General features: G+C 41.7%; 1 protein-coding gene across 1 annotated transcript; it reads right to left on the reverse strand.

Moving 5' to 3' along the window:
- Window positions 1–12,347: 12,347 nt before the first annotated feature.
- On the reverse strand, window positions 12,348–106,504 carry RBCX2 (Chaperonin-like RbcX protein). Its single transcript, XM_087682529.1, has 5 exons — window positions 106,000–106,504; window positions 51,650–51,741; window positions 51,414–51,471; window positions 51,258–51,323; window positions 12,348–12,824 (listed from the first exon to the last, which is right to left on the reverse strand). The coding sequence occupies exons 1-5, from the start codon at window positions 106,429–106,431 to the stop codon at window positions 12,702–12,704; spliced, it is 771 nt and encodes a 256-aa protein (XP_087538655.1). The 5' UTR covers window positions 106,432–106,504; the 3' UTR covers window positions 12,348–12,701.
- Window positions 106,505–144,179: the final 37,675 nt, after the last annotated feature.

The following is a 144,179-nucleotide window of genomic DNA, read 5'->3' on the forward strand; positions in this document are numbered from 1 at the left end:
ACAACAAATGTCATTCAAGTATCTAAAAGAGTACATATATTCAATTACAAATCTTATTTAGGTAATAAAGGAAGCATAGGAGAAAAATGATATTACTTTCTATTTGGTAAGATAGAGAGAGAATTCAATCTTTGTATTTTAAAATAAAAGATCAAATGATATAAAATAATTCTTGCTTTTTATGTAATGCAACACATTCTTCTTATTCATAGGCCTTATTTTATGGAAGAGCAAGGGCCCCTCGCGACTTATAATAGCTAAGGATTGAAAAAATCACACTATCAAGCACGTATGTGTTGTGCTACTTCCATAACACAAGACATGGTGGAGTAAAAAAAAAACAATGCTTTTGAGGAGTTATTCAATTGGTTTTTTCGAAGATATCTTAAAAAAATGAAGAATACAATAAATGTCTACGAAATGTGAATAGCCAAATATACATAGATCTAGCTTCCAATACCCTCTAAGTCCTCTTTCTTCTTAAACATATTTCCTACATAACATAACAAAATTTCCCTCTTATAACTAGCTACATATTTGATATTTGTTTGATCTACCTACCAAAGCATAGGAGAAGAATGCTAAAAAGTATCCAGCTCTAGAGGAAGAGTAGCTTGGATAACCAAAAATTCAAATGGGTATTGTATTTTCGAAAAACATTAATTTGTGGGAATTATATTGTAGTACTAAGTAGCCAAAAAGCATTGTAAGTACGTTTATACAAAGAATGGGCCCTGAGGCCTCCTCTGAGAAAGTGCTATGCAAAATCAAATGAACATGAGGATTACTTTTGGCTAGGTAATATCCAAGTGCAACATCTTTGAGGAACCTACTACAAGTTCTTGATCCTTTGTCTCTTTCCAATAAATTATCCTCATATACAATCACTAGTTGGAGAAAAAGAATATAACATTAAAAGCAAATGTAAAAAAGAGTACAAGGTGAAAAGGAGATGTAAAGTATCTATGGATACTTATAAAAAAGAAATAAAGTATTACCATTTCATCACTCTCCAATTTACTTGGATTCCACAATTTAATTGATGATATTTTCTTGATGTCTTTCAGTTCCTTTACATACTTTGACTTTTCTCTCCCAAAATTGGAAATTCCAAGTCTCTCCTCAAGTTGGTCAAATTCTTTATCGGTAGTCTACAATACCTTCTTAGCATTTTTTGCTTTGGTTAAAGACATAAATAAGGCCTCATGTGAATTGATAAACTTGTCATTTGAAATTTATGTATCTAGTAAAAGAAACTCATTGTTTGTTGGACTCATTTTCAACTATGCCATTAGTATCTATTATTGAAGCCTCTATAGTAATTGCCAAACAATAGTCCTCTCTCAAATTGAGGAGCCTTTGAAGGGATCGAATTGCAACTTCCTTCCACTACCAATGATTCTCACTAAAAGACAACTTCCACAAATAACCTATTGCAACTAGAGAATCTCATGCAGGGTTTGCATAAAATCACTTACAAACGTTATCAATCTTAATGCTTGCTATAGCCATCAATGGGTTATGTTGTGATTTAGTATTTACACAACCATCCTTTGTGTAGTAATAGGAGATTTGCATATCCTATGCACATAGCTCAATATTTTACCCAATTGGGCATGCAAACCTCTCGGCCTTGGAGTGAGTAATGATGACATTTGTAATAAAAGGAAACCTTTTTGGACTCATAAATAAATGATGTATAATATTGAATCAATGTTGCAACTACCATAATCGCCTCTTCTTGGTAGATCTGGAACTATTCAACATTTAGGAAACTTTTCCCCAAAGAATGTCAACAATTACTTCCAGTGTCATCTTGCATCTACTCAATATGAATGGATAATGGGTGGGAGAACTCCAATGCATTATTTCTTGCAAGGTCGTGCTTGATTGTTGTATCTTTTTCAGGTTTTCTTTCATGTGCTTATTATGTGGTTTCATTTTGGTTCATTTGAGTGTGATGTTGTCCTTGAGTGCCAAATTGTTGAAAAGCATTTTCTTTTGTGTGCTATATGAATATTTTTTATGGTTACCTATGCTAGATGACCTAGTTTGTGTGCTTTCTTTTGTATATTATATGTAGCCAATTCCCTTTTCCCTCCTAAGGAAAACAAAAGCAATCAAGAAGAAGAAAATTCAAAGAGGGAAGCTAAAGATAAATACTTTTTTTAAGAGCTAAACATATTTCTTATTTAAGTTTGTTCATTGGGATGCTTCACTCTTTAGTGTGGGTAGAATGATAACCAAAAAATATGTGCAAATAAAGGCCTAACAATTTGCTCATCATGGAAATGTCGTTGCATAAAGACTCTTTGTTCGATTCCTTTGAACGACAACTATTGTTGCATGATTGTTTATAGCTCATGACTATGCAATTATAGTCACTCATATGTGCAATTACAATGCAGATCTTATCTGTCCTTTTTTCCACAGTGCTGATAGCATGTATACACATGTCATTTCTCTCCTCATAGTTAAGTCTTTTTTGAAAAATAAGTTTTTAGTTATGATGATGCATCTTTGCAATAAGCTTGTAATCAAGAAAATATTTACTATAATTTAACTCATTAGACCTGCTTTCAAACTCATTAAGAAATAAGATTATTTTTTCAGTCTATTATCTCAAAATATGTTCATTTCACTAATATGTTTTTTTTTTTGCCTTAATTCAAGAAGATAGTCTTTTAGTTGTTGCAGCTTATAAATGTTTGTGTTGTCTTAATTTTCCAAATAATGTAACTACTTAATATTAATTATTAGTTAATAAAGTTTATAAGTTTCTAATGTATCTTGCTTACTATTGATACACCTCTAGCTTCATCACTATAAAAAGCCCAAAGACTAGCTACAAAGGCCAAAAACCCACCATTTATAATGTTTTGAATATTATATATGCTTCGTTTAACAACAAAATACTCAAACAAATGACCCTAGAACCCCTCTTTTGTGCTTGCTCTTCTCCCATATATTACCCCCCTTAAGATTCACACTAATATTTACCAAGATTCGTAGTAATATATTTTCTCAATCCCCCATCAAGATTCACACTAGCATCTACCAAGTACACCCTCAGTCAAGGAAGGAAGAAGGCATATCTACAATTGAGATCTCCCATTCCTACTCTTTCTATATAAAAAAGGGACACTTTTGGTCTTTCGCTACATGTAGAACATCTCTCCTGAGCAAGATGAGTGATTGTACTTCTTCAGCTTAATCTTTGGGGTATCATTCCTACTCAAGGAATCAAGCAAGGTATCTATGTGTTAGGAATAACATGGATAGCAACTAGGGGAACCCCCTAACACATGCAACATAAAAATGCCATTTTACTCCTTCCTAACTAGTTTCTTACTCGATTTTGCAAGTAATATGCTAGTCCCTTCTAGTCTTTATATATTTCTCTTACTCAAATTCTTTATGCATTGATTCTTTTCTATTAAAAGCTTGGCCTCTAGCATTGTAAATAAATTTCAAGAAGTACTATACGATCACTTATTTTCTAGTGTGGGTTATTGTTTAATCTAGTTTAAAGTCTCATGAATCATGAATTACTTTTCTTATTCTTCTTACCCTTGTAAGGATCAACCAATCCCTCTACTTCTCTTAGTTTAGAAAGGAAAGGCACTCCTATTGAGGATTACAAAGCCACTGTTAAAAAGTTTTCATTTGACTAAATGGTGCAAGTTCCTACTATGCATTTGCATGGCCATTTGTTGCCAAGCCCTATCATAGTATTGTTCAAATTACTTTTTTTAATGCCCTCCTTGAATGGGTCCCTCCAAAGTCATCCTTTCAAGACTTTTTCTACTTAGGCTAGATTCACACAATGGCAATAGAAGATGATGGTATGGAAATGCATTTTTGGGTGGCTATGATCCAAAAGTATCCTTACCACTAGCCTTGAGGTCACACAACATTGGTGGAAGAGACATTTTTAAATGTTTCACAACCCTTATGTTCACATGATGCCATGGGAAAAATTATAAATTTTCATATTACAAAAGCACACAATTTGTGAAGAATTGAAAGGAAGATAAAGTTGCATTATAAATTTCAAACTAGAAAGGTAGTTTAAAAACAAGATTAATCATAATATTGATTACAAAAGAGAGGGTGCATCGACTATCAAAGACCATGCTGGAAAATACATGAAGCATTACATTGTCTTTCCTGTGGGAGATGATAAGATGATGATGTCTCCATTTTTGAAATTTTATCACCAAAGGCTTGATGTACTTTCTTCTTTAAATATTCTCTATACATTGATCTTGCGATATTATTGCACCAATTAGCCCTAGAACAAAAGTTATTTGGTATAGCTCCACCACCACTTTCATCACCTCTTTGGGCTCACTCAATTGCATTTTCAACTAGGATGGGATGAACTATTCATACCTCAACCATTGAGTTTAATATTTTTCTTTGATCCTCTTCCATTGAGCTACCAAGTTGTGGGGTTGCCTTAGTCTCATGCACCCATTCCATGTTAAAAGAGTCTCTATGGCATATGCAAATATTATGTAACATAAGACAAGTAGCTATGAGATCCAGCACATGATGTAGTTCCATGTCACAACAATAATATGTGAAACCTTTCCTTCAACGTATCAAAAGCTTGCTCCATTAGCATTCTTATGCTAGATTGTATGAAATTCCAATGATACTTCATGTGTGATAAGCCTTCTTTGTATCCCTTGAAGGGTACTAAATATTATGATCAGGATATGTAAGCACAATCTTCTACCAAAAAAATAGTTACCCAATGCACCGCCAACATATCTTTGACCTAGCTCACTTCTTGTGAAGTTCGAGTCATGGATTGACCTAGCCCATCCCACAACATAGTTCCATATAGAATAGTTTTGCTGCAACTGTTAGTTGCAATAGAATAGAATGGAATTCTTTACAATTAAATCCTCATGGTTTTCTTTGGAGCAATGATAGGAATATGTGAGCCATCAACTACTTCTACGATGTGGGGGATATGTCTCAAGGCCTCAAATTCCTTAGCCAACATCTCAAATTGAGCTTTAGAAGGCCACTTAATATGTGTGTCCCTTTAGCCTAATGTAAGGATGACCTTACAAAAGTCTCTAATTATGCCACAAATGATGCTCTTTGCACACCCATGAAAGTATGCTAAGGCCTCTAATGTTGTGTTGGAGGCCAATTAATGAAGAGTGAGATAGACATGTGTACTAAAAGTGGCTCATATATTAGTAGTTTTATTTCCCATTTGTGGAGCAGGCTTGCCGCACAAGTAATGAAAATTTCTCTATTGATGCAAAGACTCTTCTTAAACATACTTGTCGAGTAAGAGTCTAGCAAGTAATATTCAAGAAAGTGTTGTAGCTGTTCAAAAGCCTAAGCCTTTTTATGCTCATGTCCCTTCATACAATTAATTATCTTTGTAAATTTCTTGAGCAACCCATACATTGAAGTAGATGCAACCACATTTGTAGTGTGGCCTCATCAATGTGTTTGTGGCTTGATGCAAGAAGCATTGGGATGATTGCCAAGGAGCCCGACCATGCACAAACATGGCCATCCTTTTTGAGATTACCATTGTAACCTGCATACACCCATCTATATTAGTGAGAAGAACTATTCCCTTGTGTTAGGTTTTCAATATTTTGAAATGTGAAATAAGTAAACAAAATACTTTAACAATCCACTTTGATAGTACAAATTATTTTTGATTAGCAGACATCAATAGCACCAATTAAATATTAATAACACATTAAAAATATAAATTACTTTCAATACCACACTTTAATGATGATCTAATAACTACAAGCTATTTTAACTCATTTAGCTTGATCTAGAAATCTAGCCATGGTAGCTTGGAATTGTGCAAGGATATCTAGGGGCATACTCTCTATAGCCTCTTGTCGAAGTGAGGTCTCCTTGAGATGATTGTGCTTGACCAATTTTGGTCATGTTAGCCAAGGGGTCCTCACATTTGGGATTGGTATGTTGGGATGAAGATAAAGATGGTTGAACTTTACTTTGGTTTGCTTGAGAGTCTCCCTCGATAGTTGGCGAGGTAGTAGATGCCGCATGGGAGACAAAATTCATCATACCACTTGCAAGTGTGATGATTGCCATTTCTAGAAATATAATCATGAGCCTTATCAATCCTATATTCGCCTAATACTGCCACCCATTTTTTTCAACATGCTTCAACATCTTTGTCAAATTCATGGTAAGTAGAGGATAATTTGTCTACTACTTTGGCTCAAAGGTTTACCCCTTGTTTTGGGGGTTTCTAAATTCCTCATTCATTCCACCCCAAATATGAATGAGTTGTTCCACCCAAACATCTTGCCACTCTCCTTCCCCTTGCTGTCATTATCATCATCTTTGATGAGGTTCACTACATCTTTATTCTTTATGGTACATTGTTTCTTGGATAAAGTACATTTTGGCACTTCATTGTCAAGCTCTAGGGTCTTCTTCTTTGAAGGTTTGGCATGGCGTTTGCAAAGTTGAGAAGCCATAGGATTTGGACTAGGACCATTGTCCATGGTTTGCAAAGTAGATGGAGGTGCTTTAGGAGCCAAGTTTGGAGGGGGTGTTCTAAAGAAGAAGGGGGAGGTAGGTGAGGGGGATGTTAGCATGGCAGTGAAACCATTAGGGGACATGGAGAAAGGAGAGGTTTAGAAGGGATAGTAAGTGGATTGAGTGAACATGGTTTAAGAAAGAACATTCTCTTCATCATCAACTTGGGAATCAAATTGGTGTTTATCCATATTACCTAAGAAAAAGAGGTATCAATAATAAAGAAATGTGTATGTATGGACTTTGATATGTGGGCTTGAAAAAGTAATTGTACCTTTTTGTCACACGTTGCACCTGCACTTGTACCTACGAGCATGAGATAATTTGAGAAAGGTAAATAAAAATAGTAAACATGCTTTGGAAATGGCATAGGTTTGGTGGTATGCTTTACCTTCAAGTGGTTAACATCAAGCTTTGTAAAATTTAAGGCCAACTTCAAGGGAAATAAGAAATAATATATCGTAACAAAGGAAACGTTTTATTTTATAGTGCTATATGGAAGGTTAACCTTTGTGATGTATTTGAAACATTAGAAAGTCATTTATAAACATTGGGTTGTATTTGAAATGTTAGAAAGTTGTTTATAAACATTCAAGAATGATTAATGATGGTATAGAATGTTGAATTTTTTTTACATAAAAACAAACTTTGGGAAATACAATGAGAAATGAGTCCACTTAATTTTTTAATAGGCCATGATGTTGGCATGCTAGATCATCAATGTTTGGGCCAAGGTGTGAGGGGGGTTTTCAAAAGAAACGGTGAGCATTTGGGGCCTAATGTGGAGATGAGAGTATTCTTCCCTATTGCACCATTTGGATAGACATTGCTACATGTCCATTGCTGGTTGGCTGGGAGATGGTTGCAAATTATTAGCTATCTCCATCTAAACTTGGCCTTAATGGACTTCCCTCTTTCCCCTCGTATATTTGAAGAAGTCACTTTTGCTTAGAATTGGGGCATGATGTGGAGGTGAGAGTATTATTATGTATCCTACCGTCTAAATAAACGTTGCCACATGTTCGTTTTGCTGGTGATTGCAAACTATCAACCATCTCCATCTAAACCCAACCTTAATGGACTTCCCTCTTTCCCCTTGTATCTTTGAGGAAGTCACTTTTGCTTAGAAATTCTTGCCCTCTTTAAACCCTTTCTGCTACCACCCCCCCTTTTTGCAATTTCCACCTTTATACTAATTGTGTATATTTTAAGAATCATCAACATGTGGGTACCACCAATCTAGACATCGTACAAGCTATTACGTACTTTACTTAGCAAAGGTATGGATCATATTCCATTTGGAATACTAAATATAAATGATGTAAAGGAATCCCTTATATAAGGATCTATTGCATTGTTGTAGTTGTAGTTGTCCCATCTCTAAACAACTTCATTCCATTACTACATAACTTCCTCATTGTAGGCATTGATAAATCGATAATAATCCTTCAACCTTTTGTAAAGAACTACTCTTATCCATCACCTTGCATAGGTTCAATGGACTTGATTTTGAGGACATAACCCAATGAGGACAACCTTACTCCTCAAATTCTCTACTTCTTAAGCCCCTTTTGTATAAATTCCTTACATTCTATCTCAATTCCCTACCTAATGGGCATCTTTAAGGCCCACAAAAACGAGTTCTATATGGGTTTATGAATGCTTCCAATTGCATATATATAGAATACTCCATGTTCCTCACTAGGATCCTTGAAGATTACAAAAAGGTCATGATGGAGTTTGTTGCTAAACTCAATAATAAGGTTGCACTCTGCACGGACGCACGCACGCACACACACACACACACGCATGCACACGCACACACGCGCGCACGTGCACACACACACACACACACACACACACACACACACACACACACACACACACACACACACACACACACACACACACACACACACACACACACACACACACACACACACACACACACACACACACACACACACACACACACACACACACACACACACACACACACACACACACACACACACACACACACACACACACACACACACACACACACACACACACACATGCACAGAGCTTAGCGTATATGTATCTATCACTATATATGTCATGTACACATATAAAAGCTAGAGAGCATATACACTTGAAAGTGTTTTAAAATTGTAATGTATCCACAATCTATTCCTTTATGCAAGAAGTATCAATCATTGATGGTAAATTCATTAAGTAGCTTGGTGGTTGACATTCTAATTGTAAGTCCACCATGTTAGTTGTACAATTTTTTATGCAAGAAATTCTTCTTGAGGCTTCTTATCGATATTTTGTTTAAACATTGGCCCTTTATACTCGTTAGCATTTTGAGAACATAAGTAAAGTTTGGACCGTACTACCCCCCCTCTCACTATATAGTAAAAAGATAATACTAGACCCATGGCTATGAGCCTAAGTTTTCCATTACCTTTGATAAATGTCTTTTTAGACTAACATCTATAATAAATGCATAGCAGGTTTATATATGTGTGCATCAATCTTTGCAAATGCACCTACATCTCTATGTATATGTAGGTCTATCAATAAGAAATTAAATCCTATCATAGCTTGCTAAATCTTTATACATCTAGTCTAAGTATGTATCAAAGCATGACATGCATCCCCCTTGATGTTTGGCCAACAAAGGGGATAATCCATGCTACTTGAATATTGTGAAGTTGCACAAATACGCTAACTTCACAATGACACATTCTTGCTCAAAACTTAATTTGCAATGAGAGGCCAAGAGAGTGACAATAAACAATGCATTCCTTAAAGGTTTTACAAGAAGAAAGATATAAAAATTATGATTTTTTTGACTCACATAAAACTTGTAAAGCACTTCAATGGGATTACTTGTATGTGTGGAAGCACATCAATGTCAAAATTTATTTGCTTCCTTCCATAAGCGTATGTAATAATCCTCTTATTAATACCATTATGAATGTCTACTCATGACATCATCTTGATTCTCTTCCTAGGAGATACATGTCCTAAAATTGAATTGGAAAGAAATCCCTTTGTCAAATCTATTGCAAATAGGAAGCCCAAAGTTCTTGTGTTTATAAATGCATCAATGCATACTTATCTACACACATGCCTTGAGACTTAGTTGCATTTGATGTAACACGCAGTCTTTGCCTTCTTTTGGATGGCTTGGCGGATGATGGGTTACCAATGAGGAAATTTATTTATAGCATTTGATAAGATATTTGAGAAGGGAAAGTTGTTAAATGAGGTCATGCAACATAAAAAGAGTAACTCGAGGCTTATTGGAGTTGCAACAAAAAATGAAATAGAATTAAGTCCTTATATATAGTTTGGGCTAGGTTGTGGTGTGCCATGATAACCATAGTGGCATCACAAGTCAAGCTATCATATGGCACCTTCCTCATCCCATTCTAAATCCTCATGCTTTTAAATTCTAAAGTTGAATTTAACTCACAAAGGAAAGAAGGGTAGAGTGAAACTACTCATTTGACTATTTAATACATGTAGTGGCATCACAAGTCAAGCTATTATATGGCACCTTCCTCATCCCATCCTAAATCCTCACGCTTTTAAATTCTAGAGTTGAATTTACCTCACAAAGGAAAGAAGGGTAGAGTGAAACTACTCGTTTGACTATTTAATACATGTAGTCATGCATACCCTCATAAATACATGCATACATTCATGTTTACTCAATAACATTTGCCACACTCCTATAGGTGAACATAGGTCTACATAAATATTGCACATTGTACATTTCTAGTTAGAATATGCATGCAATAATTTTGGTTGGAGGAATGCTAATTAAATAAGTTGAGGGAGATGTAGAAAGAAGATAGGTAGAAGAGAGAGGTGGGTCAACAATCTAAGTAAAATATGCACAACCTAACTAAATGTATGCTAAGTGTTTTCATGACATGCCATCATTAGGTATTTTCATTCTCATCCAAACACCTTATATGTGCAAGGAGGGAGCACACTTATCATAACCTTAGATTTCTCCCACCTTTGCTAACTCCTCAACTCCACGTTCTCATATTTTCAACATGGACTTTGTAAACAAGACCTTGTACTTGACTTGCTCTAAGCATCCTTGCGTCCATATCCTTTGAAACGACTTGTGACAATGACTCTTGTTTCATACACTTGTATTCTGGGATGATTGTGTACAATTTCATTCTTTGAAGAGAACTTGTTTTCCTTTATTATAAACATAGATTTCTCTAATTTCTTAATTCCAAAGAAATCTTAGCATGTACCCTTTCAACAACCCACCCATGGTAACCTCTTTAAATTTCGAGGAAATATTTAATGGTCTCCACAATTATTAACATTACCTTCATAGACCAAACCATTTTCCTAGTTATCCCAATTTGAAGTCTTGCTCTTTCTTTGAAGCAAGATGTTGGAACATCTAGGATTCTAATAGTTCCCTTTTTATTTGTTATGCAATGTTAATTAATATTTTACCATTTAATGTGGTCATGTTCAAAACTATGGGAAGATTTCAATCCACAAATGGTTGATAGTGATACTCTTCCTATACCTTAATTGCTAGATAAAGTGGTGAAAGTGCCAACATACATCTTGAAAATAATAAAAACCAAGGTGAATTAAACCCCTACTCTTGAATTATTTCACATGAATGGCAAAAAAACATCCACAAATTTTTAATACCGTAGAAAGGTGGGTGAATATTGAATTTCAAGACAGTGACATAGCATAGTCAAGTTTCAAACACAAAATAAGAAAGATTACACAATTTGGCAATTGACAAATATTACATCCAAACATTCTCTTAACAATGTTCAATTCAAATATTAGCTACATTCACCCTAAACATGCACACTTGTCTACATTAATATAAGGTTGCATAAAATGTGTGCACGCACACATGCATGCATGTTTGTGGTTGTGTTGCACACGTGCACGTGTGTGTGTGTGTAGTTGCATGATATTCACATCTTAACAAGAAGAAATTGAGAAAGGGTAAGAGATCTAGTCATGTGTACTTGGAAATGATTTTTTACAAGGTCCATGAAATGAATTAATAGAAAGTTGAAGGTGGCAAAAGGACGAGGAGTCCTAATCTAGTGGCATATATGCAATTTTTCAGACATTGATAATTGGTGTAAAAGTGTGTTAGCATGACAAGTATATAATACCAGGGTGGTAGAGGATAAGCATTGTAAATACACACCATATTGTGACATCATGGTCCCATCAAACCAATTTAGTAGAGGTTGAGATACTCTCACCTTTTAATGAAATCATCGTTGAGATAAGAAACCATTAAGGTTGTTTGGGCACACATGAGATGCCATATTCACTAAATGTAAATTAGCCCCCTTGATGGGTCACCCACACTAACACCCTTGGGAAGGTTGACATAATTGCAAAATAGCACCAAGAAGTCCAAAGAAAATGAGATCCTATAAATCACATCCTCTCAATCACCAGTTTCATACATAGTGATAGAAGTGACTAAAAGACAGGCCAAGATTGAGATAGCCCCACTTGATTTTCAAAACTTTGTATAGGTATCTTCATTTGCTATTGGAAACAAGTCACTACCTAATAAGGCCATTTTGATATGTTTAAAAAGAGTTAAAACATGTGGTTTGGTAGTAGACCTAGAATGTGTGAATCCAATTCATTTCACTATGTATATGTAATTGATAACGGATTTCCCTATGTGAACCACCCCATATGTTCAAGTTATTAAATTAGTGGTCCTAATCAACCCTTGCATCTCTAAAAAGTAAAAAATTGTCACTTTCTGAACCCTTTCCCTCCTTGTATTAATCATGTTGAAAATACATGCAAAATCCTTGAACTACTTTGTGACACCTTTTATGCACTGTGCAACCAACATGAGCAAAAGACCAATAGGGTACGCTCTCCTTAGAATAATTGGCTAACATAAGATAAGATAAATCCACGAATACGCGCCCGGGACACAGAGATAGATCCACAAACAGATTGACTTAAGGAGACAAAGGAAGGCACTTTCTATTTCTGATCATGTAGGTCAACAACACCACTGCAGTTCCATTCTTTCCACAATTGTTAAGCAACGGACTGTGCGAACTAGTGTTCTGTAGTAAAGAGGAGTCCAGGAAACCCTGCTAGCTCTTATCTTCGTCATCGCCATCTGCCGACGGCCACTTAACAGTCTGCACCAGTCGCTCCCGCAGAAGCTCCAGGTTCTGGTCAGAAATAGCTTGGTACATCTTTGCATGATCGTGCTTCTGTATAACCCAACAAGTAGTAACTGTTAGGCAAGAGCCAAAACAACCACTCTCAACGACACGAGGAAGCCAAACGACCAGAACGACGAGCTAATTTTAGAACAATGACGGTAGATATTTATCTGGCAACGTTGGCACTCATACATGCTGCACCTTGAAACAAAATCAAAATCATTTCTATGCCTGCTTGGCGATGGGTGTGCACGCACGCAAACACCCACACACCCACATACATACACACAAATATGTATGTATGTATGCATGTAAGTGTACATGTGTGTGTGTGTGTGAACTTTGGAAACAGGATATCAAATCGAAAATCAGAATCATTGAATAGGGGAAGACAGACAGCACAATGTTTATACATACTCTTATGGCCTAGCTTTTCTTATGAGCATCAAATGTGAATGTAGTGACCTTCATTGTCTACAGAAAATTTTAACAAAATATGATTTTGATCACCTCCAAAGCACCCTACCCGAGTAATCCATCACAGTTGCAACCTGTGCCACAAAAGAAAAAACATCCTGCAATGCATCTTGTTGTCAGAAAGATTCAGTCGACGCAATTTGTAGTTAGGTGGAGTTGATCTCATCTCCCGCCCCTGGGGACACATGAGCTGCACCAAATTGACATAACATTGTCATCAAGGGATGGTGACTAGTGCTCTCGTCTTTCTTCTTTGCAAAGCTGACTGACTGCATTTTCAAGCCTTTTATTGTGTATCCCCCTTCAGGTGTTCTATGGCTTCTGGGTGCAATACGCATGTGCTTCAGAGAAGAGATATCGGTTGCCTATGAATTCATAACTTTGGTGTTGGTAGCCTTGGTGTGTTGACTTGGATCTTGTGAGGTTCTAGTAGTTATACTTCTCTACTAGGCTCCATGACCACACCCCTTGGATACATGGAGGCTACAGACACTCTGTGGGGCAGCAATACAAGAGTAGTTACACACAGCATGAAAGCAGCACTGCTGGCACCCTTCTTTCTGGTATAGTACCCTCCAAAATCCCCATTCAACTCAGTCACACACTTTCTCAAAACCGAGAGCATAACAGTAAAACATGCCACTTGGCTCTAGCAAGTATTGTTGTCTCAAGCAAGAAAGATAGAAATGCTGCCTGGGATCCTCCTCCATTCTCAAGCAAATCTGAATGATTAAGAGTAGTGGCTTGGCTAGGGTCTTGTAAGAAATTCCAAGTAAGATAATTAGTCTTCCTTCTTGAGTAATAGTCCATACCAGATCATGACGAGCTTATGGATCTAAAGCTCATGATGATACTACTCTCTACCTGGATGCAGGTGAGACTGACTTCAGCAACCTTGTTGCAACCATGGAGATCTTCTAGTCAGCCTCATGTGTTCATCATTTGGCATAAGTCCTATGGAGCTGGGTTTATAACACAGCCGCCTGATTAGAGGTCTAATAAGCATCTCACTTGGGGTTTGTCATGGAGCCTTGATGAGATTTTTGTTCTTGCTGCAGCTATGGAGATCGTCTGCTCAGCCTCAAATGCTCTACTCAATTGGTGGATTCTCACACATGACAATCTTACTAGAGGCCTCATGATCAGTTCACTTGGGTTGGTCATGGAACCTTATGAAAGTGTGTGAGAGTGCGCAATAGAAGAACAAGAACTCGCGGGGGGGGGGGGGGGGAGAGAGAGAGAGAGAGAGAGAGAGAGAGAGATGGAAACCCTTCAGCTGCCTGTTTGACCCGCGTGTCTCTGCCGTCGCGGACCTGCGCGTTGCTGCCGCCGCCTGCCATCATCTGGGCCTGCGCGCCCTGCCGGAACGGACCTGCATCAGTCGCCTGCCCCGTTACTTCACGCCGCGTTGCAGACGCTCATCGGATTCGACCACCCTGCTGACCTGCGGTCCTCCTGTTCGTGCTCCTCCTGATCTGCACAGGCGCTGCGAACCCTAATCTCACCTGTTTTTGACAACGACAGCAAGTGTCAGGTCACGGCCAGGTATTCTGCACCTATTGCCCCGCTACACATCAGCCCTGTGTCCTGCTGCCCCCGGGCGCCACACTGTGCACGCTGCTGTGCCAAGAAGTGAGAGAGAGACACACTTGTGGTCTTCAAGCCTGCAATAAGGGAGACAAAGCAATTCATGCTCAGCACTAGATCAGTGATGGAGAATTTGCAGGAGACAAATGGTATTGATGTGGCCTTTCTCGACCAGCATTTAGGGAATGGGAATGACCAACTTTTGCCGGATTCAGACAGTGATTCACTGGCGGAGGATTCTGGTCAGTTGGCAAAAGGGGATGAGACAGGTAAACGTCAGAAGATGTCGGTTGAAGATCTGCTATTATGCCCCCTAAATTTGCCTTAGCCAGAGGTCCAAGCTGATGGGTCTCTTCAGTTCATGCTGGCCACTGTCAATCATCTTATGTTTGATTATGTTCATGCTAATGAGAGTAAAGCTAACTCTTTTCGGAAGGGGATCATGTAGATGCAGTCATGGGAACGGAACTGGTTCTACAGCAGATTGCTGCCTTCCATGAGAGGGCAGCCATCTTTTATTTTACAGGAAGGACTCCCTTGATCACAAGGATTCGTACGTGGCTGCTGTCTATGCTTGTAAATGTTCAACAGTGCCACAAGAAGATGCTCCAGGGGGCATGTGCAGGCCCCTCTTGTTGAAGAGATTTATGATGGTCCCAAGGGGTTTTTTGAGGTGCTTTTTCGCTCCTCGGAAGTGCGGTCATTCATCATGTAGCACATCCCTTTGTTTTTGGATGGGCAGCTGGTTCACATGGTTTCTTGGAGGCCCATGGCCGAGTTTCAGGAGGTGTTGAGGCAGGCATGCCCTATTTGGGTGGGTGGCCGTTGATTTCCCTGCGCATCTTTAGAGACTCCTCCTTTTGGTCTTGAGAACCTTAGGCGACGTGTTGGTAGAGCCTCAGCTCGCTTCCTGCAATCGGGACAAGGCATGCATGCTTTGGGACACAAGAAAACCTTGCCCGACCAAATTTCGTTTTCAGGTTCCAAGATTGTAAACCTTGGTTTATGAGTTGAAATGGGTACTTTTGCAGGAAACTGTTTCCGATGCGGCCAATTGGGCCATCTTATTTTGGAATGTGACAAAAATCCAGAGGTTTTATAGCAATCTATAGATTCAGACATGGATATGTAAGATCACCATCCTCCCCACATACATCAGTAGCTTCAAGCTGATCCTGAGATGCCTCCCCAACATGGTCGTGATGAAGGTAAAAAGGAGGTTTCTCAAGTGAGCCTTGAGCGTACTTCCCTTTTGGTTGACCGGAATATGTCTTCTCGGGAAGATTCTTGGGTATCGATGGTTAGACGTAATGCACACAAGCTTCTCATTCGGCTCCTGCCCACCCATCGCCACACCCTATCACTCAGACCTTTCAACGCAAAGGTAGGGGGTTTTACATGAACCCTCAATCTTCATGTGCTCCGACCGGGGATGATAAAAGGAATTCCAATTTTGCTTTGCGCTTTGATATGCAGGGGAGGCTTGTGCCTCCTAGAGACGTTTTTCGTTCACAACAACAACAATTTTCTTCTCGTGTTTCGATTGCTAGTTTGCAAAGGATAGACCTTGTAGATGTAATCTGAAGCGAGATGGAAAGATTCCAGGCAGCCAAAGCTATAGATGTAAAAGGGAAAGGAAAAGCGGTGGTTCAATAGTTTTCTCATTTCCGATTTATTATGAGAATTGCTTTGTGGAATGTAAAAGGTATCTCTTCGCGTAGCAAGCAGTATCGGTTGTGGAAAGTTGTGTTTGCTGAAAAGTGGGATGTATTTTTGAAGGGGAGCTACAAGCTCTACCCCGAGACCTACAGACCGCTTATTGATCAAGCGTTTCAAGCCGAGCGGCCATAGCTACCTCTCACATAGCCGACGCGCCATGCCTACCTTACGAGTGTAGTGAGCTTACCTTGATGCTCGATCGAGTACTCTCCTCTCTCTTGCACACTGGTAGCTCCACGATCCTTGTGGCAAGCTCAAGCAACCTCAATCCCTCTCCCATGAGCTCCATCCTCCATAGCCACGCGCGAGACAAGGGAAGAGAAGAGAAGAGAAGAAGATGGAGAGAGGAGATGGAGAGCTTCTTCTCCACGATCCCTCACTCTCACACACTCACTCCCTCACCCTCTCACACTCTCTCACTCCCTTTCTCAAGCACAAGCAAGAAGGCAAGGAACAAGAGAAGAAGAAGAAGAAGCTTTAGCCGCACACAAGAATGAGCTTTTCATTCACTTTTGAACTTTATATACATGTCCTCCCTTCTTTGGGCGGTTATCCCCTTTTTTACATGGCTGGCCATTGGCCCAAGCCCATTTCTCATTTCCCACCATTCTAATTTATCCTATTCCCAACTAATGCATATAATTTGCATAGGAGCGAGCCTGGTACTCTTTTACAAGGATTCGGGAGCGCTTCCACATTTAATGGTGTGCTTTTTACTCTTTTGCTTTCTCGGGGCGACACTGAGACTTTTTGGGGGTCATGCCCGAACATTTAAAATTTTCAGGGTCTGGTTACCGGTCAAGGTGCCTTTTCATTCTTTTATCTTGCGCCTTTTTTGCTATTTCCTTTTTTCCATTTTCCCGCTCCTCTACTCCATTTTCCCGCTCCTCTGTGCTACGGTAAACAATTTTGTGCGGTGGAGCATAAACAGCATGCTTTGGCTGGATCCTCCTATGTTTATAAGGATTATCTTGTTTTTTTCAATGGTCGAACTCCATATAATTTTGGAGTTATATTGGCTATCAAATCCTACCTGCAGCCATCGCTGGTTTCTCAAGACCCTCGAGATCGATTTGTAAGTCTGGAGATACTTTACGAGGGAGAGGTTTTGTGGTTGGTAGGTGTGTATGCTCCTTCCACGGTAAGGGAGTATCGTCAACTTTGGGATGACCTGCGCTGCCTTTCCATGGCTCGCCAAGGTTTTGTCATGGGCGACTTTAATGCATGTCTATCTGGGGATCAGACTACTTTGCACTCAATTATGGATGGTCCTGAGCGATAGGCTTGGGATGCCCTTGTAGCTGGATCTTTGAAGCAAGACATGTGGCCCTAGATGTATCCATCACAATCTGGTTATACCTATCGATCTTTGCAACATCCTAATGCCTGGGCCAGACCAGATTGGATATATATTTGTCAGAGTGATTATTTTCTTTCTACAGTTATTGACATGTGGGTGGAACGACAGCATGTCTTATCACATTACTACCCTTTGGTCTTGGAAATGACCCATAGACCTGCTCATGTATTTAAGGCTCTTCTTACTCGGTTGCCACTTCATTTTAATCAATCTTTTCTGCAGCAGAATCAGTTTTTGAAATATGTTCACCAACTGATTGCTTCCTTTAGCTTGAAGGTCCTATCTAGAGGGAGAGATGCATGGGCTATTTTTAGGGACAATGCCCGACAATTTTCCTGTCAGTATGGTATTGAGCAGGCTTCCTCTTTACGAGCTGAATTGCAGAATGCCCAATCTTTATTGGCCCACTCCTTGTCTTTAAGTCAATTAGGGGATTCTAATGATGAATTGATCACATGCATTGAATGGTTGAAAGGCAAGGTTCATTCTCTTTAAGAACAGGAATATGCAAAATACAAACTGTTGGCCAGAGCAGAAGCTCTATACGATAATAACTGCCAATCCCATCAATTCTTTGCTCACCTGCACCAGAAATATGCTAGGGAAAATATTATGCACTTAAATGGATGAACAAGGTGTTATGGTGACGGATCCGGCCTCCATCATTCGCATGTTTGTCGACTTTTATAAGTCCTTGCTGGATCCGCAAGAGAATTCTTCTGATGTTGTCCTCTTTCCTCGCCGCTATATTTGTGAGTTGGTAAGCAACCAAGTCAAACCAGAATGGGTGGACTTAATGGAAGCGAATATTTCAGAAGATGAAGTGGAAGAAGTGCTATCCCATCTACCTCGAAGAAAAAGCCCTGGCTGGAATGGGCTTCCTAATGAGCTGTTTTCAGCTAATGTGTAGCAACTTAAAGACCCATTGACTCGCTTGTGCCAGCAAGTGTGGAACTTTGGTACCATGCCATTTGATTGGAAGATTGCTGTCATTCGGTTGTTGCCCAAGGTTCCCTCCCCTACCTCTTTGAAACAATGGAGACCTATTTCTGTTATGGGTTCGTTATATAAAATATTCTCCAAAATCATTGCGAATAGATTGCAGAAAGTTTTTCCGCACCTCGTTCATCCACGTCAATATGGTTTTATTAAAGGTCGGAACATCATACATAACATCTTGAATTTTCAACTGGGAATTGACTATGCTAAAGCTTCAAGATAGCAAGTAGTAATGCTTCAGCTCGATATTGAGAAGACATTTGATCATGTTAGCTGGCCTTTTTTGCAGCAATTATTGTCTACAATGGGATTTGGCCCTCGAATGGTTTCTCTTGTTGACACTATTAGTCAGGGAGCTGTAGCTTGTATTGCTCTTAATGGAGGGATCATAGAAGAAATTGCCTTATCTCGATCTCTTAGGCAAGGCTGCTCTCTCAGCCCTTTGTTGTTTGCTTTGGTCACTCACCCGATGCTCTCATTGTTGGACAAGTTGGCTAATCAAGGCGAGATAGTTGGCTTGGCCCTTCCCAATGGTACTCAACTTGTGGGTCAATCTTTGGCAGATGATTCTTTTATGTTCCTTAAGGTTGATCGCACTAATTTTAATCGGGCAATGGTGGTATGGAATCTTTTTGCTTTGGCATCTGGTCTTCATATTAATACGCAGAAATCTATGCTTCTCTCCTGTACGGAGATTGATCTGCATGCCTTGGGTTGGCATGGAATTGTGATCCCAAAGGGAAATATAACCAAACACTTGGGATATCTTATTGGGGTGAAGGTAACACCCCGAGCCTTACTGGATTGGATGGCCTCTTGGATTCATGACAGGTTCATGTACTGGAAATCTTAAGGCTGGCCTTTACATGTCAGACTGAAAGTTACTCAAAGTATTATGATCAGTATAATATCGTTCTTTTTGCCACTCCTTCCCTGGACTAAGAGGTCCCTTTTGGAACTTGTCTAGTCTATCACGTTTATGTTGTGGAAAAATAAGGGGAATCGGTTGGGTCAGGTTTGGATTTCGTGGCAGCATGTGACTACGCCTGAACGAATGGGGAGGGCAGCCCTGTTGGATGTTAATTTGCATATGAAAGCCTTGAGGTTGATCCTTTTGTAGGCGTTATGTGTATAGAGTCATCCTTGGTCGAATATTGCAAAAATTTTTCATTGAAAAGACTGACATCTCTCATGGTAATACGGTTATTTGTGCCTCTTGGTGGCATGTGCTCAACTCCTTGAGGCCAATTAAGACCACCCAGTCTTTTCTCCTTTCTGATTTGATTGCATCCTGGCAAGAGATCTTACGTTTTTCATTTTGACACCCTCCTGAGATTCGCAAGGAGGCGAATTCACTGCAAGGAGAGGTCTTAGCCTCCTCCACGTTGTTGGATAGGCCGGACAAAGATTTGGATAGACTCAAGTTTAATTGGATGGCTTGTTTGGCGTTGCAGACAGTTTTTGATGGTGTTATTCCTGGGCAGTCTTGTCTTTAATCTTTTCGGTGTATTTATCAACACTTTCGCGAACCCCGTGGATATTGTGATATCTGGTCATCCTTACAGGTCACACTTCAAAGATTCTCTCCTTTACCAGTGCTTCAGCCATTGTATCCATGGCGTGACTGGAAGTTTATGATTCCGGATGATTTTGAGAAGAGGTCTGCTAACCAGATATACCATCAGATGGTGGAGGCCAAGAGATGGGTCACTACAAAGGTGAATAAATTATGGCATATTAGGGATGGCAAAAAGAAGTGGCAGGAAAGATTCCTTCAGCTTTGGAAGTCTAAGGTTCCCTATCAAGGGAAAGTCTTCTTGTGGAGACTGCTGATTGGTGGTCTTTCAATTGGAGAGGTGCTGCATACCCGAAAGATCTCTGCTAGTCATCGTGTATTTTGCACTACATGTGATGAAACATTGCTTCATCTTTTTGCCTCTTGTCCAGTAGCGAGACAGATTTGGTGTTTTATTTTTCGCGTCTGGCTCTCGGCGACTCGGCTCCGGATAACAGCCCGGTCATGGATTATGGGAAAGCTACCCTCCGTGCCTTCTTTGCATTGTGATTATTCCTACTTGTTCTAGTTCCTTACCTGATTAGACTGATGATGGAGAAGTATGCAGGCTGACAGAGGTAAGAGCGCTTACCTGCAGAACAAGGCGACTGCCAATTGTTTTTTTTTTTTTTTTTTGTTTTTTTTGTGTGTGTGTGTGCACATGCGTGTGCAAGTTGGGTGGGGGGTTTGGCTGCTATGAATAGTGGAGCAGTCCCCCAAAGTTCAAACTGGCCGACTGCTGCAAAAGCATGCCAGAAATCTGGCCAATTGCACACCTGGGGGTAGCCACCTAATCAAAAAGCTGATCGCCAGCCCTAAATGGGGTGCTCTAGTGTGAACATAGTTTCTGGGGAGTCTAAAATTGGAATGTATTGAGCTGGATCACTAACAGCCAAAATCCACACTGATGCAAGGACTGGAAACAATCATAGCTCCTCCGTCTCCGTCAAACTTTGATGAACCTCATGAGTAGGGGATGACAAGCATGAAAAATATAGGCTGACACTCCTTAGATCCTAGGGAGTGTTTGAAGACATAACATCCTCATGTGATGAAGCAGAGAAGCCTAAGACAAAGGCTTTGTTAAGATATTTGGTGCATTGTCCTCTGTGGGATAGTAGACAACTACAAGATCGAAATCCATGATGTGCATCCGAAAATAATGGTATTGGACTACTATGTGTTTCGTACAGGCATGAAACACGCGGTTCTTTGCTAGAGCCAAGGCATTCTAGTTATCCATGCATGGCTCTATGGGTCTTGTTTGTGGAAAGCCAATCTCCTCCAACATCCAAAAGAGTCGTATGCCTCTTGAACGGCAAAGTAGAGGGCTATAGTCGGAAAGAAGATTCTCGGTCTTTCGAGAAGGTTTATCTTTAACAGAATATGTGCTTCTTCTTACGTACAAGGTCATGGCGAGTCAACCTTCATAGAAGATAAAGCCATAGTAGGCTGCTTCTTGGTACTCCATGAGATAGCTCCCCATGCAAGGGAGAAAGCAAAGCCTGTAGTGGCGTGTCTAGTGTTGGCATCTCCAACCCAATTTGAGTCACTCCAACCTACAAAAGTGGCTCCCTCTTCGATACATGATCTCATAGGATCTCGTTCCTTGTAAGTAGTGCAAGGTGTGCAAAGCAACCCTCTAGCGAGGGTGCAAAGGGGTCTTCATAAAAGAAGACAAGAGTGCCACCACATAGGAGATATCTTGCATCGTATGAAAAGGCCAAACCAAAAAGCCAACAAGGCATTTGTAAAACAGGTGGCTTTTGGAAGGGAATCACTTGCAATAGACAACTTGGCTTTGAAGTTTGGGTCCATGGGGCATTAAATAGGCTTAGATGTGTCCATACCAAATTCTGAGAGAAGCTCGGATATGTGTCCACCTTATGCCATTTTGATAGATCTCCACTGTGAGGAAGAAATGGAGGACAATTCACTCATATCAAACTCCTAGCGCAAGATCTCCTATGTATGATCCTAACCCTATGAGTGGCTATGTTATCTATTTAAAGGATGACCATGATACAAAGCTGACCTTGACACCGGTAGTAAAGAGTTCCAAGAATACTTGTGTGTGTCCCCATCTCTCTTTGGGCTACACATACAACTACCATGCCTATGCCCACTCAGCCCATACCCACTTTTAACTCCGCTATGCACACATTCAAAATGCATGGTGGGCACTCTGAGGTTAATTCCCATGTGTACTCCACTCCCCAACCCTACCCACCCTATTCCTCATTTAGCACTTTCACTCCTGTTGCTATGGCCAAGAATACCTTTACAGATAAGACTCGCTTTAACAGGTCAAATTTCACCACTTGGTCTAAGTTTATGCAACAAGTGCTTGAACCTCAAGGTCTTTGGGACCTAGTCATTGGTCTAGAGCCTATGCTAGACCCTCGATTGGCTCACCCTGATCACATCCGTCAATGGAGAGCTCGAAATACCACATCCAATGGTTTGAGTTAATACATGAATTGCTTCCTAAGTTCCGTTCTCAATTACAATACTTTTCCCTTGCATTTGATTGTTGGAGTCATCTCCTTGACCGATATGTAGCAAGAGATCGATCTTGACGTATCAATCTCGACTTTGAGCTTTAAAAGTTTTTTGTTAAGGAAGGGGATAACCTGAAATTCAAGTTGGCCAAATATAGGTGGTTACTTATTGAGTTTGCCACCATTGACTCACTGAAGTCAATTGATGATCAGGTTTGTTATGTCCTTGGACATCCGGATGGGTGCTAGTGGCCTTGATCATGGAGGTTGCGAATTGACTTAGTGCGAATGCACTAAGGATACTTCAGGGTTAGGGCAGCCAAGTTCTATAAAAGGACTCAATGCCCTATTGTGCACATTCATTTGGTGATTACCATTCTTGGACTCTTGGCCCATTGGCCGATATATCTGTATACTAGGATGGTGTGGGCTGGTGGTATGGGACACCAATCCTTGGGATGTGGTTGTGGCTTGGAGTGCTACTAGCTCCTAGGCTCAGGGGTGAGCTTGTTTGGCTCTACGGTTGGGAGGTGAGTTTGATATCTAGTTCCTTTTATATCGAGTTTGGCTTGTGTCATGTCTCGTGCACAAGTTGGATCTTGCGGGGACGTTTCAAGGATACATTCTTTTTAAATAAGCTGCCTGAATAATACTTCCACTTTATCCAACACATTATTTCTTTGCCCCGATTGCCAACCTTGTATGAGTTCAAATGCCAGTTTTTGCGTTATGCGAGGCTAAATGATCAAGTCCATAAAAATTCCTCCCTACATTCTTATTTAGAGAGGGGTCTAGTTGTCTCTTCTTTGCAAGGGAAGATCGAAGGTAGCAAGGACTCTTAAGATGCAAATGCAACTCAAACCAAGGGTGACACTCCTTCCTCAAATGGAACTAAAGCCACCAAAGGAATCAAACTCATCTGGCAACAACCCCCTAAAAAGATAGCTTTTATACATAATGCTAGAGATCGAGCCATGTAAACGAGGAGTGTTGTATTAAGGCCTAGGGTCTCCCAACTAAGAAATCACATCAAGCCACGATTGCATCCACTTTCCTTAGATAGTCGAGTGGGGCTATACCTCTCATTGTTGCCTCATTTGTTCCTCCTTGCACACATGCCACTGGACATGTGGCACATCGTACATGGACTTGCTCATCTATCTCTACCTTACAATAATCTTAAAGGTTGGATGATTGTTTTGCTAACACCACTCCATTAGATTTCTCACCATTCCTAGGTCTCCTTCCGCAACCCCCCTGACACGAGTCTCATTGGAAAATATTTGCTAATGGTCGTACATGATGGTGGTTGAACACTTGGGCTAGCACCCTTGGGTACACTACACTAGTCTCGTACTACCTAGCACTCTTAGTTCTTTAGGCTAATGAGTCAAGTCCCTAGGTTATTTTGTCCTTAGGTTTCTTTCCTTTGTCTTCCACTGCATTCTCTTATTCAAACATTCATTCACTTTCTTTTACCTTTCTTTTTGACTTTGTTTTGCTATGAAGTATCTCCCTATTGATCTTTGTTTTTGCGAATTTTGATCTCTTTTGCAAGGTTTTGTATTTCTGTCTAAGACTAAAATGCAAGTTTGTACCAGTCCTTGGGCTAGAGACATGGAAAGTTCATCGTTCCTTTCTGGTTCCATCTTCCTTGGAGACTTGCTCTTCTACCAGCATGAGGCTTCCCCTTTTGAGGCAGATCTTGTGACATCTCTTGATGCTATCACATTGGTGATTCAGTAGCTTCTCCCTAGCTCCTCTAGCTGGGGTGCTTCATCCACATTCTTCTACATAATTCTTGACACTAGATAAAGACCGACATCAAGCTTCTCTTCCTCCTTTGGCATCGGCATCCATGGTTGAGAGGGGTTTCCTACCCCTTCTTGGTATTCTATAACTTTTAGCATTTGTTCTTGACATCGGCCTCCCTTTCCTATTGTATCTTCCCTTTGCATTGCATAATCATCATTATCTTTGTAAAAAGACACTTGGACAAGTGAATAATTTCCTCATGAGGAACACTATTCAAGTGGCACCTACTATATGCACATTCTCATCATGTAGCATTACTCCTTGGATCTCATTGTGGAGAGCATCCTTCAATAGCACCTTACCACTATACCTCCATATCTCTATACCTTTTTTCCCTTCATCACTAACACCCACGGGACGTTGGGATAGCTTGTTTGTTTTGTGAGGTGGTGGATCTAACCATCCCCTTTTTATTTCTAGGGCGTAGTTGGTAGGATGAAAACTTTATTTAAAACCCTCCAAAAGAAAAAAGTAGTTCAATGTGATTCCATTTGCCTTTGTAAGTCCTAGTAGGCCACCGGATAGCTACTTATGGGGTGAGACGCCTTGAGGTAAAATGGGAGCTTTTCTTACAGTCCCTTTCTCGTTTTAATTTTGAACCTAAGAGCTTGTTGTTGAGCTAAAAATGCATTACAAATTGATAACTCAAATGTTACCGAACTTTCATTAAAAAAGAAATGTGTTCCTAGATAGTTTTTGTGTCCCATAAGAAAAACCCTAGTTTGGGAGGATGCTTTTGCACCTATAAATAGACAAGTTGCCCACCATTCAGCCAGATTGATCATGCCAACTTCCACCTAGCCTATGCCACATGTGCAGCCTGCCTTCTCAGCCTTATCAGGCCAACTGCATCAGCACTCCCTCTCTTAGCTGTCGCATTACTGTTTCCAATCTTCGGTGATCAATTTCCAACACATTCGGGTGGTACATTGCTGTGTTTTGAAAGATCCAGCATCCAAACTGTTGTGTTTTGGTTTCCAGCCTCCTGCCCTTACACATTCAGCACTTTTTCAACTCCGATTGGTGGTTACAACACTCTGGATCCGTCTTTCGTGGACATCAGGCACTCTAACTACTCTTCTTTCTCTATTTTTGTTTGTGCTTTTGCACTTTGTGTTTATGCTTTGCATTTATTGTGTTACTACTTGAATTATTGTATTTTAGTCATGTTCGTACAATTTGTGTTGCAAACCCTAGCATATCTTCACACTTGCTTCAGGCCATAGAGCACCTGCCACAAGTGATGCACATAGTCCTCCTTTCCAGGTACAAAGAAGATTGGAGGCTGATCAACATAAATCTCCTCCTCTAAGATGCCATTTAGGAAGGCACACTTAACATCTATCTAACAAATAGGCCAACGATGGTGGGCAGCAAGCGAAGATAGTCTGTATAGTAGAAGTGTAAGCCATTAGAGCGAAAGTTTCCAAGTAATCCAACCCTAGCCTTTGTGCAAAACCCTTGGTAACAAGCTAGCTCTAAGAGTTTTTGCTTTTGCTTCCCCTTCTTTTGGAAAGCTTGACCTATAAGAGCCTCAAATTTCTAGGAATTTGTACCCTTTAGTTGTTCCTCTTGGTATAAGGTCATAGGAATCAGCTCCTCCGATTTAAGGGTTTCCGTTAATCTTGAAGCAATCAAAATGAAGTAAAGTGTACTAAATCCAGGGGACAATTGCAACAACAAAGTAATCGCCATATCCTCAAAGGTGATAACCTTGCCTACATTTTGAACCTGCATCTATAACTGTCGAAGCATGTTTACATGCTCCTGCATGGAAATCGACTTTCTTGGATTCAATGTCCCTATGCACCTCCAAATAGACCCTCTTCATGACAATCATCCTGATATAGAGCTAATCTAGTTCAAGCCATATCTCCCGACCATTGGTAAGATGCTCAATATGGGCTATCATGACTGGAAAATGCAGCCTTTTGTCTTGTTGAAACCTACTCTTTAGATCTGCCCATGATCAATCCTATTTCTATTTGTGCTTTTGCAATTTGTGTTTATGGTTTGCATTTATTGTGTTACTATCCAAGTTATTGTGTTTTAGTCATGTATTCGTACCAAGGGTTTTAGTCATGAATGATCCACCATGGGTTTTAGTCATGAACGCTGAAAATCCAGCCTTTTGTCTTGTTTTGAAAGATCCATCATCCAGACTGCTGTGTTTTGGTTTCCAACCTCCTGCCCTTACACATTCAGCACTTTTTCAAATCCGATTGGTGGTTACAACACTCCAGATCCGTCTGTAGTGGACAAGAAACTCTAACTACTCTTCTTCCTCTATTTCTATTTGTGCTTTTACATTTTGTGTTTATGCTTTGCATTTATTGTGTTATTATATGAGTTATTATGTTTTAGTCATGTTTGTACCAAGGGTTTTAGACATGAATGTAGAAGGGCCGATTGATCATGGGCAGATCTAAAGAGTAGGTTTCAACAAGAGAAAAGGTCGCATTTTCAGCGTTCAAGGGTGAGCAGAAGAGTTGCATATCGACACACAGCTGAAGTGAGTAGAGACACATGGGAAAGAAAGGGAGATTGCTGTTTTTCTGCAAGTTTGCTGTCAAAGAAGGAGAAAAGGCTGTGTTTTCAGCCTTTTACACCATGGTTTGATTTTTAATCAGCCTCTGGCAATTAAGGATGCCTTTTCAGAGTAAGAGGGGCTACCCTTTGTTTTGTGCAGGTTATTCAGGAGTTGTGCCATTAGAAATCGATGTTGAGTTCTAGGCGATTATGGACCATAAGTTCCAAATGTTACAGGCCCTTCCACACGGTTGAAACCTAGGTGGTGAGAACTAGTGCATTTGGCAGGTGACAATGCTTGCTATCTTAGAGTCTTATGATTTAGTGGAGGTCATGATAGAGGCCATTGACCATCCATCGGCCTAGGATTTTTCTAAACTTTCCTCTTCGGAGAAGGCAAAGTTGGCAAAGCTATAAGCACATTGGGACAAACTAAATGCATGCATTCATTCATTCTTATTTCTTTCACGTACTCCAGTCATGATAGCCCATATTGAGCATCTTACCAATGGTCGGGAGATATGGCTTGAACTAGATTAGCTCTATATCAAGATGATTGTCATGAAGAGGGTCTCTTTGGAGGTGCATAGGGACGTTGAATCCAAGAAAGTCCATTTCCATGCAAAAGCATGTAAACATGCTTCGACAGTTATAGATGTAGGTTCAAAATGTAGGCAAGGTGATCACCTTTGAGGACATGGCGATTACTTTGTTGTTGCAATTATCCCCTAGATTTAGTACACTTTACTTCATTTTGATTGCTTCAAGATGAACGGAAACCCCTTAAATCGGAGGAGCTGATTCCTATGGTCTTTACCAAGAGGAACAACTAAAGGGTACAAATTCCAAGAAATTTGAGGCTCTTATAGGTCAAGCTTCCCAAAAGAAGGGGAAGCAAAAGCAGAAGGAAGACAAAAACAAGAAAGACAAGGAGTCCACTTGTAACATTAGTGGTAAGACAGGTCACTAGAAGAAAGGTCCAACAAGGATAAGAAGAACACCAAGGAGAAGTCCACTTGCCACATCAGTGGTAAATCTCAACAAGGATAAGAAGAACACCAAGGAGGAGGAGAAGAAGACTACAAAGGACATAGGAGCAGTGGTTGATCCTTCATTAGTAGCATTTCTACATTTTGGTTATTGAGTCTTCTTTACAGGATCCATCTAATGCAATGTTGATGGCCCCATAGTCTCGAGAGTGGATTGTGGACAATGATGTTTTCTACTACATGACCCCTTCTCCCACTGGCATTGTCCATATGTATTTGATGCATGGGTATATTCTCATTGGCGATAGTTATTTGGTTCCTATACATGTAAGGGTGATATGCAACTGATTCGGGATAGGCATGGCGATGCTTATAGTTTGGAGGTTCTTTACATTCTAGGCTCAGGCTATCGTCTCCTTTTGATGAGCAAGCTTTGGGGACTTGGCCTTACAATTGAGTTTGATAGGGATTCCTTTTGAATTCTTGATAGAAAGGTGAGATAAGTACTTTTGAAAGGGCACAAGGAGAATCATGTCTATAAGATGCAAAGTCCTTCAGCCCTTCTTTTCTTCTTACTTCTCGTGCTTAGTCTGAGCTATGGCATGCTTGGTAGGGCCATCTCAACTACGAGTACCTTAGGAAGGTAACTAATGACTAGCTTATGTGTGGATTGCTAAATGTTGGGGTGAGCTATCCACTGTGTGTATCTTGCATCTGTGGTAAACAATATAGAGATGCAATCCCAACAAGGCTTCAAGATGGGCAAAGGAGCCCTTGGAGCTTATTTCTATAAATTTGTGTGGACTGATGCAGATAAAGTTCCTCAAGGGGAGTCTTCATGTTATGTTGTTGTGGATAAGTACATCAAGATGACATACGTATATTTTTTGATACTAAAATTAGAAACTTTCTCACTTTAAGGGTTGGTGTCATGTGGATGTGTAATTTTGAGATACTTTGATTTTGCCGATAACATTTGATTAAGTTATTAATCAAATGTGCAAGATTGTTCAACACATGTGATGCATATGGCAATTATTTCAAGGTAACAGGCCAAGGACCTTGAGCATGTAGTGGATGTCAAAGGCAAAAGTTGTGATAAGTTATGTCGACTCGATTTTGGTGGTCAATTGGTGTCAGTTTTGACCCTAGGATAGTTGTTTGGCAATAAGAGTCAGTGATCAACAAAGGTTGGGAACCACTCCATGTTGCAAATGGCCTAGCTGATTTAATTATGGATGGGCACATTTAATTTCAAGCAAGGTCAGAAGGATTGAAATTAATTTTTAGAATTATTTAATTCTGTAGATTGATTTAATGGCTGGATAATGTTGAAAAATGGGTTTAGAAGGCTACCACTTGGCAAAAATGCCCACGACATTTTTGGAGCTAGTTTGAGCCATTCAATGCATTCAACCTGCTAGTTTCAGCCCTTCCAGGTGCAAGCAACAACAACCAAGGGCTGGCAATAGCATTAATTATCTTCCTGGCAGCATGCGACTCCATTAATTGCAGTTTGGTACATGCAACAATCAAATTTGAGACTTTTCCCACATGGAAATCAGAAAATTCTCTCTTCTCTAGTATTCTGTCACCTTCTTCAGCTTGTGCTTAGCCATTCTCAACATTTCTCAGCCATTAGGAGTAAATCTTAGCCAGATTTGGTGGATAGCAAGAGGATTTCTGCTATAAACCCTAAATTTTTACAAAAATTAGGGTTTAACAGCCACCTTGGGACCCGTGCCAACAAGAGAAGGCATCATATACACAAATCCACACATTAAATTGTGAATTGTATGGGATTTTAGATCCCCAACAATCCATTGTAAATGTGGGGCAAGAATTGGAAAATTGGGATCCAATTTAGAGCAAGTCTTGGGTAAAAATCAAGGGGCATTGGATTGTTTGTACAAAAGGGGCTTTTGGATCAGCAAAAGAGATTGTGGAATCTCAGCTTGTACTCAATCCATTAGCAATTAAAGTTAAAGAAATACCGAAAGGGACACCAGTTTTGGGGCCAACAAGGTGTCGAATGTCCAAGCTTACGAAGGTAAATTGTGCATTTCAAATATGTTTATTTGACGATTGTTGTAATTAAGTAATTGATAGCTGAATAGAAAGTTGTTTAAGGCTGAGAAAAGGAGTAGATCTGAAAATCAACTTGAAGAAAGGCCAAAATAGCATAGAAAGAGCTTAGAAACATTGGTACAACGTAGGGAATTGATGGTTGCAAATAAATGCTTATTTGTGAATAGGAGGGTTACATTGCAAGCGACTGTCCTAATAGGTAGCAATTTGGAAAATTAAAAAATCACGGAGATTCTAGAGGAAAGACGCCCAAAACATTAGTGGGATTGGTGCATAATATTGTTAGTGATCAACCCAATCATGACGCTGCTGAGTTGTGTAGAGCATGGAGCAAAATTAGGAATCAGCATACATTGATTTCTTTGATAATGGTGCACAAACCAACTTCATCTCTATTGACACAGTAGCCTATTTAGGCATTAGAGAGGATGAAATGGGACCCTTGGGGAAGTTGGAATGGCATATAAAGGCCATACAAAGCCTGTCACACTACTCATTGGAAAGCTTCGGTTGCATATATATCGATATGTGGACAACGAAGAGTTCTTCATTGCTCCACTTGAGGGTTGTAATGTATTGCTTGGTATGCCATAGTGTCATCATATGCATGCAATGATTGATTCACATGTAAAAGAAATTACTATTCACATATAATGTATTGCTTAGTATGCCATGGTATCACCATATGCATGCAATGATTGATTCACGTGTAAAAGAAATTACTATTCAGCATAAGAGAAAGACACTCACACTTGATGTAAAATTGAAAGGGGAATTTGTCTTTCTTGTATGTGTAGTTGCCATTTCTAAAGTAATGAAAAATAATATTCAACGTACTTGGTTTTTACTAAGGATAAAGATGATAGTGAGAATGTTGAAAATACGTCTTACAGAAGGATTGCACGTCATTTCTGAAAATATATATTGATTGCTTCTCTTAGTCACTTCCAAGACAGCTACCGCTTGAAAGGCCTAAATATCATTGCATAAATCTTGCCACCTAATAAGCCACCCTATAGAGTCAATGCAGCCTAGCAGGAGGAGATTACGAGCCACGTGACTGAGCTGTTAGAGAAAGGGTTGATTTAGCCCAGCTCATCTCCTTTTTGTTCTCTGGTGCTTTTGGTGCAAAAAAAGGATGGTTCATGGCGTATGTGCATTGACTATGGTGCTTTGATCATGATAAAGAATCACTTTCTCATCCCTTGAATCAATGATGTTATGGATAGATTGCAGGGAGCTGTCATATTCAACCGTATAGATTTAAAAAGTGGGTATTATTAGATACGCATTAGACCAAAGGATGTGCCTAAAACAACTTTCAGGACATCTTTTGGATTATATGAGTTTCTTGTCATGCCTTTTGGGCTTACGAATACTCTCATCATTTTTAATCGGATGATGGATCGCGTTTTCAAGCCACATAGAGGATTTGTGGACACTTTGATAACATGATTGTCTATTCAAAGAATGAGACAAAGCATTGAAAACACTTGGACATTGTGTTCAATGAACTGCATAAGCATAGGCTAGTTATCAATGACAAGAAAAGTGAATTCTTTTTGCATGAGATCCACTTTTTGTGTATCAGCTTATGGTATTTATATGAACCGCAAAGATTGAGGCAATATGATCATGGACACCTTTGAAAAATGTGTGTGAGATCCGTAGCTTCTTGGGTTTATGTTCTTACTACAGGAAGTATATACATGGGTTTGCTGAAATTGGATCTCCATTGCATGCTTTACAGAAGATGTGCCGTTTAGATGGACAACAATTGAAATTTCAGCATTTGAAAAGTTAAAGGAAATGATGACTTCAAATCCTGTGCTTGTGTTACTCGATCTAAGGAAGTCATTCATGGTTCAGTGTGACGCATGTGGTAACAACATTGGGGTTGTTCTTATGTAGGATGGCCGAGTTGTGACTCATGAGAGCCGAATTCTCTACAGTGCAGAGAAGAATTTGCATGTCTATGAGAAAGAGTTATTGGCTGTAATTTATGCACTGTCTACCTGGAAATATTATTTGTTGGGGGCTGATTTTACAGTGCAAATAGACTATCAGACTTTGAGGTACTTTCTGATGTAGACAAAGTTGTCAGAGAAGCATATGAGATGGGCAAATTTTCTCTCTATGTTTCATTTTTAGGTTGTACATATTAATGGTAAAACAAATGTTGTGGCTAATGCACTATCACATAAGCTACAAATTTCAGCCATCAACATGGTTTATCACACTGAGTTGGATGCCATGAAAGAGCAATATGCTGTTGATTCGGACTTTGCTAATGTTTATGATTAGCTTTGCAATGGCTAGAGGCATGAGTAATTTATCCTAAGAGATGGATTTCTAATAATGCATGGACAATTGTTATCACAAAGCAATTGAGGCCTAGAGTTATCACTGAAAGTCATGCTCCTTCGTATACAGGGCATAGAGATATTGATGCCACAATCAAAGCAATGAAGCATTTCTTTTATTGGCCAGCATTGAGGCATGATGTAGAGTAGTTTGTCAAGATATAGTCTGAAGGTAAAGCATGATAGACAAAGGATGTCGAAGTTATTGCAGCCTTTGCCTATTCCATATAAGCCTTAGGAGAGCATTGCCATGGATTTTATTTTTCAGATTCCTAGGACACCTCTAGGGAATGATGAGATATGGTGGCACAGGGACATGAAATTTTGAGATACTTTAATCTAGTCAATAACATTTGATTAGGTTATTAATCAAATGTGCAAGATTGTTTAGCACATATGATGCATATGGTAATTATTTCACGGTAATCGGCCAAGGACCTCGATGATGCAGTGAGTGTCAAAGGCAAAAGTTGTGATAAGTTATCCCAACTAGATTTTGGTTGTTAGATGGTATTAGTTTTGGCCTTAAGACAGTTGTTTGGCCAATAAATGTTAGTGGTGACATTAGGGACTAGGATTAATTAATTAATTAATGCCAAGTCTAAGGGTCAATAGAGGTTGGGAACCACTCTAGGTTGCAAATGGCCTAGTCAATTTAATTATGGATGGGCACATCTAATTTTGGGTTAGGTCAGAAGGACAGAAATTAAATTTCAAAATTATTTAATTCTAAAAATTAATCTAATGGTTGGATAATGCTGAAAAATGGGTTTATAAGGCTTCCACTTGGTTTTAAGGACTGTTTTGAGCTATTCACTACATTCAGCTTGCAAGAGAGAGTAAGGAGATGCTCTTGGTTTGATCTGTAGCCATTGGAGGACCTTCTAAGGCAACTAGGAGCATGTAATAGTAGTTCCAGCCCTCCTAAGTGCATGCGACAACAACTAGGGGCTGGCGACAACATTAATTGCCTTCCTAGTAGCAAGCAACTGCATTAGTTGCAGTCTGGTACAAGCAGCAATTAAATTTCATACTTTTACCACGTGGAAATAAAAAATTTCTCTTCTCACATTCTCTCACCTTCTCTAGTAGAAATTAGGGTTTAGCAACCACCTTGGAACTCATGCCAACAGGAGAAGGCATCGTACACTGAAATCAACACTTGAAATTAGTGAATTGTCACGGTTTAGCAGTCACCCATTGTAAATTTGGGGCAGTATTTGGTCAATTGGGATCTAATTAAGGACAAGTTCTAGGTAAAAATCAAGGAGCAATTGGCCCAAATTGCTTGCACATTGTTTGTACAGCAAGGGGCTTTTGGATCAGCAAAGGAGATTGTGGAATCTTAGCTTGTATTCAATCCATTAGCAACTAAAGTTAAAGAAATACCAAAAGGAGCACTAGTTTTGGGGCCAACAAGGTGTCTGTCTAAGATTATTAAGGTAAATTGTGCATTTCGATTTATGTTTATTTGCTGATTGCTATAATTAAGTGCTTGATCAGGGAATTACCATCCTCCCTAAGAAGGAAGGCTAGTTTCAATTGGCTCATTTTCAAGGAAAACTATTCAGGCAAGAAGCTTAAGACAGTGAGATCTCACAAGGATGGAGAATTTGTCTCCAATGAATCAGCCCAGTTTTGTGTAGATCAAGGGATTCATCAAGAGTTTGCTATCGAGCAGAAGAACAAGAGTGTGATTGAGATGGCTTGAACTATGATGGAGCGTAGCAGACACCTCAGTGTCTTTGGGCCAAAGCAATGGCCACCGCAATTCATATCCTAAATCAGCCACTCACATCTGCCATTTCTAGCATGACTCGTTTTGAGGCATATTTTGGACTAAAGACAGATGTTTCCTATTTTAGGGTGTTTGGATGTGATGCCCTTATTCACATTCCAAAGGCCAAAGGGATAAATTCGAGCCAACTTCTAAGAAAGAGGTGTTCGTTGGCTACAACTCTCAATCATAGGGGTGCAAGATGTATGATCCCATCACACGAGATGTCTATACGAGCCAAGATGTGTGCTTCGTGGAGTTTCCAACTCTATAGAGGGGGTAAGGATCAACCTATTCTTGGAGATCTAGGTGCAAATTATGTTTTGAAGCAGGTTGGGAAGCAGTTCAGCAGTCACCAGCAATATGGGCAGGGTTTTCGGACAGGCCAAACAGGGCGGACAGTGTATGCCATGTGGAGGCAGGTGTTCACTGAATTTCTGCATTATTTTATTGTTTTGTGCAGTTGGTCATATTCAGCATCATTTGGCTAGATTTAACTAGCTGACCTAATCATTTTTATGTATTATGTTATGCCTATAAGGCAGGCCTGCCCGCTGGTCACATTCACTTCAGCTTCTTGCAGGTGAGAGAGAGCTCTGGTTGGTGATACTCCAACAGCCCATTATATATATCTACCTTCAGCATTCAGCATTCATACTCTACAGTCTTTAGTGTTATACTCTCTCTCTCTCTCTCTCTCTCTCTCTCTCTCTCTCTCTCCATGTTCACTTCTTTCTTTCAGTCCAATCATGTGCTTCCGCATTTGCTGCATTCTGACATCCAGAGCCTATGATACACTTGGCTTCCCCTATGACGGCCAACACCCCCTAAAGAAACCTGAGGGGATGGGGATGGAGTAGAAATACTCAAAGAAGAAAAGGAGCCGGTAGGGGTGGGGGAGGCAAGGAAGAAGACGGGAAGGAGTTGAAGATGAAGTAGAGGTGCCAAAAGGTATCTTGGAAGGTAATAATGGTGTTGATAGTGGAGGAGGTGGAGTCGAAGAAGATTCACTTGAAGAAGAACCACTATTGGTGCAAGGGTTAGACGCCATAGCTTCATCAAACACAACATCCTAACTCACCACAATCTTACGGGTCTTGGGATTATAAAGCCTATATCCTTTGGTCACCTCACTATAACCAATGAAGTTGCCCTTCTTGGACTTCAAGTCCAGCTTGCCCTTGTGTTTCTTGTCCACATGGATATAGGCATCACATCTGAAGGTGTGAAAATGGGAGACAAATGGCTTCTTGCCAAAGAAAGCTTGGTATGAAGTCATGTCCTTCAAAGTTGCCATTAGAGACGAGTTGTGAATATGGACCATACTAGAGGCTGTTTGCCCCCAAAAGGTGTAAGAAAGTCCTCAATGCTCTAGCATCGAATGGTTCATCTCTAGCATGATCTGATTTGCTCGCTTTTAGACACCATTCTCTGATGGTATGTTTGGATAGGAATGCTCTGTCTTGATCTCATGCTCCTTCCAAAACCTATCAAACACTTCGAAACAAAACTCTCCTCCAGGGTCGGCTCCAACAACTTGAACTTTGAAAGAAGTTTGCTTTTCAATAGACACCTTCCACTCACAAAAGTTGGAAAAAGCCTCAAATTTGTATTCCAAGAAATAGAGCCACAAGTACCTAGAAAGTCATCAACAACAAGCATTAGATAATTAGCCTTTCCTAAAGAGACTGTCCTCATAGGTCCACACAAGACAGTATATGCACCAACTCAAAGCACTCTAGAAGCTTGCCTAGTCGCCACCTTTGGAGAAGGTCGGTAATGTTGTTTGCCCCTTAAATAGCTAGAGTATAGGATAGAGATAGGAGGAAATCTAGAGGTCCCTCGACCATTTTCTTCAATGATGCTTGTGAAATGGAAGTGAACTTTAGGTGCCCATAACGGGTATGCCAAAGTAGCCCCAAGACTCCATGAACACTAGGTAGCAAGGGCTGTAAGCTTGTAGAGCCCACCCTCCTAAGTACTTGTCCAAAGCACAACACCAATGGATGCATCTTCAATAGTAAAGCATCCTAATTGAAAACCATATGAGTCCCTAGCTATGTCAAATATGAATAGACAATAGGTCAAAACCTAAATCAGAAACATAAAGAAATTTAGCAAAATAGTCTCCATGCTCTAGAAGGAGAATGGTCGCCACTCCTCAAACTAACACCAAAGAGTTGTCACTAATGGGGACAGTCAGGGTTGTCTCTGTACATAGTTCGGACAGATCCGTACGGTACGGTATGTATCCATACGATTTAGTACGAAAAAATTGGCACTTTTTGGCCACTCTACTTTAAGTCTACAACTTTCTTTTTTTTCTTCTTCTTTCTTTCTTATTTCTCCCCTCAGCACCCCTCTCTCTCTCAAGCTTCTCACACCCTCTTTTTCTCTCAAGCCTCTCCTCTCTCTCTCTCTCTCTCTCTCTCTCTCTCTCTCTCTCTCTCTAGCCTCTTCCTCTCTCTAGTTGCACTAGTATCACGTATGAAAGGTTTGATACTATACCATACTTTACATACCGTACCTTACGTATTAGTACCATAAGGTACAAACTTAATGGATGCATCTTTCCCATTCGAATTGCACTTTGGGACGAACTAAATGCTCATTATATTAATATGATTCTCCCATGAGATTAGGTTATTTGAGATTCAAACAATTTCTCTTAAGCCCACACTTCTCTTATTTGTATGATCATGCATGTATGATGTATCCACTCCCATCTTTGTAGTTATAAGTTGTAGGTAGCAATAGCGCATGTTGCGCATTTCACATTAAGTTTTGGGCCTTGGCATGTTACCCTCAAGTACTCATCTTATATACTCTAATAGCATTGCTATTTAGACTTGAAAGATCTATTCTATTATCTTTTGTCCAAAATAATCAAGTTATTTTTTTTGTCGTATTAATATCGTACCATACCTTATAAAATCTTAAGGTACCATATTTTATCATACCATATTGTATCGTGCCTTTCGTACTTGACAACTATGGTGAGAGTACCCTCCTCTGGAATGGAGATCCTAGATCCAATCCTAATAGTAAGTCATGTGGGATGATGCACCACTATCCACAGCCAAGGCATCTCTAACGAGGAAGAAGCAAGAGCAGTGTCCTTAACCTCAAAGAGATGGACAAACACAAATTTTGTTGTCATGGTCAATGTAGCCTTTTGCACCATGCTTGGCTCTAGGCTTGAGATGAGGATACTTTTGCCAATACTTGTCTTCAAGATGCATGCCTTTCCCACAAAGTGGGCACTTCGTCTTCCCTTTAGACTTCTCATTCTTCTTGTCCTCTTGCTAATTCTTGTTCTTGGCCTTTTTGTCCTTCTTGTTGTCCCCTCCCAACACTGAACCTATAGTAAAAGCTTGGATGGATTCGACTCCATAGAGTCCTATCTCCTTGTGTCGAGCATTATGTTCCAAAATCAGTGAGACAAGCTTCTCCCGAAGGATAGTATCCTAAATTCTGTAGGTAAGCAAGCTAGTGTAGAAAATATCATACTTAGGAGATGGAAGATGAGTCAAGAGAGTCATCACCATATCTTTAGGTGATATTTTCTTGCAAAGAAATGCAAGTTCATCCCATGGTTCCCCCATTTTGTTGATATGATCGTTCATGGAAGGAGAATCATCAACATACAACATTCAAAGTTTCTTCACAAGGTGATATGGTGTGCAAAGGTCTTGACCTCATACAAAGAAGTTAACTTGGTCCAAAATCCTGCTACAAAGCAGACTCAACAAACATGTACAAGGACTAAATCCTAGCAGCTCATAAAGAGAAAGAAACCAGCTTGAGATTTGAGCCTATCCCAAAGAGCCACCTGCCTAGTGGACAATTGATCCAATATGAGGATCCTCCACTTCATGGGGAATAGGGTGAGTAACAAAATCCCATAAGTCGAAGGTATCTAAGATGCACTCCACTTTGCAAGACCAAAGGAAGTAATTTGTGCCATACAAATGATCCCTCTTGAGCAATGAGGGAAAGACAAGCACCTACATAGAGGGTGCCATAATGGGCAAGCACAGTCCTTCAATAGAACCTCATATAGAAACAAAGAGAGAAGGTGGGGTTGTATGAGGCCTTAGCTGCTCCAATCTTCTTGACCTATGAGAGTACTGATCTATGTTTGATTGAGGCTCTGATCTTTGATCTTCTTTGCATTGATCCTCACGATCATTACGGTCTTCATGACAATTTCAATGATGTGAGAGTTGGTCTTCTAAGCTTTGATGGTCCTCCTCACTATCATCAAAGCAAAGGGGCCAGCGATCGATTTATTCTTTAAAGTATCTACACAAATACACAAATAATCTATTGTGTTTCGATGATGGGCTGCCAAAATGGAGGAGTGGTCAGTTACATTGCTGCAAAACAGGATTTAAATGCTCCCATATGCTGGAAATAGCTTGAACAGTGCACAGATTTGTGTTTTATGTAGGTGAGGCTGGGAAATGCTGTCGCCAGCAGTGATGAGTGGTTGCCCATTGATGGCTGTTTGACACATAAACCTGCACAAAAACAGCAAGATAGGTGCGGTCTCCTCTTCATAAAACCTCCGGCTTCTCTCTTTTTTGGCAATGATCCCATGTGAGAGTACATGATGGAAGAACACGAGCATGAAGAGAGAAGGAAAGAGAGGGATTGACATGAATGCAAAAAATAGAAGGAGAAATCTGCACTGATCTGAAAATAGAATGCTGAATACAATGTGGACTAATCAGTCCCTGCACGCAATCTGGTGTCGATGATGACATTGGATCAGACTGATGATGGAGAAGTATGCAAGCTAATGGAGGTAGAGTGCTGATCTGCAAAACAAGATGACTGCCAAGTGTGGGGGAGGTCTACTATAGATAGTGGAGCAGCCCCCAAACTGGCCGACTATTGCAAAAAAAAAACAAGAATTTGGCTGGCTGTGCCAAAAGATGACGTACCAGCGAGACAGTAGGGTTTGCGGGGAGGAACACGGAGTGAACTCGGCGAACATGGAGAATACAAGAGAAGAGAGAAGAAACTCTGATGAATGAAATGATGAAGTTTGAATCATGGAGTGAATGTGATACAAGGGAACAAGGGTGCCGTAGCACAAGGAAGATGATGAAGACAGCCACGAACCACGAACCGCAATGTCCTCCTGAAGGGGTGTGAGGGTAGTGGAGAGGCTGGAGAGAAGAGGTGATGGACTGAATGAATCAGTCGTAAGGAATGAATGAGAAAGTGGCCTATAAATAGGCATAGTCAGTCTAAGATGGCGCCCCTTTTTGGGGCTGCAAACCCTGAACGCAAAACCCAACACCCCCTCTTAGGCCCAAAAAGGGGAACAAGAGAAGAGTGAGGTGGTGAAACCAGCCTTCCTTCTTGGAATGGGTGGTAATAACCTGATCTAAGAGTTAATTACAACAATAAATAAATGCACATAAAATAAAACACACTCTTTACCATAACATTCTTGGACAGTAGACTCCCTCTTGGCCCCAAAATTGGCGCCTCTTGCGGTATTTCTTTAGCTTTTATTCAATTGGAAGGAGTACAACTCGAGATTCTTCAATCTCCTCATGCTAACCAATTGCTCTTGCTGTCATAAATGACCAGCAAGCCTTTTGGGTCATTTACCCCTTGATTTACCCAAGACTTCTTCTCCAATTTGACCCTTGGTTGACCAAATGCTGCCCCAAATCAATTCGGGATGGGCTGGCCCTTGAAATCCCTTGATAATCTTCAATTATTAGCTACTGATTTCAGTCCCTTGAGCCTTCAATCTCTGGCATGGATCCCAAGGTGGTTGCTAAACCCTAATTTCTGCTGTAAATCAGGGTTTACTACAGAAATTACAGATCAGCCCACCAAAAATGGCTGAGATCTCCTCCGAATGGCTAAGAATTGCAAAGAATAGCTGAGCATAGGCTGAAGGAGATGAGAGAATGCTGTAAAGAGAGAAAATTCTGAGATTTGTCGCGAAGAACTGATCAAAATCAGCTGCCGTCCTGCTGTACCAGCCCCAAACAGATGCAGCAACAACAATAGGAGCATCAGAGACTGTGATCTTCAGGAGAAAGTGCATCAGCAGCAATTGCCAGCTTCCCAAGGTCAAGAACATGCAATCTCCATCACCAAAATGGTCTCCAATGGCTAGGAAATGGCCCCAAAAGCTGGCAGCCACAGTCCAACACCTCTTTCCAACAGCTCCAAAATGAAAAAATGAGATTTCCCTCTCCCTTCAGCCCTATTTAGCCTTTTTCCCACTTGCATGGAAAAGTTTTGCCAAGTGGCAGCTTTCTTAATCCATTTTCAGTCATTTCCAGCCATTTAATTAATTTTCATTCAGCTCTTAATCTATGCCCAGAAAATTGATCTTGCCCATCCAAAAATTAATTGGCTAGGCCATTTGCAACCTAAAGTGGTCCCATGCATTAATTGACCCTTGGACAAGCATTAATCCATTAATTAATGCCTGGTCCCTAGTGTTACCACTGACACTTAATGGCCAATTAATGGTCCTAGGGGCAAACTGACACCAAAATTCACCTAGAATCTAACAAGTGTAACTTGTTACAACTTTTGCCTTTGACACCCATCTTTTTCACAGGGTCCTTGGCCTTCAACTGTGAAAAAGTAGCTTGCACCTCACATGTGCATCTTTTAATTGCACATTTAACTAATCCTTTAATCAAATGTCAATTAAACATAAGCAAAGCATCAAATTTTCACGTCCTCATGACAGACCACCCCCTTGAAATCCTTGCAATCGTCCTCAATTGCACTGTAATGTGTCAAAGTAAACAATATTGTAGTGGAATTTTCACAAGGCATCATAATCAACGCAACATTGGCCACTGCTGACTAACTATCTCTTATGCCCACCATTTGCTGAAAATTTCCACCCAGCATAAACATAGCATAAAGCTCAACAATAGTCCATAACTGTTGCCAGAAACTCATCGGATGCATCAGAAACTCTTGTTTCTCAACAGTGCTAACTACACAATCATAGTAAAGTATAAACTGAGCCAAAACCATGGCTGAATTGTCAATGGCATTCAATACACATGCTGCTATTCATAGAACCAGCTGAATACCACTGAAACTAATGATCATACACTGAAAACCAGCACTCGATAATCAGTCTCTTATGATCATAACTTGATGCAAATGTACAGTTTCAGAGCTGCAATGAAAACCATACCCATCTGCATACATACCACAGTGACCAATATACTGAATAGTAACCTCATGGCAGACATACTGTCAGCACAGTACCTTGGATGCATGCTGAATACATCCGAGATCCACTATACACGAGAGCAGTGCATTCCTGGAGGAGTGGAAGTGCTACCTCCCCCTTGAGTATCAGGTGATACTCTAGACCCTTGCCCTGCTGAACCTGAAAGAGCCCGATCCAAAGTTGGCTCTAACTGAAAGGCATCAAGGTAAAGCTGCAACAACTGAGGATGGTCTGCCAAGTCATCCTCTTCTATCCATTTAGCATCCATTGGTAAACAATTGTGAAACTTCACCCAATAGCTTATGGAAGCTTTACCTTTGACCTTTTCTTTTTATGTGCCAAAATCTGCTCAGATATCAATATCTCATTCAGCTCCTCTACACTGGACTGAATTTCAGCAAATACATCCTTAGGCACATCAGCATAAAAAGGCCTCAACAAGCTCACATGAAAGGCATAGTGTATCCGCTAGTGTAGAGGCAATGTCCATGATAGCCACCATTAGACGGAGAATTTGCATGACCAGCACTTCTTCCTTGAGCCCTAAAAGCACGACAGCGTACCGATGCTTGCCCATATGCGTGATTTTGCACACCAGGCATCATACCGATGCCGCCATACATCGGATTATGCATTCCATGAGCCATACCCGAGTACATTGGGTTATGCAAGCCATGCATTGGTTGCTGAAAGTTATGGGGAAGTGTGCCATACATTCCCACATTCGGTCGCTCACCCACCATAGCATGAAAAATTGTGCTACCACCAAAGTAAGCTGCCTGCCCCAAATTCTCATGCAAACCTTACTGTCCAAAAACCATAGGATTAGCATTTACATCATGAACTTGCATTTGCATTTCTTGCCCAACTGGCACCAACTGCTTTTGACCATGAGCATCTTTAGGAGCATCTTTAGGAGCATCTTGAGAAGGCTTTGGCTTGTTCTTTGGTGCATCTGACTGTCCCGAAGTTCTAGAAGAGGATTTTCTCTTCTTGCCCTTGTTGTCCTTCGTAGGAGTGTTCAAAAACCGAGTAAACTAAGGATCTTTTGCCAATTCAACAAAGATATTGGCTGCTGCCTTCATTCGATTCTTGAATGCATCATCAAATTCCATTTCCCCTTGTTTACCATCATCCTCTTTCTGCATTGAGGGTCCAACATCTTGGCCTTCAACCACATTTTCAGCATGTTGTCCATGATTCGTGCCTTGTCCAAGATCAGGCATTGCATTTCCTTCTTCCCCATGTGAAGGTGCATCATGAGAGGCATCATTACTGCTTAATTGCATCCCATTGTATGAAGACATCTTGCTGTAATTTCTCAGCTGAGCACAAAGATCAATACTAGCACAAAGCTTTGGCTTGCAATTAGGTGCCTCGGACCCACCAAATCAAGAGATTTGATGTATCTCGGCAATTGAACCATTAAACTAGCCTTCCTTCTTGGAATGGGTGGTAATAACCTGATCTAAGAGTTAATTACAGAAATAAATAAATGCACATAAAATGAAATACACACTTTACCATAACATTCTTGGACAGTAGACTCCCTGTTGGCCCCAAAATTGGAGCCCCTTGCGGTATTTCTTTAGCTTTTATTCAATTGGAAGGAGTACAACTCGAGATTCTTCAATCTCCCCCTGCTAACCAATTGCTCTTGCTGTCATAAATGACCAACAAGCCTTTTGGGTCATTTGCCCCTTGATTCACCCAGGACTTCTTCTCCAATTTAACCCTTGGCTAACCAAATGCTGCCCCAAATCAATTCGGGATGGGCTAGCCCCTGAAATCCCTTGATAATTTTCAATTATTAGCTGCTGATTTCAGTCCCTTGAGCCTTCAATCTCTGGCACGGATCCCGAGGTGGCTGCTAAACCCTAATTTCTGCTGTAAATTAGGGTTTACTGCAGACATTACAGATCAGCCCACCAAAAATGGCTGAGATCTCCGAATGGCTAAGAATTGCTAAGAATGGCTGAGCATAGGCTGAAGGAGATGAGAGAATGCTGTAGAGAGAGAAAATTCTGAGATTTGTTGCAAAGAACTGATCAAAATCAGCTGCTGCCCTGCTGTACCAGCCCCAAACAGATGCAGCAACAACAATAGGAGCATCAGAGACCGTGATCTTCAGGAGAAAGTGCATCAGCAGCAATTGCCAGCTTCCCAAGGTCAAGAATATGCAATCTCCATCACCAAAATGGTCTCTAATGGCTGGGAAATGGCCCCTAAAGCTGGCAGCCACAATCCAACAGCTCCAAAATGAAAAAACGAGATTTCCCTCTCCCTTCAGCCCTATTTAGCCTTTTTCCCACTTGCATGGAAAAGTTTTGCCAAGTGGCAGCTTTCTTAATCTCTTTTCAGCAATTTTCAGCCATTTAATTGATTTTTAGAATTAATTAATTCTGAAAATTAATTCAGCCCTTAATCTATGCCCAGAAAATTGACCTTGCCCATCCAAAAATTAATTGGCTAGGCCATTTGCAACCCAAAGTGGTCCCATGCATTAATTGACCCTTGGACAAGCATTAATCCATTAATTAATGCCTAGTCCCTAGTGTCACCACTGACACTTAATGGCCAATTAATGGTCCTAGGGGCAAACTGACACCAAAATTCACCTAGAATCTAACAAGTGTAACTTGTTATAACTTTTGCCTTTGACACCCATCTTTTTCACAGGGTCCTTGGCCTTCAGTTGTGAAAAAGTAGCTTGCACCTCACATGTGCATCTTCTAATTGCACATTTGACTAATCCTTTAATCAAATGTCAATTAAACATAAGCAAAGAATCAAATTTTCACGTCCTCATGACAAGCGGAGATCCAATGCTACATACTGAAGAATGCTCATGCAGCAGGTGCCACTTGGACAATGTCCCTCGTGGGAAAATTGGTTACTTGCCCAAGCGCCCGAGTACAAAGATGATGAAAACATGCAATGCATAGGAGGAATGTCAGACTTTGTGTGGTACCGATAACCATAAGGATATGCCCGTAGTTGATCTCGGGAGGTGGCTCCATGCTAACCAAGTGACCAAGGCAAGAAGAGAAGAGGAGGAAGAAGATGTAGAGGATCCCTAAGATCCAAGATTTCCACCGGAAAGGGAACATGCAGTAAAGACCAGTAGACAGAGTGAACTGGAGAACACAAAACACAACCTCGGGAGAGAAGCCACTAGCTCCGTGCATCCATGCTGGAAGGAATACGAAGGTCTCGTCACAAAGTCGCGGTTGAATCTCCAAGGTCTTGATCTAGGTGGTACCTAAAGATCTTGGGTATCGGTAGAAGAGATGATTGGTCGAAGATAGCCACCCCAAGAAAGTAGAGGATGGATGAAGAACTTCATATGGAGGTTCCCCCTTTGAGGTGGGAGGTAGAGGGGCCCCCGCTGAAGTCGAAGAAGAAGTAGATGCCCCCTCTGAGGGCAAAGAAATAACATCCCTCTTTGAAGTAGATAGGGAATCCAAAAACTCATGGATCACGGATTCTGAAATGTCTGATGATGAAGTGCCCGGTCGTGCTGAAGAAGGTATCTGGGGTGCTGAAGAGCTCCCAAAAGTAGCCTCTCGAACCTGAGTAGTCGAGGGTGGGAAAGGGTAGGGCTAAGAATGAGCAAGAGGTGGGCAACAGTCCCTGTCTCTCAGTGGAGCAGACTCGGTAGCCAAGGAAGAAAAAGGAGTCGAGTAGCCACTGTCTCTCGAAGGAGCGGACTGACGAGAGGACAGTATCAAACAATCACTGTCTCTCGATGGAGTGGATTGCAGATCCGTAGGTCGAGGAAGCCATTGTACTTGAAAATAAGCGGGAGAAGACTGCCATTGGCATTGCGACGATCTCCAGGAGGTCGTAGCGCCAATCGATTCTCCATGTGCTCGAAAGGACTTAGTGTGCATTGGATGTTGCCTTGAGAATAGTCCTCTGATAGCCAATGTAGAACGATCTCTGTGGCCCAGAAAGGAGAGGTGGCACAAGGAGTGCTTGGTGGAAGACGCATATACTCCAAGGGGTTGGGGAGCAAAGGTCGAAGTCAGCAAGCATCGGTGGTGTCTCCGATGATGCCACAGTAGGAGTACCCAATAGTCTGGTTATCTGTTGGTAAAGAAGCCATGGATACCAGTGTGCCTTGCTAAAGAAGCAAGAGGTCAGCCACCATGAACCACGAACCGCAATGTCCGCCTCAAGGGGTGTGAGGGCAATGTGTGTTGAAAAACCCTTCACCCTTCACCCGCACTTTTTGCATTTCTGTGTTTTGCGTTTAGGGTTTGTAGCCCAAAAAGGGCGCCATCCTAGACTGACTGTGCCTATTTATAGACCACTCTCTCATTCATTCCTTACGGCTGATTCATTCAGTCCGTCACCTCTTCTCTCCAGCCTCTCCGCTTTCCCCACCCTCGACTACTAAGGTTCAAGAGGCTACCTCTGGGAGCTCTTCGGCACCCCATATACATTCTTTAGCACGACCGGCGGCACTTCCTTCATCATTAGATATTTTGGAGTCCGTGATCCTTGAGTTTTTGGATTCCCTATCTACTTTAGAGGGGGATTCAAAGGGGGATGTTATTTCTTTGCTCTCAATGGGGACATCTACTTCTTTGACTTTAGCGGGGGGCCCTCCACCTCCCACCTCAGAGGGGGAACCTACTCCACATGAAGCTCTTCACCCATCCTCTACTTTCTTGGGGCTGTCTTTGACCAATCATCTCTTCTACTGATACCCACGATCTTCAGGTACCACCTAGATCGGAATCTCGGAGATTCAACTGCGACTTGGTGACAAGGCCTTCGTATTCCTTCCAGCATGGATGTACGGAGCTAGTGGCTTCTCTCTCGAGGTTGAGTTTCGGGTTCTCCAGTTCACTCTATCTACTGTTCTTTACTGTAGGTTTCCTTTCGGGTGGAAATCTTGGATCTCAGGAATCCTCTACATCTTCTTCCTCCTCTTCTTCTTCTTGCCTTTGTCTCTTGGTCAGCATGAAGTCACCTCCTGAGATCGAGTACAGGCATATCCTTATGGTTCTTGGCACCTCACAAAGTCCGACATTCCTCCTATGCATTGCGTGTTTTCATTATCTTTGTACTAGGACGCTTGGGCAAGCGAACAATTTCCCCACAAGGGACATTGTCCAAGTGGCACCTGCTGCATGAGCATTCTTCAACATGTAGCATTGCATATCCACCTCACTCTTCTCTTATTCCCCCTTTTTGGGCCTGAGAGGGGATGTTGAAAAACCCTTCACCCTTCACCCGCAGTTTTTGCATTTCTGCGTTTTGCGTTTAGGGTTTGCAGTTCCAAAAAAGGCGCCATCCTAGACTGACTGTGCCTATTTCTAGGCCACTCTCTTATTCATTCCTTACGGCTGATTCATTCAATCTGTCACCTCTTCTCTCTAGCCTCTCCACTACCCTCACACCCCTTCAAGAGGACATTGCGGTTCGTGGTTCGTGGCTCTCTTCATCATCTTCCTTGTGCTACGGCACCCTTGTTTCCTTGTATCACATTCACTCCATGATTCGGAACTTCATCATTCCATTCATCAGAGTTTCTTCTCTCTTCTCTTCTCCTCTCCATGTTTGCCGAGTTCACTCCGTGTTCCTCCCCGCCAACTCTACTGTCTCGCTAGTACGTCATCTTTTGACAGTGTGAAGCATGAACCGCAACGTCGGCCTCAAGGGGTGGGAGAATAGTGGAAGGGCTAGAAGTAAGTTGCTAGTGGGAGGAGGATGTGACCAGCAGTAAGAGGTTGCAACCGATACAAAAACGCAGGTGAAGAGAGAGAAAGACTAAAACGCAGGCAGGACAGCCTGCAAGAGAGAGAAAAACTAAAAACGCAGGAAAAAACAACAGCAGTAGTCAATATGCTGAAATCAGCTTCAAACAGTGTGTGATATAGGCTGGAAACAGGTGCCAAACTGTTGTAGACAGCAATGGCCAGCTTGGACCGCGATGTCCTCCGCGTCCGGGGTGTGGGCAACAAGCTGAAATACCTAAAATTTACAAAAATGAGATTGTTTTCTGAATGGAGAGTGATCAGCAACAGTCCCTCTACTGTAAATAGCTGCAAACTGTGGGTGGAAGGCTGGAAACATGCGCCAGATTGTAGATGACAGCAAGGGACAACTGAGATTGCAATGTCCTCCGTGAAAGGGGTGTGGGCAACAAGCTGAAAACACCCGAAACCTGCAAAAACGAGATTTTGATGCAGTGGAAGAAGAAGAGAAGTGGATGCCAAACCCGCCACTGGTCTTTGCCTTCACTGGAGTGGAGGATCTTTGCCGCTGTTTGAGCAGATCTAGCTCTTATACCATGTCAAAAGATGATGTACCAGCGAGACAGTAGGGTTTGCGGGGAGGAACACGGAATGAACTCGGCAAATATGGAGAAGAGAAGAGAAGAGAGAAGAAACTCTGATGAATGGAATGATGAAGTCTAAATCATGGAGTGAATGTGATACAAGGGAACAAGGGTGCCGTAGCACAAGAAAGATGATGAAGATAGCCACGAACCACGAACCGAAATGTCCTCCTAAAGGGGTGTGAGGGTAGTGGAGAGGTTGGAGAGAAGAGGTAACAGACTGAATGAATCAGCCGTAAGGAATGAATAAGAGAGTGGCCTATAAGTAGGCATAGTTAGTCTAGGATGGCGCCCCTTTTTGGGGCTGCAAACCCTAAACGCAAACGCAAAAAAACAAAAACACAAACTATGGGTGAAGGGTGAAAGGTTTCTCAACAAGCTGCATCTATCAGTCAGCAGTGGTTGATCAAAAAGCCGATTGCCAACACTAAACAGGGTGCTTCAGTGTGAACACACACCTTTGGGAAGCCTAAAACTGAATGCACTGAGCTGGATCATTGATAGCCACTGTGAACCCACTACGTTACTCTAATGGAGCTCACTACTAGGCGATGGCAAGCATGAAAATTGCAGGCTAACAAATATGTATGCAGAAGTTGACCCCTGTCTCCTTCAATGGAGCTCGCCCTGACTAATCCAGACCTCTGCATCTAATAGGGCTTTCCTTATTGGTGCATTGGACAGTTACAACACCTCAATTTGGATAGTCTAGAATTTCACATTGTCAGATAGTGATGGAGCCCATTTGGACTGAAGGTTTCTTGGGATGTCATTATTTTGTTGAGATTCATAAGTGGATCTAGGGTGATTTATTGCAAGAGTAGATGTCTTGCTTGTTAAGCTCATGTTTAGAGGCTACCTTCCAAGCAAGGAGCTATGGAATGTTGGCTTAGGTGTGGGGTAACGAAGCGCATGAGAGAGAGAGAGAGAGAGAGAGAGAGAGAGAGAGAGAGAGAGCTATGGATGATCATGTGCGAGGTGCTGATGGCTCATCTTTGCACACACCTCAAATGCAATCTTATGCTCAAGTTACTAGTCAGTTGGATGACTCACAAGAGTCAGATTGGGAACATTTACTTGAATTTGAAACTCTTTGCTTGGAGAATATGTGGAATATAACCAACATAATCTTTTGGACTTTGATGAAGAGGATGTTCTTGATATGCATGTAGACATGAAGAAGGTGTTATTCTCTTTTTCTTCTTTCCACAAATGAGGTGTTATTTTGTTTTTCATTGCTAGAATCCCCATGTTCCCTTAGATTTGCTTGTGGCTACAAGACATTTTGCAAGTGAATTGTGTGAAGGAAATCTTTGTGGATCCTCAAAGTTTTTATGAAGTCATATTGAAATCATCTCATAACCATGTGAGCAAGCTCCCTATGTTCTCTGATAGGCATTTGGTCCATGTTGTTCCTTGGCAGCCTATGGCTAATTTTCAATAATTTCTTAATCAAGAATGTCCCATTGGGTGGAGGTTGAAGGCTGCCTAGCTATTTACTAGCCACTATTGAAAGATGCCATCGCTGCAATTGGAAAGGTTTTGGTCCCTCCAAGTATTTGGAAAGCTAACAGAAGCTAATTGTGTATGCTTTGGGACACAGGATGAAAACAACCTAATTGGTTGCACATTAATTCTACATGCATGTATCTTTTGAGATTTCGACTCAAATGAGTCGTGTTTGCTGATTATTGCTTCTCTTGTGGAAAACTAGGTCATTGTATGGCTGAACATCCTGATAAGTAAGAGAGCTGCACTGAATTGAATAATGATTCTAGCATGCACCATGATGGTTCTGGCTTGGCATTGAGTACAGGTGCTCTCCTTGTTGAGTGAGACGGAAAGCAACCAATTTTGCCATCATCTGATACTAAACCTTGTTGGACATCCTTAATGTGCCACCATTCAAGAAGTCAAAGCTAGATGAACGCCCTAAATTTGAGGATACTATACATCAAAGAGATAGAAGAGCAGTAGAAAAAGAGAAAAAAGGCTACAAACTCACAAGTAGAGAAATGGAGGGTGTACAAGAGAAAAAGGATAGAAGAAAAAGAAGTAGAGCAGCTAAAATCATTAGAAAATGAGCTTCTTGATCTACTTGCAAGTGTGAATCCATAAGGATATCAAGTGAATTGATTTGTGCCCACCATGCAAAGCAAGTCCTCGCCACATAGGCCAAGTTAACTTGTACACTATAGTGGCGAGATAGGCAAACTACCGAATTGCCAGCACCCAACAAAATGCTAGAGAGTGAAGTGATGGATGAAATGTAAGAGGCCAGGGCATCTATATTTAGACATATATGGGCCATCACATGAGGTCACTCAAGAAACCCTGATCACCACTGAGGACCCAAAACACAAAGTAAGTGGGGCACCCTAGCCACTAGAGACTGGCCAACCACCCCAAAGTGCCAAAATAAGTAACCTTATCCCTGGGCATGCTGATGTATCTAGACTTGAGTGGGCTCACAAATATAAAGATGCCGAAAGAGTCTTGTAGATCTCTAACAAGATGGCACTTTGGCAACTGCACTTCAGTGGAAAATAATTCCAAGAATGCCAATATTCATGCTCCAAAGAAAGAGCAGAGCATTTACAAAGTTGAAAGTCTTGTGAAGAGATTCTAATAGACAACTTTAGACGATGAAAAGCTATATTACAAACTTGACAATGTTACATAACTAATTGTCCACCTAAAGAAAATGCATGCCATATTAGAAGGCTATGTTACAAACCTATACATCAGACAATCTTACTTTAGAAACCGAACGTGTTTACCTAGAGAAAATGTATACTATCTTTTACCTGCGATTACTAAATCAAACATACAATTAGACACTCTGATTAGAGTACTAAGTCTTGACACAGAAAATCAGCATGTTGCTGAACTGAACCAAATTAACTGTTTTACGAAGTCCTACGCAGAAAAAATCAATATGTGGCAGATCATGCTAAAGTAAAGATGTGATCTAGCATTCCCAACTACTAATATCAAAACAAGCATTACAAAAATAGCATTAAAACCACTCACAGTGGATCACTTTTCAACAGATGGAGGAGGCAGTTCAAATGTTCAGAGTATTAAAATTATCCTGATCTTAATACTACTGCAGCATATGATTGACCAGCACCTTTATCCACTTGTTGTATAGATGAAGTCGTGTGACCATTACCCTCTCACAAAGCTCTTGCCTTTCCTATTACAAACAATCAAACTTGTTTCATGGCGAAGGACCAGAACTCCAGTGTGTACAAAAAGCATGCTCAGAGTGCATTAACAAAAATACCTTTACAAGTACACTCAGAAAAAATTTGCTGTCTTGAGGCTTGTTCTCCACGCAAAAGCTGAAGTGACACTCATAATACCACAAAACTATCATTTTTATAACGTGATTAATCAGAAATTTCCCAATTTCCCATACATATCTATCATCCCCCCCACCACCACCACCCCACCCCCCCCCCTACCAAACCCACAAAAAGGAAAACAAAACAAACAAACAAAAGTTCAGAACATTCTTACTTATAAAACCAAGAGTACTGAGATGGGTTCATCTCATAAAGCTGTACAAGAACTGTTCTGACAGCTTTGTAAGTGAAATAATCCAGAAGATGCTGCAAGAAGCCAATAACCTAGCATAGTTAGATAAGTTTCAACATATTGTTTACATCTCAAGCAGCAGCCACAAGACAAGAAAACGCAAGAGAAAGAACCATAGTCTTGCACCAGATTCCATCTAGGACTGAATAACATTAATTGAGATAGATCATTAACCCATTAATTGATATTACTGAAGCATAATGCAAGTACAACTGAATGAGAGTGATAGGATGAAATGAGTGTGGGGATGAGAGCCTTTTATATGCTTACAGTAGGTGGTATTGGTAGGTGGCAGAGAGTGGAAAGGGACCATGGTATTCCAGCTACCGTGGTTTTAATCAAGCATAAATAAAGTGACCTAGTCTAAGATTTATTTGCAGTGTGATCATTTGCCTTGTTGTTCCATACAAAGAGGCTACAAAGCGGGTGTGATTGCACATTTCTCAACACCCCTCCTTAATCACAACCATAAAAAGCACCGAGTATAAAGAAGTTGTTATAAGTAGAACCTTGCAAAGTGTAGACATGGAAAGATCAACCATATAAAGCTAAAGGCCATCACAAGGCCTTATTAAGTGTGCAGAGGCTATGGTGCATAGGTTATATGAGGAGTAAAAGAGCTTATGGAAAGAACATTAGGCAAGTACACACAAAAAATCCAAAAGAGTCTATCAGAAAGTGAGGTGCAAAAGGACTGATGGGTCCTATTCTTTTGCTCTTAAGTGTCTTTTTCTTCTTCTTTTTCTTCATTGTTGACTTCATCTTCTTTGATTGTGGCAAGGTATGCTCTTTGAGTTCTTTTCCTAGCATGACAAGACTTCTCAATATGTCCAGTTCTTTTACAAAAGTCACAAATTATGTCATTCTTTCCTTTGTGCTTCACGTAGAGGAGTTGTTGGTCTCCTCTTCAGGTGCTTGCTTCTCCTTTGCTCTTGATCTTCTTTTCCTCTTCAAGGAGAGAGGCTTTGATGTCCATAAGCTTGGGCTTTGACATATTGATCAGTGTGGTAGACACATGATCATACTTAGGTGGTAGACTCTTGAGAAATACTCCAATGCAAATGTCTTCGTTCATCTTCAAATTAATTCTTGCAAGTTGTGTTAACAAGCTTTCTATATAATTTAAATGTGTTGCAATTGAGGTAGTGCTCTTCATTTCAAGCCTAAAAATTTCAATTAGAATACCATATTTGGAGGATGATTTATAATGTGCTTCAAACAGGGTCTCTAGCCGATCCCATGTTACTTGAGAGGTTTCACAATCATCAACATGATGAATGTAGTGGTCATCAACTTCAAGCTTGATAATCGCTTGTGCTTTATCATCATTTTTCTCCCATATTACTGAGAGTGCACCTTCCCTTGGCTTTTTCTCTTGGTCACTTGTGATTGACCACAAGTCTTTCTTCATTAGGATGAGTTTGATCCGTGTTTGCCAAGTGTAGAACTTAACACCTTTGAATCGCCATGAAGGTGAATTTGTGACCATTTTGATGGTGGGAGCAGCAACAAATGTCTAAATTTAGACCAATAAGAGAGATGAGAATGATTGTGTCAAAGGACACAAGAGCATTAGTGTCAATCAACACTACTTGAGTATCAAGAAATACTATGCTTGAAGCTTGATGTTGATTCTTGATGCTTGATCTTCGAGTTGAATCCCCTCCTTGCTACTATCTTGCCTTAGAATTGTGTATTGTAGCAGATCAGAGTGTCAAGGTTATGATTGAGCAATTGAGATTGAGCTTTAGTGGCTATGGCTGATTAGGGTTTTGATAGGGACCTGACTGGTTTTTCCTTCGCTGTAGCTCAATGCAACGGTCATTAGACGAGATCTTTGGTGGAGAGGTAGCTTAGGTGGCAAGCTTTGAATGCCCTATGGTAATGACTGACATCGTGTTGCATGCTAGCTAAACGAAAGTATGACCAAGGGGCGCAAAACAGGCAATGAGCAGGAAATCGAGCAATGCCAGGGCAAGGAAGCACCAATCTTGTGATTTGAGGTGATAGGCCGTTGTGCTTGGAGTCAAACAAGATTTCTCTAGAAGAGAGCTCATGGAGATATTGCCTAGTTTGAGAAATTCAAGTCCTTCAACTGAGGTGGTTGGCTATGAAGGTAAGTGAGAAAATCAAGGAAAAGAGAGGGAAGCCAAAAATTCAAATTGCAACTAATCCAATGACCTAACTAATGCACCTAATGAAGGATTAGGATTGCTATGGCTCCGATACCATGTAAAAATATTGAGGATGCATGCTAGGGTGGATCACTGATGAGCACAAAGACAATCATAATGGACCATAAGTAATGACAAAAGAGAACAACTAATATTACTAAAGCATAATGCAAGTACTCCGAATGAGAGTGATAGGATGAAATGAGTGTGGGGATAAGTGCCTTTTATAGGCTTATAGTAGGTGGTATTGGTAGGTGGCAAAGGGTGGAAAGGGACCATGGTATTTTAGCTACCAAGGTTTTAATCAAGCATGCATAAAGTGACCTAGTCTAAGGTTTATTTGTAGTGTGATCCTTTGCCTTGTTGTTCCATACAAAGAGGCTACTACAAAGCAGGTGTGATTGCACATTTCTCAACAAAGTGTGGTATTCAATTGGTTTCTATGGGCAATAGAGTGTTATTGGAAGCCATTAATAGTTCAGCCATGGTTTATGCTCAGCTTATGCTTTACTATGGTTGTTGCTGCCCACCATTCAATCCATCCTTGTCTTGTAGGTTTTGGCCATCAGCCCTCTTCCACTAGCTATCTAGCCCCTAGCGATTGCTACTATATGGTCTACACCTTTCACCCAGCCTCCCACTCCTACCGATGATCAGCTGCCATCATCTTCAAGCGGTTACTTGTGTTTACCAGTTCCAGCCCTAGAAACTACTGCATTCTAGTTTCCAGCCTGCTGCCCTTCCATTTCCAGCATCAACCTGATTTACATTCACATCTACAACAAGCCGTTTTTACTTTTTCAGCACTTTTCTTCATCAGCCTCTGCTCTGGATGGTGGTTACTGCACTCAGGATCCGTCTTCAGTGAAGAACACACATCGATACTTCCCTCAGTCCACTCCCACAAGAGCCACTGGCTATGGGATAGCTCTGCCCTTGAGCATTCTATACATTTTCTCATTTATTTACAGCATTGATTCATTCACTTCAAAGTTCTCTTTCTTCTCCGTTTGTGTTTATGTTTTTATGTCTTGCATTTAGGGTTTGCATTTATTGTGCTACTGTCTGAGTTATTGTGTTTCAACCATGTTCATACATTCCATGTTTTCTCTGTGCAAACTCTAGCATATCTTCAAATGCTATCAGAGCCAGTGCTCTTCTAAAGAGCATCTTGTGGCTATTGTGGAGAGCTTGGTTTTGTGTGAGATACATGAATGACACATAACTGATTCACGATGGCCCAAACAACTCCATCTTCAAATCCTTTAATGCTTTCTCAAGCTACTTCTTCAATGGAAGCCCTGAGGAGGCATTATGATCTTGATTTGGAAAACAACACTCCATCTACTAACTTTTCTTTTAGGGATCATTCACAATGGCCCAACTCTTCTTCGTCTCATCCTCCATGAGGTGTCAAAAATGACTAATAGAAGAAGGCTCTAATACCATGTCAAAAAATGGCCATGAGACCACAGAGACGATAGGGTTTGCGGGGAGAAACACAGAGTGTATATGTCAAACACTGAGAGAGAAGAAAAACTCAAAAATACAAGAACACGATGATGATACACTAAATCATGCTATGAAGGAAAGCTGATACAACGAAGCCAAAGCTCGAAAGATAACTACATTGTCTTGTCTAACTCAAGCGGCAACACCTGTGAGAATTTGCACATCGAAGGGAGCAAAACATAGTTCTCCAGGCAGTGGGCCATCAGAGATGAGAAAGATGATCACAAGCTATGAAGGGAGCAAAGCATGTCAAGAAGTGGCTTGGGCAACAAAACGCAGATCCCAAAGTGTGTCAGAGCCGACAAATGCAGGGAAAACAACCCAAATGCTGGCGCCAAGTGGAGTATGATGACCTCGAATGTAGAGGAAGTCCCCAGGCTGCAAAACGCAAATACTTGGGGTGTGTCGGGCAGACACTAACTAGAGGGAATGCCTCTAGATGCAAAACACTGATTACAACAAGACACCAAGTAGATGGGAGCTGACGTCAGCTTGTGAAGAGCCTTCGAATGCAACAAACACAAATTGTAGGATGACACCAAATTGTTGGAGACTGACTCCTAAAGGTGGAAATTTGACACCTAATGAGGGAAGATGATGCCAAGGTAGAAGATGGTGGAAGAAGGGCACGAACTATGATGTCCTCCGATAGGGGTGTGGGCAGCAACAACGTGGAGAGAGAAGAGTGTCGAAGTGATGGAAGAAGAGGGGTGAAGAATGACTAGAGTGGGCGTGGTGGTGCAAGAAGCATGAAATCATGGCCTATTTATAGGCATATACTGCCTAGGGTGGCCCACCACTGAGTGGGCACCCACTAAAAAAAGTGACCAGAATGTGGATACTAGCCCTTTTTGGGGCTGTTAGTGCGAAACCCTAAATGAAGTGTGTAAACTGAAGAAGTGGTTTCTCAACACAAGGTACATCTCAATTGGAGCACTTTGTTGACAAGACTGATAAAGTTGAGGAAAGACTATCCACACGAGAAACAACCAAAAGTTCAAATTCTTCACAATCAAGCCCAGTGGTGGCAGGTTCATACAACCCATTTTTATGAGTCTGATTTTGTCTATCACCTCTCAGTTGAGGAAAGACCATCCACTCATGACACTACTAAAAGTTCAAACTCTTCATAATCAAGCCTAGTGGTGGCAAGTTCATACAACCTATTTTTATGTGAGTCTGATTTTTTCTATACTGCTCCTTTGGGTATGTAGGAACCAATTGTAAGTCATCATGGAGATCCAAATTGGTACTGGTATAGTTGAGGAAAGACTATCCACTTGAGACACAACTGAAAGTTCAAACTCTTCACAATCAAGCCTAGTGGTGGAAGGTTCGTACAATCCATTTTTGTGTGAATCTGATTTTGTCTATATTGCTCTTGTTTTGCAGGAACCAACTGTAAGTCACCATGGAGACCCAATTTTGTATCAGTATGGTTTTGAAGAAAACTCTATGTTTAGAGATGTTCCACAAGGTAATCTTTCATCCTCTGTGTCATTTGAGTATGAGTTTGGTGCTTCCCATTCACATTCACATTTCCTACCCTTCCCTCCCGCATTCACTTCACATTTAGATTCCTCTTCTTTCAATATAGACGCTTATTTTAGACCTATAAGAGGTTATTGAATCTTACCACACATTGTCTTTGATGCACATTAAGGTTTTAGACCGTCACTAAACACTCAGATATATACCACCCTACACCCTAGTACATCATTAATGAAAATGCCACCCTTTAACACTGTACCTTACACACTCGCAAAAGTGCATTACTCTCTATCATCCAGTCCTGTTGTGTTGAGCTAAAACACCCTTTACAGCTGATTAGCATTTTAAAAGACCCCGAAACACGCTTAATTAATGAAAAACACAAATATGGTAAGTGGTTCGAGAGAGTTTCAGTGGTCCTCCAAAACCCTAAATTTTTAGGGCACCCTTCAACATCTACAAATAGACAAGCTGCTCACCATTCATCTTCATCCCTTTAGTGCAGGTTCTTACTCCTCTGTTGCGTTTGGTCCATCTACCATCGCCAATCCACAAACTGCCTCCTTCTTTGTGCGTTCAACTCTCCATCAATCAAGTGATAGGTGGCAACCCTCCTTAGTCATTAAATGTTAGCCCTACAGTTTGTGTTTCGCCTTTTCACCCCCAGGCAACAACTAGTGACCAACTTCTCCTTGTTGCCGACCATCTTCTCCCTACTAACGGTCATCCTACAGTTGCATTTGTAACTTTCTCCTACCCCCACCTTCCTTGCTATCGCCTTACTCATTTAACCCTCCAGTGATCAATGTTTAGTGTTTTTTCTTGACTTCTACACTTTGATTGGTGGTCATAGCACTTGGGATCCACCTTCAGTAGACATCACTCTCCGACACTACATTGCTCTGCCCTTGGGCATTCTGTACACTCTTACATTCATTTACAGCATTCATTCACATCAGAGTTTCTTCTCTCTATGTTTGCCTCTGTGTTTGAGTTTTGAGTTTTTGCATTTTGTATTTTGCATTTAGGATTTGAGTTTTGCTTGTCTCTGTCTCTGTCTTTGTGTTTCAATCTTGGTCGTACATGCTATGTTTCCTCAATGCAAACCCTAGCATATCTTCACAGAGCCCCCCTCATACACATTGTATTGCCCTCCTTGGTTGCTCAAACACATGAATTCCCATCTTGTGTTGATGAATTACCTACTTTGAAGGAAACAAGGAGAGGAAAGGAATCACCTCCACATTTAGACCCAATTCTGTCTTCTCTAATTGACCCTAAACAAGGGCCACATTGCCATGCTGCTGGTTAGTCTTCATCTTTAAAGAAAAAAGGAAGAGGTACACTCATACCCTCACAAAGTCCCTCTTGGCACTTCTTGCCTAAAAAGAATAGGTTTTGTATTTTTGCCAGAAACTGGGCCATGTGGATAACAATTGTCGCTCAAGGGCTAAGGGTCTTAGACCCACATCCAAAGTTACCTCATCCCCAACTAAGGGTCTTCTACCCACACCAAAGTTAAATCCAATCCCTATTTACTAACCAACCTCATCCCCTTCCGACAATGATAGTGCTACTCCAAAGAGGTTGAGAGGGGGTCTTCTCCAAGGAGGTAGCGTAGTTTCTCCATCCCTTAGTATCCATGTTCATCAATGGTTGGCCACCTTTGTGATGGATCCTGAATCTCCCCCTCAATCAGTGCCTCGTAGTATCTTTGACTGGTTTGGTCATTGCCTTCCCTTAGGCTAGTCTCTTAAAGAGTCCTAGGTCATCCTTAGGAACCTTAGGCCAGTTTCCTTTAGATTAAGCCATACTTTTTCAAGTCTTCTCTTGCACACTTCCTTCTTTCATTTACTTTCATTGCATCTAACACACATTTAGCTCTTTTTCTTCATTTAATATAGCATCAAAAGCATCTCAATATGGAACATTCAGTATGCAAATTTCTTGACTTTTTCATGCTGGGTTTTGTATTTCAATTAGGACTAACATTGCAAGTATTTCACCGGTCCTACCTGGGTAGAAGGTTTAGTTTTTCGGTTCTTGCCTTAGTGAGTATTGCCTCCATCAGCATGGAGACAGAGATAGTATCTTTTCTCTCGAGCTTAGGCATGCTCCTTTCTCTCTTGGCATCCATTTTTATTTCCTTTCAGTTGGGGCGTTTTTTATCATTTCACCATCATTGCCTACACTATTAGTTTATTTTTCATGACAAGTAGACTACTATCTTGCTGGTTGTGCCTGCACATTCTTGACTCACATAGGAGCCATCTCCTAAGGTTGAGTTTCAATCGTGCTTACGACACTTAATCAACATTGGAGCCATCTCTCACGATTGAGTATGGGCACATTGTGACTCTTTTGGTGGTGGCTAACTATTCCCCTTCTCTTCCAACTAGGGATGAGTGTTGGGTCTTCCTTCTTCATCCATTAGATCCATTTGCATTGTGGACAGCTATCTTGGCACTTCTTAACTAGCATGGATCCCTCTCGAGGTTGAGATTTAGGCTTGTCTATGCCACTTCGTCAGCACAAGAGCCCTCTCTCAAGATTGAGTACAAGCATATTCTACATATCTAGATGGTTGATTCTCCTTTAGCCATTCCGGTTAAGGGATGTTAGGTCTACCTTCACCACTCACATCAAGTTCCGCTTCTTCCTTTGGTATCAATATCCGTGGTTGAAAGGGGGTTCCTACCCTTCATTGGTATTCTACATTTGTCTTCAACATGGGCCTCCCTTTGCATTGCATGATCATCATCTTCTTTATACTCGCTACATACGCATTCTCATCACGTAGTATTACTCTGTGCATCTCATTGTGCAAAGCACCCCTACGCATACCTTGAGCTATTTTCATCGGTGATTCTTTCACCACCTTCCCACCACACATATATACTTTTTCCTTTTCCCTCGTTATCCACGTTCACGGATGGTTGTAATAACTTGTCTGTTTCACGATGTGGTGGATCTAACCATCCCTTTGTCAAAAGATGACATACCAGTGAGACAGTAGGATTGGAGGGGAGGAACAAGGAGTGAACTTGGCAAACATGAAGAAGAGAAGAGAAGAGAGAAGAAACTCTGATGAATAGAATGATGAAGTTCCGAATCATGGAGTGAATGTGATACAAGGGAACAAGGGTGCCATAGCACAAGGAAGATGATGAAGACAACCACGAACCACGAACTGCAATGTCCTCCTGAAGGGGTGCGAGGGTAGTGGAGAGGCTGGAGAGAAGAGGTGACGAACTGAATGAATTAGCCGTAAGGAATGAATGAGAGAGTGGCCTATAAATAGGAACAATCAGTCTGGGATGGTGCCCCTTTTTGGGATTGCAAACCCTAAACGCAAAACGCAAATATGCAAACTGCAGGTGAAAGGTTTCTCAACATCCCCTCTCAGGCCCAAAAAGAGAAACAAGAGAAGAGTGATGTGGAGATGCAATGCTACATACTGAAGAATGCTCATACAGCAGGTGCCACTCGGACAATGTCCCTCGTGGAAAATTTGTTCACTTGCCCAAGCGCCCTAGTACAAAGATGATGAAATCATGCAATGCATAGAAGATAGAGGATCTCTAAGATCCAATATTTCCATTGGAAAGGGAACCTGCAGTAAAGAACAGTAGACAGAGTGAACTGGAGAACCCGAAACACAATCTCGAGAGAGAAGCCACTAGCTCCGTGCATCCATGCTGGAAGAAATACGAAGGCCTCGTCACCAAGTTGCGGCTCAACCTCCAAGGTCCTGATCTAGGTGGTACCTGAAGATCCTGGGTAGCAGTAGAAGAGATGATTGGTCGAAGATAGCCACCCCAAGAAAGTAGAGGATGGGTGAAGAACTTCGTGTGGAGTAGGTTTCCCCTCTGAGGTGGGAGGTGGAGGGATCCCCCGTTGAAGTCAAAGAAGTAGATGCCCCCTTTGAGGGCAAAGAAATAACATCCCCCTCTGAACCCCCCATTAAAGTAGAGAGAGAATCCAAAAACTCATGGATCACGCACTCCAAAATGTCTGATGACAAAGGAAGTACCGTCGGTTGTGCCAAAGAAGGTAGCCTCTCAACCCTGAGTAGTCGAGGGTGGGGAAGGGTAAGGGTTAGAATGAGCAAGAGGTGGGCAACAGTCGCGCTGTCTCTCAGTGGAGTAGACTCGGTAGCCGAAGAAGAGAAAGGAGTCGAGCAGCCACTGTCTCTTGAAGGAGCAGACTAACAAGGAGACGGTATCAAACAATCACTATCTCTCGATGGAGCAGACTGCAAAACCGCGGGCCGTGGTAGCCACTGTACCCGAAAATAGGTGGGAGAAGATTGCCGCTGGCATTGTGACGATCTCCAGGAGGTTGTAGCGCCAATTGATCCTTCATGTGCTCGAAAGGACTTAGTACGCATCGGATGCGTCTTATTGCCTTGAGCATAGTACTCTGATAGCCGATGCAGAACAATCTCTGTGGCCCAGGAAGGAGAGGTGGCACAAGGAGTACCTGGTGGAAGACACATATACTCCGGGGGGGTGGGGAGCAAGGGTCGAAGTCGGCAAGCATCGGTGGTGTGTCCGGTGATGCCACAGTAGGAGCACCCAGTAGTCTGGTCATCTATTGGTAAAGAAGTCATGGATATCAGTGTGCCTTGCTGAAGAAAAAAGAGGTCAGCTACCATGAGCCACGAACCGCAATGTCTGCCTTAAGGGGTGTGAGAACAGTGTGAAGCACGAACTGCAATGTCCGCCTCAAGGGGTGGGAGGGCAAGGCAATGGAAGGGCTGGATGTGAGCTGCCTATGGGAGGAGGATGCGACCAGCAATAAGAGGTTGCAACCAATAGAAAAACGCAAGTGAGAAGAGAGAAAGACTAAAAACGCAGGCAGCAGGTGAGAAAAAGACTAAAAAAAGCAAGCAGGACAACTGCAGGAGAGAGAGAGACTAAAAACGCAGGCAGCAGGTGAGAGAAAGACTAAAAACGCAGGAAAAAAACAACAGCAACAGTCAATATGCTGAAATCAACTCCGAACAGTGTGTGATAGGCTGGAAACAAGCGCTAGACTGTTCTAGACAGCAATGGCCAGCTTGGATCGCGATGTCCTCAGCGTCCGGGGTGTGGGCAACAGGCTGAAATACCTGAAATCTGCAAAAACGAGATTGTTTTCTGAATGGAGAGCGATCAGCAATAGTCGCTCTACTGTAAATAGCTGCAAACTGCGGGTGGAAGGCTAGAAACAGATGCCAGACTGTAGATGACAGCAAGGGACAGCTAGGACTGCGATATCCTCCGCAAAAGAGGTGTGGGCAGAGCAAGCTGAAAACACCTGAAACCTGCAAGAACGAGATTTTGATGCAGCCTAAGAAGAAGACAAGTGGTTGCCGAGAACCCGCCACCGGTCTTTGCCTTCATTGGAGTGGAGGATCTTCGTTGCTAGGTGAGCAGATCCAACTCTGACACCATGTCACAAGATGACGTACCAGCGAGACAGTAGGGTTGGAGGGGAGGAACACAGAGTGAACTCGGCAAACATAGAGAAGAGAAGAGAAGAGAGAAGAAACTCTGATGAATGGAATGATGAAGTTCCGAATCATGGAGTGAATGTGATACAAGGGAACAAGGGTGCCGTAGCACAAGGAAGATGATGAAGACAGCCACGACCCACGAACCGCAATGTCCTCCTGAAGGGGTGTGAGGGTAGTGGAGAGGCTGGAGAGAAGAGGTGACGGACTGAATGAATCAGCCATAAGGAATGAATGAGAGAGTGGTCTATCAATAGGCATAATCAGTCTAGGATGGCGCCCCTTTTTGGGGCTGCAAACCCTAAACGCAAAACGCAAAAATGCAAAAATGCAAACTGCAGGTGAAGGGTTTCTCAACACCTTTTCATTACTTGACAAGCCACAAACCATCTATTCTCACCAAAAATAAAAAATAAAAAGTTCAATATGGTTCCATCCATCTTTACAAGTCTTGATAGGCCACTGGGCACCTAACGAGCATCCTTTGTCCAATACCTTGGCCTCTTTGGGGTGATTACTTGGGCTCCTTTGGTAAGATAACCATCACCTCTGTAGTCTTGGTAGGAAACTTTAAATTACCAAAAGTTTCATTAAATGGTGCACGGTCCTAGAGAGCTTCTATGTTTTGTAAGCAGAATGCTGATTTGGGAGGAACCTTCTACATCTATAAATCGACAGGCTACTTACCATTCAATCTCCCACCGTTGCCAGTGATCAAATGCCATAATCTTTAGGTGGTTAGACTACAACATTTACCAATTCCAACTGTAAAGACAGCTGCGTTCCGATTTGCAGCCTGCTACCCTTCCATTTTCAACATCAGCCTAATTTGCGTTTGCATTTACAACAAGTCATTTTTGTGTTTTCAATACTTTTCTTCATCAGCCTCTACTCTGAATGGTGATTACTATACTCAAGATCCGTCTCCGGTGGATCTCACACATTGATGCCTCCCTTAGCTAACTCCCACAAGAGCCATTGGCTGTGGAGCAACTCTACCCTTGAGCATTCTATACATTCTCTCATTTATTTACCGCACTGATTCATTCACTTCAAAGTTTTCTTTCTTCTCTATTTGTGTTCATGTTTTTGCATTTTGTGTTTTGTGTTTTGCATTTAGGGTTTGTGTTTATTGTGTTACTATCTAAGATATTGTGTTTCAACCGTGTTTGTACATTCTATGTTTTCTCTGTGCAAACCCTAGCACATCTTTGCAATTTTGATAGCAGTTATGATTCATTAATATTGGGACTATTAAATGTCCCATGGGGTTAGCACATTAATTGTGAATAGGCACTAGCCAGTTCTTGGGAAGGGTCAAATGGATAGCTAATTAATTTTCGAAATTTAAATTCTGAAAGTTAATCAATTGAAGAAATCGATTAGGCACGGAGATCGAGGCAAACAGTCATTATACGCAGTGAGAGAGACAGGGAGAGGGCGAGAGAGCTGAGTATAGAGTGAACACGTTTTTAGATACGATGACGAGTGTACCACTTTAGGTTTTAGATAGATATATGTATGAAAGTACAATGTGCTAAGGGTGTGTTCACACCCGTGCACATATAAAAGGCACAATGGCCCTTTATTCCCAGCAACCTCCCACCTAAAGGCAATGTGCCTTAAGAGGAGAAAAGAATCAGCTAAGTCTAAGTATATACAAAGCTGAAATAAATATATCTATCCAACTCCCATCATCTGTCGGCAATGAGTAAACCGCTTTGCTGGAAGACCCTTCGTGAGAAGGTCTGCAGGATTACCATCTGTATGCACTTTGACAAGCTCAATGCTCTTGCTGTCAAGTATATCTCTAATAAAGTGATACTTCACCTGTATGTGCTTTGTCTTTGCATGAAAGACAGGATTCTGTGCTAGCATGATAGCACTCTGACTATCACAATGGAGAACAGGTAACTCCGTGATTCCAAACTCTCCCACCAAACGTGAAAGCCATAAAGCCTCTTTGCATGCCTTAATGGCAGCTACATACTCTGCCTCTGTAGTAGACAATGCAACACACTTTTGTAGCCTAGAGATCCAAGAGACCGCTCCTCCTGTGAAAGTAAACACGTACCCAGAAGTGGACTTCCTGCAGTCCGCATGACCAGCATAGTTTGCATCTGTAAAGCCAACAACAGATGCTTTCTGCTTTCCAAAGCAGATACACAACTCCTTTGTGTCTTTAAGGTATCTCATAATACCTTTCACTACATCCTAATGCTTCTTGCCAGGGGTTGCCATGTATCTACTAACCACTCCCACTGCAAAAGCAATGTCAGGACGTGTAGCAACCATAGCATACATCAAACTACCAATAGCTGAAGCATATGGTATCTTGGCCATTTTAGCCTTCTCATCATCATATGTAGGGCTGTCCTCTGCACTGGGCTTCACATATGAGGGCAATGAAACCCCAATTGTTTTCCCCCCTCCATATTGAAACGCTGCAAAACTTTGGAGATATACTCCTATTGAGATAGATAGAGTAAACCTTTAGATCTATCTTTGAGTATTTGCATGCCAAGAATGTGATTTGTATCACCCAGATCCTTCATGTCAAAACTGCCATGAAGACTTTGCTTTAATGAATCCAAGGCATGAGTATCCCTGCCAACTATCAGCATGTCATCAACATACAAACCAAGATAATCAGGCTGCCATCTACTGCCTTCTTGGTGTACCAGCAATGATCCACTTGACTTCTATGAAAGCCTAGGGACTGCATGAATGTATCAAACTTATGATACCATTCTCTTGGTGCTTGTTTCAGCCCATATGGTCATTGTTTGCTGGCTGTTCCTGCAAATTTCCATTTTCAGCATGCTGTCCTAGCATTTCAGCTTGCAAATCAACATTTATAGCTTGCTCTCCGGGCTGCTCCTGCACATGTAATGGCTCATTTTCATGGGCAATAGCTGGCTAATCATTTCCAGCATCATTTCCTGCATTTACAAGTTCATTTACAACAGGTATTTGCTGCTGTACAGCAGGCACATTTTGCTGTCCAAAAGGTATTTCTTCTCGGAATACAACCCTACGGACCTCCTCAATCTTTTCGGGTTGTTTGTGCATGCGATCTTCCCGGAAGATAACATCATTGCTGCGTACTATTTTCCTTTTCTCGGGATCCCACAATTTATACCCCATTCCACCCTCGTCACCATATCCTAGGAAAATGCATTTACAGGACTTTGGCTTAAGTTTGCTGCATTTTTCTTTACAAATGTGCACAAAAGCCTCGCAGCCAAACACTTTCAAATGAGCATATGAAGGTGGCTTGCCCGACCACGCTTCTTGGGGAACTCCCCTCCCCAAAGACTTGTTTGGTGACCGATTAATCAAGTGAATGGCTGTCATAACAGCCTCTGCCCAAAAACCATGGGGTAATGCAACATGAGACAGCATCATACGGACCTTATCCTGTATGGTCCGATTCATACACTCTGCAACTCCATTTTGGGATGGATTATGAGGGGCAATGAGCTTCCTCTTTATTCCTTTGCTGTCACAAAATGCCTGAAAGGCTTTGGACACATATTTCCCACCATTGTCAAAGCGAAGACACTTAAGTGTCTTATCTGTCTGATTTTCAGGCAATACCAAGAATTTTTTAAACTTGTCAAGCACTTCATCCTTGCTACGAATAGGGTAAACCCATACTTTCCGTGTAGCATCATCGACAAAGGTGAAAAAATATTTCTTTCCCCCTAAAGATAATCCTAGCATTTGACATACATCTGAATGTACTAACTCTAGAGGAGAAGATTTCAAAGAAAGAGACTTTGTGAGAAGTCTGAGCATGTTTGCCATAAATACAATGATCACAATGCTCAAAATCAGCATAACGAAGACAAGGCAAGTAACCCAAACGAGAAAGCATTTTCATTCCTGTTTGACTCATGTGTACCAACTGGCCATGCCACAAAGAAACACTTGGTTGCTCGATTACGGCAACAACATGGTCACGCACACTAGATACATGAAGTGGATACAACATATCACTCTTGCAACCTCTGGCAATAACCCTAGATCGCTTACAAATCTTCCATTTTCCATCACCAAAGGTGGTATGAAAACCATCATCATCTAGCTGCCCTGTGCTGATCAAGCTCTTCTTGAGCTGAGGTACATGTCGTACATGCTGAAGTGTAAAGACAGAGCCATGCTGAAACTGTAACTACACACTGCCAATACCTGCAATCTCACATGCATAGTTGTCCCCAAGGTGGACAATACCATGTCGACCTCCTGTATATGCGAAAAACCACTCACGATGAGGGGTGACATGAAAAGAAGCACCTGAATCAAGAATCCAGGTATGCATGTCATCATCAATATCTGCAAGTAGAGCATGTGCACCAAAATATGAAGAGAGAAAGAGTACATTACTCCCACTGCCACTGTCATGAGTGACTACATTCACCTCTTCAATTTTTACACTGCTTTTCTTAGGATGACTGTCCTCTTTCTTACAATCATCTATCTTCTTACCTTTTCCTTTCTCTATCTTCCATTTGTAGTAGTCACGTTTAAAGTGACCCTTCTTACCACAATGATGGCATTCAACATCTTTGATTTACTGCGTCCCTTGCCATCATATTTGCCCTTTTGCTGTGATCTACCCCTAGTATGCAAAGCACTAGAAGATTTGCTGGATGCATTGTTCTGCCGATTCATCTCTTCTATAAGTAGAGCACTCTCTACATCAGCATACAAAAGGATCACATTAGAATTACTCATGGCAGTCTTGAATGCATCCTAACTCTCTGGTAGAGCGCAAAGCAAGAAGGTAGCCTTAAATTCCTCATCAATCATAAATTTCAAGGCAACCAGCTGGCTGAAAATGGAGTTAAACTCACTCAAGTGAGTAGACATTGCTGTACCTTCTTTCATACACAAATCCATAAGCTTTTTCAGCCAATACACTTTACTTGCAGCACTCTTTTGTGCATACAGTTCTTCTAGTCTAGTCCATATAGCATATGCAGAATCCAAACCTTCAATGTTGAAAAGCAAGGCATCAGAAATCGATAGCTCTATGGTTGAGCATGCAAGCTCATTCAACTCATCCCAATCATCCTGATCCATGTCCACAAGCTTTGTCCCTCTGCAAAATTATGTGCGCCTTCAAGCTTCTTTATATGCATCAAATTACTGCTGTCATTGCTGCCCGCCATGGTTTTCAGCTTAAAAGTGACTAAAAAACCAGTAAATGCAGGCCCAAATTGTCACCCAAGTGACCAAGGTACAAACAAGTACCAATCAGCAATAAATGACCATGCAGAAGTATAGATTTCAGATCTGTAATTCAGTTTTCAGAAGCACCAAACCAAGAGCTACAGCATTATCCAACTGATTACAGCTGTTCCAAAAGGCATGTACATCACTTTACATGAGAAATTCCAAAATTTCAGCTGCAATTTCTCTTGTAGGTGTACCCACGGGCATAAAATTTGACACGATTGGTCAAAAGCCCCAAAATTTTATGCTTGAAATCGTCAAACACACATCTGCATTTCCTCTGTCATGCATAGGACTATCCAATTTTGCCAAAATAAAGCAATTTCAGCAAAACCCCCAAATTTTACCAAGTGTTGATGTCCAAATTGTGCGGAATTCAACCTGCATATACATAAAATGACCAAATGCTGCACAAATTTTGCCCAAATTGCACGGGGTTCAATGTGCCTCAATGTCGAGAAATTGGGTCAATTTCAGCCCAATTTGTGCATGTACATGAAAAGCCCCAAATGTCGGGGACAAAATGTCACAAATTCCTGCAATTTCTGAGACAAAATTGCTTGTCCTGCATCAAATTTCCCAAATCTGAAAAAACCCCAAATTTCTGGGCTAAATGTTGAGAAATTTCACTCAGATGAGCAAAATTTCAACAATTTTGGCGAAATCCCCAATTCAAATGCGCACAATGTCTGCAATTCCGACGCAGATGCCTCAATTTTCCACGAACAGTGCTCAGTCTGGCAAAGCCCCAGCTTTCTGGGCCAAAATTGCACAAAGTTGATGTTTTCTGCTTGCACGCGTGAACCCTGGTTAGGGGAAGGAGTTTGGGAAAAAGATTTTTTATTTTCTTTTGAAAAAAAAAACAGTTTGAATGACGAGTCCGTTGACCCGTCAGGCCTCCCCATCGCGCGCTCGCCCGCTGGCTCCATCACGCGTTGCTCCGTCATGCGTTGCACGTCACGCGTTGCATGCCCCGTCAAGTCTCCTTGCCCGTTTGCCCACTGGCGGGAGTGTTGACTGCTGCCTACTATCGCCCGTCAGCTGCAGCCGTTTTGGTCCACGCTGTCGCAGCCCGTCACGCTATTGCCCGTGCAGTCGACTGTTGCTCACCGGTCCTGCCCGACAGACGCCGCCTGTCGCACAGCTCAACTGGTCATGCAGCAACAGCCTCCTCGTTTGTCAGCTCTACAGCCCGTCGCACTCTCCTGCTCGCCTTTGAGCTCTCGCTCAGTCTGACGACTATCTGCAGCACCTTACGCTCTGCTACCAATTTGAAGGAATCGATTAGGCACGGAGATCGAGGCAAACAGCCATTATGCGCAGTGAGAGGGCGAGAGAGCAAAGTATAGAGTGAACACGTTTTTAGGTACAATGACGAGTGTACCACTTTAGGTTTTAGATAGATATATGTATGAAAGTACAATGTGCTAAGGGTGTGTTCACACCCGTGCACATATAAAAGGCACGATGGCCCTTTATTCCCAACATCAACCAAAGCTGGAAATGACAATTAGAAGGCTGCCAAGTAGCAAAAGAGGCTACCACTTGTCAAAATTACCCATGCAATGCAAGTTGAGAGAAGGTTGATTGGGGGCTGGCTGATTCCAGCATTCAAAGGTTGAGAAGGGAAGGAGTCGCTGCTGATTGAGCTTTGAGAGAGGCGACCGATGATCACATAGCATGACAGGACAGAGGCAGTAGGTTTTCTTCTCTACCTCAGTGAGAGACAGTGATAGAAGCGGAGGGGTCGATAGTCGCATTGACATTTTACCCCTCTTACAAAGCTATTGGTACCATCAAAATCTGATATTCTCTCTCATCCTGTGGCATTCTCTAAGCGATTCTCAGCATATTCCAGCCATTGGTGAGGGGCAAATGAGGAAAATATTGCTGGCAGCTGAAACCCTAATTTGCAATAGCCATTAGGGTTTCCACACCACCTATGGTGGATCCATGCTTGATTCCTAAAGACCTAGGTACTCAATGCAGCAACTGAAGGCATTAATTTGCAGCTGATCCGAGGAGTAGCCCATTCTCAAATTGTTGTGGCTGGCATGCAAGAGATTAAAGACCCAAACTAAGCCCAAAATGTTGAACAGTTAAGAGTCAAATTGTGCCCACGCAGTGCTGGTCTTTATGACAGCCATTTATATTGAAGATTAAAGGAGATCAACCTATATCTTAGCGTATTTCAACCTTAAAGCAATACAAGATAAAGAAATACCACAAGAGGTGCCAATTGTTGGGGCCAATCAAGTGCAATTGTCCAAGATTAAGTGGTGAATTGTGTATTTCCAGATTTGTGTATCTAATGTTTGCTGTAATTTGAGTTGAATCAAGTTATCACCACCCTTGCCAAGAAGGAAGGCTGGTTTCAAATGATCATCTAGAGAATCAACTAAGAGAGAATACACCAATGCTAAAAGTTTCTCAACAACATCCAATCTCTATCTATGAAGTAAAGCATGATTGATTCTGTACAGTCTGGCAACTCTTTGCACATTAGCAAAAGAAACAAGCCCTTTCATTAGAAGAGTAAGTGAAAATTGATTCAATGACTGTCTCATGTAGCCACCAAAAATTTCATACAGAAGAAAAGAAGTGTTGAAAAAAAATGGCAACCTACATAAATAATGCCTAAAAAGATGAATTGGTTGTTTAAGCATTACAAACTCTACCAAAAAATGATCGAGAAGCACATGATGTTGTAGGACCTTAATCATGCATAGCATACAACCTAGTGCACTTTCTAGGCAACTTCACCACAAAAAGTGATGTTATCATAGTTTCATTGTGAAAAATCCCTTTTTTTATGAGAGAAACAACATGAGATTGCATGGATGTTGGAAGCGATAGGAATGCAGCTCGAGTAGGAGTGAACAAGTGAGTGTGACAGCTTGAGAGAATGTGAGCAAAGTGAATGTACGAGACGATAAGAGTGTACCAACAATGTGTTGGTACACAAAGAATAAAATGTATTTATACTTAGGGCACGTAAAGGGTGTGTTTACATGTACCATGTGCGTGTACTATATACACGGAGGTTATCGGGCCTTTATATCCCAACAACCTCCCACTTAAAGGTTCGATATGAACCTCTAGCTAACCAACTCCCACTAGTCGAATGCAATGCTCGTGCTGAGCTTTGCTTAGACGTTTAGTGAGAACATCTGCAGGGTTATCTTGTGTTTTAATCTTGGTCAATGTGATTTGACCATCTTCTAGAATCTATCTGATAAAGTAATATCGCACATCTATATGCCTTGTTCGTGAATGATACATGGCATTCTTAGCCAGATACACAGCACTCTAGCTATCACATCCCAAAACTGCAGTACCCATAGACATGCCGAGATCATCTGCAAGTCTACTCAACCATATAGCTTCCTTAGAAGCTTCAGTAGCTGATATGTATTCAGCTTCAGTGGTACTCATAGCAACAATATTCTGCAACCTAGAACACCAAGAAACAGCCCCGTTAGCAACTGTAAGACATACCCGCTAGTGGACCTACGAGTATCCAAGTCACCTGCCATGTCTGCATCACAATAACCCTGCAAACTAAGTACACCCTGCCCATAGCAAATACCTTTTATTTGTGTACCCTTAAGATATCAAAGAATACACTTGACAGCCTCCCAATATGCTTTGCCAGGATTTGACATAAACCTACTAACAACTCCCACTGCATAAGCAATGTCTAGACGAGTAACAACCATAGCATACATAAGAGAGCCACAACCTGATGCATAAGGAACTCCCTTCATAGCATTTGCTTCCACGTCATCTTTCACGCTGTTGGCTTTGCTAAGCTTGAGATAAGGAGGTAAGGGTACCCCAAAAGGCTTAGCTTCAGCCATGTTAAATCTGTTCAGTACCTTTCCAATGTACTTTTCTTGAGATAAAAACAGCAATTTCAGCATTATATCTCTACAAATCCTCATGCCCAAAATATGCTCTGCATTCCCCGAATCTTTCATGGAGAAAGCTGATTTCAGCTGATTTTTTAGAGCATCCAAGCTAGTCTTTCTTTTCCCAGCTAGTAATATATCATCCACATACAAAACAAGTATGATGGGGCTGCCATCTGTATCCTTTTTCATGTACAAGCAATGATCTGCATGGCTACATGTAAACTCATGAGATAGCATAAAAGTGTTAAACTTCTTGTACCACTGCCGTGGTGCTTGTTTCAGCCCATATAGGCTGTGTTTTAGCTTACACACCATTTGCTCTTTCCAGGAACTACAAAACCCTCGAGCTGTTTCATGTAGATTTCCCCATCAATGTCACCATGCAAGAAAGCTGTTTTTACATCCATTTGATGCAGCTTTAAATCCAAAACAGCAATAAGAGCAAAAAGCACACGTAAAGTGGTCATCTTCACAACAGGTAAGAAGACCTCTTGGAAGTCAATCCCTTCCTTTTGTGCATAACCTTTGGCAACTAGCCTTGCCTTGTACTTGGGTTTTCCATCAACGGTCTTGACTTTGTACACCCATTTGTTTGGAAGTGGCTTCCTTCCCTTTGGCAATGACACAAGATCCCAAGTATCATTTGCATATAGGGATTTAATCTCTTCCTGCATAGCTAGCTCCCACTTACTGCTGAATCGCATGACTTGGCCTCTTTGTATGTAAGAGGCTCACCCTCATCTGTAAGCATCACATAATGCAAGGTGGGGTCAAGCCTATATGGTTGCCTTCTTACGCGTGTAGACTTGCGTACCCAATGATCAACATTTTCACGAATTGGGTCTACATTTGGAGGTATATTATTTTCAGCATTCATTTGCTGCTGTAAACCATTTTTAGCATGCTGTTCATGTTGTACAGCACCTTCATTTTCATTTTCAGCACCTACATTTTCATAATCAGTAAGCATATCTTGCTATCCATGACCTCCTTGTGCTTCTATTTGTTGTCCATCATAATCTGGCTCAAAAATAACCGGCTAATCGTCAGTTTCAGCCTGTGGTACAGCACCTTGAGGCTTATTTTCTAAAGTAATGGATGGCTGCAAACTCTAAAATTTCACCTTTTTCGGATCTTCATTAGAGACTAAAGAGCCTTTCAGCAATTTTGCCTCATTAAACATAACATTACGGCTGCAAATAATTTTCTTGGACTAAGGTAACCACACTCTATAGCCAAATTCACCCTCATCACCATAGCCCATGAAAATGCCTTTGGTGGATTTTGGGTCAAGTTTGTTCCTCAACTCATCCCTAACATGCACAAAAGCATCACAACCAAATATGCGTAAATGGTCATATGAGGCCGATTTGCCAGACCAAACCTCCTCAAGAATGTCATTATTTAAGGACCTGTTTGGAGAGCGGTTGCAAATGTGAACCGCGGTTTTGAGTGCCTCTCCCCAAAAAGCATGAGGGAGATTAGCAGTGGACAGCATACACCGCACTCTTTCACATAAAGTCCTATTATATCTTTCAACCACCCCATTTGAAGAAGGGCTGTAAGGGGCTGTAAGCTCCCTCTTAATACCATGTAAGTCACAAAATGACTTGAATTCAGTCAATGTGAACTCACCCCCATTATCAGTTCTCAAGCATTTCAACTTTCTACCTATCTAAGTGGTCACAAATGCATGAAAAGTTTTAAAAACAGCAAACACTTTACTTTTCTTTTTCAGCAAGTACACCCAAATCTTCTTGGAATAATCATCAATAAAGGAGACAAAATATGCAATACCACCCAATGATTTCACGGGCATACTACATACATCAGAATGCACTAAGTCCAAGATATTGGACTTAAGAGAGACACTAGAGTAAAAGAAAATTTTTATTTGCTTTCCAAACTGACACTCATTACAAAAATCAAGTTTAGAGCCTTTTCCATCAACCCCCTTCAGAGAGGTAAGGACATCAAGTCCTTTTTGGCTCATATGGCCTAATCTCTTATGCCATAACTCCAAGTGGCTGCAAATTTCAGCAACTACAAGAAACTTGCCATTCAAGGCTTTAGAGTGCAAACAATACAATGTGCCCTTCTTGGTTCCTTTTGCAATTAGCATGGAACCCTTTTGTACTTTCCACAAACCACCGCCAAACAGTGTGGTGTAGCCATGCAAGTCAAGCTGGCCAACAAATAGTAAACTCTTTTTAATGCCAGGCACATATCTGACATCTTTCAACACAAGCTCTTGACCATTGTCTAAAGACAAGTGTACAGTGCCAATCTCATCAATGCTACAAGCATGGTTATTTCCAAGGTACACCTTTCCATAACTGCCTGCATTAAACATAGCAAAACACTCCAAGCAAGGAGTTAAATGGAAAGAGGCACCAGAGTCTACAATCCAAGTCTGAGTGACACCATCATCAACTGACAAGAGTGCATCAATCATATCAGCCTTGGTAATCTGCATATCTTGCATGTGATATATAAGGGCATCATAATCAACTGCACATAATACATCAGCCTTTGTATCTAAAAGCTCATCTATGACCACGCTAGAGGCCACATTGGCCTTCTCTTTGCCTTTGGTTGTCTCCGATACATCTATCTTTCCTTCCTTCTTGTTTTTATCTCCTGCATTCTTCTTTCTCTCTTGTTCCTTCTTATAATACCTGCAATCAGGTTTCTTGTGGCCCTTCTGACCACAGTGATAGCAAGTAATGTCACTCTTATCCTTTCCTTTGCTCTTGCTCCTGTTTCTCTACCCTGTATTTGCATTTTTCTTTTCAGCCCTGCCTCTTACATTATAAGCTGAGTTACTGCCTTCTCCACTAGACATACGTCTAATTTCTTCATTCAAGATAGAACCCCTCACCCCATCATATGAGAGATTGGGGTTATTGCTGAGTGAAACCACCAAGGTTTCCCACAAGTCCGACAGTGTCATGATCAAAAAGATCGCCCTCAACTTATCATCAAAGTCTAAGTTTGCATCTTTGAGTTGATTTAGAATCCCTGTAAATGCACTCAAGTGCTCAGCTGCAGGCTTTGACTCATCCAGTCGCATATTCACCAACTTGCACATAAAATGCACCTGATTAACACACGTGGGGTGATCTCATAAGTAGTTTTCAGCTTCTCCCATATTGCATAACCTATGTCTACACCCTTAATGTCTGTTAGAATGTCATCAGTGACACCATCTTTATGTAAGCCACAGCCTTTTTATTCACTCTGGCCCAATTTGCATCAGACATTAGTGCGGGTTTATCTTCTTGCAAAGCATCCTCACAATCCTTCAAGAACAAAATGCCCTGCATACGGTCTTTCCAAAGGATGACCATCAAACCATTTAATCTCCATCAAACTCTTGATGTCTGAACTGAAAGAAGTTGCAGCCATTTTATCACGAACACAAGAGTAAATGCACTAATTTGCGGAAGCACAAGCTGAACCAGCAAAATACCCTGCTGTTTTTGCTCAACCAGAAATAAATCTCTGCTGTTTGCACATTAACCAGCCACTACACCGGCAAAAGATGCAGAAATTTACAAAAATTCTGCACAAATCCCCAAAATTTCAAGTCCAAAATTACATGAATGCCAGTCAAACTGACCCAGCTGAGTAAAGCTTTGCCAATACATAAAAAGCCCCAAATTTGTGGGATCCAATGTCAAGAAATTTTACCCAAAAATGCAAAATTTCGACAAAATTGGCAAAATCCCCAATTTAATTGAGGTCACCGCTCGCGATGTCTACAATTTCTGACTCAAAAGTCACTGACAAGCATGAATTATGTCAAATCTGGGAAAAGCCCCAAATTTCTAGCTTGAATCCTCACAGATCTGTGATCTGTGCTTCTAGCGTGTGAACCCCCATCAGTGGCAACTGATAATGAGGAGATTAGAGAAAAAAAAAATCTAACCGGAAGATTGACGAGCAAGTGCGCAACGTGGGGTTGGGGGGGTTCGTTGACCCATTGGCTTGTTGCATCAATCGCGCGACATGCCCGGTCGCTTCTATCCAGTCGCGCACTTCAGCCCACGCTGTCCCGTCCTGCCCGACCTGCCGTCTTGCTCGACACGCTTCAACTGTCTAACTTGCCGTCCTGCTCTGCATGCTTCAGCTGCCCGACCTACTGTCTTGCTCGACACGCTTCAGCCTACACGTGACTGCCTTGTCACTCGTCACACGACCACTGTGCCTGCCCGCCGTTGGACCTGTCGCATCAGCTACCCGACACACTGGTCGCCAGGGGCTCGAACTGTCTGAGGGTCGTATTCAAGTTGGAAAGCATGCACAGAACCCTTTGCTCTGATACCAGTTGTTGGAAGCGATAGGAATGCAGCTCAAGCAAGAGTGAACAAGTGAGTGTGACAGCTTGAGAGAGTGTGAGCAAAGTGAAAGTACAAGATGATAAGAGTGTACCAACAATGTGTTGGTACATAAAGAATAAAATGTATTTATACTTAGGGCACGTAAAGGGTGCGTTCACATGTACCATGTGCGTGTACTATATACATGGAGGTTACCGAGCCTTTATATCCCAATAATGGGAACTATGCAGGACACACGTCTAGGCAAATGCTCCCCAAAATTGGGTTCAAATGTTGGTTGTAATATTTAGGGTCTGGTAGGTTGAAGGTTCATTTGCATTTTTTAACACTACAATTGGTTGAAAGCCAACATTGAAGATAACAAGGTCAATGAGTACTCATGAATCAGTTTGTCATGAGAAATCCCTGAAATACAGCCAATTGTAACCAATTTCAAGCATACATTAGTAATCTAAAGAAATACCAAAAGGTGCGCCAAGCTTTGGGGCCGACAGGTGTCATGCGCAGTGCAAGAGCACTCTAGCTCCAATTGTGTGTGGATTTTTCTTGCTCAATTTATTGTTAAGCTCAATTAAGTCTTTGCTAAAATGTGGCCTGCTCCCCTTTGGGCTGCAGCATCCGATGATCAGCTTACAACACATTTAGGTAGTACATTACTGTGTTTTGCTAGATCCAACCTCCAGACTACTGCATTTTGGTCACCATCCTGCTACCCTTCCATTCTCAGCATTATTTCAGCTTCAGCACAAAGTGGCAAGTTTGGCAACATATATATGCAGCCCATTGAGCTTGGGACTCGTGGTATCAATGCTGATCATACAAATGCTCCGTGGTCATGATTAAAAATGCAACTAGTAATGCATGCAATGTATGGGAAAATAAGGGGAAGAAAGGCCTACAACCTAGTGGAGATTTTGAGGCAAGTAAAGTTAGAGGTAAAGTTTTCCTATGCTTCCTGGTGAAGCTTCAACATTGTTTCACCAATAGATGCAAAGTGGATGACTTGGCAAACCATCCTCGATTATTGCAACTTTACCAAGATGCCTTTCAACTAGAGCCGACTTTGGTTTCGGCTCAATCAGGTTCAACAAAGCAGAGGTCTAGAGCATCGCCTCATGCTCAAGGGGGAGGTAGCACTTCCACTCCTCCAGTTGTTGTGAACAACTCTCATATGTAGTGGATCTCGGATATATTCAGCATACATCCAAGATATTGTATTGATAGTATGTCTGCCATGGGGTCACTATTCAGTGTACTAGTCACTACGAGATGTATGCAAATGAGTATTAGTTTCACTCAGGCATTGAAACTATACTTTTGCAACAATTTATGATGAGTTTTTACCTTAGTTTGAGAAAACATTTCTGATCAGTTTCAGCTCAGATTTTGATCAGTTTGAGAACCGTTTATGGTCACTTTTGGGATCAGCTTTAGCATCAGTTATTGATCATTTTTTGCAATCAATTTATGATCATTTTGAGGTCACATTTGCACCACTTTGTGACCAGTTCTCTAATCAGCAAGTGATCAGTTTATGATCAGTTTAAGCTCAATTTTCAATGGTTTGCAATCAGTTTAGTAAATGCCATTGACAGTTTCAGCCATGGTTTATGCTGAAAATATGCTTGACTATGGTTTTGAAGTCAGAACAATTGAGAAACATGAGTGATGGATGCATCCAATGGGATTCTAGCAACAGTTCTAAACTGTATTTCTGATTTATAACATGTTTATGCTAGTTGGAAATTTTCAATAGGTTTCGAGCATATGGTATGGTTGGACAACAGTGGCTAATGTTATGACTGTGATGCCTTGTGGAAATTCCAATGCAAAATGCTTTTCCTTTGGCACAAAGCAGTAAAATTAAGGACGATTGTAAGGATTTCAAGGGGAGGCCTATTACGGGGACGTGAAATTTTGAGATGCTTTAATCTTACCGATAACATTTGATTAAGCTATTAATCAAATCTGCAAGGTTGTTTAGCGCATGTAATGGACATGGCAGTTATTTCATGGTAACAAGCCAAGGACCACGAGGATGCAATGGATGTCAAAGGCAAAAGTTATAATGAGTTATGTCTAACAAATACTAGGTGGTACTTGGTGTCAAATTTGGGCCTAGACCAATTTATTTGCGACTAATGCCAGTGGTGACATTAGAGGCTAGACATTAATCAATTAAGGTCAATAATTACTCAAGGACACTTGAAAGACAAACTTGCCTAGCCAATTTAATTATTGATTGATGGAATTAATTTTATGAGCACTAGAATAATTATTAAATTACTTTTCAAAATTAATATTCTGTAAATTGATTTAATAAGCAAGATAACGCTAGAAAATGGGATTAAAAGGTTGCCACTTGGCAAAACTTGCCCATGCAAGTGGGAAAAACATTTCTAGGGGCTAGTGGAGTCCATTCTAGCCATTGTGAGAGAGCAGGGAGCTATTAGAGAGCAAGGAGAGACTATTGATGTGATTTGCAACCACCTAAGATCAGTCTTACAACATGTAACAGCAGTTTGGAGCTCTCCAGGAGCAAGTGACAGTAGTCCAAGGTCCTTTCGGTGCAAATGACAGCATATAGGATGGAGCAACAGTCTTTTTGGTGGTCCTGAGCTGTAGGTGACAACTTTCATGGCTGTTTGAGCAAGGCAACAGTAACTTTTCAGTATTTCTCGCTATGAAACTCTGAAATTTCTCTCTCGATAGCATTCTCTCTCATTCCCCAATCATTTCTCAAGTTATCCTAGCATTTTCCAGCAGTTTGAGCCATTAGAGGAAGAGATTTAAGTCAATCTCTCCTGTGAGCCCTAATTTAAAGTAGAAATTAGGGTTTGACTATCACCTCAAGATACGTGCTCAAAATTAAGGGACTAGGGCTTGAATTCCAATACTTGAAATTGAGGAATTTCATGGAGATTCAAGAGGCCATCTAACCAATATTAGATTTAGGGCTCAATTTGTCTTTCAAGGAGCAGACTAAAGGCCAATTGTCCTCAAGACATGTATTTTTTGAAACCTCACTTAACATAAGGATTAATTTGTAACCACATGGTTAAGTAAATGTTGCACATGTGAGGTGTAACTAGGTTTAGAGTAAATCTATGAGCCTGAGACCCAAGGAAATCACGAGATGTCAAAGGCAAAAGTTGCTATAAGTTATCCCGCACAGATACTTGGTGGTATCTAGTGCCAGTTATTAGTCTAGGTCATTCATTTAGCCATAAGTATCACTTGTTAGTGACACTAGAGAAGTGGCATTTAATGGTATCTAACACCAATCTGATGAAAAGATTGTGCAGAGACACTCGAAAATGGAAGTTACCTATCCAATTTAATTATTGGCCAGTTTGATTATTTTTCAGGGTATCGAAATAATTATTAGATTAATTTTCAATATTTAAAGACTGAAAATTCAAATTAAATTATAGATAATGTTGGGAAAAACCATTTGGGAAGATTGCCACTTGTCAAAATTGCCCATACAAGACTGAAAAACGTCTTTAGAGGGTGGAGAGAGGCATAATAGTCTATTTAGTCTGCAAGAGAGAGGGAGCAAATGCTTCTAGTCTAATTTACAGCCATTGAAAAACCTTCTGAGGCAGCTAGAGGCAGGAGAAGACCAATCAACAACAGGTGACAACATCTACAAGCTGTTGAGAAAGAGCAACACCAGTAAATAACTAATTTTCTTCAATTCTTTGCATCTACAAGCTGTTGAGATAGGATAGCAGCAGTAAATAACAGATTTTTTTCAGTTATTCGTGAAGAAAGTCTAAAATTTCCCTCTCCTCAATGATCTCTCTCATCTCCCAGCCTTTCTATAGCCTTGCTTCAAAGATTGCACCATTGAGATTACGAAAGCTGAGAAATTTCAGATTTCTTTGCTGTAAATCCTAATCTACAGAACAGAAATTAGGATTTAGTAACAGCCTCAAGAAGCATGCCAAAAATTGGAAGTTCCAAGCCTTGGATTCAACAAGGCTAAAGCTGTTTTTAGTCAAATTCAAGTGGAGAGACCAACAAATCAATGAATTTGGGACATTTTCCATCCCCATCAAATCGGGTGAAGACCAATTGACTACTTGAATCAAGGGGCAAATCCGATTGAAGACTTGCTGGTCATTTTGGACAGCAAGAGAAGTTGCAATACCGAACGGGATTGGGAGAATCCCATTGTACATCAACTTATTCTCCACTTAAGTTAAATAAATACCGAAAGGGGCGTCAATTTTGGGCCAACAAGGTATCCATCGTCCAAGATTGTAAGTTAATTTGCATTTCTCAGTTTTGTAATAAATGTTACTGCTATAACTAAGTTGTAATTAGGGAATTACCACCCATCCACGAAAGGACGGCTGGTTTAATGGTTCCATTGTCGAGATACCACTCAATCCCCTCATTTGGTGGGCCCAAGACATCTAATTGCAAGCCAAAGCTTTGTGCTAGTGCTAATTTTTACTCTCATCTAAGAAATTACAGCACAATGTCGTCATACAGTGAGATAGACTCAAGCAGTGATGATGCCTCTTAGTATGAACATTCACATGGGAATAAAGGAAATGCAATGTCTGACCTTGGATAAGGCTCAGACCATGGACAACAAGAGGAAAATGTTATTGTTGGGCAAGATGCACAGCCTTTAGGACATAAGGAGGCTAATGACTAGCAAAGTGAAGAGGAATTTGATGACCAGTTTAAGAATCGGATGAGGACAGTAGCAAATCTCTTTGCTGAATTAGCAAAGGATCCTCAATTTATCCAATTTTTGAATGCTTCAAAGAAGGATAGCAAAGGCAAGAAAAAGAAGACATCGTTTACACCTTCGGGATAGCATGATGCACCAAAGATAATGCCAAACCCTTCATTTGAAGCTCCCAAAGATGCTAATCAAATAACATAATTGGTACCTATGGGGCAAGGAATGCAAATGCATGGCCATCACAGAAATACCAATCCAATGGATTTTGGACAGCCGAGCATGCATACTATGATGGGGCAGCCATGATATTTTGGTGAAAGCATGATTTTTCATGCTATGGTTGGACAAGGACCACATACAGGAATGTATGGCACAAATCCCTATGGTATGCAGTAACCAATGCTTGGTGTGCAAGGCCCAATGCATTTGGGTATGGCTGGAAATATGCAAAACCCTATGTATGGCAGCATTGGCTTGATGCTTGGGGCACATTCGCACCCCCTGGATGCTTATGGGGCTCAAGGAATGAATGTTGGTCATGCAAATGCTCCGTTTGGCATTGATTTTGATGTAAATTCAGCAAATACACCCTTATTGCAACACCCAATGTATGACAACTTGACACCCAAAGGGGCAGCAAAAGACTATGATGAGGGTGGAAAAACAGCAAAGTTTGAGTCCTTCAATGGTGCACAAGATAGACTCAAAGCTTGACTTTCATTCAGCACTTTGATGCAACCTATTCATACTGAGATGTATGCAGATGAGTATGAGTTTCACCCGGGCACTGCAACTTTACTTTGGCATTAGCTTATGATCAATTCGGCATGAATTCTTCCTCAATTTTTAGACAAAAATTATGATTAATTTCAACTCAATTTTTTATTAGCTTGAGAACCATTTATTGTCACTTTTGGGATCAATTTTTACATTGATTTGCTAGTAAATTTTTACAATGAGTTTGTGATCAACTCTTAGATCAGTAAGTGATCAGTTTATGATTAGATTATGCTCAATTTTCAACGGTTTACATCTAGTTCCATGGACAACATATGTTATGATGCCATTGATGTTTGAGCCAGGGTTGTTTCCGTACGTAGAACGAACCGATCCGTACGGTACGGTGCCGTACATAAGCACTTTTTGGCAACTCTCCTTCAAGCCTACAACCTTCTTTTTTTCTTTCTTCTTTCTTCTCCTCCGCCCTCTCCTCTCTTTTCCTTCTCTTCTTCTTCTTCTTCTTCTTCTTCTCTCTCTCTCTCTCTCTCTCTCTCTCTCTCTCTCTCTCTCTCTCTCTCTCTCTCTCTCTCTCTCTCTCTCTCTGTGCAAATCAATGAATTTTGGGCATTTTCCATCTCCATCAAAGCGGGTGAAGATCAATTGACTGCTCGAATTAAGAAGCAAATCACATTGAAGACTTCCTGGTCATTTTGGATAGTAAGGAGAGTTGAAATATCGAAAGAGATTGGGAAAATCCAATTGTACATCAACTTCTTCTTTAATTAAGTTAAAGAAATACCAAAAGGGGTGTCAATTTTAGGGCCAATAGGGTGTCCACTGTCTAAGATTGTAAGTTAATTTGCATTTCTTGGTTTTATAATAAATGTTGCTACTGTAACTAAGTTGTAATCAGGGAATTACCAACCATCCACGGAGGGAAGGATGGTTTCATCTGTCATGAGGACATGTATTTTTAAAACCTCACTTAGCATGTGGATTAATTTTTAATCACATGGTTAAGTAAATGTTGCACATGTGAGGTGTCACTAGGGTTAGAGTAAATTTACGAGTCCAGGACCTGAAGAAATCATGGCATGTCAAAGCCAAAAGTTGCTATAAGTTGCTATAAGTTATGTTGCACAAATACTTGGTGGTATCTAGTACCAACTTTGTTGGCCTAGGTCAATCATTTGGTCATAAGTGTTAGTTGGTAACACTAGGGAAGTGATGTTTAATGATTCCTAACGTCAATCTGATGGTCAAAGATGGTGCAAAGACACTCGGGAATGGAAGTTGCCTAGCCAATTTAATTATGGTTCAATCAGATTATTTTTCTAATACAAAAATCATTATTAGATTAATTTTTGGTATTTAAAGATCGAAAATCAATATTTAATTATGAATAATGCTAGAAAAACCATTTCAAAAGGTTGCCACTTGGCAAAAATGGCAATGCAAGACTGAAAAACATCTTTAGAGACTAGAGAGAGGCATTTTTAGTGCATTCAGCCTACAGGAGAGAGAGAGGAGATGCTATTGATTTGATCTGCAGCCATTAAAGGACCTTTTGAGGTAGCCAATGGTAGGAGAAGACCAATCAACAGCATCTAACAACATCTACATGCTGTTGAGATAGGACAGCAGTAATAAATGATTCATTTTTTTCAGTTCTTCACGAAGAAAGTCTGAATTTTCTCTCTCCTCAACATTCTCTCTCATCTCCCAGCCTTTCTACAGCCTTGCGCATTGCGATGGTCACAAGGAGGCTATGGTACCAATCGATCCTCTTGTGGCTAGAAAGCATCAGATGTATCTTATTGCATTAGAGCATAAAAATCTGAAAGCTAGTGCAAAATAAACTATGGCCCAAAAGGGAGAGGTGGCACAACGTGTGCTTGGGGATAGACGCATGTACTCTAGCAGGGTAGGAAGCAAAGGTCCATGGTGGCAAGCATCAGTGGGGGTTTTTTGTGATGCCAGAAGAGGAGCACCCCATGGTCTATCCATCTACCTATGGAGAAGTCATAGCACGGGAGTGTCAACTTGTAAAAGGGTCGGCGGATGGGAGAGAAAGAGAAGGGTATCTCTGTATCCTTGTGATGCAACGGAAATGAAGGGAAAAATCACTAGATGATGCCAAACCCACAACTTGTCTATGCCTTCTCTAATGAACAAGGTCTTTACTTCTCGAAGCTCTTGCGCTCTAATACTATGTCCAAAATAACAAGTATGCTCTGATACCATGTCAAAATAAGCGACAATACAAAGAGAGAATAGGATTTGCAGTGAGTAACACAAAGAGTGTACGGCAAACACCAGCCCTGTTTGGGGCTATATGTGCAAAACCCTAAATGAAGTGTGTAAACTGAAGAAGTGGTTTCTCAACACCCCTTCTAAGACCCAAAAAGGGATGAAGAAAGAGAAGGGAAGAGAGATACGCTAAAGAAGAAGAGGATCCGGGAGATCCAAGATTTCCACTTGATAGGTAACCTATAGTAAGGAACAGTAGACGGGATGAACTATAGAACCTGACTCCACCTCGGGAGAGAAGCTACTAGCTCCGTAACTCCATGCTAGAAGGAATTTGAAGGTCCCATCACCAAGTCACAGCTGAACCTCTTCACCTGAAAGCTAACTTGTAGTAAGGAACAGTAGACGGGATGAACTGTAGAACCTTACTCCACCTTAGGAAAGAAGCCACTAGCTCCGTAATACCATGCTAGAAGGAATTCAAAGGTCCCGTCACCAAGTCGCAACTGAATCTCCAATATCCCAATCTAGCAATCTCTGAAGATTCTGGATATCAAGAGAATAAATGATTGCTTAAGGACAGCCATCCCAAAAGAGTAAAGGGTGGGTCACAACTTCATGATGAGTAGGTGCCCCCCTTGAGGGTGGAGGTGCAGGAGCCCCCTCTAAAGCCGAAGCAGTAGAATCCCCCTCTAAGGGCAAAGAGAGTGCATCCCTCTCTGAATCCCTCTCTGCAAGAGATGGGGAATCTAAAAACTCATAGATCACGGACTCTGAATCATTGGATGATAAAGAAAGTGCCGCTGGTCATGCCGAAGAAGGTATTTGGGGTATTGAAGATATCGAAGAATTCCCAGAGGTGGCCTCTCGAACCTCAGTACTCAAGGGTGGGAAAAAGGCAAGCTCAGGTTGATGAGCCAAGTGCGTAACATCCACCGTCCCTCACAGTGGAGCAGACTACGAAGCCGAAGTAATGGAAGGTGTTGAACAATCACTCTCTCTCGAAGGAGCATACTGTCGAGGGGACATTATCCAACAATCATTGTCTCTCAGGGAAGCGAATTGCAAAACCACAAGTTGTCGAGGTGGCATTCTTGAAACCCTAGAAGAAATAGAAGCACCCTCTATAGCACGTTGCGATGGTCGTGAGGAGGCCATGGTACCTGTCAATCCTCCTAAGGCTCGAAAGGACTTAGTGCACATCGGATTCATCTTATTGCCTTAGAGCATAAAAATCTGAAAACCGGTGCAAATAAACTCTGTAGCCCAAAAGGGAGGGGTGGCACAACGAGTGCTTGGGGATAGAGGCATATACTCTGGCGGGGTAGGGAGCAAAGGACCATGGTGGTAAGCATTGATGGGGTTTCTAGTGATGCTAGAAGAGGAGCACCCAATGGTCTATCCATCTGCCCATGGAGAAGTCATAGCACCGGAGTGTCAACTTGTAAAAGGGTCAATGGGTAGGAGAGACAGAGAAGGGTATCTCTTTATCCTTGTGATACAGTGAAAATGAAGGGGAATCCGTAGATGATGCAAAACCTGCAACCTCTCTATGCTTTCTCTAATGAGCAAGGTCTTTACTTCTTAGAGCTCCTGCAATCTGACACCATGTCAAAAATAGCAGGTATGCTCTGATACCATGTCAAAATAAGCAACAGTGCAAAGAGACAATAGGGTTTGCAAGGAATAATACAATGTACGGCAAACACTAAGAGAGAAGAGAAACTCAAAAAAACACAAGAAAAACACGGTGATGATGCACTAAATCATGCTATAAGAAGAAAAGCTCACACAGCAGAGCCGAAGCTTAGAAGATAACTACACTATCTCGTTTGAATCGGGCAGCAACAACTGCGGGAAATCTGCACAGTGAAGGGAGCAAAATGGAGTCCTCTAGACAGTGGGCTATCGAAGTAATCACTGGAAGGTGAAAGACAACTATTGAGGGAGTGGGACCGCAGTACTTTGACGCTGTTGGAGATGTGGAAGATTATCACAAGCTGTTGAGGGAGAGAACTGCAAACCTCTAATACCGGGGAGTAACCTGGGCAACAAAACGCAAATCCCATAGTGACCTTGGCATCAAAATACAAATCCAAGAGTGTCAGAGTTGTCAAACGTAGGGAGAGCAACCTAGATGTTGACACCAAGTGGACAATGATGACGCCAGATGATGGAGGATGAGCCGTGCTGTAAAAACGCAGGTCCCAGCAGCCTCTATGACATATGAGTGACGCCAAGTACTAGAGGAGAAGCCCGGCTGTAAAAACGCAAGTACCAACAGCCCCTATGATAGACGAGTGATGAAATCATTGCCACTCGGTGATGATGACTATCGCGAGAGATTAGGATGTTGATGCCAAGCTGGAGATGATGGCGCCAGGCAAGGAGATCTCCAAACTGAAAAATGCACATGAAAGTGAAGCCTGAAGAAGAAGGGTACTCACACCAAGCAGATGATGGCAACACCAAGTGGAAGATGCTCCAAGCGCAAGGCATGATGCTGGAATAAGGTGCCTGAAGCAGAAGAGGAAGGGTAAAGGCAGCCACGAGCCATGAACCTCAATGTCCTCCTAAAGGGGTGTAAGGGTAGTGGAAAGGGCTGATGAGAGAAGGGAAGCGTGTTTGATGACGAAGGAAGAGGAATGAAGAATGACTGAAGAGTACTGGGGTGGTGAAGAATGCATGAAGTGACTGCCTATTTATAGGCACAAGCCATGCCCACTGAAAAAGTGGCCAAAATGAAGTATTTAAATTGAAGTAGTTTCTCAACACCCCCTCTGAGGTCCAAAAAGGGATGAAGAAAGAAGAGCAAAGAGAGATATAATGAAGAAGAAGAGGATCCTGAAGATCCAAGATTTCCATCTGAGAGGTAACGTATAGTAAGGAATAATAGACAAGATGAACTATAGAACTTGACTCCACCTCGGGAGAGAAACCACTACCTCCATAACTCCATATTGGAAGGAATTCAAAGGTCGCGTCACCAAGTCGCAATTGAACCTCCAAGGCACCGATCTAGGTGGTCTTTGAAGATCCTGGATATGAGGAGAAGAAATGACTACTCAAGGACAGCCATCCCAAAAGAGTAAAAGGTGGGTTACAAACTTTTTGATGAGTAGGTCTCTCCCCCTCAGAGTGGAGGTGCAAGAGTCCCCTCTAAAACCGAAGAATGAGAAGTCCCACTCTAAGGGAAAAGAGAGTTCATCCCCCTCTAAATCCCCCTATACAAGAGATAGGGAATCTAAAAACTCATGGATCACGAACTCGGAATCATCGGATGACGAAGGAAGTGCCACCAGTCATACCGAAGAAGGTATTTGGGGTATCAAAGATATCGAAGAGCTCCCAAAGGTGACCTCTCGAACCTCAATAGTCAAGGGTGGGGAAAAGGCGGAGCCAAGTGGGCATTAGTTACTATCTCTTAGTGGAGCGGACTAGGAAGCCAAAGTAATGAAAGGTATTGAATAATCTCTCTCTCTCGGGAGCAGACTATCGAGGGCACGGCATCCAACAATCAATGTCTCTCGGGAGAGCAGATTGCAAAACCGCAGGTTGTCAAGGTGGCATTCTTGAAACCCTAGAAGAAGTAGAAGTGACCTCTGTAGCGCATTGCAATGGTTGCGAGGAGGCCGTGGTACTACTCAATCCTCCTGCGGCTCGAAAGAGCTTAGTACGCATGAGATGCATCTTATTGCCTTGAGTATAAAAATCTGAAAGCCAATGCAAAACAAGCTCTATCACCCAAAAGAGAGAGGTGGCACAATGAGTGCCTAGGGATAGACACATACTCTAGCAGGGTAGAGAGCAAAGGTCCATGGCGGCAAGCATCGGTGGGGATTCCGATGATGCTAGAAGAGGAGCACCCAATGGTCTATCCTTCTGTCTATGGAGAAGTCATAGCACCGTGTGAAGAAAATACCCTAACACAGAAACACAAATAACACCGTACAACAAAGCATAGACTAATAGAAGAACATAGTTAGGTTAGGGTAACTCAGAGACAATGAACATAGAGAATGAATGAAATGATACAACTATTGAATATACAATGCTCATGCAGCAAACACACTATGATGTGAATGGATACTGTATATCGAACTCCTATATCTCAAGGATTAGAGCAAGGGTAATGAGTTGGAGAGTGTGTCATACTGCGAACGAATCCCGAGTCACAACACGGCAGCCTTCGGATATCGAACACTAGCAAACGCAAATAGGGAAGGCTAGATCTGATTCACATGGCAATGCAGGAGAGAGAAAGACTAAAAACGCACGTCAGGAGAGAGAAAACAGTAAATACGGCTGGGAGGAGAGAGAAAATAGCAAATGCAAGCTGAGAGAAGAGAGAAAATAGCAAACGCAAGCTGCAAGAGAGAAAACAATAGCGGCAGGCCGAGGAGATGATGGTGACAGCTGGAGGAGAGAGAAAATATGTAGGGCAGCAGCTGGGGCTTAAGAACGCACAGTATGCTAATGTGGCAGGCTGTACAACAGCTAGATAATGGACAGTAGTAGTTATCTGGCTAGAAATAACAGCAAACTGATAAGGGAGGGCTGAAAACAGATGCCAAATGAGTGAAGACTGCAATGGACAACTTGGACTGCGATGTCCTCTACAAACGGGACGTGGGCAACAAGCTGAAAACACCTAAAACCTGCAAGAATGAGATTAGGGCTGAATGGAGGACAGCATACCTATTTATAGAAAGTTTGGGCCCTCCCAAGTGGATTTGTGCTTATGGGATACATACAATCTCTAGGAATGCATTTCTTTTAAATAAACAAGGTTTCTTTCTTAATTAAGCATATTTTAGGGTTGTTTAAGTGACGTTAATGCATTTTTAGCTCAACACCCTCTCTCAAGCCCAACAACGGTGCCATGAGAAGTAAGCCAACCAAGCTCTTTTTTTCCTTTATCCTTTATCCTTTATCCCAAGGCATCCCACGCCAAAGCATCCTAAGCATTGGACAAAGAGTGCGCATTGGCTGCTCAATGGCGTACTAAGACTACAAAGGCGATGGTTATCTTAGCAAGAGAGCCCAAGTGATCACCCCGAAGAGGCCAAGGCATCGGACAAAGAGTGCACGATGGCTACCCAGTGGCTTACCAAGTCCTGCAACAAAGGTGGATGGAATCAACTATGAACTTTCTTTTTTTTAGGGCTTTGTAGTTTTTATAGAATTAATATTAAGTGAGGGTTTCAAATCAATTGTCGTCTTATTGAGTATCCATGCCCCAAACGGAAGAGTGGACGGTCAGACTAAAAAGGGATAAATGCGTACAGATGTATGTTTACATGAACAGAATGCCAACGCATGGGATAATGCAAGGGAGATGTAAGCTGTCATGCTCACGCAAAATGCAATGCAATAGTGCCACTTGGACAGTGCCCTCGCAAGAGAATTGTTCGCTTGCCCAAGTGCTCTTTTATAATCATGTCATCCTAACAATGCAGATGAAGTTACAAATGTTCATAAGTACAATACAAAAGAATAAATGTATGAATGAATGTCTAAAAATTGTAAGCACTATCAAGAGAAGTAGCAGCACCCTCTCCCCATCAATCTGAAGAAGTAGGAGAGAGTGTACCCAAGCTGATCCTGGGTAGGAGATACTACCGGTTGACCGCTTTGGTCAAAATGTCTCCAAAAGTGTTTGATGAAGGTACAAACTCTAGGTGAATAGTGTCTAGCACCTACTCTCTAGAAAAGTGAAAGTGGACATCCACATGCCGCATCCGTGGTGGGATGATCGGATTGCCCGCAAAGGCAATGGCACTCTAGTTGTCGCAATAGACAACAGTGAAAGAGTCACAAGAAAAGTGAAGCACCGTCAATAAGCTCCTCAAGTAGATGGCCTCTGTGGTGCCATTGAAGAGAACCCTATACTCAACCTCAACTGTGGAAGCCACCACCGTCTCTTGCTTACGTTTGGACCAAGAAATGGAGCCGTGCCCAAGGTAAAGAGGTAGCCGCCATGGGAACACTGGGTGTCACGATCTCCTGCCCAATCAGAATCAGTGTACCCTTATAAGTATAAACCAGAGCCATAAGTGAGACCATAAGAATAAGTACACCATAAATAACGCAACACACGAAGACATACAATTCAATGTGACATCCTAGGTACTGTGAAATACTTACCGAGTAAACTAAGTTTGGCCTAGTATGAATTAACCAAAGAAATTTCCCTACAACAAACGTATAGGTATGAGCATCGAAGGGCTGACCTAGGGTATCCTTCGAGAAGTGAACAGTAGGATCGAGAGGCATGGCCCACTGGCCATGTCTAATCCGTAGTAAACTATTCCACGAACTAAAGTGCATACTTTTGCTATGACACAAAGATACGACCCCCAAATCGAACTACCTCCATCCCCAAGAAGTAAGACAACAAACCGAGGTCTATCATCTCAAATGTAGCACTAAGCTTTGCTTTGATTTTCGCTATAGTAGCAAAATCTGAGCCTGTGAAAAGTAAGTCATCAACATACAATAGGATGTAACTGACTCCCTCTACAGTAGATCGAACATATATAAGTTCGGGTCATGAGGGGTAGAATGGTATCCATGTATTTGTAAGAACTCATCCATCCAATAGGAAACCCTAGTGGTTGATCCAAGGTATTCAGCTAATAAAGAGCTTTCTGCAATAAGCAAAATACCTTATCCCCTAGGTTCACAATAGGAAACCCTAGTGGCTGCTCCACATGGACTTCCTCCTCTAGATAACCATTCAAGAAGCTACTCTTGACATCCATCTGCTGTATCGGCCAACCATGGTGAGCGGCTAGCACAAGTAATAACCGAAAAGATGTCAACTGCGCAATAGGTGCAAAGGTCTCTTCATAATCAATACCATGCTTCTATCGAAACCCTTGCACGACAAGGCGAGCCTTATACTTGTCTAAAGTCCCATCAGCCTTTAGCTTCGTCCTAAAAATTCACTTCGCTCCAATGACTTTCTAGTGGCTTAGATAATCCACCGATGTCCAAGTCTCATTTCAGTCATAGCTCCTTCTCCATAGATTCTCGCCATTGAGGGTGCTAAAGAGCCTCCTGCCATATATTCGACTCAAAATGCGCTATGTAATGAGCTGTAAACAACAACGCAAATGATACCTAAGGTGCAAGCCGAGCAAATCTTCTAGGTCCCTCCAAAGTGGAATCGAGTCATAAGATCCCCGAATCCCGTATGGTCTGTTAGTACCAACGAGGTAACGGGTCTCACGGAGGGGCTGAAGATTCCGCAGGTAGGTTAGGAGTAGATAGTAGACCAGGCTCAGTAGGCACAATCTCCAATGATATGAAAAGGAGAAATTGAATTAGAATCCGGTATAGAGGACTGTGCGATATCCCTCTCATCAAAGATGATGTCCCTCCTAACAGTCACCTTGTTCGTCCAAGGATTGAACCAATGGTAGGCTTACGCTTCCGAGAAATATCTGACAAAGATAAGGAGATCAGCTCGAGGAGTGAGCTCTCCTATTTTATCTTCAGGCATGTGTATATATGCACGACATCTGAAGACTTAAAGTGGGATATGGCAGGCCGAAAGCCAAAGAATGTCTCATACAGGGTCTTCTGAGGAAGAGCTACAATCGGCGGACACCGGTTGAGGATGTACACCATAGTGTTAGCAACCTTAATCCAAAGGTGCTTAGGGAGCTTTGCTACGAATGGCATAGAGCGTGCCATTTCCATGACTGTCCGGTTCTTACGCTCTACGACTCCATTCTAAGAGGGGGAATTGGTAGAGGTGAGCTAGGGAGAGATGCCGTGATATTGTAGAAACTCGAAAAACTCGTGGGAGATGAACTCACCACCGCTATCATTCCTCATGCAACCAACACAACGACATGTCTGGTTATGAACCAGTAGCACCCAAGCAGAGAAATATGTGAAAGCGTCCAACTTATGCTTGAGAAAGTACACCCACATGTATCTCGAATGATCATCCACTATCAAAAAGAAGTAAAGCGCGTTGTTCAAGGCAGCAATGGATATTGGCTCCACAAATATCAATGTGAATTAATCTAAGAGGCGTCTCAGCTCTATGTGTAGACAGTTCAGGGAATGGCATACGGTGTTGCTTCCCAAGCTGACATGCTTTGAAGACATCTCAAGCTAGCGGTAGGCGAGAAAGTCCCTAAACTATCTTACAGTAAGACAACTCATAAAGAGTCATAGCCAAGATGCCCTAGGCAGAAATACTAAAGACGCACATTGTTCGTAGGCTCCCGAGATGTGACTAATGCCTGGAAGCTATGGAACACAGAGTTCTCAACTGTTGACTTGAAAAGAAAATGGATCATGTGGTATAGGCCACTAAGCTATGCCTCACCGCGAGTAATCACTAAACTAGTTTGAGAATCAAGAACCTCGACTTTGGTCACTGAAAAGAAAACTACTCGCCCCAACCGGCAAAGTTGCTGAACAAATAACAAGTTCGCCCCAAGCTGAGGAACATGGTATACATTGTCCAACAAAGCTAGATCCAGACCCTTGTCAATGGCAAAACTGACGCAACCTTGAGCTTGGATCTTGACCAAGGAGTTGTTTCCTACGCAGACCGACCCAACAACAGGGACTCGGGTACAGAAGATGTCCTCTATAGAAGTTCTATGATGTGTAGCTCCACTATTCACAATCCAAACAAGTGCCGATGTGCTTGGCTATGACGAGTGAGCCTCTGTGGTAACCTCGTCGGGAGGCAACTCACAAATGTGGACGAGACTTGCATCAAATGTTTCTTGAGAGGGGGGTTTCCCAACTAAGGGGCGCCGGTATGTGACTTGGGTTTTGGTGCTATGCCTTTTGCCTTTGATTGACACTCATCGTCAAAATGGCCAGCCTTTTGACAATGTTGGCAATACCTATTCTTCTTAGGTACATTCTATCGCCCGGGTTTGAGTTAAGACTGGGAGTTTTCTTATGATTCCCTTACTTGATTTTAATTTTGATTTTGATTTTGAGTTTGATTTGAAGTTTGATTTTGTTTACCCTTCGCCTTTTGGTACTCCTTCTGAGAATGTGCAACAAGAACCCTCTCTTGAGAGATTATTCATATGAAACCGATCGAACAGCCATGCATAACACAATAGCTAATACTCAAATTCATAGAAAGTGGGTAAATTGGGCAGAGAAATCACTTGTTGCATGACATTGAAATATTTATGTGGTAGCTTGTTAAGAAACAATGTGACCTAATCGTCAAAGGACTTAGAAGTCCCCGTAGTGGAGAATTCAGCAAGGATACGTCAATACTCAGTCAACTTGACTTTCAAGTCGTCCTGGTTAGAGATTTTGAAGTTTTGAAGCTCATGGTCAAGATTTATTCGACGAGTCCTATCCCAAGCCACATAGTGGTCAGTCAAGTGTGCCCATCACTCTGACGCTATGTCAAAATGCTAAAGCTGAGGATAAAACTCAGGCAATAAGCCCTGCATCAACTCAACAATAGCAGAGGCATTCCTAGCCTTCCATGAGTGGACGAAAAGTAGTATGTTTAGTACTGCATCTGCACCCCCGAATGCTTATGGGGCTCAAGGAATGAATGCTTGTCATGAAACTGCTCCGTTTGGCTTTGGTTTTGATGAAAATTCAGCAAATGCACCCTTTTTGCAACAACAACCACTATGACAACTTGATACCCAAAGGGGCAACAAAAGACTACGATAAGGATGGAAAAGTAGTGAAGTTTGAGTCCTTCAACGGTGCATAAGATAGGCCGAGAGCTTTGACTTTCATTCAACATTTTGATGCAGCCTATTCAGGGGGGAACTCCACCGAGTCCTCGAAGATTCGAAAGGCAACCACTTTCTTGAAAGGGAATGCATTACAGTGGTGATCCACTCTTTTGATGCAAGGTAGAGCACCCTCTACGTGGGTACAATTCAAGCAAATGTTTGCATCGAATTGGTTGACAAGTACCTTTAAGATGGACATCATGACAACTTGGAATAAGTTGGATGCTAAGGAATGTAAAAATTTGGAGCAATATAATAAGAAGTTTTGGGATACATTGTTGCCTATTACTTCTTATAGCCCCGTACCCCTTCATGAGCAAGTGAAAAAATATGTTTGTGGGCTGCCCAAAGCAATTAGGGATTTTTGCATTAAATCCATTGTGTCTAGCATGTCTCAGCTCATAGAGACTGCTGCTACAGCCGATGCTTTGCTACATGGGAAGGATTTGGGTTTTCTAGAGAGTGGGGAAAAGCCGAATAAAAAGTTTTTTAAGGCTGAGAAAGAGACAAATCTGAAAAACAGCCTGAAAAGTGACCAAAACAGCAAAAAAAGGGCTCAAAAACATTGGCATAACGTAGGGAATTGATGGCTGCAAATGAATGTTTTATTTGTGAACAAGAGGGTCACATTGCAAGGGACTATGCCAATAGGCAGCAAGCTAGAAAATCAGAAAATCAAGGAGATTCTAAAGGAAAGAAACCCAAAACATCAGTGGGATTGGTGCTCGATGTTGTTTAGTGATTAGCCCAATGATGATGCTACTGAGTTGTGCAAAGCATAGAGCAAAATTAGGGACTAGCATGCATTGATTTTCTTTGATAATGGTGCACGAGGATGAGATGGGACCCATGGGGGAAGTTAGAATGGCATGTAAAGGCCATGCAAAGCCCATCACACCGCTCATTGGAGAGCTTCTGTTGTAAATACAAGGATATGTAGACAACGAACAATTCGTGCTCCACTTGAGGGTTGTGATGTATTGCTTGGTATGCCATGGTGACACCGTATGCATGCAATGATTGATTCTCGTGCAAAAAAGATCACTATTCAATATAAGGAAGAGGTACTCACACTTGATGTGAAGGTGAATCTGTCCCTATTGTATCTGCAGCTACCATTTCTAGAGTAATGAAAGATCATCTTTCAACGTACTTGGTTTTTACCAAGGATAAAGATGATAGTGAGAATATCGGGAACATGTCTAAGATAGAGAAGGATCACATGTCATTTCTGAAAATGTATACTGATTCCTTCTCTCAATCACTTCCAAGGCAGCTTCTGCTTGAAAGGCAAAAAGATTATGGCACATATCTTATCCCTGGAAGTAGTCCACCTAATAAGCCACCCTACAGAGTAAGTGCAGCCCAACAGGAGGAGATTATGAGTCAGGTAAATGAGCTTTTAGAAAAAGGGCTGATTCAGCCCAGCTCATCTCCTTTTTGTTCTCCAATACTTTTGGTGCAGAAAAGGATGGTTTGTGGCGTACATGCATTGATTATCATCCTCTGAACAAGATCACAATAAAAAGTCGCTTTTCAATTTCTCGAATCAATGATATTATGGATAGATTGCAAGGGGCAGCCATAGTTAGTCGTATACGTTTGAAAAGTCGGTATCATCAAATATGCATTAGACCGGAAGATGTACCTAAGACAGCTTTTAGAACATCTTTTGGATTGTATGAGTTTCTTATTATGCCTTGGACTTACAAATACTCCTGTCACTTTTAATCAAATGATGGATCATATCTTTAGGCCACATAGAGGATTTGTGGGCACTTTCTTTGATGACATGATTGTCTATTCAAAGAATGAGGCAGAGCATAGAGAACACTTGGGCATTGTGTTCAATGAACTACATGAGTATAGGCTGGTTATCAATGCCAAAAAAAGTAAATTCTTCTTGCACCAAATCCACTTTTAGAGGCATATTATATCGGTTGATGGTATTCGCATGGACCCTGCAAAGATTGAGGCAATATGATCATGGCCACCTTTGAGGAATATCCATGAGATCTGCAGCTTCTTGGGTTTATGTTCTTACTACAGGAAGTATATACACAAGTTTGAAATTACATCTCCCTTGCATGCTTTGTAAAAGAAGGATGTGCCATTTAGATGGACAACAGTGAAAATTTCAGCATTTAAAAAGTTAAAGGAAAAGATGACTTCAAATCCTGTGCTAATATTGCCCGATCTAAGAAAGTAATTCGTAGTTCAATGTGATGCACATGATAACAGCATTGGAGCTGTTCTTATGTAGAACAGCCAAGTTGTGGCTTATGAGAGCCGAATTCTCCACGGTGCAAAAAAAATTTGCAGGTCTATGAGACTGAGCCCTTAGCTGTAATTCATGCACTATCTACATGGAAACATTATTTGTTGGGGGTTGATTTTATAGTGCAGACAAACCATCAAACTTTGAGGTACTTTTTGACGCAAACATAATTGTCAGAGAAGCATATGAGATGGGCAAATTTTCTCTCCATGTTTCACTTTCAAATTAGACATATTGATGGTTAAAAAATTGTTGTGGCTGATGCACTGTCACGTAAACCACAAATTTCAGTCGTCGGCATGGTTTATCACACTGAGTTGGATGCTATGAAAGAGCAATATGTTGTTGATTCGGACTTTGCTAATGTTTATGATCAGCTTTGCAATGGCCAAAGGCATGAACACTTTGTGCTAAGAGATGGATTTCTAATGATGCATGGATGACTATGTGTCACAAAGCACTTAAGGCCTAGAGTTATCATTGAAAGTCATACTCCTCCATATGTAAGACACAGACGTATTGATGCCACGGTCAAGGCAGTGGAGCATTTCTTTTATTGGCAGCTTTGAGGCATGATGAACAGTTTATTAAGACATACATTGTATGGCAGAAGGTAAACCATGATAGGCAAAAGATGCCAGGTTTGTTGTAGCCCTTGCTTATTCCAGATAGACCTTGGCAGAGCATTGCAATGAACTTTATTTTTTAGCTTCCTAAGACACCTACAGGGAATGATGAAATATGGACTATCATTTGCAGGTTTAGCAAACAAGCCTATTTCATTTCAGTGAGGAAAAAAATAAAGGTTGATCATATAGCACAATTATTTTTGCAACACATCTTTAAGTATCATAGTATGCCAAAGTCGATCATTAGTGATCAAGACCCTCGGATGATCAGTTTATTTTGGAAGGGGTTGTTTGAGAATATGGGTACCACGCTGAGATTCTCATCATTCTTCCATCCGTAGACAGTGGTCTTCAGCATGAGGAAACAAATTCCATGGTGTTAGATCTTTTGAGGTGCTATATTTAGACCACAAGACACAATGGGAGCAGCATTTACCCTTGGTTGAGTTTGCTTACAACAACACAATGAATAGTTCTATAGGCAAAGCTACCACCTATTCTACAAATTAAGGATAAGATCTTTGAGGCTGATCATTGTATGGAAAACTTGGATGTAGCCTATGCAAAGATAAAATATGCACTTCAGAGATTGCAAGAAAAGCAAAAGAGGGCAGGTAATCGCCACAGACGTACTTTGCAGTTTGCAAAGGGTGATTATGTACTACTACATTTTGAAAAGGCAAGGCTAAAAAATATAAAAGAAAAAGAAAATTGTATCGAAGTTGAGTATGAGATACTATGGGCCCTTCTAGGTATTGGAGAATATCAGCGATGTGGCATATCAGCTAAAATTAGCTCCACATCGGCAGATACACAATGCCTTTCATATCAATTTGTTGAGGCCTTTTCATGGTGATATACCAGAGGATATGTCTACTAAAATTCAGCCTGAGGTTGAGAAGCTAGATGGGATTTTGACACATAAGGAAAAAAAGGTCAAAGCTAAAGTTTCCAGGAGATAGTGAAATTTCAGAATTGTTCACCAATGGATGCCAAATGGATGGAAGAGGATGACTTGGCAGACCATCCTCAGTTATTGCAGCTTTACCTAGATGCCTTTCAGTTAGAGCCAACTTTAGATCAGGCACACACGTACTTGGTGATATTTAGTGCCAGTTTTGCTGGCCTAAGTCATTCATTTGGCCATAAGTATCAATTGGTGACACTAGAGAAGTGGCATTTAATGGTACCTAACGCCAATCCGATAGTCAAGGATGGCGCAAAGATACTCGGGAATAGAAGTTGCATACCCAATTTTATTGGCCAGTTAGATTCTCTTCAAGGCACCGAAAGAATTATTAGATTAATTTTCAGTATTTAAAGACTGAAAATTAATATTTAATTATGGATAATGCGAGAAAAACCATGTGGAAAGACTACCACTTGTCAAAAATGCCCATGCAAGCCTGAAAAACGTCTTTAGAGGCTAGAGAGAGGCATTTTAGTGCATTCAATCTGCAAGAGAGAGGTAGGAGATATTGCTGATCTGATTTGCAGCCATTGAAGGACCTTGGCTGAGGCAGCCAAGGACAAGAGAAGACCAATCAACCGCACATGACAGCATCTACAAGCTGTTGAGAGAGGACAGCAACAGTAAATGATTGATTTTCTTCAGTTCTTTGCATCTATAAGCTATTAAGATAGGGCAGTAACAGTAAATGACTGATTTTCTTCAGTTCTTCAAGAATAAAGTCTAGATTTTCTCTATCCTCAACATTCCCTCTCATCTACCAACCTTTCTACTGTTAGCATATATGTCAACTCATGTGTGAGTCTGTGCATGCAGAGGTTTGGCACATTATTTAGGATATTTAAACTTTTTTATTTGTGTCATTTTATGGTCATATTGGGCATTTATTGCCAGCTGACCAACATTAAATGTTGGCTAACCTGATCATATTGAGGATATATTTTTGTCCTATTTATTTAGGCTCTTCCTCCTTGATCAGTCAATCACTCATCATCACTTGTGGATCTTCTACTGGGGAGAGGAGCCAGTGCCGATGCCCACACAACCAGTGACTCACTATTGTATGCAAATGTCTCATGTTGGATATATGGATTCCATTTCCCGAGCATACATCTGAGTTCTCATCTGTATTGTGTTCTTTCTTTCCCTTTCTTTTTTGTCTTGTGTTTCAACAATTTATTACAACAGATGTTTACGCTTCCATTGCTGCTCCACTTCTAACATGGTATTAGATTTCAGGTTCTATGCTGCTGTTGTATTCTCTTTGCTGATTTCAGGACTGTTTTGACCATTGCTGATCGGGCAACTGTTACTCCAACCAGGTGACTTGTTTTACCTGCGTTTTTTGCTGATGCCCCTCTCCTGCCTGCGTGTCAATTCCAACCTTTGTTTTGGTGTCTCTGCATCTCCTCCTAGTTGGGCGACTACATTATCAGGCCGTTTTTGTTGTTTCTTGCAGTTTTTGGTTGATTTTTTGACTTTTCGCAATAGTTTTCTTCTTGTTTTGGTCAAATTTTGGTGAATACTGGATGTGAACTCTCGTTTTCTGTAGTCCGCGCTTGTGGTTTGGATGTGTTTCCTCTCCAAATACTTTCTTTTATCTATTACTCTTCTCAATCCTCTACAGATGGCTCCTCTGTGCATATCCACTAATGACAAGTTACATGGATCTCATTATCTTACATGGACTGCTGTGATTAAGGCTTGGTTTATACAGAAGCGGTTATGGTACGTGGTTTGCAAAGCTATTAAACGTCCTTAGCGGCCTTCTCCAATTCCAACTAATTTTGATGAAGACAACGATGAGGAAGCGGTGCTTGCATGGGATTCTGATGATGCCCATGCTTACTCGGCATTGCTTCAGTCTATTTCCAAAGAAGTCCTGCCGATGGTTGCCTCCTACAGGACATCTTTTGAGGTATGGATGAAGTTGTAGCTATTGTACATGGCACCTTCCACCATGAGGGTAGTTACTCTTTATGGACAACTCCAACAAATTTTGTTCGAGGCCAAAGATACTATCCAATCTCTTCTACTTCGTGTGACCCACATCCAAGACCACCAACTTCAACAAATACAGTCTACCCTTCCAGAGGCTCATCTTATTGGACTCGTACTCTCCAAACTCCCTCCGGTGTTCAATCGAGTGGCGAATGCTTTGAGGGCGCAGACATCATCTACTCATGTCAGTTTTACACATATGACCTCCATGCTACTTGAGCATGAGGCATCATTGCGGTTACAGGGGAGGCTTTCATTAGGTTCTAGTGAGGCTCTTGCAGCTTTAGAGAGGGGTTCGAAGAAGAAGAAGTCAAAGACCCAGTGTTACCACTGTGGGAAGAAAAGTCATTTACGGAAGAACTGCAAAGAGTTAGCGGCCTCCAAGAAGAAGAAGGAGAAGTAAACGAAGCAGGATATGGACTCCAACGACAAGTCATCTTCTGCCTCCGACTCAGACTCCGATCCTCTGACCAAGGAGAAGTCCAAGATGCGGAAAGGATCAGCTTCTTCGGATCACGGAAAGGGATTGATGGCCCCTTCCTCAACTGCTTTCTAGTGGTGGTGATGATGGCATCTCTCATGACTCTCCAATGCCAGAGAGGGAGAGTGAGAGAGTGGTAAGATGGGGCAGCCACACCTCATCTATAACTCAATATAGATGCACAAAATCTAGAGAGGGACTTCCCTGATGCATCGCTTGAAATCTGGCAGGTTCAAATCCTGGAGCCAGGATTGACATCCAGGTTCATGATGGGCTCTTTATTTGACAACGAGCAGGCTTGGCTCCTAGTCTTGAGCTCACATGAGGGGACACTTTAGCGGTCTGGGAATCCATGGTCACGTATGTTCCAAAGGCATTTTTCACTGGATGGTCATGTATGCTACTGAGAGACATTGGAACAGACACAAAGATATGCTATCATCTTCTCTATTTTCAGGAGCTCATACAATCGACATCAACATCAGGTTCTCTTCGAGGCACCTTGATGGTGGCTTGATCACCCACTACTTGGATATCCATGGTTCTACTTGGTGGTTCTATGTTGTATGGTTTATGATTCATTCTCATTGTACCATTGTATTATATCAAATCACCCATGATCTGAGAGAGGGTGTTAGTAAATATGTCAACTCATGTGTCAATCTGTGCATGCAAAGGCTAGGCGCATTATTTAGGATATTCAAGCTATTTTATTTGTCATTTTATGGTCATATTGGGCATTTATTGCTGATCGAATAGCATTAAATACTGGCCGACCTAATCATATTAAGGACATATTTTTGTCCTATTTATTCAAGCTCTTCCTCCTCAGTCAGTCAATCACTCATCATCACTAGTGGATCTTCTACTGGGGAGAGGAGCCAATGCCGATCCCCACATGGCCAGTGACTCCCTGTTGTACGTGATTATCTCATGTTGGATATATGGATTCCATTTCCCAAGCATGCATCTGAGTTCTCATCTGTATTGTGTTCTTCAGTTTTCTTCCTTTCTCTTTCTCTTTTGTCTTGTGTTTCAGCAACTTATTATAGCAGATCTTTACGCTTTCATTGCTACTCCACTTCTGACATCTACAGCCTTGCTCCGAAGATTACAGCTTTGAGATCACCAAAGGCTCAGAAATTTCAGATTTCTCTGCTGTAAACCCTAATTTGCCAACAGAAATTAGGATCTAGCAGCAGCCTCGAGAAGCGTGCCAAAAATTGGAAGCTGCAAAACTCGGATTCAAGAGAGCTGAAGCTGTTTTCAGTTATATTCAGGTGGAGGGACCAGCAAATCAATGAATTTGGGGTATTTACCATCTCCATCAAAGCGGGTGAAAGCCAATTGATTGCCCGAATCAAAGGGCAAATCAAATTGAAGACTTACTGGTCATTTTGAATAGCAAGAGGAATCGGAATACCAAAAGGGATTGGGAGAATCCCATTGTACATCGACTTCTTCTTCAATTAAGTTAAATAAATACCAAAAGAGGCACCAGTTTTAGCGCCCACAAGGTTGTCCAAGATTGTAAGTTAATTTGCATTTCTCAGTTTTGTAATAAACATTACTACTGTAACTAAGTTGTAATTAGGGAATTGCCACCCATCCACGGAAGGAAGGCTCGTTTCAGAAATATCCACGCTACAAAGATCCCGAAAGTGTGTGAGAAAAAGGTGGAACACCACCCAGCTAAGAAAGAGATGAGGTCCTAATAGCTGTGCCTAAGTTTAAAAAACCCCCCAATGTGGTGAATGAAAACACATGTGATCCTACATGAGATGCAACATGCGATACACTTAATGGAGGTTGAAAGGATATGGTAGCGGAATAAGAGGGTGGAATAGGAGGGAGATTAAATGGATTTGTGATAGGTGTAGATGTGGAAAATAATGTGGGTTTCTGTTTGAAGGAAAACAGGGAGAAGAAGTACTCACAATTTCCTGTTTCAATTGCTTACCAAGTCTTGAGTTCATAAAGAAATATATATATTCCTCATTACTTATAAACTAGAAATTGTTTTGCATACGTCCTTTATCATGAAAATCATCCATACCAATAGGAGAAGGGGAATCATCATTAACAGAATCTGAAATGGTAGACATACCTAGCACCAAAGAGAATAAGTATGAAAACAATGGAGTGTACTCTATGCCAATTTCCACTTGCGGATAGCCAGTTCTAAGTGGAGATTCCACCCTTCCTACATGGTCAGTAGATCAGTGCACTGAATCTAAAGGGTGAAATCCAGACTTACCTTCTATCTACTACTGGGCTCTATGCATCAAAATGAGATCGTACTCAACTGCAATGATCTCATAAGGTCGTGGAACTCCGTGGCAGTCCAATGTCTATCTGGCCATGTCGGGAGCTTGTGAAGCAAGCTATGAGGCCCACTCTGACTTGTTCCTCGATGGATTTAGCTCGGATGTGAGAAGTGGTGCGAAAGTAGTATTCGAAGTGATCTACCTTTCTATTATTCCTAGGCCATGTCAGGAGCTTGTGAAGCAAGCTATAAGGCCCACTTCGACTAGTTCCTCGATGGATTTAGCTCAAATATGAGAAGTGGTACAAAAGTAGTGTTCGAAGTCATTTGCCCTTCTGTTGTTTATGCTTCTTGTGTAGAGCTTTCTGATCAAGGCCTAGGTTTCTCTTAGAGAACTCAGCTCTGATACCATGTGAAGAAAATACCCTAACACAAAAACACAAATAACATCATACAACAAAGCACAAACTGATAGAAGAACACAATTAGTGTTAGGGTAACTCAGAGACAATGAACACAGAGAATGAATGAAATGATATGACTATTGAATATACAATGGTCATGCAGCAAACACACTATGCAGTGAATAAATACTATACCTCAAACTCATGTATCTCAAGGATCAGGAAAGGGATAATGAGTTGGAGAGTGTGTCGTACTTCGAACGTATCCTGAATCGCGGCAAGGCAACCTCCAAATGTCGAACACCAGCAAACACAGCCAAGGAAAGTTGGATCTGATGCAGACGGCAGTGCAGGAGAAAGACTAAAACTGTGTGTGAGGAGAGAGAAAGACTAAAAACGAAGATGAGGAGAAAGTAGTGAACGCAGCTCGAAGGAGAGAGAAAATAGCAAACGCAGGCTGCAAGAGAGAGAAAACAACAATGACAAGCTGAGGAGATGATGGTGATAGCTGGAGGAGAGAGAAAATCTGCAAGGCGGCACAGCTGGGACCTGCAAACACAGCAGTATGCTGACATGGCAGGCTGTACAACAGCTAGATGACGGACAACAGTAGTCATCTAGCTAGAAACAGCAACAAACTGATGACGAAGGGCTAAAAGCAGACACCATATGAGTGTAACTGCAATGGACAGCTTGGACTGCGATGTTCTCTGCCAATAGGGTGTGGGCAGCAAGCTGAAAACACCTGAAACCTATAAAAACAAGATTAGGGCTGAATGGAGGGCAGCATACCTATTTATAGAAAGTTTCGGCCCTCCCAAGTGGGTTTGAGCTTATGGAATATAGACACTCTCTAGGAATGCATTTCTTTTAAATAAACAAGGTTTCTTCCTTAATTAAGCATGTTTTGGGGCTATTTAGATGAAGCTAACGCATTTTTAGCTCAACACACTGGAGTATCAACTTGTAAAAGGGTCGGTGGATGGGAGAGGAAGATAAGGGTATCTCTGTATCCTTGAGATATAACGGAAATGAAGGGGAAAATCACTAGATGATGCCGAATCTGCAACCTGTCTATGCCTTCTCTAATAAACAGGGTATTTACTTCTTGGAGCTCTTGCTCTCTGATACCATGTCAAAAATAACAGGTATGCTCTGATACCATATCAAAATAAGCGATAGTACAGAGAGACAATAGGGTTTGCAGGGAATAACACAGAGAGTGTACAGCAAACATTGAGAGAGAAGAGAAACTCACAAACACAAGAACATGGTGATGATGCAGTGAATCATGCTATGAGAAGAAAAGCTGATATAGCAGAGCCAAAGCTTAGAAGATAACCACACTATCCTGTCTGAATCAGGCGGTAGCAAATATGGAAAATCTGCACAGTGAAGGGAGAGAAACGTAGTCCTCCAAACAGTGGGCTATCGAAGTAATCACTGCAAGGTGAAAGATAGCTGTTGACGGAGCAAACTGTAGTCAAAGATATGGAAGATGATCGCCAGCTATCGAGGGAGCAAACCGCAATTCTCTAATGTCAGGGAGTGACTTGGGCAGCAAAACGCAAATCCCAAAGTGTCGAAGCTGTCAAACGTAGGGGAGCTCTACCAACGGCCATATTACAATCCTTATGTGAGCAACAGCACATTGGGTGGACATTGCTACTACTTCCATTGAGCAAGTACACATCTCATGTGCTCGTATTCAGATTCAGGTGTCATGGCAGTATGTTTAGAACTCGACTCAAGAAATCGAAGCACTTTAATCTTTTCTACTCTCCCACCTGATTGCCTCTTGGCAAGAGAGCACATTTCACTACTTAACTTAAGATAGGAGGCTGATTCCCTTCAAATTGAGATTCCAATCACCTCTACATTGCTTGACTGGCCAGATAAGCACACAAAACATGATAAGTTTAGTAGGATACCAAGATTGGGTTTGAGGCTTGTCAAAGACCTACCATTCCTTGTCAATCTCCAATTTACTATTTTCATCACATCCGTTGGCACTTTCAGGTTTCTCAGGTCACCAGCTGATTTGGACCAATTTTGAGGAATGGATTTTTTGGCATTTCCCCTTGCTTGGATTGCAAGATTCATCCCCGTGGTTGGACTAGGCCTTTGTGCATCCTGAGGAATTTTTGAAACAAACTTAAAATCAAGTTTATCACAAAATGATAGCAAACAAGAGATGGGTGACTACGGAGGCATATCAAGTCTAGCAACCAGGGATAGTAGAGCTAAGTGGCAAAATCACCTACTTCAATTGGAGATCTAGACTTCCCTACCAAGGGAAAGTCTTTATATCGAGGCTTTTTATAGGGGGTCTCACCACAAGTGATATATTGCAACACCACAAGATCTCCCATGGTGGATGTGTCCTTTGCACCACATGTGATGAAAGCCCTACTCATCTCTTCATCTCTTGCATGGTGGATAGACACAACTAGGGCTTCATTTTCCGAATATGGACTGCAGCAAAATGGCAGCGTATAGTCATTTTTTCTTGATTTTGGCAAGATGCCATCAACAATTGCTCCAACGCCAAAAATCATTATCTCTTTCATTTTGTGTATTGGATTGGTCGTTGCCATGTTTGGAGAACACATAGTGCCTTCATTCTTGATTCAGCCTCAGATGTACATAGTCATGTGGGCTGAGTTCAAGGACTGTCATTGTGGCAAGTGAATTCCATGATTTCTGCTAGTGTGATCCTCAAAGAGGTGGCTGCACCATGGATGGAGATCATCTTTTCCACCCACTAGTAGCCACTTCATGATTTCCTTCACATGTCATTGTAGCCTTGTGGCTTCCTCTGTTGTTTTCTGCCTGTGTTTGACACACTGCGCTTAATCACTGAGGCCCTTTGTAAATGTTTCTATTATTTAATCCAAAATCCTTCACACGAGAGAGAGAGAGAGAGAGAGAGAGAGAGAGAGAGAGAGGTCCGCCATTGACTCAATTCTGCACACTATCAAATGGTCCACCTCTGTTTCATCCCTACTCCCCCAAACCCCAGAAATCTGCTCAGTCTTCATAAGGGGTTCCTGCTGTCAGACGCCTGCACCTTTAGTCACCTGCTATTATGGATTAGTCCGTGCATTCAAAAGGGGTCACACAGAGTTCTGATATTCCTTGCCATCCAAATAATCTCAGAATTCATTGGTGTATACAGTCTCAGCTTTGAATCTTTTAGCGCTCATCATTGTCTTATTCCCCAAGGCCTGCTGTCCTTCATGATATCTACTCTAGTTCGACATGAATAGATGATTTGATATCCCTGTGTGCACAAAGCACAATGCATACAGTTCAATACTTCTGCCTTTTGGGTGCAGATTCTGACACACTCACAAAAGGGGATGTCATGTGCACGTCCTAGTTTGTGTGTAAGGAGACCTATCATTCTACATGCCACTAATCAGTTGTTTAATAATTTGCCCCAAGTACACGCCATTTGAAGCCACTGCAAATCCCAATGAGGTCGTTCCAAAGCACTCCTCCTCCTCCGAGAACGTCCCAAGCATTCAGTCTAGTGAATTAAGTGCAGATTCTTGCTATTTAACTGTCCAAATCATCCAGAAAACAGAACAAAATAATTATCTTTTCAGTGCACTCCACTGGATGAACGAAGAATCACTCACCTTGTCAACATCGGCAAAATTGTCCTCGTACTGACCGGCAAACTCGCTTCTGACCAGGACGGGACTGTGGCGAGACTTCCTGTGTCCATTAGAGCTGCAGTAGGATTTCACGATTCGAACAAAGATGCGAGCGTCGTCAGAGGGACGCAACTGGCCCCAATTGGGAACGGCCCCACGGCCGGGACGGGCAGCACGTGCACGCCACGACGATGGCGACGCTGCTGCTGAAGACGACGAGAAGCGAAGCGAGAGAGGAGAAGCCGCAACGGCGGTTGATGAAGAGTGAGAGGGGCAAGAGGAGGAGGTGGTGGTTGTGGTGGCGATGGCGGCGGCGGAAGCAGAATAGCAAGAGTAATGATAATGGGGAGGAGGGGGAGGAGAGGGGGAAGGGGAAGAGGGTGGGGGAGCGGAGGAGGTGGCCGCCAGCACCATCGCTGGCTCGCTCGATCAACCTTCGAGAAAAGGGCACAAAGATCCTGCTGGATTCATTCGTCCTTGTTGCTCGTTCCCGACTTCACCTTTTTTCCTCTCTTTTTTTCTGTCTATGAAATTTTACAATTATTTTGTGTGGAGCATGGAATCACACTCATCCAATTATGCATTAGCTCTTTTTTGTTTTCTTTCTCTCTTCTTTGTCTTTCCCCCTCCATTCGGAATTCCCTTTTCGTTTTTTGGAAGAGACATTGAAGTGTTTTTTCTTTCTTAAGTCAGAGGCAAATAGAACGTATTATCTATCGCACCACTAAACCACAGCTTTATAGGAGCATTTACAAGCCTTGAGAACATCATCCAAAAAGATTAGGTAGGAGATCATGTATTAGATTGGGTTTCGAAAATCTTTGGACTCCTTGAAGCACTTAGCGATCTAAGTAGCATCCTTTGCTAATTCTGGAAGTAGGAACTCCAATTCGAAGTCTTTTGTATTGGATCTTCCTTTCTTTGCATCAATCCTTGCATTGAGTTGTCGGAGAAAGCCATCAATCTGCGCACATACAAACCATCTAAAATCAAACAAAGCATGGTGAAATTTAAGATTAAACACTTGTATCATCTATATCTATATTATCTCATATTTTACAATCTTCCAAACTTATAGCCAAACCGAACAATTGTGGCATGCATTCCAAACTTTTGAGAAAAAAAAAATTGGGAGAATTTATAGTTTGAAGGGTTTAAAAGAAACCTCAACTTGCATGATACATTCAATGGCGCGCACACACACACACACACACTCTCTCTCTCTCTCTCTCTCTCTCTCTCTCTCTCTCTCTCTCTCTCTCTCTCTCTCTCTCTCTCTCTCTCTCTCTCTCTCTCTCTCTCTCTCTCTCTCTCTCTCTCTCTCTCTCTCTCTCTCTTACCAGGCGAATCAACAATGTTAGAGCAGGGCATGGATAGGAGTAAGGTGTGAGTGGAGCAATGGTGAGGGCGGAGTAATGTCAAGGTGCATTGGCGAGGTGAAGGCAACAGCAACAACAAGGCACCTAACGTGGTGGCAAGACAACAAGGCGTCTAGGTGGAGGCAGCACCATTAGCAGCAATGAGACGAAATAATGGAGATGGGTGTGAAAAAAGATAAGGGGTGCGATGAGGATCATAGACAAAACATGCCATGAATTTGAGAAAACAAAGAAAGCCGTGTAAGAATTACTTGATAGTTGCCTCTTAAATAGACATATGAATACATCAAATACATTGTGTTTAGACTAGTTTGACTTGCTAACTCACACCTTTATCCATAAAACTCATCATCCTCATTTACTTGCATACAAACTCTAATTCATATTATTTCTTACAAAGAAGGCACCACTCAAATATGTACACATGCAAATTTATCAACACCTCCCCTTGGTGCCTTCTTCGACTACTACAAGGTGGTCAAGTGAATTACACGATTAATTTTACGATGGTTGATTATCTCCACCTCACTAGGTGTATTCTATGGCTACTACTAGTGGGTGGTCAGGTCCTGTATCTTCAAGTATTTAAGTCTTCTTCTTGTTGTCTTTAGAAAATGTGTCATTATGCCTTTTTGTCTTGGTGGTTGTCCTCCATGAAGTTTGATTGTCTTTTGAACCTGAGTGCATCTTCATGATGTCCAATCTCCTTACAATGATTGCATTTGGTTAAGTGTTTCAATCTACATTCTGTGTTAACGTGTCCTTTCCTCCCATAGTGGTAACATTGCTAGGGATCCTTCTTTGTAAGAATACAATGTCCTTGAATGTAAATAAGTCAACCTACCCTTTAAGTTCCTTTTCTTTCAAAAGGACCAAATATATATACATTTCAAGGTTAAGGGATTCATGTGTAAGGAGTGAAACTTTTAAAGACTCGTATTCCTTTAGTAGGCTTACAAGTAGCATTGCTATTGCATCCTTTTTTGGAATTATAATGTTGATACCTTCGAGTTAGTTGATTAAGCTTAATGATTGTGATACATGTTCTATAAGTGAATCCTTGAATTCCTAGTGGAGACTATAGAAATCAAAATTTTAAGTATATCTCTTGATTTTTAGCTTTCGCACCAAAATTTTTATTTAATTCTTCCTAAAAGGTGGAGTAAGAGGTAAAAATACGAGCAAAAGCAAGAAGATACAAGAGCAATGGAGATTCAAGCAAGAAAGAGCAAGGTAGTATGTGAGAACTCCAGTAATCACCATATGTGGCCTACCTTCCCTTATTCTATTGTCATAGAACAAATAAAAAACAAAGTGATAGTGATTGCCAATTGTCACTTGTAGTATACAAGTATGTGGGTAATAAGTACTAGTAAATGTAGGTGACTAGGCATAGGTAGCCTTTAACCCCCAACAATCTCCTACTTCAAGATGAATGTGCATGACTATGGAGAAAACAAGAAAAAATGAAAAAGTAGAAAGTATACATATAAGTACACCTAGATGAAGAATAGACGCCATCTCATCCCATGCCCATCATCTTCCAAAAAGGCTACCATCATGGGCCTTCTTCCTTTAAAGACACGAATCCATATCACTATGAGAATAACCTTGTGAATGCATAAAGGTATCAAACTTATGATACCATTCCCTTGGTTTACTTAAGTCCATCAAGGCTATCCCTTAACTTGCATACTAGGTGTTTCTTGCCCTTTTTCTCAAAGCCCTTAGGTTGCTCTATATATATTTTCTCATGTAGACCCCCATGTAAGAAAGCAATCTTAACATCCATTTGGTACAAGTTTAGATCCATTTGCGCAAACCAAGGCCAATACCAAGTAAAGGGTAGTCATCTTGACCATAGGAGAGAATATCTTATCAAAGTTAACTCCCTTTTTCTATTTGAAACCCTTAGCAACCAAATATGCCTTATATGCTAGCTTAGGGCAATCAAGTGTGTTCTTTAACTTATACACCCACTTGCATGGCAATGCATATTTACCATCTAACAAGGAAATCAAATCCCATATATGTTTTTTGTATAGTAGGTCAAACTCAGATTGCATGGCCCTCTCACAAACAGTGACTATTACCTCTATGCATAGCCCCATTATTATAAGTACGGGATTCACCAAAATCTATCATCATGACATAATGCATAGAGAGCTCAAAACAATCAAGAGTATACAAAACTTTAGTAGAGTATCTTAAGACTAGTTGTGGGGCCGGTACTGCTTGTTCTCTATGTTTAGTAATATGATCTTGTATAACATGCAGATCATGGGTCATGATATCATTAGTACATACATGCTATCTAAGTAGGTACTTGAGATACACCTGGTGATCTTTCAAGAGGAGCCTCCTAGGGCATGATATCACAAAATTGCTCAAATGCCTTAAAGACATATTCTTCCCGAATGTCAGTTCGTAGGCTTTTTAGCCTAGACTGATCACCAACCTCATCATCCAAACTATCTAAACCATTAGAATCTCCATCAAAGCCCAAATGACTAGCAGATGGATCATTACCATCTGATACTTTCTTCTTCTCTTTGTCCTTACCTGCTTTCTTCTTCTCTTTGTCCTTACCTGCAATACTAGTAAATGTACTTGAAGATGTGAAACTGCTCTTGAGTCTCCTAGATCAAGGGTTAACTATAGATGTAGTACCAGATGATGTTTCTCGTCCACTAAGGCTCCATAATTCTTGCTTTTCTTTATACACATATATGATCATCAGTATCATCCAATGTATCACCCCATTAGATGTATACCAACTACTTATCTCATAAAAAATAACATCCTTGCTCCCTTTGAACACACCTATAACAAAATATTTGTTGCCACCAAGAGATATGTTCTCTATAGGCCTCCAAATATATGTATGCATAACATCAAGTATATTCCAACTCACATCTCTATCGTGCAAAAAAGGTTGTCTTGCTTGCTTACCAAATTGACATACTTCACACACTTTATGAAATTTTGCAACTCTAAAAATAGGCAGCTTTATAACCAACCCTTTCAACTACATTAATTTCAACCTGTACGCATTTGTATATCCAATATGTTTGTGCCATATTTCAATTTTTGCAACCAATCCTTTATTTTTAGCATACACAACAACATTCATAGTAGGAATTTCGGGATCTAAAGTGAATATGTGGCCAACTCTACTTTCTTTTACAACTAACCTATACTAATCATTAAAATATTCTACAAAGAAATCTTTGTATTAAATAGAATATGTACTCTACCATTTAACCAACAGATACTAAATTCTTTGTGATCTAAAAAAGCTGCGTGCAAGTGCTAAAGGGCTAGTTTGCAGAATATACCATGCTTGCTCCCACAACAAATCTCACATCAATCTAAGATTTTTTATTTGCCTTGCTTCGAATGTCTCTATAGACACTATCCAAGAGAAAAGAGTGGTAGAATGGGAGAGATTTTTACGCATTGCTTGCTTGCTCATATCCTTGCTTCTTCTCCTTCACTTTAGCCTTCAAAACTAGCCTCTCTCAATGGAAGCACTCTGATACCATGTCACAAATCACATGTGCTAGGGAGACTTGCTTGAGCTATTGTGCCAAACACACATTATACAAACAAGAGAAAAGCTCACTCAAGAATATAAGAGAAGAGATGGAGGCCAAAACATTTTCTTACTAGTTTTTTCTTCTTTTTCACACAATACAATATACACAAAGTATAGGTAAGATACAACATAAAGAAAAGTAGCCTCCTAAGTCAAACATTGCATAATTGACTATACTGATCGATTGGCACTATAACTATGCTAGTTGTAGGTAGGTGCAACATACTAAATATAATAAGTGATAAGTCAGTGGCCATGTGAGGATCATAATGACCACTGATACACTAAGTATAGACGTGTGAACCCATCTAGCCAAGCAGTCCATCATCAATGTCCACACATGTTGAGCTTGCCATCTCAACACTATACTCCAAGGCATTTATCTCTTCTATCTTAACATTGGACTTAGGAACAATGTTGCAATTATCAAAAGCCTTCGCATTATCTTGTGCTTTCCCTTTGCCTTTTTCACATCTATCATTGCACATCTTATGACACATTAGCCTAATGTGACCTTCCTATTTGCAATAATGACAAATGAGAGAGGACTTAGGACAAGAGAGACTTGCTGCATGATTGCCCACAAGACTTAGACTTGCCCTATTGGGTTGTGAGTCTCTACCACAGTTATTATTTCCTCTACCATCATGCCTACCTCTAACTGTAAGTGCATGAGAAGCATGGGTTACATCAATGCTCTTTATGTTCACTTCTTTTGTAAGCAATGTACTCTCTATATCAAAGCATTTAAAGCCATCTTCATGAGGATTTAGCACTCGTAGTAATATGGAATGTATCCCCAAATTCACATAGTGTGACAAGTAAGAACAAAGACTTTATGCTATCCTCAAACTCAATGTTGTGCCGTTGAGCCTAATGCACCAACAATCGGGACTTTGGACAAACTTCTATTGTTTCAAAAGCTACAACTCACTTTGGTGACAATCTCTTACATTGTCTCTCAACACTCCACTCTAACTAACCAAGCACCCTCCTCTCCAACCTTAGAAAGCAAGAACACGAGACTAGCTCAAGTTGTAATGAACTCACCTAACTTATCTTATTATATTTGATGATTTGAAGGCTCAAAGATAATTCCACGGCCACAATCAACACGATCCAATGTCATTGCTTCTTCACATCCACAATCAAGTACACCAACGAGTCGAAGAGCTAGTAGAGAAGATGAGAAAAGCAAGAGATGGCGAAGAGCTTCACTTTCCCTCAGTCCCTCGTTTAACACACCTCTCACTCTCTCCCTCTCAGTCAATGGAAGCAAGATGATAGACTAGAATGATTGAATAGAAAGCTTGAGTAGTCACACTAATAGAGCTTCTGTAGCATGGATGTGCCAAAAGGTCAATACAACTAAGACCTCCCACCCTTATATAGATCAAGAATTAGGGTTAGGTTTAGGGTTTGCACCTTTTTTGTGTTTAGGATTTGCATTCTATCTTGGGCATCCTACTTACTTTGTGGGCTCTAGGCCGGTCAATCATCATTGCACGCTACTTAAGATATTCTAATTACAAATACATGTGTACAACCACACAATAGTTGCGGGTGCAATAAACACAATTGCGATAAACAAAGTTATGGCTTTCACAAAGTAATACAGCCATGATAATATGATGATGTCCATGAAGTATAAATATAATCCAAGTGCCCAAAATTAAGGCATTGAAGCTCCACAAAAATAATATCCACAAAAAATAATAGTCGACACTTTCACTTTTGTAGTCTTCTCAAAATATCGCTAACATTATTTCCCCCATAAACGAATGCCAATCCCATAGCACTCACGTTGCAGGTAGCATGCTGGAGCTTGCACCGAAGATGCCCAATGCTAGAAACAATCATGATGAAGAAGTAGGAGTCCTGATGGTGGAGAAATGGATGTTGTTGATGAAGAAGAACTTGCTCAATGAAGAATGATGTAACAAACAACTAGTGACAAGATTGTGGGAGAGAAGGAAGGAGTCTCCCTTGTAGCTTTCTCACGTACACAATGGGGGAATACACACAAAGGTGGAGACTGAAAACAGTTTTCCTCTTCTTAGTTGTGTAAGCCAAAAGAACTCTCATACAGAGAAATAGAAGAACCCTACATATGGGTCTCAAACCAAACTCAACTAACTAAGGTGGCATACTAACTGAACCACGAACTAGAGTAGATAAGGATAGCTGTCATTTAGCTATTATTCATGGGCGGTGTACCAACCGCATTTGCAGCTAACAAGTCGGTGACATAAATGCACAACGGTCACCCTGGCATATCATGAGTGGAGCTCGATATCTCAACATTCCCCCTCGAGCTCAATCCCAATTCCTGCACACCAAGCAGGTCTCTGAACTTGCGTAGCTTCTCTACACCCAATGCCTTCATAAATATGTCAGCTACCTGATCCTCTGTGCTGACATAAACTAGATCAATAAGACCTAGTAAAACCCTCTCTCGCACATAGTGAAGCCCCTGGGAATCCTTCCCATTTGAGTGTTGGTCTTGTTGTAAGTGAACAAATGATGGAAGACTTATGTCGTGGCCCTAAGATCCTCCTTCTCAATGGCCAAAAATAGCAATCCATATGAGTTGACACTAGGCTTATCATTCCACCTTTGATCCACCATAGGAGTTTTATGGAGTTTACCTTGTTTCCCATTTCCTTAGTGGAGACCTAGAACTCGTTCTATCAATTCTGGAGTGAGTGCCACTTCCCTGCCTTCCCTATGCCCTATCACACTTGTTCTAGTTTTAAAATCATAGTTTTGCACAAAGTTGTAGCAAGTGGAAAAATGAATAGGCCCATTGGTTGCCTGCACATAGTTGTTTAGCCCACATTGAGCCACCAACTCCCTAACTTTAGGATACTTGTTGACAATGTTTTCTAAGTTAGAAAGATGGTGAAACTTTAAAGCACCAAAGCTCCACAAACTGGTCTCTAGATCAAACTCCTTGCATTGTTCCGTAATGAACACTCCCTTGTCCTCATCGCAAGACTTCTCAATAGCCACCAATGAAGACATCTCAGATTGTGAACCTACCATCTATTTAATCAAAATAAGACCATATCTTGAGAAATTTTTAGGTAATCAACAAAAAAAAAAAAAAAAACCATAAGAGCCATACCTTTGCCTTTTAATTAAAAAATACCAAAATTGAATGGTTCAATTTCCCCCCTGCAAACAAAAGGACTAGGGAAGGTGTCAGTGCAACACCAACAAAAAGGAAAAGACAACCCAAACTGATTATGTACATAGAAAATCCAAAGAAAACTAAATGGCGGGTAAAGATGCGAAAAGGGGGGGACAACTACTAAGTATAAAAGGTGGGGTTATGCTCCAATTCTGCAAATGCATCTAGGTCAAATGGTTGCATTGCCAAGCTACACAAATAAGTGGTAATATCTATAAGCAGGGACTAGCAAAATGGCTAGCCACATGTAATTCCTCGTTTGTAAAAATCTAATTAAGTAAGGGATGGTGTTGCAGATTGGAGGGCACTTCTAGATCATGAGCCAAAATGATAGCATGGAGTGAAACATTAGAATGATGTGTAGGATTAGCTTGAAGGGTGCAAATGGCGCACCATTGCTCAACAATGGTCATAAGACAACTCCCAACATGAGCAATCTCCAGCCGATGGCCATATCGGTGTGTAAGAAAGGACTAGAAGTGGTTTGTTTAGTTGTAAGGTTTGCAATCTTAGCATCATCATCACATTTGGTCAGTGGGGTATAAGTTGAGATGAAGCGGGAAGACTAGAGATGCTTCAAAGGAAGAGTCTTGGCATATTCAACTTGCACTAAGAGACTTTTGTGAAAGAGAAGTTCATTCTCCTCCCATATGGGATTCCAAATAGTAGCAAGTTTAAGTGCCTCATTATCAACAAGGCTAAGGTCAATCATAGCAAATAATTTTGCAAAAGTGGTAAACGTAGAGTCAAATTGGAGTAACCAACTAGCTTCTAGGGAGTTGTCCTTCGTGGCCAAGTCTATTGCCATGCCGGTGTTGAGAGAGCGATAGATGAGCAAAGATTTGAGACTAGAAGGTGGATCAAGAGTGGTGGAACTACTTTGAAGATGAGTTGAAATTGGGTCCTTGTGTTCATGTTGGATTTTAGCTTGGGCTACTTGATCCAATTGGTGGACTGGCCATGTGAGGGAATGGATGAGCAAGATGCCTCAGATGTTTTGAAGGGTTTCAAGGGGAGGGGTGGCGAAATAGGATTAAGGGGGGATTTTAAGAAAAAGTGGAGATGGGGAGTTGGAGGGAGGCAAGAGAAGTAATTCCTTAGGAAGTGGTTGGATAAGTGGGGTGGAAGGGGATATAGAATCTAACTATACATGAGATGTCACGGTAGCTAGGGGTGGAGATGAGTGAGAAGATCACCGTGAAGAGGAAGCTTGGCACTTAGATCTACCTAAAGCATTTGTGGACAAAGCCCGAAGAAAAGTGATAGAGAAAAATTTAGATCATTTGGAATCCAAATGGAGGAATTGCCCTTGTAATAGCCCTGTGCCTCTAAGAGAGAGCATGCCACCCAACACCAGGAAATTTTTGGCTTTGGAGAAGTTTGGTGACATCGAAATGGCTTTCTATGTAATGGATTTGAGATTTGTGAAGGTGGAGATGGAACTAGTGATGGGAGGCAAGGTTGCCACTAGAAGCTAGAAAACTTTATAGGTGCAAGCTTGGAGGTGTGACTAACAAGAGTAGAGTGGTGATGGTGGGCTTGGAGCAATTGACAAATTAGGAAGCTACTGGATTGCAAACGGGTAGGATGAGGAAGTGGTATGGGACCTATGGAAAGATCCCCTTTACTGACAGCGGAAATGACTTGGGCACTGAAATTTGCAATGTAATGCACTGATCAACATAGTTGATTGTGTAGGGAACCTCATACTTAAAAGGTCGACCCAAGAGAAGTTCCTTTCCTACATCCTCCTCATTTGGAAGAACGTAAAAAAGAAGAGGAATGCTCTTAGTTGCAACAATAAGCAAGAGCTTACGTTTGCCCAATAGTGAGTAGGGTTGGCCACCATAGAGGTGATGCTTACTGGGAGTGGGCATCGAAGTGGGTTGGACCAAATCCATCCAAAGGTTATAGGGAAGGGTGTTGAAATCACAACATTCATCAATGAGAGCATCAGTAGTAACTTGTTGGGCATCAATAAATTGGATTCGAAGAAAGGCAAGAGAAATAATAGGGTCATCTGTAGGGTCAATTAAAGAAATGGAAATTGTCCGTACATTGGAAAATGAATAGGAGGTTGATAGGGGACTAGGAAAAGACAACTTGTGAGTGTTTAGCTGTTGCTTAAATTGCTCATACCATGTTTGTTCAGGCACCATGATCATGTTGATAGGAACATCAGGAGGATGCATGGGGCGTTCATGCAAGCAATGGCCTGGGGGGTAATACTTCTTAATGCAGTTGCCCATTGAAGTGTCCAATGCCTTCCCCCTCCAGGGTTTCAAGCTCAACATTGCTCATCCTACTAATTTAATGAACACAATACAGTCCTAGGCCTTGAAGTTTCAATTTATGCTTATGGCCTTTAAGAGAATATAAGAGCACCAAGTCACCTTTATCAAAGGAACATTGTTTCATATGTTTATCAAACCAAGTCTTACGTAGGGCCTTTTCAGCGAGGACATGTGTGGCCAAAAGGCGAGTTTTAGTAAGGTATTCTCCACAAAATAGTTAGTCCGAGCACTAGTGCCTTCCCAACACTCTTCAACTTCAATGTGAAATTGGGGATTAGAAACTCAGTTGGCATAATAGCATCAATACCATAGGTGAGTCAAAATGGAGCCTCACTAGTTGCAGTCTTCAAAGTAGTACGATAGGTTAAAGGGACATCCATTAGCTTGTTATCCCAATCAGAGCATGAAGTAGAAAGAATCTTGGTCAAAACATTCAGCAAAACCTTATTGGTGGCTTCAGCCTGGGCCATTAGCGTGAGGATAGTAGTGGATATGACTTGCGATGGATAATTAGAAAAGTAGAGAGCAAATGCTCAATGACCCCATTCAAAAAATGAGTCCCTTGATTGTTAACCAACTCAATTGGGTAGCCAAAGCAAGAAATCACTTGTTCCCACAAGAACTTAGCCATTTTATGGGCATCATTTTTTCGGGTGGCTCAAGTCTCAACCATTTAGTCATATAGTCAGTTGCCATTATGATATAGCATGCTTGGAAATTCCTAGTATCCCTAAGCATGCTATATTGTAGACAATCCACCACCTCCATTGCTTAGCTCTCCACTTACCCTAGTCCTTGGTGCTCTTGGAGTTGCTACATTTTGGAGGGTGCTGAACAACATGCAGTTCTACTTGTGGAAGCATTCGGTGATTCCATGAGAAGAGTTATTATAAATACCGGAGTTGGTGTCAATATTATGAATCAGGTAGTGCTTAAGACATGGGGCAACCCTCCAATTGAGCATGTCCACTTTAATCTCATTGTTGTCGATGGTTCTAAGGTGCGCACCCTAGGTGTGTTAAATGATTGGCTGGTGAAGATCGATGGTGTCAAGTTCTTTGTCACACAGGTCTCAACTATATTGACCCTTTTGGCACATCCATGCTATGGAACCTCTATTAGTGTGACTGAGAGGGAAAGAGTGAGAGGTGTGTTAAGCGAGGGACTAAGGGAAGGTAAAACTCTTTGCCATCGTCTTGCTTTTCTTGTCTTCTCTACTAGCTCTTTGACTCATTGATGTGCTTAGTTGTGGATGTGAAGGAGTGATGGTATTGGATCATGTTCATCATGGTCGTGGAACCATCTTTGAGCCTTTAAGTCATCAAATGCAAGAAGGTAAGTTAGGTGAGTTCATTATAACTTGAGCCATTCTTGTGTTCTTACTTTCTTGGGTTGGAGAGGATCAGGGTGCTTGGTTAGAGTGGAGTGTTGAGAGACAAGGTGAGAGATTATTGTTGAAGTGAGTTACAGCTTTGCTAAAACAATAGAAGTCCATCCAAAGTCCCGATTGTTAGTGTGTTAGGCTCAGCATTTTGTTTTTGTTGTTGGGATCTAGGATTGTGCAACCGCCAAGGTTCTCACACTCCTACCATGTGGTGGAATAGGAGGCTTGTGCATGGGCATGGATGGGATCGATACGGCATCCATCATATGTGTTTGTAGCTAACATTCCAAAACCCATGAGACTAGGTTAGGAAGACTGAATTGAAAGGAACCGGTTTGTTGGATTGAGATTGGAATAGGGTAGAGTAGAAGAAAACACCAAAACACAAAAACTCAAAACTCAAATGCAAAATGAAAAACTCAAGATACTCTTTTTGTTGGTCATGTTGTGTAGCAAGGTTGCTTGATTTCTTGTCTTTGTCAGTGGCTTCATTCTACATGTTCATGATTAAATACAAATCAAATCTATTGCTTACCCCGGTACTTGTCTCATGAAGCTCTTGTCTTGTTGAGGTGTTAGAGAAAGAAGTGTAGAAAAAGATATAGAGAGAGTAGGTGAAGAGAGTACGAAGAATAGTAGTAAGAAGAAGAAGGTAGAAGGGTAAGAAGAGGACAAGAAGAGAAAGATGACGATGTAGAAGGAAGATGAGAAAAGAGAAGTAGAAGGTAAAGAGAAGAAAGAAGGGTAGCGGAGATGGAAAGAGTAGGAGGAGAAGAAGAAGTATGAAAATGAGAGACGAAGAGGAAATGAGGAGAAGAAGAAGCATAGAAGAGAAAGAAGGGGAAGAGTAGGATAGAAGAAGAAGAGAGAAGGAGTAAGAAGAAGAGGAAGAGTGGAAGAGAAGAAAAAGGGGGTGAAGAAGAAGATATCGAAGAAGATAGAAGATAAGGAGAAGTAGAAGAATACGAAGGGAAGAGAAAGAATAAGAAGAAGTAGACAAAGAGGAAGGAGTGGTCGGATAGGAGGGAGGAGAGGGATATATATACCTCTCTCTCAACGTTTTGATGGGTAGGTGGATGCTGGTTGGCTCTCCCTCCCTCCCTCTCTCTCTCTCTCTCTCTCTCTCTCTCTCTCTCTCTCTCTCTCTCTCTCTCTCTCTCTCTCTCTCTCTCTTTTGCTGCTTTTGCATGAGCAGGGGTGGTGGTTGGTTGGCTGGCGGTGGCTAGCTGGCAAGGGTAAGCTGGGTGGCGACAATAAGGTGGTGACCATGGCAACAGGTGGCGATGCATGGAGTTAAGATTTTTTTTTTCTTTAAAAAAAATTGTGCTTTCTTTCTTCTCACTCCCTACCACACACACACTATCACACACAAACACACAAACACATACTAACACACATACAAGCACACACGCACACACTCCCTTACACACAATATCAGTAGTTGCATACACACCCCACCCTTACTCTCCCTATCACACTTGCCATTTACACACACACTTGAACTCTCCCATTGCAACCACACCATCTTCACGCCCCCCCCCCCCCCACACACACACACACGCAACCACACACACACATTAATACATACTTATTCACTCACGCAACACCCATTCACACACAAGCATTCACACACTCATCCCTCACTCATACCCACTCACTCATGCTCACTCACATTCACCCACTCACACCCATCCCCCTCATCACTCATTCCTCACTCATACCCACTCACTCATCCTCACTCACTCACACTCATACCTATACTCACTCATGTCCACAGTCACTCATACCCATAACACTCACGTCTCACTTATTCTTCACTCACACCTCACTTATCCCTCACTCATTCTCACTTACACTAACCAAACACTCACACACTCACTCACACTACCAATTACACAGTCACTCACACTACCAATTACACACACACTATGCCTCAAGGCTCACTCATACTTGTCTTACTCACATTCTGAATTTGAACCTTTTGCTTTACATATTTGCATCAAAGTGTCGTCCTTACTTGCCATATTGTCAGCATGACATGGTTGTGATACTTTGAGAAATTGCTTGCACCCATGCACATTGCATTTGAAAGGAAGAAAGCTTGATTTCACACTTTGTGTTTCTTTTAACTTTGAAAATAGAAATGATGAAGAGAATATGTTGTATTTAACTAACATTGAGAGAACCCTTAAGATACTTCACAATCCCACTCAACAATTAAACAAAAAAACAAATAAGGAATTTCTATAATATTTGATGCATCACTCACTAAGGACCATAGACAAGGCCTAGGCTAACCTCTCACATTGATTTAGTTGTATGTGCTTGCAAACATCAAGGTGATCCTCTCTCCTTCCAAGGAACAGAGCCCTAGCCCGAAACTCTTATTGTCCCAACAACAACCTTCATAATGGATGAAGCAACATTTCTCAACTCTCTCCCACGAGATGTCCAAGAGTCCTTAAATAGCTACCAACTAGTTGCATGCTTTGATCGTGCTCGACTCTCCCCAATAGACCTTGACGAAAAGTTATGGCCCTTAAAGATCAAGGAATTAGTACTTTTAGCAAGATCCTCGAACACACCATGGACATAAAGCAAGAACTTTTGAACATGAAATTTAAACTAGATGGGATCAAGAACATGATGTTGAACGTTGAAATGCTAGGATCATCCACTACACTCTAACTGACTTTGTCCAACACACGCTCTTTGATCACATGGATTTGCTCACTGTAGGAGCTCATATGGCACAAACACTAATGATTGGGATGGGTAACACACCTGCCCAACGAGATCAAGCCAAAGTACCCTAGCATCCAAGCAAATTGACAAGTATCATGCTGGAGATGACCCATATAGCTTCATAAGTTTGTGAGGCCAATAACCTTACAGGAGATGCTAAGCAGACTCAAACATTTGGGCTTTGCATGGGCGAGAAGTGTTGTACTTGGTTTACTAGCGTTGATGCTACGGAGAAGGCTTCCTTTGCAGCGCTTAAAACTCTCTTCATTAAGCGATTTGCAGAGGCAAGCTATGGGGACAATTTAATTGTCTGACTCATGAATATTGAACAATATGATGAAGAGAGCATGTGAGACTATGTGTCTCAATTAAAAGGCCTCTACAAGAGAATCCCACTAGCTAAAAAACTAGTTGCTAAAGTAGTCACGTAGGCTTTCATTAAGGGTATCCATGCACCTAGACTCAAAATCTCATGGCCGATGTAATGAAACAACAACAAGAGCTCTTGAAAACCATTGACTCATTTAGGCAGACTCAACCTTATTGACAAAATGTGCAGTGCATCCATTGCGGTGGTAATCACTTACCATCTAAATGCTCTCGATAGAGCAGAATCTGCACTAATTGTGGGTGGTTTGGTCACGAGGCATCTACATGTTGAGCCCCTAGGAGGCTTCCCTATGTTGCGCTATATGCCAATCGTGGGCTCCCATACCCAAGACCTCAATAGATGGCTCTTCTTTCTCCTTTCAAACATCTTCCTATAGCTCCCTGAGCTGACATTAACCCATCGGGCATCCCACGACCTTTGGGTCCTATCATAACACTCATCCACCTAGTGATACCCCTATCCACTATGTTGAAGAGCCTACTGAAAAGAGGATGATTATTACCCACCCATTTGTCTCTTATGATGAAGAAGGAAATGCCATACTTATGGACTATAGACCGATCCCAATCATGACGTTATGATAAGGTAAAGGGCGCAGCTTGATGCAACCTTGTGAGACTCTTGCCTATTGGACTTTTGGCCAACCCAGTCACATATCCACATTGTGCCCGCAAAAACAAGAACAACCAAAGGAGAACAAAGCTTATCAAAGGTGTCCCAAGTGTGGAATCACTCACATGTATTCATATTGCGCGAAGCGAAAAACTAGCTCTAGCAAAGCTATAGTACCCATTGTTCCCTTGACTCTCTTCTCAGTAGAAATGCTGAAAGATGAGGACGTGATTTCCATCTTGATTAATGCCATTACCCAAGCGCAAGCTAAACAAGGTGGTATCAATATCCTTGGCCCGTCTTTGGCTACTGGCTCTATCATTGGAAAGAATAATGCAAAGAAGAAAACTAAGCATGCTGCTCTCAAGCTCAAGAGTGATGGGGAGGCCTTAGTTCCTGCTATTTCCAATGTTGGGCAAGCTACAATTGCTCCACACATTGAACTAGATGCATCAGCCAAAGTAGGTGAATAGCTTGACCCCCCGAGTATGAACTTAAGTTGATTGGCAAGGTGAAAATTTGGGTGGAAGAGGCACAAGTTGAAATTAGGATTGAAGAAGCCAAGGTCAATTTACAGCCACATGGCATCGATAGCACACTTCCCTTGGTCTCAACAATTGGCCCTAATACCTTTGGAAGATCTGCTATTGAGCTTGGTGCATAATTGCCTGCCCAAGATCAACCAAGGAAGTTACAATATCAAGAAATAGATCCTAGGCTTCTAGATGCCCTAGCCTCTACAAGTATCTCCATCCCATTGGGCATGCTCTTCAAGAACAATCCTGCCATTTGGACAACGTGCAAGACTTGGATTGATGGAAGTAATGAAACCTAGCCTATTGTGGACAATCCACCACATCCATTGCTTAGCTCCCCACTTACCCTCATCCTTGGTGCTCTTGGAGTTGCTACGTTCTGGTGTTGAACCACATGCAATTCTACTTGTGGAAGCATTCAGTGATTCCACGAGAAGAGGTATTATAGATACTAGAGTTGGTGTTAGTATTATGAATCACATGCTAGCCACGATCGATCTGCCATTCTCGGATGATGAGGAGTATGAGCAAGCCGCTAAGGCAATTGGTAAGCCTAGTGGCATGCCCTTAGTACCACTCTGCATGATGGCCAGGAGCTCGCATAAACAAGCTAACTCTGTCAATGTACGAGTGGCCACTATCACGGAAATCCCAAACAAAAGAGTAGTACGTACATAAGTCAATTGTGAATATGATATCTCCAAAAGCAACATAGATTCATCAATCTACAAATAACACATTGCATATGAATAGTCAGCTCAAGTACATAACCAAGCATGCATCAAAAGTTGACAAACCCATCTAAGAAGAGGAAGTATTGGGTGTCTAACCCAAAGCTGAATTCGCCCAAAAACCATAGTTTCTACATGAACAATGTAGACCATAACCGAAGCTAAATTAGCCCAAAATTAATAATATTTACATGAACAATGTAGATCATAACCAATTGACTGCATATAAATAGGCAAGTAAGAGTCTCCTACTAACTCAAGAGTCCAAGCTTTGTAAGAAAATATCAAATGCTCTAAGGGAAGCAAATCAAAATTTCAAAGAGCAAAGTAAAGCTCAATACATATGCCTCATAGCATCATGGTGCCCAATGACATGAAATGATACATCCGGGAGCATGTACTTAAAATAAGCCTTCAAGGGCATAACCCGATGTAACGACTACAATGTGGTGACTATTAGTAACCCGATGCAATGACTATAATGCAATGATTACAATGTGGTGAGTATTTGTATACCGATGCAACGACTACAATGTGGTAAGTACATTCTCTATTTATATTAAGTCGCTAGATTCATCAAGTGTGTGAGTAGGCTAGATGAGCTATAGTTAGCACTTTGTACATCAAATGTAAAATATTACACGGCGCAGCGAACAGAATCTGAGAAAGAGATAGAGAGTACACAACAGATAAGAGGAGAATCAGTAAAATTCTTTAACTCCAAACAACTGATACAAAGATGGCTCTGTCCACCCGTGCGCTTCCACTGTGTGAAGCTTAGATGGCGATCTAGACAGAAGATAGGTGAAGAGCTTAAGGCTAGCTGGAACAACAACTCTGACTGGGTGAAAGATGAGTGTAAGATGGCTGCGAAGGGGTTTAGCTTTTATAGCCCGCGAAGGTCGTTAGGTCGGCCTGCTGACCGACCTACCATATGAGCCTCCACTAGTCGGCCAGGGAATATTCCAGGGAATATTCCCTTTACCATCGGGCCGGGGGCGCTGCCCCCGGACCCCCGCCAGGGGGGCCGCTGGCCCCCCTGGGACCCCCCAGCCAGGGGCCGCTTCCGCGGCCCCCGGACCCCACAATAGGGGCCCCTTTTAACTCCCTTACCACGCAACTCAATGCAATGTGCCTCGAGTTGCTACCAGCTTAACCACTCCGTCTAACCCAAAGATTAGACCCACAATGGTCACCTTTTTGCCATCCGGTCACATAGACCTCATCTGATATACAAGTCAGGACTCCACCAATGTCCGGGCTCACACTTGGCTTCTCCTCATAATGGGGGCCTTACAACTTTGAGCACCATGGATCATTGGTAGTACCTAATGAGGGTGGGGCATTGATCATATCTAACATCAAAATCCTTGAACAAATAAGGATGTGTCTAATGGTCTTGATATTGACATTGTAGAGTTTGACATTGGTTCTATTGCTAGAACCAAGACACTTCGGCACAAAGTTGCTTGCACTTCTAGTATTGTGGAAGAGGAGGCCACTCACTTGCCAATTTCGAAACATGCTTGGTAGTGAATTCTTGTTTTTCATAGATTAACGTTGTCTACTTGGATTTCGTTGTCTCACGAATAAAATGGAATAGCTCCATGTAACACATTTGGTTAAATTTATCATAGTTGGGAAGAGAATCAACAATCTATTTCTTTAAAAAACAAGAGGGTGTTTAGGCATTGTTGCACACGGAATGCAAGAAAGTGGTTATTATTTAGTAATTTCCTTTTTACATAGTGCCCACAACACCTCCCCATATGCAAACATGAAGATACTCCCCTAGATTGATTGTGGAGATGTGAAATATGTCTTCCAAGGGCAGGATAAGCGGGTTACATTGGAAGTGAATGTGTTTGTGTAGATGTTCTTGCATGAGAACACACTTTCAGGTGCATTATTTAAGCACCTTGTCTTCATTTTTATCATTAATAGCTAATTTTTTATTTTTATATTTTAAAAAGCAGCATTTTGCTTTCTACAGGAGGGGGGCCAAGGTAGGGCTTCTCTCCCCTTTCTTTTTTTTTCGCCTCCCATCGCCATTGATCTTGTTGTAGCAGCATACCATCATCTCCTCCATCGCCGCATTCGATGCCTCCATGCGTCTAGTCGCTGCCTGAAACATTGTCATGTGTAGTGCCAAGACTTGAAACGTTGCTGTTTGCTTGGGAGTCACTGCCTGGTCAATCAAGTCGAGGCTTACCGCCAATTGACTCGAAGCCTCCTTGTTGTATGGAGTCATGCTACTACTCAGATGGGCTACATTGATGGCAATGTCCATGTGCATGGATCATGCTACCTACACCAAAATGCCGACTGTAACAGTCATCATCACTGCCAACGTGCCTAACCGATCCCCCCTAGATTCTAGAAGCAGGAGGCGCAATCATCATAGTAGCCGACGACTCGCCTTGCACGTCTTCCCCATCCCCTGCTCTTCTATAGTCGGTTCCGTGCACGAGAATAGTCGACCTCTCCGTCACTTACAATCATTGCAAGGGCCATGATAATCGTGACAAGGACATTCGAATCTTAACAAAGTCCAACGAAATCTGAAAGGCAGCTTCCCGATTCCCAATTATCGTCTAGATATCTGCCTTTGACACACGGATCTTCGCAGACCATGGATGCTGTAGTAAGGATTGTGGACACCTAGACATCTCCTTGGGAAGTCGTGAAGGATAGGATAAGCGGGTCATAAGCTCGAGTGTTTGAGAAGAGAAAGGTGCTAATTGTCATTGGGCAAGGTCCCATTAGTATAAACTCTTTTGGTTGGCATTTTACACCTTGATGCAAGGGCGAAGGTAAGGCACCTCCTTGCCAACATCACATCTACACCGACACTCACCTATCACCGCTACTATTTCATCTGCATTCTCTCCATAACCCCATCTCCGATGGCACATCAACTATCACCCATTCCTTCTTGTCATCTACGTATACCCAATCTCCTCATCATTGCTCACCATGTCGTTCTCATTTCCACCTCCTACTTCATATGCATTGCCATCTTATATCTTCACACCTCCTTCCCTCTCCACCACACTCCAATTATTGCCTCCCTTGTTGCATTGCCATCGAACTGCCTACCTGCCATCTCAAAAGGAGAAGCCATTGCCATCAAAGAGGAGCCATAAAGAGAGGAAGCCAAAAGAAAGAGAAAAGATCCACCACACAAGAGGAACAACCACCAACAAAGTGGAGGAGCTGTAGGGAATATGAACCGACTAGGAGCTCCAACCATCACATCAATGGAGCAAGATATGAACTTATTATTACTAATCTTTCAAACATTTAGTTCCTCTTGCATGTCATTGTTGATTGAGGGAGGAGTGTTGCATTGAAGAGGGAGGGTTGGAGGGGACACTTGACACCCTAGCTTATCTGACACTCACCTTGTTTGCAAGGGGGAGGAGAGAGAAGATTTAATGGGTAGAAAGTGGTCTAGTTGCCTTACAACGATTAAGCGTCAACATTCTTTAGTGGTTGAGGTGCTTAAATTTTTGGCTTTTTTTTATCACCATCATCTAGTGCACAATGTACAATGCACATCATACATGCGTATAGTGCACAATGTATATGTGCACAACACACATCACACACTGCACACACTCGAGTACATACCATTGTGCATTGGCTCTATCCTAGTGTACAAACTTTACACCCACACATGCATACATTACCGTGTACTTGGAATAACAACACTCTTATGCACTTGTCGGATCCCTCTTTCCTCTCTCTCTCTCTCTCTCTCTCTCTCTCTCTCTCTAATGCTTGCATTGTCACAACGGGGGACCACACCAATCCTATGCACTACATATATGCATAGTGCATAGTGCACATTGCACGGTGCAAATGTATAGTGCACCCTCACACATTGCACCCCACATTAGTGCGTAGAATTTGATCCATGATGGTAATTGAACAAACCTGATATGAACAAATGGAGCAACACATGCAACATGAAAATCAACCTCCAATAAACCTTCTGTCTAGGAACTTTAGCGTTAGGACAATGATTGCAAATAGCCCACGATCGGAGAATGACCTTATGATTCCACACCCTTGTCTCCATTTGATCGGTTGCAACCACATATTTGACTATTGATACACTCATCGACAAAGATGTTGACTTCAACACCCTTCCTTATTATTGCTATTGTGAGAATTGGATCAATCAATACTACAACTGACTAATGCTAAATTGCATCTTATAGAAGCCAACCATATTGATAGAGAAGGGGTCAGAACCAAAATCTTGCTAGGTTGCCCATTCAATTTCCTCATAGACTCCAACATTTACTAGATTGACAAATGCCTCCACTTATGTAATCATTTAGTCTTGGGGATCTAATGCTAAGGCCCATGCCAATCATTACTCCCATCTTGCCATCCCAGCAACCCATTCCCACCAGTGACATAGCTATCCTCTCATAGCTTCTAACTGTTTAGGCTCATGATCAACAATGTGTGAGCAGCAACACCCTAACCACTTTAAATCCAGTGGAAGCCAAAGTCTTAATTCTAAAAAAGATTCATCAGACCACTGCCCATTGCCAATGGACAGGCTGTAAACACTACTTAATTATCATAGGACATGGACAACACCTTGATGGGTGCCAATGCTCTCCTATGCATGCAAGCTTACTATTAAGGCTATAGGTACCTCTTGCTCCCTAAGCGAACCACACATTTGCAATTATACCATCATCAAGAGGCATTGCCTTGTTCTACACCCACTAGCACAAAAACTCAAAAATCAAGAAACACAACAATAGTAACCTTGTGCCATTGCTTTATCTAAAGAAAAATCATAAGAAGACAAGCCAATCGAATCTTGATTTCCAAGACATAGTGCACATCGCACAAGATGTCGTGTAAGGCATCCACTATTGTTATTACTCATAAGGACCCTAGGCCCATCATGGTTTATTGACCCAAGCACCCCATTGTGAATCCCTTGGTTCCTCTTCAGATGCCTACTCCCCTAGAATCTACACACCAAGATTGCCATACAATGATGATCGCCAATATATGAATCCCCACCATTTCTGACCAACCATTGCTTCAAGAAAACCCTCATGTTACACCTTTGATCTCAATTTCTCTACCTAATGGGCAAGTCTTAGTAGGTCCCCCTTTAGGATTAGTGACCTTGAGCCACTTTCCCCTAGCCATTTAAAGAAGAATCAGTATCGCCGTTCAATCTACAAGATGGCAAAAGGATTGGCCTAACAAATAAAGCAATCTTCCATAGTATACTTTTTACAACTAGACTCAAATTTTGGCACCTTTACAAAACTACTTGTCACAATCAATTTAGGTCTAGTTGACATTGACATAGATATACTTGCATCCCAATGGCACTCCATATGGAAAGAACAAGAGCATTTATCTCATAAAAACATTCCTATTTCTAAGAGAAACTCTCATGTGAACTTAAAAAAACAATTACATAAATTCTAAATTCTTGCTATTTATGCATGTGCTACAAGGCTTAAAGGCCCATCCAAGATGAAAGCACTCAAATAACAATGCATCTCCTCTAATTGCTTCGAATGGAGCTGACAACTATGCCATGACATGGAAACTAAAGGTAGACAACTTCTCAACTTGATTGAACAATGTCGTTTAGTCAAGTTGATGAGAAGCAGCCCCACCTACTACAAATATATGTCCTTAAGATTTATCATCAAGTCCCACAAACTAGATGTACCAAAAGAGTTGCTACATCACTTGCTATTTTGATTGAAGAGGAACTTTAGATTGCAAGTTGCTTTAATGGACCTTCATTGCTCAGAGGCATTATGTAGACCTCTCTAGTGATATGATCATAGCATTTATAAACCTTCTTCTCATCTAGATAGCCAAGGAAAATATATTTGATAGCCTTTGGTTCCATCTTTTTCATCAAATCATCAGGAAAATGAGCATAGCATACACAACCAAACACCCTGAAGTATGCAAATGTAGGTATTCTTCCCTACATCTTCTCATACAGTGACATTGATAAGTCAATGATGAGTCAATGTTGTAGGTGTCTTATTCATAATATGAATTATAGTATGTATTGCCTCATCCCAGTAAGTCAAAGGCTTATGCATCTAGTTCATCATAGCCCTTGCAACTTCCACAATAATCATGCTCTTTCTTTCTACAACACCATTCTCCTATGGTGTATATATGCATGTAACCTATCTCTTAATCCCATGATATCTCAAATAGTTATCTTACTTGTGTATAGTCATGGTGAAACCTATACACCTAGATGTGCTCACCGAGCTCAACTATAAAATCTCAATTTCTACAATTGGTGGGTCCCTAATATACTCATTGTATATTTAAAAAATTACTCTTGCTATATATATCAATAAAAGTATCATTTCCAATAAAATTAAAAATCAAAACAAAAAAACCTTGTAAAAACTATAATTGAGTCCCCAAGCTTGGAAGCTTGCCTTCTTTTCTATAAGGGAAGGAGAGCTTAAAGCTATTCTCTAGATCTCTCAAATCCTCCACATGAGAGAAATTGACAATTGAGAATATCCCTAATAAAATTTTTTCGTACAGGTTAACCAAGTAAAAGAGGAGGTAAATGGATTGTATTTTATTATCCTTTCATGGATAATTCTAATGGATGTTTATCTTTTTTACGTATGCAACTCAGCAAGCCCCTCCAATGCTATCCACACCCTTCTCAGTATTGATAAAATATCCTCTCAATGAAAATAAGCTTGCATTCACCATGCAATATAGGCATGACTTTGACTTGGAAGTAAGTATATGGGGAGTGGGACTCCTCTGGTGTCGAATTCACACAAATCTTGGAAAACTCGTGAGCATGAGCTGAATCACTAGAGAGCTCACAACTAACTGTAGCTTAGTTGACTGCATTCCAACCACAACAATCAATGTTCATTTCATGACTTGCTTGACTCTCATTAAGAACTACCTCCCAAATACTAGATCCATAAGACTTTCCTATGCAATAAAATTTGGCAAACAACTTATAGAGAGGGTTATCAAACTTTGAACTCAACCCAAAGCTAGTGGAAGAAACATTAGGAATAAACGCTCAAACAACAAAGTACAATAGAATGCAAAAAAAAAAAAAAAACCTTTACGTCACATAGAGATGGAATAATTAAGTGATAAATAGTGAAGAAGTCCTATTGAAGGCAATTGTTGATGAAGAAATTAAGGTCACGAAGCAAGTATTCCATCACCTCTTTACCTATAACAAAGACACCACCATCTTAGCCAACGCCCTGATATGGCTGCTAGAGGACATTATAATAGGAAACATAGTCACTCAAGACCTGAATGCCCTCTAGCTATATAATATGCGATCGAGTCCTTAGCAAAGGCACATAAAGATCTTCTGAAGGACCAACATAGAAGCTAAATTGCATTGAGGCATAAAATAACATCGTCAACTATGGCACTACATTGACCCATCTTATAGTGGTCAATGTGGGAATTCCTCTATGAGAAATTATGCCATCCCAATACATGCTTCCTTCTCAATCGTGTGAAAGAATCACACCAGAGAATACAATAGTCAAGAGAAGAAAAAGAGATACAGAGAAGATATTGAGAACCCCAATCCCATTGATGAGCTAGATAAGTGAAATAAGAGGTAAAGGGAAGGAATAGAGGTGAGCTCATCATCAAGGGATCTAATGAGGGAGAGAAGTGCATGATAATGAAAGTTGTTAAAAAGAGGTCATGATGAGCTCATGCACTTTATTGAGTGAAAGAAGAAATGGAAGAAGTTGGGAGCTAGGATGAAGCAAAGTCATAAAGAGCATGAGCAAGCAATAAGGGCCTCCATCAAAGAAGTATCGTGTAAAAAGGATCAGTCCCCATCTCATAGGAGGTGGCTCAAATTCTAGCAACAAAGGGATATTCTTATAAAGGAAAGGATAAAGCAATAGAGGAGTCTCAATGCTCTGATTCAAAAATCCTACATGAGCTAATGACATAGTTCGGGAACATGAAGGCCCAAATCAATGAGCTCACAAGGGCAAAAGAGAGCATGATTGTAAACTAAGAAGACATGTTGCACCCTGAGAAATCATCTAAGATCACTCATGAATCTCCCATAAGGGGATCCAGGGGAGTCCACCTTGGATTAACCCTTTATATAGGGTGCATTCAAATGGTATTTTTAAAATCCCTTTTTAAAAAACTTGCACCATTTTATATACCCCTTTTGTGAATTTTAAAGGTAATATTTATATTCCTTTTATAACCCCCCCAGCCAGGGGCCGCTTCCGCGGCCCCTGGACCCCACAATAGGGGCCCCTTTTAACTCCCTTACACCGCAACTTAATGCAATGCGCCTCGAGTTGCTACCAGCTTAACCACTCCGTCTAACCCAAAGATTAGACCCACAACAGTCACCTTTTTGCCATCCGGTCACATAGACCTCATCTGATATACAAGTCAGGACTCAACTAATGTCCGGGCTCACATTTGGCTTCTCCTCATAATGGGGGCGTTACAACTTTGAGCACCATGGATCATTGGTAGCACCTAATGAGGGTGGGGCATTGATCATATCTAACACCCCCCCTCAATGTCCATCCATAGGTGAACTATCTCCTCGGCCCAATGCCGAGTCTCTGAAGATGAACTTGAAGCAGATCCTTCGTACGTGCTTTGGTGAAGATATCTGCTCCATTCTCCTCTGTTGGACAGTAGACCAGTTCCACTATCCCATCCTCCATCAAATCACACACATAGTGATACTGGATCTCTATATGTTTGGTGCGTGCATGAAACACTGGATTTTTGGCAATGTTGATGTAATTCTGATTGTCACATCTCAGCACAGTTGGTTCTTCATCCTGCACTCCCATATGCCATAGAATCCTTCTCAACCATACGGCTTCACATGCAGCAAAACAAGTTGCCTTGTACTTTGCTTCGGTAGAAGACAATGCCATTGTTGGTTGCTTCTTACTAATCCAAGAGAAAATTCTTGAACCCAAAGAGAAACAATAACCAGAAACTGACTTCCTGGAATCACTGTCTCCTGCCCAGTCTGAGTCACAGTTCCCCACAAGAGAAGTTTCGAAACTATATGTGATACCATAGTCAAGAGTTTTCTTCAAGTATTTGAGCACCCGCATCCCAGCCTTCCAATGACTCTCATGAGGTTTGTTTGAGAACCTGCTCAAAACACCAACAGCAAAATTGATATCTGGTCTGGTGTTACACAAGTAGATCAGATTGTCGACCAACCTCCTATACCTCCCAATGTCTGCTAGTGCTGATGTATCCTCGACGGATAACTTTGCATTCACCTCCATAGGTGTAGCTATCTCCTTGCACTCGGTCATGCCAAATGCCTTCAAGATCTCCCATGCATACTTCTTCTGAGAGATGAAGATCTTTCCTTGGCTCTTGCCAGACTTCAATCCCCAAATAATAGTGCAGCAATCCCAAGTCTGTCATTTCAAACTCAGAACTCAAAGCCTTTCGAGTTTGGTTGATCATATCTTCATAGTCACCTGTAATAAGAAGGTCATCCACATATAGGACAATCACTAAGACTTTTTACCATCCCTGTAAACATACAAGTTAGCATCTGAGACACATCTTTTGAAGTTTAGGTTTAAAAAGAACTTATCTATCCGCTGGTACCATGCTTTGGGGGCTTGTTTCAGCCCATATAATGCCTTCTTCAGCTTACACACTTTGTTCTCAGAATGGGGGGCCTCAAACCCTGGTGGCTGAGCCATGTACACCTCCTCCTTGAGGTCACCATTTAAGAACGCTGACTTAACATCCATTTGGTACACTGGCCACTTCTTGTGGGCAGCCACTGCAAGTACCGTGCGAATAGTGGTCATTCTGGCAGTTGGGGCAAATGACTCTTGAAAATCAAACCCTTCAACTTGTGAATATCCTTGGGCAACCAGTCTAGCTTTGTACTTTTCTAAGGTACCATCAGCCTTGTACTTTACCTTCCAGATCCAGTTGGTACCAATAACCTTCCGCTTTACTGGTCAATCCACTAGCTCCCAAGTGTCATTCTTCATTATGCTGTCATACTCCGCCTGCATAGCAGCCTTCCATGATGGATCTACAAGTGCTTCTTCTAAGTCAGTTGGCTCCTTTACTTCTCTCATAATCTCAACCATCAAGGCCATATTGACTATGTGAGCAGAAGCCCTCCTTTGCTCCTCTATTCTCTGAGACCTCCTTGGTCCGTCTGCCTTCTCCTCAACAGATGCAGGCATAGGATTATTGTGGTCATAGAGCTACTTCACCCAGCGTGGCAATGGCTTTTCCAATGGGGTGATGTCATGTTGGTGAACTTTTTTCTCATCATTTGAAGATGATGTTTCCTCCTCCTTAAGGATAGGGATAGCTCTCGGGACAGGTTCATAGTGGACTACTTCTTTGCTTGATGATAAAGTGGAAGAACTTGCCTTCTCCTCCTCCACTGTATGTGGCTCCTCCTTAAACACCACATCACGAATCGTGATGATCTTCTTTGCCACTTGGTCATATAACTTGTAAGCCTTCTGCTCATCACTATAACCCAAGAAGATACATTTTCTGCTTTTTGGTTGTAACTTGTTTCTCTTCTCATCTGGAACATGTACATAACATTCACATCCAAAAATTCTGAAATGTGAGACAGATGGTTTCTTACCAGTGTAAGCCTCATGAGGTGGTTTTCCCTTGAGAGCCTTTGTGTAGCTCCGATTTAGAATGTAGACTGCAGTATTAACAGCTTCAGCCCAAAAACGGTTAGGCAATCCCTTGCCCTTTAGCATGCATCTTACCATCTCCACAATGGTGCGATTCCTGCGTTCCACAACACCGTTCTGCTGAGGTGTGTGAGGCATCGTCAATTGATGCTTGATCCCTTTGCTCTTGCAAAAGCCTTCAAACTCCTTTGAGTTGAACTCACCACCACCATCTGTTCTAAATTTCTTCACACTTTTCCCTATTTCATTCTCAACAAGTATTAGCCATTCATTAAACTAACCAAAAGCTTGAGCCTTATCATGAAGGAAGTACACCCACATCTTCCTACTGTAGTCATCGACAATCAACATAAAATAAGAAGATCCCCCCAAGGCCTGTGTAGGCATCTTACCACACAAGTCAGCATGCACCAACTCTAGAGGAGCCTGTGCTCTATTCTTGCTTTCTTGTGGAAATGCCTTTCTATGTTGCTTGCCCATCGTACACGCTTCACATGGTTCCTTCAATTCAATTATTGTAGGTAGGTGAGCAACCATACCTTGCTTTTGCATCTCCTTCAACACTGCAAATCCAATGTGTCCAAACCTTTTATGCCAAAGCTTACTTGTGCCCACTCCAACGGTGGCTATAAGAGCACTTAGCTCATACAGGTTGTTCCTTCTTTCTCCTTTGCCGACAGTTGTGCCAGCACTATTAAGAATTTTTGCACCTGTCTTCTTGAACCTCACTTCATGACCAATATCAGTTATGGCAGCAACTGATAAGAGATTTCTCCTGATTTCGGGAACATACAACACATTTGAAAGCTTTTTGACTTCACCATTTGCAGCAATAAAAGAAATAGTACTTGTGCCCGTAGCAGGGCATTTAGCATCATTTCCAATCGTCACAGTGATGGATTCTTGTAGAGGCTACATAGAACTGTATAGACCTTTCTTGTTGGTCATGTGACGGGAGGCCCCACTATCCAACACCCATGAGTCAGTGGTAGATTCTTCTTGCGCCGAGGAGCACACTTCCTCAATGGTCGTCATGAATAATTCCAGCTCTGCTTCAGCCGTATTGGCTGTCTCTTTCCCTTTACTTTTAAGGGTACCATTCTTTTCATCTGCCTTCTTGACACGACAATCTGCAATTGCATGTCCTTTCTTCTTGCAGTAGAAGCATCTCCTTGAAACTTCTTCTTTCCGCCCTTTTTCTTTTTGTCACCATCATTTTTGGTGGAGGAATCACATTTGCCTTTTGCATTGGCAGAGAATGCAGCATCTTCATTGTTGCTTCCTTCTCGGGCTTTCAGCCTCAACTCCTCCTCCATTAATAATGCACAAAACTCCTCAAAAGTCAAAGCTTGAGGTCTCACCTGAGTATTAAGGGCAGTTACTAGTCCATCAAACTTTTGTGGACAAATTCGAAGACACCTCCGAGCTAGCTTTCCGCTAGTCTTTTGTATCCCAGCGCTAGCCATCTGGTCGCACAGATTCTTAATCCGAGTGATGAATGCTTCAACCGTCTCTTCTTCAACAAACTTCTTCGCTGCTAGTTGATTCTCCAAGTTTTGAATCCTTGTTTGGTTTCATGTTTCATACTGACTTCTTAGTACATTCCAAGCCTCTGACGCTTTGGTTGTATGCTGAATCAAAGTCAGAACACTATCAGAACAGCTTGTAACTAAGGCACACAATGCATCTGCATTCCTTCGTTTCCAAGCTCGTAGAAGATCTACGTTCAGAGGAATCATCACACTAGGATTTGATGGATCGGGGGTAGGCTGTGGTTCTGCGTCAGTCCCCAACACAGTCTCCAGAAGCTCATAAGAATCAAGGATAGTTGTAAATTTGAACTTCCACAAGGTGTATTTTGTACCATCTAACTTGCCTTCGCTGAAGGTTGGCGGACGAATCCTCAGTGTTTGAATAGCCGGTACAACAGCACCACCTCCTGCACCGCTTCCTGATGCGCTAGAACCGCTTCCGGAAGTTGACATAGTTTCTCTTTGTTGTTGAAGCCTTTGCCTCTTGCACACTCTCCGATCTCTAGAGCCCCCTGGGCTTTGATACCATGTAAAATATTACACGGCGCAGCGAATAGAATCTGAGAAAGAGATAGAGAGTACACAACAGATAAGAGGAGAATCAGTAAATTCTTTAACTCCAAACAACTGATACAAAGATAGAGAGTCCACCCGTGCGCTCCCACTGTGTGAAGCTTAGATGGCGATGTAGACAGAAGATAGGTGAAGAGCTTAAGGCTAGTTGGAACAACAACTCTAACTGGGTGAAAGATGAGTGGTCGATGGCTGTGAAGGGGTTTAGCTTTTATAGCCTGCGAAGGCCGTGAGGTTGGCCTGACCGACCTACCATATAAGCCTCCACTAGTCGTCCAGGGAATATTCCCTTTACCATCGGGCCATCATCTCGGCCTTCACCATAGAAACAAGTGATAAACTAAAACATAAAGAATCCATATGAATTTTCAAGATAGCCCTAATAAAAGCTTTTGATTGTAACCTTCAATCCGTGCTTGTAGTTTTTGCATGTGGTTGAAGACCTTGTAGAGGTGAGCTCACCACTAAGACCCATGGACTGCTTGTTGTTTTTCCATGTGGTTGAAGACCTTGTAGAGGCGAGCTCACGCTCAACCACCGACCCATGGACCACTTATTGTTTCAAGCGTTTCAAGCCCTAAGCATGAAGTGGGGAATCAAAATGAGGCTAGGGGGTTAGGGACAGAGCCAGTCAACCGAAGCCATTGGATGCACCTAACTTGAGAACCCCTAGGTGCAGTGACTGTGGCCTATGTGGGGTAGATTGCATGTTGTGATTTCTTCGCTTCTCATCTTTGCTTTCCCTTTTCTTCCTTATTTATTTCTCTTCCTCATTCATTTTCTTTTCTTTTCTTTTATTTCTTCTTCTTCTTCTTCTTTTGATCACATAGGCAGGACGAGAGCTAAGCTTTGTTGTCCGAGTGGGGTGAAGAAGGGGGCCTAAGAGACTTATTCAAGAATTTCCAACTTTGCAAGGACCCTTTGAGGTTCAGGCGGACTTGTAAGGTGGTGGTAGAGAGAAATAGATGATTGCAACACGTGAAGCGGCTATCATTCCTATCTTCTAGAAGGGATAAATAAAATAAAGGGAAAAGAGCAGCGCGCATTATCAATCAAGCCATGACGCAGCTGTCTATGGCATTGGGATCAAAGTAAAGGGGTGGAAGGTTGCATTCTTGTGGAGTGGGATTTTGCCTAAGTAGTACTCTAAGTAGCCTAAGGTAATCATAGGTAGTAATGAATGCAGGATCGATGCACAAGGAGAATTCGTCTACAAAACGGAATGTAGAATCATATAGATTTTATGGGGTGAAGATGAGGGCCTCCTCTGGCTTAGTACAGTTTGCATTGTAAATCATGGGGAAGTCATAGAGCGGCCATGGACATTGGGGTCAAAATCCACTCCCATCCTTTGGGGGTATGGCATGAATGTCGGGTTGCTACGTTTGAATGGGAGGGTGTTGCAGAAAGCCACTCAAGTGTCCATGTTTACATCATAGAGACGCCTTCTTCATGTAGGTTGACACTCATAGCTCGGCACTGATCTCAAAACCTCAAAAACCTTATTTTACCAAAATTCGGCATCCTCTGTGCCCTAGAGGGTGGGTTTCTATTCTCTCTCTACCATGCATTTTTTCTTGAGCCTGCTTCCAATGTGGAATACTTCTTCCACCACCTTGATCCATAGAACCCCACACAAATTAGCAGGGAACTAGAAGTTCAGGTAGAAGGGGTTTTTGGAAGTTTTCTATTGTTCCTAGATCACCAAATCAGCATGGACTTTCATTGGGAAGTATCCTGGCTTGGTGGAATAGGTGCGGGTGGTAGTTGTACTGGTCTAGCATTCAACCTTCTCCTTGCTTTCTCCACCATCTGTTCTCTTTTTTCCTTAAGTGCGGCCCTTCTTTCTTTGGATGTGTCTGCTTGTTGTTGGTCCTTTGGCCGTGGTGGGGAAGGAGGCTGTGGGGATATCTCCTCTTCATATGGCTCCATCTCGAAGCTTGGGCTAGTCTCATCTCCTTGCTAGGTTTCCTATTGGACTCCTTTCGCGAACCCAATTGCATTTATTTCCTGTGGGGTCAGACATGCCAAGATAGTAGGTATCTCCATTGCTCTTCTAGGGTCAAGCTGACTCCCACAAGTTGTAGCAGCATCTGCAGGCCTGCTCTCAAGGCCCTACATGCAGTCTGTAGCTTTTTCTTGATGGTTTCAATGCCCTCCCTTTCCTTCGTCTGGGTGACATTGAGTAGTGCATTGAGGAAGGCACGTTGTTGGGTTTCGAAGCCCACTTGGGCGGCCTCTGCTCAGCTTTCAGCTAGTACATTATCTTTTTCAGCCTAAGCTAGACGGTGCACTAAGGCTTTGACTCATCTTTCATTATGCACTGTCCATTTGTCTACCTTTTTTGTCATCTCCTTGAGGCTTCCCCCCTGCCTTTGAGCTAGCACCATCAGCCTTTGTTCTTGATTTTCCATTTATCTTTTCATTCTCTATTGCTCTTCCTGTGCTGAGGTTGCCTCTTGTGTCAATTTCTCCACTTCTTTTTTGCATTTGCATGCTCTTTCCTCCCTTAGTGCCTCTAGTTCCTCCATGGCTTTAGTGATCTTCTCCATTTCCGCTTGCAAGTCCTCATACAGTCCTCCGATCTCTTCGTTGTATCTTCAAAGGTGCACTATGGCTTCGGTTTCTTTGTCCAGTCTTGCCCACCATTTGGCTTTTACTTCGTCTTTAGCCTGCAACTATTCTTTGAGATTATTGATCTCCCTTTGGGCCATGGCTATTTGGCAGGTTTTCTCCAATTGAATGCAACCATGGCCTCCTTTTTTGCTTCTAGCTTTGCCACTGTGATTTTTTTCTCTTCCTTGGCTTTCTCTAGTTGAGAGAGAAGCTCCTTGACATATTCATCGTACTCTGTAGGTGGCATCTCTATTGCGGGGGACAGAGGTTGTAAAGGTTACCACCTTTTGCTTCTTCAAGTCTTGTTTAGACTTGGCATCTGCTGTTGCCGGTCTTTTGGTTCCTGCCAGAGGGGTCCCTTCTCCTGCTCCTTGGCTCATTTTCTTATTCACAAAGTATTGGACCTAGGCGATTAGGTTGTTGGCGTCCACCTAGGTCGTAGAACTAGGTGTGGATATGCTGGTGGTAGTGGCGGGCACCAAGTGAGTAGGAATGGGGGTGATTGGAGCCTTGCCCTTGCCTTCTTGCACTGTAGAGCAGGTGGTAGAGTTTTGACACATGGGCACTTGAGCTCGGCCCTTCATCTCTAAGTGGGCTCATGGGCTCTAGCTTGTCCTACCTAGACTACTGTTCAATGAATCTGCGCATTGCAAGGGCTATGTCTTCCTCCTCCTTTCTTCTCAACTCCTTCTCCTCCTCTTTCTCCTTTCTCTTTCTTTCCTTCTTGAAATTTTTGGAATCCCTGCAAGCCTTTTGTAAGTACTTCTTTTTCTTTTTTCCTCCTCTCCTCTTCTTGCTTTTCCTGTGAAATTTTCTTCTTCATCTTCTTAGCCTCTCCATGGCTAGACTGCTCTTCCTATTCCATGTTCTCTTCATCCTCACTCATCATCCTTTCACTGGATTGTGCCTCTTGTTCTTGGGTGAGGTGGTGACATGCTTGGTGTCTCATCAACTCCTTCTCCTCCCTATCCTTGCCCCAAGGCTTCTTTGATGATGGTGGTAAGGACCCTACCGAATCCAATGGTTGAGGCCTTTGAAGATGAAGCTTTCCTTTTAGCCTTGGTGGTAGGGGACTCTCCTCCGGTGGGCTATCCTCCTATTTCCAAAGCCTTTGCTGAGGTCTCAATGGTCTTTCTCACAAAATTGTTGAGGTTCACCTCATCCAGTGTGACCATGCTGCAATGCTCTCTAGCAAGGGGACATTAATGTGGCTCATGATTGTGTTATACCTCTGACTAGAGAACAATGGGTGCACCATCTTGGCTTGGAGTTTGATTTTGGGATCCAGAATGTTCACCAAGCTGATGCCATCATTAGTGTGGACCTTCACCTTGTCCATCCCTAGCATGGTGTATACATCTCTCTTTGGCTTTCTCTCCACTTTGTTTGCCAAGCCCACAGCTCTTTCTACGAACTGTAGGGTCAATTCAATCTACACTCGATGAGTTTCTTCTCCCTCTCGCATGGTCATGGTGCCGCAGTTCCAGTGAAAAGTTTGTAAGAACTTTGCGCAATGGATGTGATCCACCCCTTGGCCCATTGCTTCCATGTATTTCTGTAGATTTCATTGCAATAATTTGCCTCATGACCCATTCTTCAATGGTTCCATCCTCTAGGTTGAAGATATGCCGGAATTTAAACTGATTGAAAGCCCTCGTCTCCATCGAGAGGCCGTATTTTGCCTGTTCCTCTTCTGAGAAAGGCAATTTGCTAGTCTTTTCTTGGCCTGCCATGATGGTTGCCTGTCATGAAGCCATGTTCACCATTAGTGCTTTTCAAAAGAATTACTCAAAAAAGGAAAGACTTCATGCTTGCTGAGTTGAGATGCTTAAGCACATTAGTAGACTTTTCCTTTAAGTAATCTCTTCATTCCAAGATTTCATGACATTTTTTCTCAAGTTACAAATTAATTTTTCATCTATTTTGGGCATTGATTGAGGCTTTTTAGTTTTCCTTGCGTGTTTTATTCACATTACTTATTTGATTTTACCTTTTCATTTCACATTAATCCCTCCCCCCTTGAGAATGAGAAGGATCCTTCCTAGGATTAGAGGTTAAAGGGTTAAGGGCATTCATCGCCTGTGCATGATGCTTCACTTCCGTATGAGCCAAGCATAGAAGTTTAGATTATATTCCATTTTTGCATAGTGGTCCATGTCATCGCGATAGGACAAATGCCTACGTGAGTGATGTAGGTAAGGACATCCGTTAGGAAGACACTCGAGTCAATTCGGCTAGCAATGTGTAACTCCTCCTCTGTTAGAATATGGTCTAAAGATGGATGGGTTAGGAGGTGCTCTTCTAGGGGTCTGTTATTGTTATGAACTGTTATCAAAACCCTGGTAGGAGGTTAGAGCTACATAAGTGGGGCCATACTCCAAGGTTTTGATAGTAGGTCTTTGTTCCAACATTAGTCATGATTTAACAGTTCTCAAACTCCCATTGAAGTCAAAGAGCGTACCATTTTCTCAAGAAAGAAGAGGTGTTGTCAGCAAGTTGCTTCAACTCTTCTATTTCTTGGTTGGTGGCATAGGCAGTGCACTTGTCATATGACGTGATGAGGCATCATTTTTGTACTTGCTCACGGAAAATATCAGTGGCGATTAACCCCTCAGATGCTTCGAAAACCTTAACAAATACAAATTCAGATTCTTCCCATGAGCAAGGTAGTGTACACACCTCTGTTTCTAAAGGCTCTTCCAAAAGGTCTAAGTCTAAGCAATCATAGCTTTTAGCAAGCGACCGGAAGGTGGCATCTAAGAATCTAAGACAAGCAACCAAATCATCCCTTGTGTTCTCAGGGAAGTCTGCAGCCAAGGTTAGAATTGATCTCCACTCATAAGAGGGTCTAAGGCATGTAGGTGGCTAGGCACCTGACATAACTAAAGAGTTCAGTAGTTGCTTGTTGCAGCTCTAGTTGCTTCTGCGGTTATGACTTGGCCTCTTGTTCAATAGGCTGGGCTGTAGCTACTAATGGTACTTTTGAGGGTTGAGGGCACCAATAGGCCCAATTTGAGATAGTTTATCAGGAGCGGGCTGTGGTTTTGGCTTATAGATTGCCTTAGATTCTATGGGTTTGGGCTTTAGAGGTTCCCTGGATTTAGCAACTTGAGTCTCTCATGGCTTGAGTAATTGATCTGTTCTAAGGGTTTGTGTGGTCAAGCTTGAGGGTGGCATTTGAGTAGGGCCTTTGGCCGTTTTGTCTTTAGATACCCAGATTCAGGTGTTACCCTCATAGTAGCGTTGTGCTTGAGAACCTATCACGGCTTGTCTGTACGTCGATATTTATGGTTGCGTCTTGGCCTCCTAGGCATCGAGTGTGGATCTCTAGCTTTGCGGGGCCGGGGATGTGTGCTCCTAGGTGGCGAGTTTTGATGTTTAGGTATCCATTGAAGCCTTGGTTTAGGGGTCGTAGTTTTGGCTTCAATGGTTTGCAAGTCTGTGGAGTTGGCGGGTAGTGGCGAGTCATGACCCCCCTCCTTAGACTTGGCGGTGGGTTTCACTATTGGTGGCTTTGGGACTTCGCTAGAGTCGCGCAGCCCTTGCTGAAAGCAGTAACTATACGCTCATTGCCTATGGCAAGGTGAATATGCTGCTGGGACTCGTAGTCGGCATTGCAATGAGCTTGCTTTTTAAATGTGCGTCCTAATATCAATATTGTACCTACATCCTTGGCGTTTGGCAACACATAGAAGATTATTGGCATGCTTTCAGACTCGATAGAGACTACAGCCTTGCACTTTCCTAAGAGTGCATATGATTGGCCCCCATATGGATTGAGCTTGGCATTGGTAGGTTGCAATTGCCAATGTGAGTCCAATGATCATGAGTTAAGACATCAAAGTTTGCTCCCTCATCGATCAATGTATTGAAGGTATGTGTTTGCTTTGTAGTGACCGGTATACTTAGGTGGGATGATTCTATTGTCCCCTCATCCTCGTCATCAATCTCTGTGATAGTGGCCACTCGCACATTGATAGGGGATTCCCGCATTGGCGGCTCATGTAATGGGTGTGCAAAAGGGTAGTACTTCTTTATATGACCGCCATTGAAAAAGCCTACGCCCTCACCCTCTAGGGTTTCGAGTTCCACATTGCCAGTTCGACTGATGGTGCTAACTTGAAAAGGTCCTAGCTCTCTAAACTTCGATTTTTGCTTATGCCCCATTGACTGAGTATAGCAGTATCAAGTCTCCCTGTTCGAAATTGCACTGCTTGAAGTGCTTGTCAAACCAGCTTTTGCGTCTTGCCTTCTCGCATATTAGCACGTGGGTGGCTAGAAGTCGAGTTTTTGATAGGCATTCTATCTCAACTAGGCGCTCTGTCTATGCCTCTTTCCATCCCATCTCTCTTGATGAGTAATTCTCAAGCTAGGAACAACGAACTCTACAAGTAGAATTGTTTCAGCCCCATAGGTCAACCTAAAGGGAGACTGTCCCATTGTCATTTTGTAAGCTGTATAGTAGGCCATAAGGCTACCATGAGTTTGTTATCCCAGTCATTGCATGAAGCAAAGACTACCTTGGTCAAAACGTTTACTAGTATCTTATTTGTAGACTCAGCTTGGCCATTAGCCCAAGGATAGTATGGTGAAGATTTTTGATGGATGATTAGAAAGGTGGATAGGAGATGAGCAATCACTTCATTGATGAAGTGCGTGCCTTGATTGCTAACGAGTTTGATGGGGTAGTCAAATCTTGAGATTACTTGTTCCCAAAGGAACTTAGCAGTGGTCCTAGCATCATTCTTTCTTGTAGCTTGTGCTTTCACCCACTTTGTGAGGTAGTTTGTGGCAACAATAATATATTTTACTTGTGAGTATTGTGTTGCGAGACTGATTGGTCCAATGAAGTTGATTCCCCATTTCTCGAATGGCTGCCTTACAATGATAGGACTCAACTCCATTTTTTCCTTGCAAACTGGTACCTTGGTCCTTTGGGACTCATCACAGTGCTTTACGAATCGTGGTGCATCTCGAAAAAGAGTGGGTCACCATAGCTGAGATGGTAGCACCTTGCGGATTGTTGTGTCTTTGCCAAAATGCCCTCCGCTATTTCGCTGTGTGCCTCTACAAGCACATCATGCATTTCATGCTTGCACACACATCTACAGTTATCCATCTTGCCCTAGTCGATAGAGTTGGCCTGCTATCAACTGATAAGGTTGGTGGACTTTGAGAATGAGTTGCCTAAGTTGGGCCTTTTCTATTGGTCATTCAAGGAGTCCATGCTCAAGCACTTGGACTATGTCATCTTCCCAATAAGGCACCAAATTAGCTGTAAACAAATCTTTTGCATTGGATAGATTGAATAGATGGGCATTAGGTAGTTCGTCTACAATGCCTTGTCCAGTGGCTTCTCCCATGGGGATGCGAGACATATGGTCAACCATATAATACTGATTTCCTTTATGCACGACCATGGAGAAGTCGAATTCTAAAAGTAGAAGTAACCATCAGGCTATGCATCTTGTAGTGCACAGTTTATTCAACAAAGAAGGTAAAAGGCATAGCCAAAAGATAATGCAGAAACTTCTTTACAGCAAACGCCATGGCTAAACCTTCTCTCTCCATTGTCAAATAATTCATTTCCATATCTATGAGTTGTATGCTAGCAAAGCTCACAGGATAGTCTAAGTTATGTTCACCATGTTGGCACAAACATCGCTCCTACAGCGAGCTTAGAAGCATCAATGTGAACATGAAAAGTGATTGTCCAGTCTGGGGTTCATAGAATTGGTGCACTAGTTAGAGCCTTTTTCAACTCCTCATATGCATGTTGGCATTCCTTGTTGCATTCAAATATAATCAATAGCTTGTATAGAGATCTGGCAATCAATGCATA

Source organism: Lygodium microphyllum, chromosome 8 (genome assembly GCF_053477565.2).
Source record: "Lygodium microphyllum isolate KBCC chromosome 8, Lygodium_microphyllum_v1.1.10, whole genome shotgun sequence".
NCBI lineage: Eukaryota > Viridiplantae > Streptophyta > Polypodiopsida > Schizaeales > Lygodiaceae > Lygodium > Lygodium microphyllum.

Excerpts from the sequence above, each read along its gene's own strand:
- RBCX2 (XM_087682529.1), bottom strand. The coding sequence starts at position 106,431 with ATGGTGCTGGCGGCCACCTCCTCCGCTCCCCCACCCTCTTCCCCTTCC. Across the intron at positions 51,472-51,649 it reads CAGTACTCTTGGTTTTATAA|CTTTTGCGTGGAGAACAAGC; the intron begins GTAAGAATGTTC and ends GTGTCACTTCAG. Across the intron at positions 51,324-51,413 it reads TTCTGAGTGTACTTGTAAAG|GAAAGGCAAGAGCTTTGTGA; the intron begins GTATTTTTGTTA and ends TGTTTGTAATAG.